We start from the raw sequence: 144,179 nt of genomic DNA, 5'->3' as shown, positions 1-144,179 counted from the left end.
TGATAGGCCACAAACAGGCTAATTTAGTTAACATAAAATTCAAGTTAAGCCAGAATGACTTCCCTATATCTCAATATCTGAAAATTTCTTTTATCAACTTATATGTGTGACACTTGGTCTAGGAGGACCTGGCAACTGGGGACAAGGAATTTTCAGACAGCTTTTATCTACCCTAATGTAGGGCCGATCTATATCTCCTCCTCACCCCCAGCAATATATTCTTTTGCATAAGACAAGAATAGCAGAGTCCATTTTGATGTTAAAAATGGTATCTCATAATTTTTATTTGTTTTTTATCTTATTGTGAGTGAGGTTTAACATTGTTTCATATGTTTAAGAACTATTTGTATTTACTTTTATGTGCATGTCTTCATAACTGCCCTCATAATTTTTGCCCATTTTTCTATGAGTTTTTAGTTAGTCAAGAAATAAGGTTGGTGGTTTCATGGAATAGGCTCCATTGGCTGGTGGGGAAGAGAGAGAAAGAGATGACCGTGGATCAGCTGTGCAGAAAGAATCCACTGTTCTTTGCACTGTCTGTGAAAGTGGCAAGGCCTAAAAAGAAATGGCTGAATGTTTTGATTTATGGATGCAGACCTTTGTGCAGGCAGCCTTGTGAGAAGGTTCAAGTGTCCCAGACATGTTGTAGAAGCTGCGAACAGCCACAGACCTAAAGAGACCATGCAGTAAGGAACAGTGGACAGATGACATCTGGGCACGTGACCGATTCCACCCTCAGTGCTTTGGTCTTTTGTAGGATCCAGTAACTTTGGCTTAGCAGGTAGTGAGGTAGGCAAGATGTAGAAACCCCTCAATATGACTGAAATTAAAATTTCTGCCAGCCCTGTAGAATAGGGACTCAGAATATAGAAAATTAAATCATATTTCTTGCCCACATGAGATGGTGGACTTGTTAGTCCACAATCATTTAAAATCTACAAGTCTTTTCATTTATTCAAGAAGTGTTTTGAATGCATGTTTTTTGCTAGGCATTGTGTTTGTTACTGTGGACACCGTGCTGAATTAGCAGACAGGGTTCCTGTCCTTGTGATGCAAACAGGCTAGCAGAGTTAAACACATCCTCATACAATGAACTATATGATTACAATAATGAAAAATACCATGAAGGAGAAGTGAAAGGTGTGATGAGACATTATAATAGAGGGCTAATCTAGACCAGGGTCTCAGGAAACTGCTTAGAAAAAAATGACTCTGGGGGAGGGGGCAGCTTTTCAGAAAACATGTTCAGAGGGAAGTAAATTTCTTGAATTTGAGATTGTTGGGGGGGTGATGATGTACTTGGACAATGTTTCATAAAAAGTTATTGAGGATGTAAAAGAACACATTTTATTTTTGAAATAGCAAGTTTTTGAAAAGATTAAAAGGTCTTAATTTCTAAAATGTAAGAAATCAAAATGTAAGAAAAAATACAGTTGTCATGCAAAAAATGAATCTGCAAGAATTTTTTAGCAATTTTTCTAATAGCCAAAATACAAAAACTATCTAAATATCCAACAGTAGTGAGTTATTTAAATAAATATGGTACAAACACAAAATGGAATACTATTCAACTTTTAAAATGTTGATGTAGGTGATTTATTGGTTGGTTATATGAAGAAAAATGTTTATTAAACAAAATGAATGATATCCTGTTTTTTGTCAAAATATTTAATAAAGAATATATGTTAACATAGAAAAATAGATTATTTCTGAGCAGTAAGGTTATTTTCTTCATTTGGCATGTCTGAATTTCCTAATTTTTTCTACAAAGCTTTATACCAAGGCAAGAATGATAAAAGTGCATTTTGACCAAAAATGTTGTGAACAAGCTTGTAATATTTTGGGTATTAAAAAGTCTTGGTGGGGGCTTCCCTGGTGGCGCAGTGGTTTGAGAGTCTGCCTGCCGATGCAGGGGACACGGGTTCGTGCCCCGGTCCGGGAAGATCCCACATGCTGCGGAGCGGCTGGGCCCGTGAGCCATGGCCGCTGAGTCTGCGCGTCCAGAACCCGTGCTCCGCAATGGGAGAGGCCACAACAGTGAGAGGCCCGCGTACCGCAAAAAAAAAAAAAAAAAAAGTCTTGGTGGGAGGTGCTTCGGGCTGGGGATGAAGGAAGTAGCCTTGGAGGATGTCACGTCCATGCTCAGATTCAATTCCTTTCATGAGAAGAAGATAAAAGACTTTTTCTGGGCTTGTGAAAAAAATCAGCCTTGTGAAAAAAATGTGTGATGTTAATATCCTTTTCATTCTTATTTACAAAGCTTGTTTAATTAAATTATTTCTATGAGGCCTAGAATTGTCTTTTATTTTTATTCAAATTCCCTCAGCTGCAGGACTTGGTAAATGTTCACTGTCTTCTAAAAGTCTCATCTAATGTTTTTCTTTTAAACAGCTTGAACCCAAAGTTTAGTGACATTTGGCCATAAATGGAGATGACAAAATAAAGGTCTCATTTGTTTCTAAAAAATGTATCCATCACAAGAGGTGTACTTATGAGCACTTCACACATAATAATAATACACACTTAAAGGTGGAGCATCATCTGAGGTCCAGATCCTGTTCCTGAGGTTACTGTGCTGACCACCCTGTATAGACTCTCCTCCTGAGACTGTGCTGAAGCACATTTCATGCATGATGTTCCAATCTTTACTCATCCATTCCACTTTGGACCACTGCAAAGAGCATGAGCCATTTCAGAGGGGCATTCAAAGAAGTGTATGTGTTATTTTGACAGTGGCATCACGAAGATGAAAGTATTTATACTTGCCCCGCGTACAGTGAAAAGCATGAGAGTTAATGCTTTCAGTCACTTTCATTTTCTAGGAAAAATAATGGTGTTGGTTTGTTTGGAAACCCCCTCAAACACAGCAAAATGGGATGCCCTTGTGATTGCCCATATGCTAGACTCTTTTAGAATACAAGGTAAGTGCTGAGCTCCCTCTAGTGACAGTAATATAGACACAGTTTGAGAACTGTGATACTTTTACATATTTTGCAATTCAATTCAATTATTTTTAATTTCATTAATTCACTTTCTATTCCTCAGTAACAAAAGCTATCTTTTTTCCTACCTTATCCTGCTGGCTTAATGGAGTCTAAATTCCTTGGCACGTGCCTAAAATTTCTCAACTATCTTCCTGAGACCCATTTTTATAAATTTAACATGCTACTTCTTTGAATATATATTCTCCACTGTTTCTAAACTGGTTTATTCACTGTCCTCAGACATACTCGTATCTCTTCTACCTCCTTTTCTCCTGCCTTTCTTCCTTCCCTCCCTCCCTCCCTTCCTACCTCTATCCCTCCTTCCTTCCTTCCTCCCTTCATTTCTTCCCTCCATCCTTTCTTCCTTCCCAGACTGGCATGCATACCAACCATCCCTCTTACTATCCTTAAGGATTAGCTCGAACTCAACTTCCTTAGCGGACATTTAGCTCAAGGAAATTATTGTAAAGCATAAAGTATACTATATGAATTCTTCAGTAAATAACTTAAAAATATCATGTTGTGCAAGGTTTGGGGCATCTTAATCAGAACACACTTAAGATCTTGCCACTGAATGGGAGCAGATATATTCTAGCTCTCTCACCCTCCCAATTACTCCTGTGGTGGGAAAAGGATGTTGGCTTACTGCTCACCAGAGTTTGCCTGGTTAGTGTCAAAATATTTCCCAAGTCTCTGATTTCGCCAAAAATAATAGGCCTTCATACTTCTGTGACATAAAGAAACATTTTAAATTTTTCTCATGTTTAATTTAGGGAAATTTAGCATTGAAAATTAAGATTGTAAAAATCACCAATTTTTATTACAGAAGACATTAAAAGGAGAACTTATCCTCAAAATGTAACATAATGATTTATGCCTTTTAACTGTTTTAAAGCCCTTCCACATCTGTCATCTCATTTCATATTTCCTACAAATTCACAAGAATTATTTCTCAAATGGGCTTTAAGTGACCAGGAATGAGAACTGAAGAAGCATACTTAGCTTTCTCCTTTCTATATGTACCAGTGAGCCACTGACTAAAGGTCCTTTCATTGGGTCTCTATATGAATCATTATTCACTTTGAATGGTCTAAGGAAGGGCTTGGTTCAAAATCTGGGTTGGATTAGATATCTCTGCTCCTTCTTGATTCTTTTTGCTATTGTTTAACAAAGATGTGGGGTATGGGCAGAGGAGGAAAGACATAGGAAGGAAGGGAGACAGCTCTAGATTCAGGAAAATACGATATACACCAGAAAGTGTGGAAACTAAGGACATTTTGAAGGAAAGAAAAGGAAGTGCACAAGTGGCTGTCCTCAGTGCTGGGGGGCGGCGGGTAGTTATCTGGGTGTTGTCTAACCTCTAGGAAAGAGATGCAGTTCCTCCAACATTACACACTCCCTCTCCTGCTGCTCTTAATAGAGGGTTGATTTCAGGGAGAAAATAATCATGTATTAGATATTAAATAAAGGGAAAATATTCTTCAGAAGATTCAGGAATATACAAGATCATATAGATATTCATCAAACATCTATTATATGCCAGATTCTGGGGATACAGTTATAATGGACACAACCCTCAAGGAGCTTATGTCAATGAAAGAGTTTATAGGTCAATGAAGGACAAAAATAATAATAATAACCATTTTTTAAATGCTCACGCTATGTAGAACTTGTTTACACTTGACATTACTTAATCCTCACAACTCTATGATGTGGTTAATATTATTTTCACTTTATAGATATGGCAACTAAGGTATGAAAGGTTAAGTAACCTGTCTAGAGTTCCACAGCTGGCAAGTGACAGAACTGGAAATTTGAGTCCAGGGAGTGGAATATCAAAACCTTTGCCTTTGACCTCTTTTTTTTCTCCCCAAACAGTGCTTCATTTATATGAAAAAGGAAAACATTATATTGAATGCTTTTAGTGTACCAACTTTGTAGTGAGTTCTGTGGATACCTGGTGTGTAGGATTCACTATGAAGATGGAGGCCAATAGATAGTTATGAAGCAGTTGTAATAAGTGGAAGTAGACATTGACATAGGAGCTTGGTGAAGGGGTTGGTTAGGAAAAACCTCTGTAAGAGTTGATACCTGACCTGAGCCCTGATAGGTGAGTAGGGACCAGACAAGTAAAGAGCAGAGGAAAGTGCCTTCCAGGCAGAGGAAGCTGGATGTCTGAATGCTTGAAAGAGCACAGTTTGCTGAGCGAATGCAAGTAATCAATATAATATGAGGCAGGGGCTAACGTACGGACTAGGAGACTAGACAGGAGAGATGGCAAAGCTGAATAGGCCGAGGCCAGATAATGAAGAATCTCTTTATTTAATATTTAATGTTTTACTGTTTCTATAAAAGTGAAACATTTATTTTTTGAAAAGGATTTCAATATTGTACTTATTATAATAATATATAGAAGTACAAAGACGTAAGTAAAAATCACCTGAAATCTTCTCAATCTGAGATTACAACTGTTGACATTTTATTGAACACCCAGCATCTTTCTATACTGTATATATATATATACATACATATATATATGTAATTTTACGTAAGTAGAACTATACTATGCACATTGTTCTGTAACTTCCCTCCATTTTTATGTCAATGATGAGACTTGGACTTTATTCTAAAGAGTATACGTGAACGATTTTCAACAAGAAGATAGCATAATAATATTTGTAAATTGAAAAAACATAACAGTATTGTATAGTGTGAATTTGAGGCAATATGGTGGCAGGAATACCATAGAACCCAGGGAAGAAATGATGATGACATGAACCAGGCAATGGCGGTGGGCTAGATAAAGGGATGAATTCAGATGGTACAGGAGTAGGCTCAGCAGTCTCTGTGACTGTGGGGATAGACTTGTGAAGTGGGGGAGGTGCTAAGAGAGAGAGAGAGAGAGAGAGATCTCCAGTGAGTCCCAGGTTGCTGGCTCAGGACAATGTGTGGGTATTAGCACCAGTAACTAGCAGTTTGGAGTGCCTGTGGCATGTTCAATTCAAGAGAACAGATAAGCATTTAAATATACAGGACTGAAGCTCAAGGTACAATTCAAAGCTGAAGATAGAATTCTGGGCCTATCATCAATGGTTAAAACCAAGACAACTGAGGACTGAACACTAGGTGACACCAAAATACACAGGCCTTGCAGGGAACTTTGAGTATATACTTTGTTTCATTCAGTGTTATATTCTCAGAACTGCCCCTAGCACACAGCAGGCTCAAAAATGTTTCTTGAATGAGTAAATGAATAATAATAAACATTTATTTCTCTTTCAATTGGGAAGCTTCTTATTGTGGCAGCATAATGTTCCACTGAGTAAATATATTATACCTTGCATATCCATTTTCTTATTTTTGCAATTATTGCTAGCTGTATAACAACCCATCCCAAATTTAGTGGCACAGGAAACTTCTTTGTTATGCCCAGATTCTGTAGGCCAGGGATTTGAAAAAGGCACAGAAGAAGGCTTGTGTATTCTCCAAAACATAGGGAACCTCAGCTTGGGAGATTTGAAGGCTGGGAGCATCTGAAAACTTGTTCACTCATTTGTTTGGCAGTTCATGCTGGCTGTTAACTGAGACCTCACTGGAGCTGTCCAAGTAGCATCTTGGGTTTCAAGAGTGACTGTCCCAAAAGAACCAGACAGAAACTGTATTGCCTTTTATGACCTAGCCTAGGAAGTCACAAGGTAGCATTTCTGCCATAGTAACAAACTAACTCAGTTTTAAGGGGAGGGAACATAGACCCTACTCCTCAGTGAGAGGAGTGTCAAAAGTCAAAGTGACATTATAAAAAGAGCTTGTGGGATAAGAGCTCTTGTCATGGTCATCTTTGGAAAACACAATCTGCCACAACTCTCCTGTGTTCCTCACTATTTGTCTATTACTATAGCCCTTTCTCTATAGCTCTCCTGTCAGCCATGTCATAATGTCAACAACACTAAGCAGGTAATAAACTAAAACCTCCACATTGTTCCCCAATGAACAGAGAAGCTAGTTATTCCCCTTTCATCTCATAATTTTAAATATAGGCTTTGTATTAATTACCATTAAATTTAATTACCATTCAATAAATATTTATTGAGAATCTGTCATTTTCAAAATATCCTCTAGGCAATTGGGATAGACTGAATGCAGTACAGAAAAATGGTTCCTTCTCTCAAGAAGTTCACAATCTAGAGGAAAAAATAATTAAAGATTTCTATAATAGGTGAACACAAACTTCTATTAGCTTTTTGTTCTATCAATCACTGGTAGGATATTTGTTTTCAGGGTACTGTATCTAGAAAAATTTTATTTACTAGCTTGCTAGACTCCAGATAGACACATTGCTGGCACTCCCAATCTACCAGTCTGATGATGACCTCTGAAAACAGGAAATGAAAGGACTGAAGCATGACTTGTGCTTCATGAGTTCATGCTGGCTTGGAGTGACCACTGTTTCCCTTTTTTCCCCTCTTTTTTTAGATCTTAATCTAATTTGAATAATCTTAAATACCTTCTTAAATGTTTAGTAGTCATCTGTATTTCATTTTTTTGATAGGTTCAGAATTCCCTAGAATCTCCCTGAAGATACTAATATGCTTATTTTAGCATTTTATTCTGTGTTCCTATATTGTGTTTCCTCAGGGGTTAGATCTGTTTATTGAATTCCGTGCTTTTCTTTCTGCCTTCTTGGTTGTTGATGATTCTTGGTTGTTTGGTCATATCTGTAGGCAAGATCCTACCTTGGTGGTTGGGGAATAAGAATTCCTGTTTGCCTGGCTGGAAGCTCAAGTTTGGATTAAATCAGCTTCGACTTAAGTAGTTGTGTGTGACAGAGGGAGGGTGGGCTTTCTTTAAGATGTGAGTATGGTTTGTTCCAAGAATATGAAGCTCTCTTTTGCCTGCAACAAGGTCCTGATTCTCTGGATCTGTGGTACATTTTGAGTCTCTCATGTAAAAACTTTCACAGTTCTCTGCCTAGGGCATAAGAGTTCTGCCTTTGCTAGTTACCTGGCCCCTGCTGAGGGCTCACTTCTTCCTGTCAGTTTCTGCTTATTAAGATTGTAAGGATTTTGCAGAATTCTGCTGGGACAACTTGCATTTTTGAAGTTCTCTTTCATGGGTGTGGACTTGTGGATTGCTTATCTCTGTTGTATTTTAGCATCAATATATCCCAGGACCAGGAAGTCCTTATTGTTCTTGTTGACTATCAGTAATCCCCTTCTGAATTTCCTAAAACTTTTTTTAAAATTTAATTTTACTCTTCTTTTAGATTTCTATGGGTTTTTGGAAGAGAGGTAAATGCATGTATTCAGCCAGCTTTGGTGGGAAGCCACTGATTCCCTTCGATGGTAACCAGTAGAGAGTTCTACTGGGAATCACAGCAACCTCTCCCAGCATGTGGTTTCTAGAAGACAGTTTTTTCTTTGTTCTAAAATTAGCACATGCTTATATCCATGTATCTTGCATCTTTCTCATTCTCTGCAGGTTTTCAAAGATTACTACCAGCAGTCCTTTGCCGACACTGACAGCTCCTTTTAGTGCCCTGGAAAGTATTTCACAGGAACATTGAAAATAGCTAAACGGTCTTATCATTCCTCACCTATTCAAATGGACTTCAGCTCTCTCTTAGATGTGCTTGTTTTGTCTTTTTAAGTGTTGGAACTTTTCATTGAAAATCTTTTTCTTGATTGGAAAGAAGAAAGTTATACAGAAGTTGTATAGTTCTTTTTTCCATGCCTGCTAAATATTACTCCATCATCACTAAGAATAAGGAATCCCTTTTGTCTTTATTATCTCTGACCTTTAACTTTTTCTCAAGGATAAACTCATTTAAAGTTTTGGCATTTCTGGCATTATTAATAGAGGTCTGGTCATGACTCTAAATTTGTTCTTGATTTTGTAACTCTGCTACTATTTTTTGTACCTGTTCTTTTAAAGTCTGAGCATTTGAAATGATTCCCTGCACTATGTCAGCAGCTCAGGGGCAATAAAAGTAGAGGGAGAAACTAAAGGTCGGAGAATAAGAAGTAGGAGTTAATTATTGGTGATGAAATACAAGCAACATGAATAACAAATTCTGAAGAATTTGCTGGTAAAATATCGCATATGTAATAGCTCCCCTGCTGACGTGGTGGATTCCATCTGTCACCTCTGACCTGTGTTCTAATAACTCTTTTCCACTGACAAGACGTGAATGAGTCATCTAGATGAGTCTTTTCATCTGACTTTCATCATGTACACAGTGTTTTACAGATTCCAAAGCTCTGTCATGTATGCTACTGCATTTAAATTTCCTTTCTATTTTTATAACTATTCTTTGAAAGGAAGGAAGGGGCTAGTAGCCAGGGGAGAACTGACTGTATTTTCAGGCCCAGGAGAAAGAGCTGAGAAGGAGAGGTGAAGTCATCAGGTTAGAATGTGCAGCAAGTGCCCTCTTTCCTGGCTCTTCTTCTGTTGTCTATAACCACTCTTTCCCCTCTTTGAAACTCTGTCCTTGGTTTCATTAATACTACACTCTCTTGATTTTCCTCTTACCTTTTGGGCCCATCACAATGTCATTTGCTTGCTCCTTTTCTTTTCATCCATTAAAATTTGAAATCCTTTTGAAAAGGCAAAAGCTTGAAACAGCCAAAATGTTATTTTTTAATGGAACTTAATTAACTCAGAACATTATTTTTGCCATGTGAGAATTACTTGTACATTATTCAAAATGAAAGCTGGAATTGGAAAGAAAACAAGAACAACCAAAAGTCTAGAAGGGTTAAAAATGTTCTGAGATAGTCCTTGACAATTTCAAAATAAAAGTGGTTTCTTAACAAATGGTAGAAATACTTTGGTGCTTTTATTAGTTCATTTAAAATCTGCTGGGAGGAGAAAAGATAGCAGAGTAGAAGGACTTGAGATCACCTCCTCACAGAAAGACCAAAAACACAACTAACTGATGAATAACCATTGACAAAAAGGACTGGAACCTACCAAAAAAGATATTCTATATCCAAAGACAAAGAAGAAGCCACAATGAGATTGTAAGAGGGGTGTTTTCATGATATAATCAAATCCCATACCTGCTGGGTGGGCAACCCACAAACTGGACAATAGTTATATCACAGAGGTTCTTCCATATGAGTGAGAATACTGAGCTCCATGTCAGGCTCCCCAGTGTGGGGGTCTGGCATTGGAAGGAGGAGGCCCCAGAGAATTTGGCTTTGAAGGCCAGCAGGGCTTGAGTACAAGAACAGCACAGGACTAGGGGAAACAGAGATCCCACTCTTGGAGGGTGCACACAAGGTTTCATGTGCACTAGGACTCAGGGCAAATCAGTGACTCCATAGGAGCCTAAGCCAGACCTATCTGCAGGTCTTGGAGGTTCTCCTGGGGAGGCAGCGGTCAGTTATGGCTCACTGTGGGGGCAAGGACACTGTTGGTGGAGGCTCCAGGGAATACTCATCAGTGTGAATTCTCTCAGAGGTTGCCATTTTGGCATCAAGTCCTGGCCCTACCCGACATACTGCAGGCTCCAGTGCTGGGATGGCACAGGCCAAACAACCAACAGGGTGGGAACACAACCCCACCCATCAGCAGACAGGCTGCCAAAAGTCGTCCTGAGTCACAGCTACCTCTAAACACACCTATTGACAGGGCCATGCCTACCAGAGGGACAAGTCCTGGTTCCACCCACCGGTGGGCAGGCATCAGTCCTTCCCACCAGGAAGCCTGCAAAAGCCCCTAGACAAACGTCACTTACCAGGGGGCAGACACCAGAAGCAAGAGGAACTACAAACCTGCAGCCTAAGAAACAGAGATCACAAACACAGAAAGTTAGACAAATGAGACAGGAGAGAAATATGTTCCAGATGAAGGAATAAGATAAAACCCCAGAAGAAAAACTAAGTGAGGGGAAGATAAGCAATCTGCCTGAAAAAGAATTCAGAGTAATGATAGTAAAGATAATCCAAGATCTCAGAAAATAAATGGAGGCACAGACGGAGAAGATGCAATAAATGTTTACCAAAGAGCTAGAAGATTTAAAGGACAAACAGAGAGGAATAATACAATAAATGAAATAGAAAAACACTAGAAGGAATCAATAGCAGAATAAATGAGGCAGAAGAACAAATAAGTGAGTTAGAAGACAGAGTGGTGGAAATCACTGCTGTGGAACAGAATAAAGAAAAAAGAACAAAAAGAAATTAGGACATCCTAAGAGACCTCTGAGACAATGTTAAATTCACCAACATTTGGATTATAAGGGTCCCAGGAGAAGAGAGATAGAAAGGACCTGAGAAAATATGAAGAGATAATAGCTGAAAACTTCCCTAACATAGGAATGGAAGCATTCACCCAAGTCTAGGAAGCACAGAGCATTCCATACAAGATAAACCCAAGGAGGAACATGCCAAGCCACATTTTAATCAAACTGACAAAAATTAAAGACATAGAGAAAATATTAAAAGCAACAAGAGAAAAGCAACAAATAACAAACAAGGGAATCCCCATAAGGTTATCAGTTGATTTTTCAGCAGAAACTCTGCAGGCCAGAAGGGAGTGGCACAATATATTTAAAGTGATTAAAGGGAAAAACCTACAACCAAGAAAACTCTACCCAGCAAGGGTCTGGTTCAGATTCAGTGGAGAAATCAAAAGCTTTACAGACAAGCAAAAGCTGAGAGAATTCAACACCACCAAACTAGCTTTACAAAAAATGCTAAAGGAACTTATCTAGGTAGATAAGTTTCTTTTCTATCTAGAAAAGAAAAGGCCACAACTGGAAACAAGAAATTATGAATGGAAAAGCTCACTGGAAAGGCAAAGATGCAGTAAAGGTAGAAAATTGCCCACACAAATATGATATCCAAACCAGCAATTATTAAAAAAGGAAAGTACTAATGTAGGATATTGGAAATGCATTTTTGTTGTGTACCTAAAGCTAACACAACATTGTAAATCATCTATACCCCAATATAAAATAAAAATTAAATTAAAAAATAAAAAGGCCAAGAGACATAATAAAATTTGTTTTTTAAAACTGCAGTATGCTATTAGCAGTAAAAACATTAATATATTGTCATGTTTCTCGTATATCTGATTTGGGGAAAAATATATGACAGTGTATGTGAAAAATCTAGAATATATAAACCTTAATACAATCTACAAAAATACCATTTCATAATTTTACTGTACCTCATTTTCATTAAAATGATGAAAATGTGAATTAAGAAAATCACTTAGCTAAAAGTAGATCAATTATCAAAACCTAATATCATTTTAACTCAAATTGGTATTTGTTCAGTGAATGTTCTATATCATAATGTGATGTACAAAGCAAAACTCAAATTTGTGGAAGAAGATGAAGCGATTTTTAAAAAATAAGGAAATTTAGCTAATTCCATTATATTTTTGACTCTTCCCAAACTGAAGCAATAGTTTGTTGTCTTGAAACATTTACTATGAATAAAGAATAAACAGATTCCTCCAAAAAAAGTTAAAAATCTGTTTAAACATATTTCTAATTGTATCTTAAAACATTTTTGTTACACTGAATTACTGAATACAATTCAGAATAATAATAGCCATTTGTAAATAAAATTAGGGAGTCTAATTGGAAATGCCAAGAACTACCTGGATATGTGCAGTTGACAATTATCTCCCTACCACGTCTTGTATGTCCATCTTATTATTGACATAAAGGGGTCAGATCTGGAAGGTTTAATGTTTGTATCTTTGTTAACTCTTTTAAAATTTCATTTGAAGTAAATTTTATTGTTTACTTTCCATGGGCCATTTAGCTACTCTGGTTAACTTTTTAGAATGAGTGTAGGGATGGGAGATAGGAGCAGATGTGTGTGTGTATGTGTATAGGGGAAAGGTCTGGGCAGGCAGTGGTTGTAGTTTCAGCCTCTTTCCAAATCTTGACCAGTTCTTTAAAAAAAGGATGTTATTTTTTCATCAGGAAGAGGGAAAATAGTATAAATAACTTATCAATACTTCAAAAAGAATTAGAACACATCTTTCTAATTGTAATTGAGTGTTTTTTTATAATTAAAAGTAACAATTTTTTCTCATGATAAAAGTTATCCATAATCACTTATTTAATTTAGAAAATATAGACAAGGAAATGGAAGAAATAACACCTGTAATCCCATCACCCACAAATATCCTTTGTATATCCTTCCACCTATTCTATACCAAAATGTATCATATTATATATCCTATTTGTAACTTTTTTCTTTCACTTAGTGGTATTGTTAATATTCTTTGATATCAGTAAATATTTATCTAAAACATAAAAATTGGTAATCCTCAAAATTCTAGCTGTCATTACCTTGTGACTAATAAAATAACCTTCAAGGCCATTCACATACCCTCAAATAGGCTATGAATGTGTTCACATGGTCGTAGTAAGTCTTTTGTAAAATTTGCAGAAGTAAGATATTTTAAATTCTTTTTCATAAAGAGAGGCCTCCCCAATTTTATAAGCTTCAGGTCTTACAAAATCTGCATCTGGTGGTGAGTCCTTTTATTCTTCTGTCAGGTCTCACAGAGAGGAGGATATTTATGCTGAGACTTGGAACCCATTTTTTTCAAGAACATTTACATATCCTTTTAATTAGATTAGCTTTGCAAGAAATTGAGAGTTCTTCATAATGAAACACTACTTTTCAAACTACATAACTTTGTAGGCTATCTGTGTATAAATCCTGAAATTCTTTGCCTGCTATGGATAAAAGTCTATGTTTTACTGCTAGTTAATGTGATGAATAAAACAGCATTATGAAACTTTTTCTATAACCAGGATTAACTACATTAAATACATGTGTAAATATATACATGTACATATACACACAAATACTTTAAAATTTTGTTTAAAGGCATTTTTGCTTGGTAACAACCTAATAGTTCCATTAACTTAAAGTTAATAGATTTTAAATGGAATTAGAGAAACAGCTATCCTGATTTCTTGACCCTTTCACAATGATCTATAAGAAATTATATAACACTGATTTAAAAAATACGAAATTTAAGACTTGTCTAGCAAGCACAACCCACAGATAGTAAAACTGATACTTTTCACAACTGCAGAAGTACACATTTGAATGACACAGAAGTTACCAAATTTAAAGGCCATTGGTGTACATCTTGAAAAACAAATGAACCTTTCATCAATATAATGCAATTTCTACTAAGCTTCAATATTAATGGCACTTTTGAATAAGCCTGATTTTTAAGAGGTATATGTGTGTGTGTATATATATATATATATATATATATATATATATATATATATATATAAAACCTGAAATGATGTGCAGCAAAATAACAGTACTTATTTTTGTGCTTATCTGTAGTGAGCTTATTTTGTAGCTATCTGTACCTTTCCCACAATATGAATGTGTTACTTAAATAAAGATATAATTTTTATGTTTTCCATACTTTCATATTTAACCTTCCTTTTTCCTAGGCAACCTCGGATATAATACTCTAGAACTTTATTGAAAATATCAGGGCATTGTCTTTCTCATAGTTTCTTGGTGACAATTTTGAGCAATTGTTCTTCTCCCATCTCTCAACTACCTGTCCTCATGTCACTTCCAGTTCTCTCAGTCAACCCTGGCCTTGGGGAAAAGAGGCAAGCATGAGAACACTGGGATAAGCCGTGACATTTCTCCTTTCATTGATACACTCAACCTCAATCAGCTGTGTCTTCTTTGTTTTCACACCTCACCATGGAGCTTTCTGTGTCTTTCTGATTCAAAAAGGCAACCCAAACTGATACATGAGAGTCCAGAGCAGGCAGGTGTTTTCCTTTTCCTTCTAGATGATAAGTTTGACTTATGAATTATTGTTAAATGTAACATTCCCTAGTCTCTAAGAGTAGAAATTTTAGTCAACTTCAGAGAGTTAAGTAAAGCCTATTAATTAAGGAAGTGTCTAAGGTCACATTACTGGACAAAGTCAGGAATAGAATCCAGACGTCAGTTATAGTGCTCATTCCTCTAAATCATAATGTCATGGGTGTAAAGCCTAATTGAAGAACAATAGCCATGACACTCTTGGTTTACTCAGAGAAGTAAGGAAAAATGACAAAGCATGTGCCATTTAGTTCTATCTAAATGTTCAAAATCCTCATCTTAAAAGATTTCCTGAATGACAGCTAACACTCCAAGTTGGGTGATTCACAAAGATTGGTAAACAGCGGTGTTTTAAAAAAATGCCCTAGGGGTTTTCATAGAAATTTCTACTTTCCTGAAAGCCTTTTATTTCCTCATTTTTCTCTTTCTGCCTGTATATACATGCAAATTCTTCTCTTCCTACTCTCTGCACAGAAACAGGATATCTTGAAAGAGATAACCTAAGTGGAAAGGGTCACAGTTGGTATAAATCAAGACTAGATCAGTGAAGTGGAAACCAGTGGGCAATGTCATTATTGTTAGTATTAAGAAAACATTAGCAAAAGAAACTGATGTTGCTTTACTGTGAGCTAATAAAAGAATAACTACTTGAGGGTAGACCTGTAGTTTCATTTACTTATTTACTTTTATGATTGTAATACAACTTATTAACTTTTTGTTAATGAATTCTTTAAGATCATAAATATATGCCCTTGATATAGGACATCTTCCTGCCCAAATTATAGATACTGAGTGAATTTTCATGTAAAAATAAAGAAAAAAGGTATAGATCCAAAATGTCTAGCCAAATATTAAAAAAATTCCACCAGTAAAATAAACCAATCCCAGCAGAGAAAGGGTAATCACAGTATAAAGAAAGAAACTGATAAACTAGGCAAGTTCAAGCCATTTTAGAAAATGGCACATGATTGTAAATATCCATTGAGTTCTGCTTAGATTTTTCTTCTCTTTTTTCTTGTGCACCATCCAACTCCCTTAGGCAACAGTAGCACAGTAACTGAATGTATTTTTTTGTTGGAGCTACAACATATACAGAAAAACAAAACATGGGAAATCACATTAATGAAACACAATTTGGGGAAATATTTACTCTAAATATTGTTAACTATGACTCCAAGAGGCATTCCAATGGAGATTTTCCCCATGATACTTTAGGATATGGCAGACCTTTTATTAAAAATTCCAAGGAAAAAATTCCATTATTTTCCTTTGGGGAAAAAATTCATTATCATAGTAACCATATTGTACAAAAGTTATTCCATCTCCCATCTTACACAGTAAAATTTCCTCCTTTTTCTTTGGAAGCAGAAAGAATCTGGTTATCACCTTCTGTAAATATTTAAGTTTATCTTTAGATAAAGGCAGAAAAATGAATAGAATCACATTCCTGAGCCATAGTTCAAGACAATCATTTGCCCTAAAAAACATTAAACTATTTCCTTGTTTTAAGTAAGAACATATGATTTATCACTTGAAATGCACAGGAGTAAGTTGTCACATTTTCACTTTGATTATAAGAATCATCCCACAGTTCCCTGTATTGAATTAATATTGACATTCATAAATAAGATTAACAGTAGATATCAAAACAACAAATGATTAACTCTATGAATAGGCATGTAGAACTTATTTATTGTTTTTCCCTGTTGTGGTCATTAGCTAGAGTTTGCTTAGCTGTAAAAATCACAGGTAAAATGTGTATTGTATTTCATGGGATAAAAAGAATGTTTCAAAAACAGTATCTTGGGTTAACTCTCCCAACACCCTGTTAGAAAAGTATGATCATTCCCATTTTTACTGATGAACAAAGTCATTCCCAGGGAAGGTAAGCAAATAGTGGAAAGAGGATTTCAACTCATCATCTGGACTCCAAACTATAGGCTTTTTCTACAATTCTTCTTCCTTCCCTCCTTTCCAAAGTTTTGTTTCTATCCTCTCAACCCTTGTCATTTCCAATTTTGAGGCAAATAAATTATACAAATGCATTCCATGATGGTTATTTCTAGTTTCCTCTTTTGAGTATCCTCAAAGCCAAGGGGGAAAAGATGTTTCTGATCAGCTTTTTCTATGTTACACTACCTTTCCTTCCCCCTAACCTCAAGGAACCCCACAAACAGATTTTAAGAGATGAAAGTCTTTTTTTCCCCTTATCTGTCCTTTCTCCTCCCCTTTCTCTGTTCTGGTGTTGGAGAAGAACTGGAGAGCACGTCCTTACAGACACTCTTCTTTTAGTATGCCCTTTTATTTTAATTTGGTAAAAAACATGTAATATAAAATGTACCCTTAGCCATTTTTAATTGTACAGTAGTGTTAACTATATTCACATTGTTGTGTAAAAGACGTCTAGAGCTGAAACCTATTCCCATTGAACAATTCCCCATTTTACCCTCCCCCTCCAGCTCCTGGCAACTGTTTCATCACTGACTACTCAGCATTATGTCCTTAGGGTTTATCCATGTTATAGCATGTGATAGAATTTCCTTAGTTCTTAAGGCCGAATAATTTTCCATCATATGCATATAACATTTCATTATTCATCTATCAATGGACATTTGGCTGCTTCCACCTCTTGGCTATTGTGAATAATGCTACAATGAACATGGGTGTGCAAATATCTTTTTGAGATCCTGCTTCAAAATTTTTTGGGAGGGACTTCCCAGGCGGTCCAGTGGTTAAGACACCACACTTCCACTGCGGGGGTGTGGGTTAGGTCTCTGGTCAGGGAGTGAAGATCCCACATGCCATGCTGCCCAGCCAAAAATAAAAATTAAAAAAATAAAAATAAATAAATAAATAAATAAATTCTTTTGGATATATACCCAGAAGTGGAATTGCTGGATCATAAGACAATTCTATTTTTAGTTTTTTGAGGAAACTCCATACTGTTTTCCACAGTGGCTGCACAGTTTTACATTCCTACGAGCAGTGCACAAGGGTTCAATTTTTCTACATCCTTGCCAATACTTATTTTCTGTTTTTATGATAGTGGCCGTCCTACTGGCTCATTGTGATTTTGTTTTGCATTTCTCTAATGATTAGTGAGAATGCCCTATATTTTTAAATTTAAAACATTTTTTTAAATTAAGTTATGTATTATGTGTTAGGCACTGTGTTAAGTGCTTTGTATACAATAGCTCATTGTTTTTAAAAGTCATCCTATGGCCTAAGTGGTATCTTTACTTGATAGATGTGAGGAAACTGAGAATTAGAGTTTAAATAATTTTCCGAAAGACAGAGAGCTGCTAAATGATGAAACCAGAATTCAAAACCAGGTCTGACACCAAATGTCATAGTTCTAACCACTGAGCTGTTCTCTCTCCATCTGCCTTTTGCTTTACCCATTAATTCCCTAAGGTAATGTTTGGTAACTAGCACACAGTCCTACACAAAAGAAAGGGAAGGTAACATTCATTAAGTGCCCATTTTGCGCTGGAAACATTGCATTTGTGCTTTCAGATGTGTATGTGTTCATGTGTTTCACAGGGAAGTGAAAGAGGGAAGTCCTTGCATTTGACACATAGAAGCATTTACTCCATTATGTGGTTAGCATTGTAAGTCAGATAGTGCAATGGGAAGAAAATTGAGTTGGATTTCTTACCATAGTCTTTGTAAACTTGAAGGTCATTTTTTTTTTTTGGTAAAATATACTCACTGGTAAATAGACTCCAAGAAGTTCCAGAAAGGGAAATTCCAATCCCGATTAAGTTTTTTGTTGGTTTGTTTGCTTGTTTTATTGGGATATAGTTGCTTTACAATGTTGTGTTAGTTTCTGCTGTACAATCAAGTGTATCATCTATATGTATACCTATGTCCCCTCCCTCTTGGACCTCCCTCCCACTCCCCCATCCCACCCATCTAGGTCACCACAGAGTGCCGAGCTGAGCTCCCTGCACTATACACAAGATTCCCACTAGCTCTCTGTTTTACACATGGTAGTGTATATATGTCAATCCCAATCTCCCAGTTCATCCTGTTCCCCCCCCATGTCCACATGTTCATTCTCTACGTCTGTGTCTCTATTCCTGCCCTGCAAATAGGTTCATCTGTACCATTTTTCTAGATTCCACATATATGCGTTAATATACGTTAATGTTTGTTTTTCTCTTTCTGACTTACTTCACTCTGTATGACAGACTCTAGGTCCATCCACGTCTCTACAAATGACCCAACGTAAGTATAGAGGGGGAATATCACCAGGAAGAGGGTACATAAATAATAAACTGAAGGAAAGATAACTTAGCTAGAGATAAAAGGAGAAAAAAAATATTATGTAAATATAGGAGCTACCAGTTGCCCTGTTTTCTCTGACACTTACTCTTATTCCACTAGCTCTATTTTCCCAGTGTAAAATGCTTACAACTGTTCCCATATAGTCTCCCTGTTGTACTCCACTGCAAGGCTGCATATCATATTAGTGATAAAAACAATGGGTCAAGAATTATAGATTTGGGGGCTTCCCTGGTGGCGCAGTTGTTGAGAGTCCGCCTGCCGATGCAGGGGACACGGGTTTGTGTCCTGGTCCGGGAAGATCCCACATGCTGCGGAGCGGCTAGACCCGTGAGCCATGGCCACTGAGCCTGTGCGTCCGGAGCCTGTGCTCCGCAACGGGAGAGGCCACAACAGTGGGAGTCCCACATACCGCAAAAAAAAAAAGAATTATAGATTTAGTTTTGCTTGTGTAGTGACAAATTCAGAGCTGACTGTGACATTAAAGATGACCTTAAACCCAGAAAAATTGGGCCATATAAAGATTTGACTCTTAACTGTCTATAAGAACCCCTCAATACTGAAATCTTTAGCCCAATCTTCATTTGGTCATGAATAGTATCAAGAGAATGGGAAACTAAAATTATTTTATTTTATTGCATTTAAGGGACACATTACCTCCCACCCTCAGTTATCTGGATTGAAATAGATTAAGATATATTACTGCAATGTTATAAATTTGTAACACCAATTATAAACAAAAACATCTTTAAGACAATCTCCCAATAAACTTATAAAAGAGGAAATAAAAATGACTGTTGGTATTTATAATATTCATTGAGTGCTGCCAATGATGCAGGAACAAATAAACTAGTTACTGCTTGTAGCCAAACATGGTATCATCCACAGCCTTCTATCACTAAAGCAAGGGGCAGTGTAGTAAGCTTGGTAACATATTTTGTATCGCAGCCTTCAGTGTAAATTTGATAGCCAGAAACAGCAAGCCATGTTATCTTAGCATTTCTAAATTTTATACATTTAGAATGACTGAATTTTATACATTTAGAATGACTGAATTGAAATGAAACTACTGAGTATTTTAAATGCTGCTCATAGATATCATATCACATCATCCAGAATCATAGCCATCTGTGAAAATTATACATAGATTTATTATTCCATGTCATCGATCGATTTCATCTGTTCTCTCTACAAATATTTTTTCATTCATTTTCTTTCTTTTCCTCTTCTATATGATTTATTATTTCCTTCTTTCATACTCTACCTCTCTTAATTAAGTTTCTTAATGAAACTTCATTACACTTTTTTTAAAAAAGAAAAATGGCTTATGATAGCAAATAAGAATGCAGTGCAAGAAAACAAAATGAGAGCCGTGGCTTCTCTAAGCACTTGATTTCTATATCTTAGTCTTTTAGTTAATTTTTATGTATCATTTACCAGGAAGAATGTATAGTTACCAAGTCCTGCAAAGCACTTAACAACACAGTAGCAGGTTCTGTTGGTTATTTCAATGATGAGATGTAAAAGTTAAATCTAAAATATAAAGTGTGTTGCAAAGAAGGTGACAGAGAGTTACTGACTTTCACATGAGTCAGAAATTGCAATAGAATTTTTAGAACAAATGAATTTCAGTAAACAAAAAATTGTTCCTATGAGATAGAATTGGCACTACTGGTATTTCTAGTTCACAAATGAGAAAACCTTAGTAAGGTTAAAGGGCACGCCCAAAGTCATATTGTTCATTAGCAACTAAATGTGATTTGAAACAGTATTTTCATATTCCAAAGTCTATTTTTGACCCAACATACTGTGTAATTAATGCTATATTGTATTATGTTATTTTCATTTAAATATTTTGTCATAAATTATTTCTCTTATGTGGCTATCATTTTTATTAGCTATATAATTCTCCATCAAATTGATGAATATTTTCTTTTGCTTGATTTTGCTCTTACAATAAAGATATAGTGATATTGTCACATACATCTTTACCTTTCTGTTAAATTTTATTCTTAGGATAAATTCCTAGATATGTAAGTGTTAAGTAAAGAATGATTTTTTAAAGTTGTCTTTGCTTCTGATAAGTTATTTCTTTTATTTAAATGATTTTCACAAGAAACCATATAAGTAATGCATAAATATATACTAGTTGAAAAATCCTTGAACAACATAGTGAAACACCTCCTAATAGTGTATATTTTACTTATTCTGGTTGGCTGTGGTCTTTCAGGCTGTGTTTTCCTTAAGTAAGTACATTAATCCTATAATGGAGAACCTGACATAGAATCAGTCAGGTTCTGACTGAACCTGAAAGAATAATAGTTAATGAGTTGAAAGATGCCTTCTACCAGAAGATACATCATAGCTACCTTGCCCCACCAAAACAAAGAACATATTATATATTATAATGTTACACAGATGAAATTTTAAATTAATTGGTATAATTTTCTAGGATTTCACAATGAATACATTCGCAATGAATGCAGTCATGTTTACTATGTTAAGATCCTTTCTTAAGGACATTTAATAATGTAGTTCCTCATGGATATCTTCATCAGCTCAGCCTTTAAGTTTTCTACTCTGGAAAACCCTACTGGAAAACCCTTTAAATCTCATTTCTCCTGATCATGAACACCCCTCAGCTTACTCACTCTCATGATGGTTATTCATTCATTTATCCAACAGATAATGCCAAGTCTTCTAGATGCTGAGAATGGAGCAGTGTCTAAGAGACAGATAAGGTCTCTGTTTCCAAAGGGCTTACAGTATTGTTGAAGGAGACAGATAGGACAAAGCAGATAAATAGACATTGTTAGCTTGTAATAAATACTATGAGATAGTAAAACAGGAGGACAGAGATGGTCTTGGGCAGTAGGTTGGGAAAAGAGGGCTGCTATCTTAAGGTAAAAGATCTGTCCAAGCTTTTGAGCTAAGACCTAAAAGCTGAGGAATAAGCAGTCTAGGGAGCAATAGATGGAAATTCCTGGGTAAGCAAAATATTTGTCCTGTAAAATAGAAAGATGGCCAGAGGGACTGGAGTATAGTAAATGTGGCAGGAGAAGGACTTGTAGAAATCGTCAAGGCCTGATCACGTTGGGCATTGTGGGTCGTGCTAAGAAATTTGGATTTTATTTTGTTTGCAAAATCAACCTTACTTTGGAGGTTGTTAAATAAGAGAGTGAAATGATGTGCTTTATTTTTTCAAAAGACCATCTGGCTGCTGTATGTCTAGTCCAAAGTCAATCTTCACCCCATCTCGTGATGACATCCAGTGTCTAGCACATACTAAATGCTGAACAACTAAGTTCAAATTATTCACTCTAAGTCCAATATCTTCTCATATGTAATCTCTCCTTGTTAACTGTCTATTTTCCCCACTCCACTGACCACAGGGAAGATTACTATTCATTAAAACTCATTTAGAGCATTACTGTTCTGGGAAGCCTTCCTAATCTGCAGAGCTGAGTGAAGTGCCCTCCTCTATGCAGCTGTTGGATTTTGTGCTCACTTTGTTATAATACAATCATGCCTTTTTGTAATTGTTCGTTGTTGGATGTCTCTCCTTCTATACAATGCTTAGCAATGCTTGTTTCTTTTTCTCACTTAATCTTCAGGGACTTTTTCTGATGATCTTCACATATTCTGTTCTATCTAAACTGCCTTTAACTGTCAGTGTATTTCATCATTTACCGAACTTTGAAGCTGAATCTAGGGAAGGTGGTCTCTCTAAAGAATCTTCCTAGATCACCCCAAGCCAACTCTGTACCCCTTTTACACTATGATAGCTACACTCTAGACAATTCTTATTTTGCACTGATAGTTGGCTTTTAAATACCTCCAAATTAAAATTGTTTTTATTATTAGACATGAGTTCTTTGAGAGAAGAATTTCATCTTACCTGTCTCTGAAATCCTGGCCTCTACTGCTATGTCTGTCACATAGTAAGTACCAAATAAGTGGTAACTATTATGAATCTGAGATTCTTAAAGCAGTGATCACTGATGTTTTCCATAAAGATAAACTACATCAGCATAAAAGATATTAAAATCCTCCATTCATAGTGTTTCCAAGAAACAAATATTTTTCAATCAGAAAATATATTTTTATCTTTGCAATGATTCATAGAAATAAATCTTCATATGTGAAAAACTGGATAGGATAGAAACTTTAGTTTTATATATTGGAAAAAACAAATAACTTCTTTTTAATAGTTCCTAAGAGCAGTATATCTAACTTTTACCTAATCGGTAATGATTTTTGTAATGATGCTCAAATGTAAATGCAAAGAGATGAGTTTTCCTAACTGTGATAGAGGGTCCATCCCTAAGACTTGGAAGGGCAAGAAGGGACAAAGAGACTGAAATGAAAATTAGAATGCTCACACAAAGATAGGTCTTTGTGTTTTTTATTTTTATTTTTGAACACATGGACAGCCATAATAGGAAAGTAGAAATTCAGCCAAATGAATGTCTGAACTGTCCCCTTTTTTGGTTAGAAGAGAACTAGCTGAATGGTCCCCTGGGTAAGAGATCAGCATCCCTATACCCACTTCCCTTTCCCTCACTCTTGCATTCTTAAAGCAACAACAACAACAGCAAAACAAGTATAACCAGAAAGGATAATGCTACTGTAATCAGTGCGCAGGCAGAGGAGGATGAGATTTTCAATCATAGTTATTTATTGGAGAAAAAACAATGCTGGTTTGACCATACTATAATTAAGGTTACAAACTCAAAACTCTTGAAACCCTAAAAAGAACACAAGAAGATCAGAGGCGACCTTGCTGCTGACCTGACCGTTCCATCGAAGGGGAGTGCAGAGGACTTGAGGAAAGCATGTGTTGGTCCAGAATCCAGATCCTGTTTGTCTCTGGTAAGTCTCTGGTCCAGAGTATTAGGTCCTTCATAGATTAAGGAGCTTTAAGATGCTGCTCTCCTCTGGAACTCAGCAGGACATAGGCCTCTGCACTGCTTATATTAAAACTGGGTGGAGATGTGTGAATATTCTCAAATAAATGAATTCAACGGAATGAATTCTTGCCAGTAACAGTTTCTGTAAGATACACATAAGACTTAATTACGATGAAGAGAAGAACAGAGACCAGTGTGAATCATTTCGTGATCATGTTTAAACTGCAGGGGAGATGCCCTTATTGTAAGACCACATAAAAGAGCCTGAAAAATGGGTGTGAAGGATGACAGGCTCTAGCTGTCATTGGCTAGATGCTCTGCAAACACAAAAACTGGTATTTCTAATGTAAATATGCATGGCAAGAAAGAAAGAGAAATTTTTAGGTGGAACACATAATGAGGTTCTCCTTCTCCTTCTTCTTCTTCTTCTTCTTCTCCTCCTCCTCCTCCTCCCCCCTCCCCCTCCCCTCCCCCTCCCCCTCCCCCTTCTCCTCTCCCTCCCCCTCCCCTCCCTCCTCTCCCTCCCCTCCCCCCTCTCCCTCCCCCTCCCCCCTCTCCCTCCCTCCCTCCTCCTCCTCCTCCTCCTCCTCTTCTTCTCCTTCTCCTTCTCCTTCTCCTTCTCCTTCTCCTTCTCCTTCTCCTTCTTCTTCTTTTTCTGATTACTCCAGAAAAACCAAACACCACACAGGAACAAGATAGTAGGACAGGAAATCCCCTGTACCTGCAATTTTGTTTAGTCACTTATTAATAGGAGAAAGGAGAAGGGTGGCAGACAGGAGCAAGTGCTGCCAGCTGAGATTTAATGCAACCACTAAACAAGAAAACCAAGAGAAAATGAAAACTTGGAGCCCAGTTATCTTTCACTGGACAGAAGTGGATCTCATTCACCACTAGCAAAAGCAAGCATGATGAGGTGGAAAGGCCATGGAGACTGGAGTCAGAAGACATGACTTTGAGTCCTGAGCTCTGTTACTTACTATGATCTTGGATAAATCTGGTAGGTCACTTTGAGCTGTTTTACTCAACTCAAAGAAAATAATGATGTTATCAGAAGCAACAGTTTTACAGCATGTGCTATAGTAAATGAGATAAGATTAGCAAAACTAATTTGTTATTACCTTTTCAATAAAAATAGACCAAACTCAAGTGATCATGGGAACTGCTCCATCCTTACAACTCACCATCTCAAATTAAAAACATTTACCAAAAATCTTCTTCCAAGCACACCCACACTCTAATCTCCTCTCTTTGCAATTAGTTTGCAGAACAGCTTTCTGATTGCCCACCATTATTCTAGTCAGCTGTAGGCCAGCTAAGGTGACCAATCAGGGATCTGAAGTAGACAGACAGATGGGAATTTCAAGTACTTTGGGGAAGCGGGTGTGTATTACTATAGATTTTTTTTTTTTTTTTGCGGTACGCGGGCCTCTCACTGTTGTGGCCTCTGCCGTTGCGGAGCACAGGCTCCGGATGCGCAGGCTCAGCGGCCATGGCTCACGGGCCCAGCCGCTCCGCGGCATGTGAGATCCTCCCGAACCGGGGCACGAACCCGCGTCCCCTGCATCGGCAAGCGGACTCTCAACCACTGCGCCACCAGAGAAGCCCTACTATAGATTTTTTATAGTCTGTTTTGCTGTGCTCATTAGTTGGCTTCTTTCCCTTTGGATTCATTTGTATAGCACTTTTCCACATTTGTACTTTCCTTTGCAGTTATCCTGACCAACAACTATGTGCAGTATGTGACATTACAGAGCTGCTTTCCCACAACCTGGAAAAGATTGACTCTTATTAGAGTCCATTTCAAAAGGGCCACATTCATGCATAACTAGTGAAAGACCAACTTGGCTAAACAGAGTCCCTATTTTAGCATTTGAAATCCCTGAACTAGGTTTATGATAAAAACAAGACCAAGAGGTAATCAAAAAGGCTTGGCTGTTGTTCATTAGTGCCACTGAATATAAGAAGCTATTAACTTCCCTTAGCTTTGAAAACATCAACAGACCACAGTGATTTGATTTCTAACCTGGATGCCATAATGACTGATGAGTTCAGTTCACTGAAACAAGACAAGGACACTATAATAAAGATTAACCCTGAACATGGCCAAGAACCTTATTACCAAATGTCTGGGGTAGGGAAGTGGAGTCAGGGAGAAAAAGAAAAAAAAAAAGACTTTTAGCACTAATCTTGAGGTACAGAGATTTGGAATAAAATGGAATGGACTTGGTGTTACCTAAGAAACTGACAATTTGTACAGATTATATCAAACTTTGCCCTGTGATTAAGATCCCTGTGGTTTGTGTAGAGAATTACCCATGAACTCTTAAGTTAGCTAATAAAAACCTGAAAGAAAAATAATTAATATATTCATCAAACATGTTTACAAACATTTCTCTAGATTCAGTTCTCCTCAAATACCTAATGCTAAATTTGTAAAGGTTGATTAGGGCAACTGTACTGAGGCCTAATATTAGGCCTCAAAATATTTTTCTTCCGTCTTTTTTTCTTGTTTTTACAGGGAGTTAGAGTATCTATAAATGTGTGGCAGTTTGGGAATCAGACCTAGGGATATCTAATCTGGAGTGTTACCAAAGGTGGAAATAAAAGGTTAAAAAAGAATAAAAGAGTAAAATCAGATTATATATTAGGATATTGTGGACACAATCAATCCCAACACAAGTCTTACTAGACAAACTTCTCAGATGAATTTGTTGTAGACACAATCTTAGCTCATGGAGCACATATTGGAGCAGTCAACTCAGGCCCCTTGAAAACCATTCATGTTACAGATATAGTAGCATAAACATAACTGAAAATTTTCTGTCTGGTCCCTAACCTTGGCTATGAGCAGGTTAGACCAGGAAATCCTATACCTATTTTTGTGGCTCCATCTTAATTTGCCATAGGGAATGAGAACCACTACTATTGATGTTGCCTGATCTGCATTGTGTGGTCTTTAACTGATAAGTATGACAGTAATTATATTTCCTTCTGATCTGTAGTTAGTGCAACAACAATAGTGGAGAATGAACTTTGATTATGATGACAAACTTTGTTGTAAACTTTCATGTATTAATTTACTTAATTCTCACAATGCTCCCATATTATTTTCCTCATTTTTTTCTAGCAACGAATCTGGCACAGAGAAGTACAAATTGATCATAGTTATCCTCATGAAAAATATCTCAATTAAGGCAAAGAGCAGTGGACCATTTCAAATTTACCACAGCAACAGCATCACTAGCTAGGAAAGAAGGCATACCTAGAATGACATAATAAGCCACATTTGTGAGCAAATAAATGATGGTCACGATAGGCACAGACACAGAAATGGCCAATGGTAGATTCCTAAAAAAAATGTAAAAGACATTTTACTGTTTGAACATTCAAAAAAAAACCCAGGATTATAAGAATTGCATCCAAATAGAAGATTTTCTTGTTGGTAGAGATGGTGATTCTCCTCAGAGTTTAGGACAGTTTCTCCAAGATATCTTTTCTCTCTCTTTCTCTATAATCCATTAAAAAACTGTCATCCTGAAATAAACTGATGTGGTCCTTCTTTTGAAAAAGTCAAGTATATTCACTTTTCCTATAGCATATTTACAGCTACAGAAAAGTCATTAAGCTTCGCATCATAGAAAATACATTCCATATCCTTGCTAGGTGATGAAAGAAGAAATTCTGAGGCACTTACAGTGCACCAGGCAAGATTTTTGCCCTCATAATCTGAACCCAATGTTATGGCTGTGAACATGTCTCATAGGTGGCACAAAGGAATTAAGGTTGCTACTCAGGTGAGTTTCAGAAAAAGATATTACCTTGGATTATTTGGAGGAGAGTCAGGAGAGAATGAATGTGTGAGAGGGATTCTACTTGTCCTTGCTGGCTTTGAACATGGAAGAAGGGGACCGTGAACTGAGGAGGTAGGCAGACCTTAGAAGCTGGGAACAACCCTTAGCTGACAGCAGCACAAAATGGGGACTTCAGTCCTACAGCTTCTAGGAACTGCATTCTGGTAATAAGCTAAATGGGCAAGTTAGTGAATTCTTCCCTAGAGGATCTAGAAAGGAATACATTGGCTACATTTTAAATTCATGAGATCTGTGTCAGGTTTCTGACCTACAAACATATAATAAACAAGCAAACAAACAAATAAATAAAAATATATATTAGGGCTTCCCTGGTGGCGCAGTGGTTGAGAGTCCGCCTGCCGATGCAGGGGACACGGGTTCGTGCCCCGGTCCGGGAAGATCCCACATGCTGCGGAGCGGCTGGGCCCATGAGCCATGGCCGCTGAGCCTGCGCGTCCGGAGCCTGTGCTCTGCAATGGGAGAGGCCACAACAGTGAGAGGCCCGCGTATGGCAAAAAAGAAAAAAAAAAAATATATATATATATATATATAATAAATAACAAATAAAGTTTGCTTTTCTATTGTATACTATGCCCAAGTAGTGCCATAGAAATTGTTGAGGAGGAAGAAATTTTCCTCTACCCTTGTAGGTTCTTCTGGCTGGTCTAAGAATTAAACTGACCTGAGACAGATTAGCAGGAAGAATCGAACAAAATTTTAATAACATGTTTAAGTGGGAGAGACCCAGGAAAACTGAGTGAATCACCCATATTGCCAAAGCCCTCATCTTAAGTACTCTCTTCAGCTAAAGACAAAAGAGGATTTTGGGGGTAGTGGTTTGGAACTTCAAAGGAGAAGAAGGCAATTGACATGGAGGTGGAAAAGTAAATCCTTGGTAAATAAATATTTGCTGAGCCATGCAGAGAAAATGGGACACAGAATACATGCTGATCTCTAGGCCTTGTCTACTCTCTCCCACCAAATCTAGCTCTATTCTGGGAACAGAACCTCTACCTAGAACTTCAGGCAGCTAATGAGGGAGGTTAAAAAAAAAAAAAAAAAGACTCCCCAAGTCTTCTGTTCCTTTAAAAAAAATCAGCCTAAAATAATCCATTTTGGGGTAGGAAATTTTGCTTTTCTACAAAATCAGCATGGTTATATCTCAAAAAATGTATGTTGAGAGAAAGCCTCAAATTGCAAATGTATATATTATAAAATGATACTTCTATGGATATACTTATATGAAATAAAATTTTTTTTTAAATGCACGGGACAATTAATATTTGCCTCAGGCTAGTTTTTTACTCTGGGAAGAAAAAGGTGGAGGTGATGGGAGGGAGGTAAAGAAATGGGGATATAGTTCTATTTATAGTATTTTATTTCTTTAAAAATGTCTGAAACAAATATGGTGCCTAGTATGTGTGGTACATGGAGACTTTATTACATTCTGTACATTTTAGATATATCATAATTTGAAAAAGAGCAAGTTTGCTGGGAGGTATTAACATATCTAAAGAATAAAGCAATTAGAATGGTGACAGAGGGTCAGAGAAACAACCGTTGCCGTCTCCACTCCGGTATTTCTTGGATGAGACAGTACTCAAGTCTAAAGCCTTGATTATGTTTTCTCTGTTGGATCAGAAACCCTTTATTCTGTGTTCTTTTGCTTATAATTCATGTTTCAGCACAGATCTGACTATTGGAAAAGAATATGTTACTCAAAAATCATAGAAGCCCAGCGACATTTCTATTTCTCATCCTTAATGAATAAATTGGTAATGCATTCTCATTTTATTTAACAGTCTTAGAATCTGTGTGTACCCATCTGATGGATGGATCCACTCTCAGCTTAATGCCAAGATCCATGTATGATTTTATAAAACTGAACGCTAGAACCTGAAATTCAATACGGTAATATAAAAACACCATGTCAGGCCACTTGGGAAATAGCCAACTGGCCTTCTCCTGGCCATACTCTCAGTTCAACTTGTGTCAGTTTTTTTTCTAATTTCCATATCATGTTTAGTGAAGATTTTTCACCCCACCTAAGGCCTGACTGTTTTTTGTAGACCTGTACATTATGGACACTTGTTTATGTTTTGGTTTTTTCCTTTTATCCCTAATCTGATCTCTCCTTAAGGGCAAGAATGCTTCTTTTAATTTTTCTTTTTCTCCTCTAAGAGTTAAATACATGTTTGTTGAAAAAATAATTTTGTGAAGGTTTTGGTTTAATTTGGGGGTATCCGAGTTTTGGGTGGCACTCATTTTCATGACTTAAAAGTACATTAATAATAAATAAAACAGCTACTACAATTGGAATGTTTTTAAAAAGTGGGTATCTCACAAAAGTAGCAAGCTCATAAGAAAAGGTATATTCATTACACAATGGTATTAATATTGACTTTAGACCTATAAATCCCAATTCTGAAATGCTCTTTCATTGAATTTTTGCTATTGGTAGATCCTTAAAAATTCCACCTCAGGATCACTCTCATTTAATGGCTGAGAAAACTGAAACTTGGCATAGTTTCAGTAATTTTCTCAAGTGGCTCTCAACTACTAGAGTCAAATTAGAACCTAGGGCTCCTAACTTGATATTATAGTGCCTTTTCCATAGTCTGTTGCTATGGTGATTTTTTCATACATATCTAAGATTTCGAAGACTTGCATTCAAGATGGTGAGGCAGCTTCTCAAGGACAGGCGCATGTCCTCTTGGTCTTTGTATAGCTAATGCTTAGCGTTGTGCGAAGGCTGGAACCAGCATTTGTCAAATGGAAGGTTTAATGCGTGCCTTTCCTGGGTAACCTTGAGAAAATCACTTCATCTTCCCAGTTCTCATTTCCTGATCTGTAATGTGTTAATAACACTTGCCTTACATATTCTACAGGTTGTTTATTTTTTAGCAGATATTTATGTTTGTTTATTAAGGAAATTATTATAGTGTTTCAAAATGGTAACTTTATTATGATATATATATATCATAATTACCATTTAGGAAAATATATTTATATACATTGAAAACATATATATGCATTGCTTTATTTAATATATTTTTCAGTTACTATTTTAAGGCTTTATATGTATAAATTATTTATGTATTTATATACCTGTATATGTCTAAATATATATGTATAAAAGTATATTGTTAAATCTTTTACTGCAAATCATTACATACAGGTACATAAGGAGTAAAGGAGTATTTTTAGATCTTGGGTTTTTTTTGTTTTGTTTTGCTTTGTTTTATTTTTCTGTAAAATGACTAAGCTATTTTAAGCCCCATATTGTAGAAATTCTTTTCGGCCACAGACAACTGTTGGTGCTTTTTGACATTCTCTCAAATCATGTTTTAACAGATTCCTTTTACTTTTGAAAGAAAATTTGTTTCTAATAATCATTGTTAATTGTGTATTTTGACAACGTTGCCTGTAAATATTTATCTTTAAAATATTTATGACATAACTTGTCTACTTAAGTAAATATTCTTGATTTTGCCTATTCCGAATTCAGACCTTACAGTCAGAATAATAAAAAAAAAACCTTAATGATGTATTTTATGAATAAACTATATTTAGATTTCCTAAAATGTCCATTAGGTAACACAGGCAGATTTTGATGATTAAATGAGAAAATTATGCTGAAAAAGCTACTGAACACTGAACAGTTAGATGAATTTACTATTTTTGTGGTCAGTATATTTCATAGTGACTACATCTGAGACTCCATAATATTTTCTTTGAACTGTGATATTAGTTAACTTAAAGCCTACAGAACATTCTAGCTTAGTCTCTAAGAATTACATAGCTGGTTAATATTCACGTAATATAGTAGTTAATATCCATTTAACTACTCCGTGGGTATTTAGTGGTTGTTTATTTACTTACATATGCCTAGCTTCTGATTTTACCTTTAAAAATGAAATAGCCACCCACAAATATAATTAAGATGAGGCTCAAGACCTTTGCATACATGGAGATATCCTGCATCCTGGGGCCCCACTTCACAGTCATGCAGTAACAAATATTAAGATGTCTGTAGAGAAAATTAATATAGTGACTGAAATACAGCATTATCCTAATTGCCTCACAGGAAGAAGTTCTTGCAAGAATCGGTTCAGGAAGAACTCTCAATAAGATAAAAGTCCATTGCTTAAAAAACAAAAATCCTGTACTTAAGAAAATGAAGCTACTTTCTACTGATAAAGAAATAGATGTTACATAGTAGTTTATACACTATTTTTATTTTTTCTACACTTCCTTACCCTATGATTCGAGAGACTTGTTGAGTTCTGAAAATGATCCTAAAGTATGTATAGAGTTAGGTCCCAATGTCTGATCTGGATCTACCAGTCTTCTCTTCTACTTATGTGGAAAAAATTAAGTCCACCCTGTTGCACAACTCCAGGCACACCATTCACATGGAATACATCTCTCATTTTCCTATCCTTGTACTTTTGCTTATGATGTTTTCTGCACATGAAATGCTGTATTGTATATGCCCTTATATTTCTGTTTGTCAAAATCCAAACTTTCAAAGTATGTCTTGATAGTCACCTTCTCTAAGAAACTTTTTCTGATCCCTAATTCAAATGTGAGCTCTCTCATCTTCGAAATATTATAGCACATGTTTATACTTTTCTGATGGAATATCATTTTTGATTATGCTTTTATATGCATTTCATACTCTCAGTAGAATATAAGCTAATTGAGCAAGATTTTATTTCTATGTCCCCACAGTTTTTAACATACAGAAGATTCATAACTGAACAGAACAGAATCAACTATAATTATATAGTTATAGTTTAACTATAAACTGACAGTAGGTGATGAACCTGAAGTTACCAGTTATTTTTGATAGAATTTATATGTAAAATTGATATGAAATAAATGAATGCAACTTTCAGGGAGATAAAAACCTTAAGTTAAAAAATTTAACATTGGTTATACAGCAGAAACTAACACACATTGTAAAGCAATTACACTCCAATAAAGATGTTAAAAAAATTAATATTATCAGAAAAACAAATGGCCACTTTCCACAAATAGAAAGGCCCTCAGCTAAATTTGAAACATTAGGGACTTCCCTGGTGGGGCAATGGTTAAGAATCTGCCTTCCAATGCAAGTGACATGGGTTTGATCACTGGTCAGGGAATTAAGATCCCATGTGCCGCTGGGCAAATAAGCCCGCATGCCGAAACTAGAGAGAAGCCCCCGTGCCACAATGAAGAGCCAGCGCACCACAACGAAAGATTACCAAAAGAAAGATTACCAAAAGAAAGATTACCAAAGTCAGATGAGACAGTAAATCCGTGAAATGTTTCCAAGATATATGCATAGCTTGCCCTGACTTCTGGATGGATGATCCCAACTATGCATAACATAAAGCCCCAAACAGTAAAAAAAAAAAAAAAAAAAGTCCAACGATGACCCAAATAATCAGAGAAAGCCCAGCGGAGGCATTATGCATAAGGACCCTCTTGTGGGAATACAAATGTGCCTGAACCAACCATATGCTCCACTACGAGACAGATGCCATTCAGTACAGTAAAGTTCTGTTTCATTTGGACTTTTTCTTCTTGGTGAGACAGGTTTACCACAGCATAGAGAAAAATGACCAGCCATTTTGTGCTGGAATCACACCTGTGGGTTGATGAGGGGGAGAAAAATATGCTATTCATAAGATGGTACAAGAAGATGGCAAAAACAGTTCTTGGCAACTGTTCTATCTCCAAAATGTATCTTGACTCTGCCACTTCTCTCCACGTTCACTGCCAAGACCTTTGTCCAAGTCACACAGCTCCCAACTGAACTATTGTACTGTAATAGCCTTCTAACTAGTCTCACTTCCTTCATTCTTAATTCCTTAAAAATCTGTATCTGCATGTAGTAGCCTGTGTGATTTTTAAAAATTCAAATCATTACATGACTACTCTTCTAAAAACTCTCCATAAAGTTCCCTTTGCATTTGAGATTATATGCACACACTCCCTCCCATGGCCTATACTGGGGCCCAGAGTAGGCCACCCCAAAATATGTCTCAATGGCCTGTTGGTTATTTTGAATTAAAGTTATTTAGAAAATGGCTGATGCAGGAGGAGCACTTTGACCCTCTTCTCTGTCTCCCTGAAAGCAGGAAATAAATCTCTCATATGAAAGGTTTTCTCCCTGCATCTGGAGATGGAATCCCTTATCACCAGAGATCAAGGAATTCAGGGCAGAGAAGCCTGTATAAACAAGTCTTTTTACTTCTTTACTAATTTGCTACCCAAGCACAAACTTTGCTTAAATTCCTTACTAATTAAGCACTTAAAGCCTAAGTTTCATTGTCCTCATAAATTCATTGTTTCTTTTTCTAAAACATATAAATGCTGCCTGCTTTGGTCCCTTCTTTTGTCCCATTTCTATGAGACCTCTGTGCACTTGATTAAAATTTGTTTCTTTTCTTATGCTTTCTTGTGTCAATTTTATTATTAGTCCTGCCACAAGAACTCAGGAGGGGCAGAAGGGGAAATTTCCACCTCCTTGACACTTGTAAAGCCCTGTATGACCTTGTTCCCCACTACTCCATCTTGTATACTGTTTCAGTCACACAGACCTCCTTCCCATTGCTCAGAAAAAGCCATGCTTTCCATCTCAGAGATTTTGCATTTCTTGTTCTCTTAGACTAAATGGTCATATCCTAGCAAGGCTAGTTCCTGCTTCTCATTTAGGATTCAATTTTGATGACACCTTTTTATTAATTACTCTTTTTAAGGTAAGTCTCCGCTGCTAACTCACTATTACTACTTCCTCTTGGTCATTAAAGCTCTTATAACAATCTGTAATTATTTAATACATTTATTTTGTTTGTTGTCTTTTTGCCCCACTGTAAAGTAAGCACTCTAAGGACAGATATTACATCTCTCCTTATTACCATTGATACTACAGGACCTAGTAATAAATAACTGAATAAATATCTCTTGATAAATAATACTAATACCCTCACTTCACATCAAATCTTGTGTTATTTGGCTTGATTTTTCAGCACAGTAAATTTAATATGAATTTTCCAACATCTGCACATTTTCACCATGCTGTGTTTTTATAGACAATGCATATTCATCTCTTTTGATAATGGACTAAAGAATTTGTAAAATTGTCCAGAAAACTGATGATACCTGAATACATGAACATTTTAATTTGTACTGAGGTAGGAGATAGATGGGCCCCTGGGTGAGCAGCTGGAGTCTGTTCCTTATGGACTGATACTCCAACATGAAGATAGGAGAGGCTGAGACCTGCCCAGATAAGAGATGAGAGACCACATATTCCTCATTCTCGAAGTCAAGGAGACCTTCCCAACTAAAAAGCTCCTTGGAGGTCAAAAGGGGAGTGATGTCAAGCTACCCATAGGCCTCTTCGCTGGAATCCATCTTGGCTAAGAGATGTGGGCACTCACGGGAGTGTTACCGAGTCCAAGCTCGCTCTGCTCGCCATACGACAAGCCAGTTAATCAGAGATGAAGTGTTGAGGCAAGGAATACGACTTTATTCAGAAAGACCGAGAAGATGGCAGACTAATGTCTCAAAGTAACCATCTTATCAGGGTTTGGATGCCAGTTTCTTTTATAGCACAGAGAAGGGGAGGAAATGAAGAAGTAAACTAAAAAGGTCATAAGTTTTGCAAATATCACCTGGAATGGCCAACCTCGGGGATGGGATGTGTTAATTTCTTCTTTCTTGCAGCCATCTACAGGTGGACAGAGTCCTGATGTTACCCTGAAGAAAGGCACTTTGGTTTAACGTTCAGGTAGAGGCACAGGGTTCCCTGAGGCAGGCCATTATGTATAGACAGTATCCTTTTAGTGAACAAAAGCAGCAGAAAGCAAAGGTTAAAGTAAAAGAAACAGATCCAATATATAGTCAGATTTAGCTCTTTCCTGTAACAGGAGGGTCCTGAGATGTACCAAATACAGACTCCGAACCAGGCAAATCAAAATGATTGGCCAAAGGAAACCCGGAAGAAATGCCCCATATAAGTGATTTAAACTACCACGAGGGTGCGACTCTCTCTCTGAGTCTGCCCATGTGTCTATCCACACATACTGTACTCTTTTTACTCCTAATAAACACTTTACCTGTTTCACTACTTTTATATTTGTGGGAATTCTTTTCTGCAAAGCCAAAGGGCCAGGGCCTTGTCACTGACCACTGGTCTAGTAGCTAGGATTTGGAGCTCTCATTGCCAGGGTCCGACCTCAATCTCTGGCTGGGAACCAAAACCCTGCTTTAAGCCACTGCAGGCCAAGACACCCGAGATCAGTACTATTGTCTGATGAGTAATATTATTTTCGGTTTGAACATACAATATGCTTTTAATTTCATATCCTGTGCAAGTTTACCTTTTTAATAATAATACTATGCTATTTACTCATGGTCAGCTTCAATAGTGTTAGAAATCTTTCTTCTTAAACACCATAGTTTTCTATTACAAAGAAAATATCTGTTCATTATAGAAGCAAACTTAAATACAGATAGTTTAGAAGCTTAAACAAAATAACCATAATCTCAACACATAGAGATTATTGTTATTAATCTTTACAAATGTTCTAAGTACCTATGTAATTTATAAATTTTGAATTGCAGTGTAGAAATTTTAGGAAACACAATTTTCACTAACTGTATTATCACATTGTAATGACATTAAATATTTTTCTATAATTCCATGTTAATGATATATACATATTCTATTATGAAGAAATGCCATAATTTATTTAACAGTATTCAAGAAATAGCAATTTGAGCAGGTTTGCGGCAGGCATTCTGATAGGCTCATTGACAGCCACTGTGAAGAAGACGTAATTCTTGTCCTCAAAAGTTAAAAGTCTAGTGGAGAACACAGACCAAGAGCTAGGTAATTGCTAGACAAGGAGCTAAAACTGTGAAAGAGGTGGGTTTATTTGTTCCCTATTTACGTTATAACAATAAAAATTTATTCTTTTTCAGTTCTGGAGGCCAGAAGTCCAAAATCAGTTTCACTGGGCTAAAGTCCAGTTATCAGCAGAACTGGTCCCTTCTGGAGGTGCTGAGGTGAGAATCAGTTTCCTTTCCTTTTCCAATTCTAGAGCTGTATTCTTTGCATTTCCTGGCATTCTTTGAATTTCCTTCATTCTCCTTCCTCCATTTTAGAGCTAGCAGCATAGCATCTTCAAATCTGTCTCTGCTTCCTTGGTCACATATTCTCTTTCTTCTGTAGTAAAATCTCCCTCTTCTTCCCTATTTAAGGACACTTGTGATTACATTTAAGGCCATCTCCAAAATCCAAGATAATCTCCTCAATGTAATCACGTTTGCAAAGTCCCTTTTGTCATTTGAGGTAACATTCACACGTTCCAGGGATTACGATCTGGATATATTTGGCAGCTATTATTCAACAGTGGGTAAAGAGAGCTAGGGGAGCACATGGGAAAAGACTTACACCTAGGGTCACGGAAAGCTGGGTGCAGTGGTAGATGCCAAAGGTGAGAGTTTTCAAAAAAGTCTAGATTAGCCAGTAAAGGGGAAGAGAAGAATGGTCTTTTTTTTTTTTAAACACCTTTATTGGAGTATAATTGCTTTAAAATGGTGTGTTAGTTTCTGCTGTATATCAAAGTGAATCAGCTATACATATACATATATGCCCATATCTCCTACCTCCTGCATCTCCCTCCCACCCTCCCTATCCCACCCCTCTAGGTGGTCACAAGCACCGAGCCTGATCTCCCTGTGCCATGCGGCTGCTTCCCACTAGCTATTTCACATTTGGTAGTGTATATATGTCTTACTCCTCCACCATCTTGAAGGACCCCCCAGAATGGTCTTATTAAAGTAAAAAAATAAGAAAAAGCTGAGGACCAGAGGACAGCTGGCATTTATGGAACTGTTGATAATTCGGGTGGATCAAGTTGAACAAGAAGAATTTGGAGGGATGAGAGGAAGGAAAGGAAAGCAGAAGCCAGAATTTGAAGAGCTTGTATCCTGGGGTAATGGAAAGCCAACAAAGTGTTTTCAAAGGTGGAGGGACAGACCTAGCTTGTGCTCTAGAAAGATACCTCTGGTTTCAGTTTGGAAAATGTATTGAGGAAGAAGCAATCATTCATGTATTCAATATTCAACAAATAATTTTTCAAACTACTAGGAGATGGTAGGCCCTAAAATACTTATGAGTCAAACATGGTTCCCACCTAAGTGTATGAAATCTATTTAGTGGAGGCAAAGCAAAAGATAATAAATAGTGAAACAAAATGTTTGCAGTTTGAGAAATGGTTCAAAAGGAATACATGCGGTGATTTAAGAGAGCTTAACTGGGAACCGTACTTTATATATGGTGCTTAGGGAAGGCCTTTCTGAGGAGATGAGAGATGAGCTAAGATTGAAAGAGTGAGAAGATGCCAGAAGATTCCTGTCAAGAAAGGCACTATTTGTGAAAGAAAGAGAAAGGATGCCAGTGAACCTCAGTAGAACCAGCAAGAAGGCTGTGTTACATGAGAGCAGAGAGATCAGCACACTCAGACCTTGTAGATTTTTTTTCTAAGCATAATGAAAAATCATTGTGTGTTTTAAGTCAGAGGGTGACTTGGATGGGTTTACTTTTTAAATATCAGATGAGTATATAAAGAGATGCAGTTGATCTGAAGTATGATAATGAAACGGGGATGGAAAAAGTTGTCAGATTGAAAATATATCTTTGGAAATAGAGTTGACAAGACATGATTAGTTGGATATGAATGATGGGGAGTTCAAGAGTAGAGGGAGGAGAAGGCAAGGGAGAGAAGAATAAAGCTTAACTTGATAGATGGTGGTATTATTTGCTGAGATACGAAACATAAGAAGGAAAGCAAGTTTGGGGTATGTGTTGCAGTGAGGAATGAAAAGGTCAGTTTTAGAATGTGGAGTTTTCTGAGGAACATTCAAGTGGGTGGGCCTAGTATGAAGCAAATCTGGAGTTTAGGAGAAAGGGCTGACTTTGGGAGTCATTGAGGTCTAGATGACAATTAAGACCATAGAGGGGGATGAGGTAGAACAGAGAAAGGGTATAGAATGAGAAGATAACAAGGCCCAGACTGAATTGAGTAAGAACTTGACAAGGAGAGGACCAAATGTAGCAGAAAAACTAGGGACGTGTTGTGTCACAAAAGGGAAGAGAACCATTCTTAAAGGAGAGAATGGTCAACCACAGCAAATAGGAGAAGGACTGAAAAACTTCCCCTGGACTTAGAAACTCAGAGGATGTGTTAGTGTTTTTTGGCAAGAGAAATTTCAGGGGAGTGGTTCAGACAGAAACCAGATTAACTGGGCTGAGGAGTGAAAAGAGAATGGCTAGGGAGGTGCAAAAATGAGAATTGCTATAAACAGTTCTTTTAAGAAGTCTGGCCATAATTAACTTAAGCTATTGGTGGGAGTGTTAATTGATACAAACTCTTAGGAGGGAATTTGCCAATATTTACTAACACTTAAAATGTTCCTATTCTTTGATCCAAGTAGTTCAATTTCTGGACATAATATTTACTTATAAAAGTACAAAAGTAAATATACCTTTTCACATTGTTTCCAAGAGCAGAAAGTTGGAAAAATTAAAATGTCCTTCAATAGGGAATAGAATAAATATTGGTACATTGCATAATGGAATATCATACAGTGGTTTAAAATAATGATGTAAATTTATAAGTACTGATATAAAAATGTTTAAGAAGTAAGTTTCAGAACAGGATACGTAAGCAGTTTATGGAAAAACAAAATCTGGAAATCTAATACTAGACTGTGAATTGTGGTTATTTTGGTGGGGGTTAGTGATCATGTGTACTTTCACTTTGTATACTGTATATAACTGTAATTTTTAATTTTTATGTTATTACTTTAGAAAACAGAGGGGGAAAAAAGAAATCTGGCTGTAATAGAAAGAGGAAGGAGAAAGAGAGAGGTAGATGGAAAGAGGTAGATTAAAAAAATATGAGAAAGTCCTGAGCCGTTTAATTACTACTGGAAGGAGCCTGAAGAGATGAGTGGTTGGAGTGGCATGAGAGGAAAAACAGCACTCCAACGAGCTGGAGGAGAAATGGAGAAACAAAAAAATTAGTCTTAGAAGGAGGAAGTGCCTCTGTTAGCATAATAAGAGAGTAAGAAGACAAAAAAAAAAGAGAAAAAAATTGTGGTTTCCATTCAAATAAGAATTGTGTGGTTCTTACCTAGTAGCATAGAGGATCATTTAATGATATCCTCTATTATTTGATATTTTTATGTTTCACACTTTTTGTTGTTTTAGGCCAGCATTTCTCAAAGTATGACAATGAGACTCCCTGTGACCCTTTCAGGGGGTCAGACATATTTTCATTATAATTCTAAGATGTTATTGCATTTCTTACTCTCACAGAGGAGATTTCCAGGAGCTACATGATATGTGATTTTGCAACTGATTGAATACATATATGGGAACCCAACACTCTTCTATTTACCTTCTTTAAACATTAAAACATTTGCAAAAATGTAAAACAATGTCGCTCTTCTCATCAATTATTTTTCATTTTGGAAAATATAATTATTTTTCATTAAGAAGTAATGGGCATATTATTTTTATTTTAAAATGATTTTATTCCTCAGTTTTAATTTCCACTATAGCAAATACTATGGATAGATATAATGCCATATAAGCAAAAGGTCTTTGACTCCTCAATAATTTTTAGACAATGCCTCAGTGAACATCATTGTGGCTTAATCTTCACACACCTATGATTATTACCTTAGAGTGATTCTTGGATGTTGAATTACTGGGTCAAAAAATGCACAAAAGCCTAAGGAGACAGGATTAAGTGTAATGTGTTATTCTGGATGAGATCATGGAGCAGAAAATGGACATTAGGTAAAAACTAAAGGAATCTGAATCAACTGTAGACTTTAGTTAATAATAATATATCAATGTAGGTTCATTAATTGTAACAAATGTATCATACTAATATCAGATGTTAATAATAGGGAAAACTGAGTACAGGATATTTGGGATTCTATGTACTATTTTCTCATATTTTCTAGAAATCATAAACTATAGTAAAAAATAAAGCCTATTTTTTAAAATGGAGTATATTAGGGCCATAGGGCTGGCACTAACACATTGCCAAAAACTTGGTGGTTTAGGAACAAAACAGAAATTTATTCTTTCATAGGTCTGGAGCCCAGAAGTCCAAAATTATGTTGTCCACAAGACCACATTTCCTCCAAAGGCTATTGGGGAGAATCCTTCTTTGCTTCTCCCAGGTTTTGGTGGCTCCTGGCATCCTTGGCTTATGCATACGTCACTCCAGTTTCTGCTTCTGTCTTCATATAGCCTTCTCCTCTTCCATCTGTGTCTTCTCTTACCTTTTATAAGGATACCTTGTCATTGGATTTAGGGCCCATCGAGTCAATCTAGGATGGCCTCATCTCAACTTTCTTAATTTAATGACATCTTCAAAGATCTTTTTTCCAAAAAAGGTCACTTGAACAGATTCCAGGGGTTAGGTCTTCAACATATCTTTTTTTTTAAGTCCACCATTTGGCAAAATTCATGAAGCAATAATAATAATAATAAAGAGCATTCTAGTCAAAAGCTGGGGAATAATGCAAAAATAATAATTTTGGTTTTAAAAGGTACAGTCTGGGTCCTTCTTTCTGAATGTACTTTGCCAGCCGGGCTCTTTGCCTCTGAAGACCACTCTGAAATTGAGATCACACAGCGTGTGATATGCATGTAAAAGATCTAGGAAGGGTGAGTGGGCTGTCAAGGATTAAAAAGACTAAAGAGACTTGTGTGTGTGTCTGTCTTGTTTCCTGATGTACCTATATGCTAAGTCCTTGAACAGTGACTGGCACACAAAGGATTTCAGTAAATTTTGTTTAATGACTCAATGATGTGTCTGCCACCCTTTGGCATATATATCCCTATATTTATCTATCTATCCATCTATCTATCTATCTATCTATCATCATCATTTTTTACTGTCCTGTATGTTTGTATTTTCCTCTACAACTAGAATATAGGTAACTTGAGAACACAGGTCCACACTGTAATTCTTTCTAGGCTGCATAGTCCCAACACATAAATTTCTATACAAGGGGCCCAATAAAGATGAATTAATTCTGATACCACCAATGACTGATTTATCTGTGAGTCTTGCTCATAGTTGCTATTTGCCCTTTTGGTTGGGATGACATTTATTTTAGTGTAAAATAATACAATGTTGGGTTTCTTTATAGCAGCTGCTCAAATGTGTCATCAAGGATTTTGCAAATGAAAGAAGAAGAATCTATTTAGTAACAGAAAGGGTTCAAGAGCTGATTAAGTAGGTCAGGTGGTTCTGCTGTTAGCAGATTTGATTCAGCAGAATTCTTCCTAGAATCTGCAAATTAATATCTGGGTGACCTAGGGAAAATCACTTACACCTCCATAACCTCTCCTAATCTCAGTTTCCTCATCTATATTGTAGGGATAATCGTAGTACTACGTTCCTGGTGTTTTCAGAATTAATGATATTTGCTAAAACATTTGATAATGTAAGCTTTGTACAGAGTAAGCAGTCAAAAAAATTAGCTGCTATGTTATTCTTAACCATTCCAGTTGAAAAGACCATCTCTCTGCTAATTATCTCTCTCACATTTAAATCTCTGGTCTGGTGCTCTTTCATGCTTTCCAGACAACGGCTTACTTGATATCTCCAAGTGGCTGTCCAAAGTCTTCTCAAATTTATTATATCTGAAACAGATCTTCTTATTCCATTCCCCCAAACCAAGCATTAACCAAAACCAAATCAAATCAAAACAAAATTTCTTCCTATTCTCTTTCCTATCTACTAAACTACTTAGGTTCAAAACCTAGTAGTAATCCTTAATTCTTCCCTTCCCTCATATATAATCCATCACTAAATTGTATTGGTTCTAACTCTAAAATGCATATTGAATCTATTCATCTCTCTGTCTAAACTGTCCCACTCTAGTCAAGGCTTTCTGAGGGGAGTCTCATTCTTGCCTCTCCCCTCCTCCACAATCCACTCTTCACCGAGCCATCAGTGGGCATAAATTTTTCCTTAAAACTCTTCAGCCGTTTTCCATCATGTTTAGAATAAAATTAAACTCCTAAATACACTTCACGTTCTGGACTGTATTTATCCTCCGACTATCTCATACCACCCTTCTCCATATTGCCCCCAGCTCTTCTTTTTGCCTGGAAAGCTCTTCCTCCACTCATTAGCATGGCTGGCTCATTCTCCTCCATAGTATTGCATTGTGAAGTGCCACTTGCTAAGAGATGTGTTTCCTACCACCCCGAGCAAATTAATTTTTTCCACCTCACACTCAAATTCTTTCTCACAAGACCTTGTTCATTTAATTTTTCACTCTGTTTGTAATCTGTAATTGTCTTTTGTTTGTTTGTTTGTTTGCTAGATCATTGTTTCACTCAGCCAGGAAAAAGTAATTTTTTTGAGGTAAGGTCTTCCTCAAAATGACATTACTTGTACATCGTGAAATAAGTAGCCCAGTTTCCTTGCTTTCAAAAATGCCTAATTTTGTTTAATTAGTGTCAGGACAAATACAGATATTTTTAAAAGGCTAATTCTCCCTGTTGAAGATAGTTTCCTCCCCTCATTTTTTTTTTTTGACTCAGAACATTTACTTTAGAAAACAGTATTGTAAACATTTTCTCGTCTCTTTCAAATGTACATAAATCCTTTTGGAGACTAAATAGGCCTTTGGTAACTATGTAACCCAGAAATGTTTTTCTGAAGACGGGGGGGGGGGGGGGGGGGGGGGGCATCTCTTAGAAATGTAATCATCAAAGAAGACTGTGCCCCATTTCTTAGTTTCTGTGAAAGGGTCAGGGCCTAACTTGGGGGAGGGGGGACACATGGCTCCAAGTTGCAAAACTATCTTGTATCATAAGATATGAAAAGTTTATTGTTCCTTTGGAAATTAGCTAACACAGCTAACAGAGAATTAGCTAACACAGAAGTTCACCCCAATTTGACCAGGTAAGTCTAGGATGAAATATATATGACAAACAGTGCTGGCAAGTCCTCTTACTTGAGAACTAGTTATTGTTTATCTTGAGGAGGTACATGAATAAGTTGTATCTGCTTGGCTACGTAGAAGGGTAACATTTATTTTTATCTTTTAGAGAGCTGACTGTGATGCCTATCACATTGTAATTTAATGCTTATTCAATAACTAAACTTTTATTTCTCTATTTACTTTGTGGAAGAGAACTTCTGGGCAGGGAAAATATTTTGTTTTTAATTATATTTTCCCAACATCAGTAGTAAATATACTTCAAGTTTAAAGAAAAATTTAACTGTTAAGTGCTTAATAAAGTAATAGCACTATGGCAAATAAAATTTCTAGTTAACTGATTTTTTTAAATTCTAATTGTCTTTAGTGGTCATACAATACACTCAGGGCAATTTTCAGTGTTCCAACCAATTTTCTTTTCTTTTTGCATTCTTTGATGGAAAATGCCTGTGCAGGTCTAGCTCCTTGATTTCATTTGTGAATCATTAAAATAAACAAAAATGATTTATAATATCATTAGCAAAAGTTGCTTTTGAATTAGTGACAAAATAAGCCTTCTAAGGTAGTTCTCTTTAAAGAGCATATTTACTAGTAAATAGATTAATACAGATATAGCTGACATTCTCCACATTTGCTTTCATCACAGAAATATGTTAGACAGTTGGTTTTCTTCATTTAACCCAGTGTAATTCTCTTTACACAATGACTGTGGCAAGAATGATAATATGACTTCTAATGGAGAAAAGGGAAGTAATCTAAAAGAAGTTTCATGTTGATCAATGCTCAGGAAATAGCATACTTCAGATAGACATTACTTTAGGAATAAAGTAACTGTGTTATCTCATAGTACTTTGAAATACCTTGTAGGGGAGGAAGGAAAAACTGTTCCTCCATCTTCTTAGGGTCCCTGGCTGGGTCTGAACATTAAACTGACAAGACAGTTTAACAGGAGAAAAGTATATAAATTCTACTAATTTTTTACATATACATGTGAACCTTCACAAGAGAATGAGGAAGTGAGCAAGACAGGGAGGTTTCATGCCTTTTAGACAAAAAATAAATTTGTGAAGAAGTGACAATTCAAAGGGGTTTGTCTTAGGGGTAGTAAATGATGAAGAGAGATAAGGGTTAGTTTAACAATATGTGTTTGTACAGATTTCTTGGCCCTAAATTCCCTGTCTCTGGTAAGAAGCTCTTCCTTCCTCCTGATACAGAGAGGGTACATTTCACATGGGAGTTTTATGACCTGTTTTAGCAAAGAAGGGTGAGGAGGCCTTCAGAGTGACCTTCTGCTGTTTTCTCAAACTCCTTCAGCTTAAGATATTTTATATGCCAAGATGCTATATTTTAGAGTAATGTGTCCTGTACCCCATCAGCCTAAATACAGAAGGCTTTGAAGTCTGCATCTCCTGCAGGTTCAGAATCACAAACCTGGTTTTTTCCTCCAAGTACAATATTTCTGGAGGGGAAAATACTCCCTGGAATTATGCTGTCAAAGACTGAGAAGAACCTGTGATAGAGGACATTTCTTCCCTGGCAATTCTATTTACTCCTAAAACTGTTACCGATATGAAAGATGAAACATTTCTTTCTTCAAAAAGCCTTTTCCCCAATAAGTTTGTGTATCAGGAGTGAATTTGTCTATTACGCTTAGGAACAAGATACATCTATTTATGTTTCTAAATTAATTAAACTGACTCAGGCCCTTACCTGATAGGGTTGGTGGGAATTCTGAATCTTACTCTTTCTTCAGGATCCTAAAATTTATGCCCAACCTGGCAGGCAGAATAGGGAGAATGCTCATGCTCCAAAGACCATACCTTTAACCCATGGTACTCACTGTCCTTCCTCTTGCTCTTTCTGCTATATGCTGGTGCTATTGGGTACTGGTCCTGCCTGACCTGGGCAAGCCCAACTATCCATTGCTATCCACTCTCCTGCCCCAAACCCCCATCCTGGTTCCTCTGGAGTACTGTGCTTGTAAGGGTCCAGTCTTTTCAACCCAAGAAAACTTCCCAAACCACCATCGACCCTCAGAGCAACAGGAAAGCTGCTGCTCAATTAGAGCTGCTTTAGGACTTTCATAGGCTTCTCCATATATAAAAACTATTTTAAAATGTATATTTTACAACTGCTTGTATTAGTTTTTGTTATAGTCTTTTTTTTCCTCCTAATTTTAAAAGAAATTAAATTTAAAACATTTTCATGGGCCTTAGGCTCTGAGCCTTTTGCGCTTAACAGATAAGCGGGCCAGGCTCCCAGGACTAGTTTCCACCTTCCTCCCTTAGGGTAGATTCAGCTCCATTGTTCATAATAAGCCTAAGATTCTAAACTGTTAATGCACTTCTGGGAATAGAAGAAATTTAGAATTTTGAGTCAATTAACCTTTGTAGGGGGCCTGGGTGAAATATCTCTCCTTTGTGATAAGGCTATCCCCTCAATAATAGAGAAAATTTTTCAACCTTTTATTCCCCTTACCCCTTTAAACTTTGTGCCATTCTACTAAGGGGCAGAGGTGGAAACAAGGGTGGTGGTCATCCTGCCAGTTAGAGCCTTTCTTAGTGAGTGCATCCTTTTTTTCAACACTTTGAGTGTTGTAAACTACTTGGAGAATGCCTCAGAAACAAATATGAGGGAGGGAGGGTAAGGTGAGAGAGCTCAGTGATCTTAGTGAGGGGAAGAGACTTCAAACAGGAAATGAAAAGTACTTGCAGCTATTCTGTTCATAAGTTCCCTCAGGGTTTCTGAATATCTGCAAAAAGGAATCAACCGAAGGTGATGGAAGTTGGAACTTTGGACTGGTTATCTACCATAACAAACTACCTAGGTCAGTAGTTGAATAAGAAGTGGTACAGGGCTTCCCTGGTGGTGCAGTGGTTGAGAGTCCGCCTGCCAATGCAGGGGACATGAGTTCATGCCCCGGTCTGGGAAGATCCCACATGCCACAGAGCAGCTGGGCCCATGAGCCATGGCCACCGAGCCTGCGGGTCCGGAGCCTGTGCTCCACAACGGGAGAGGCCACAGCAGTGAGAGGCCCGTGTACCGCAAAAAAAAAATAAAAAATAAAATAAAATAAAAATAAGTGGTACAGTTTTCATGAATGAACAGTTTCTGGATTATTATTTTGAGGATCCTAGTTTTAAAATTTTCTAGTTGTTCCTATTTCATAGTAAATTCTAGTTTTAAAAATATATCCACTCAAATCTCTCTAAGAGTATTATTTATACTTATTTTAAAATTGTCTTCTGTTTAGCCTTTAATTTTCTTAATTTTTTTTAGATAAATTAAACTTGAGGATTCTTTATACAATTGGTACCCTTAAATTGTGAGATTTTGGTGGCCATAATGTCTTGCACCTAGATTTTATAAGCAGGGCCTGAGCAATACCATATTGTTTCTATGAAAGGAGAGGAGACATGTCTCTTTTAATATTTTAATGTACTCCTTGCCAATAAAAAAAAGAGTGTGCTTACATTGAAATACACATTTATTTAGTTAGTTTTGGCTACTTTGGGTCTTCATTGCTGTGCACGGGCTTTCTCTAGTTGTGGCGAGCGGGGGCTACTCTTCTTTGCAGTGTGCAGGCTTCTCACTGCGGTGGCTTCTCTTGTTGTGGAGCACGGGCTCTAGGCGTGCGGGCTTCAGTAGTTGTGGTGATCTTGGAGAGGCAGCAATAAGTGGTGGCATGAAGTGACATCTTAATTCCCTGCCCAGGAACTGAACCTGGATAGCCTGGATGAAAACCAGAAATCCTAGCCACCACACCCCCTGGCTTTTGCCCCCAGTGAAAAATGCATTACTCACGGAGGCAAAGCTGTAGAAACAGGTACAAAGTTTATTATTAGAGACATAGCACAACACAAGTGGGAGAGCACACAAAGAAACTGTTTGTTTAGTTAAGATAGAAGCAAGGCAGAGATGCACACCCGGAGAGAAAGTGTGTGGGCATCCTCCCTAATGAGGAGGAGTGCAGCAAACAGGCGGTTAAGTCATTTATATAGGGCAGTTCTTCCCGGTCTTTGTTTACCTTTGGCCAATTATCTGGTTTCTTTTTCCACACCTGACCTACCTTAGGACCCTCCCCAACATGTGTGCGCAACATTTTTCCAAGATGGATTACAACCCAGAGGCGTATGGGATGGCCTTAGCATCACATATTATGGGGTGGTGCCCCCTCCTTTTTGGCCCCCAAGGAACTTTCCTGCATATGTGCAATGTTTCCCTTGCCCAAGGATGGGAAATGTATGACCTCTTGATCTTTGAACAGCGTTTACCCCCTCTCTGTCCCTGCCATAAAAGTGTCCAATGTCCGGTTATTTACCCTATTCCTATTGTTGTTTCTTATATCGAAGTGCAGATCTCGAAATATAGACAGGAGTCTGGTCATAAATATGTAGTCTGGAGCCCGTTTGTCTCTTTCTTCAGGAAATGTAAACAGGGAGCTGGTAATGAATGTCCAGCCTGGAGCTCATCTTCTTCTCACCCCAGGAGGTGTGAACAGGAGGCCAGTTGTAAATGCCTAGCCTGGAGCCCATCTGTCTCTTGCCTCAGTGGCACGCAGGCTCAGTAGTTGTGGCACATGGGCTTAGTTGCTCTGTGGCATGTGGGATCTTCCTGGACCAGGGCTTGAACCCGTGTCCCCTCCATTGGCAGGTGGATTCTTAACCACTGCACCACCAGGGAAGTCCCTAAATACACATTTTAGATTGAAAAAGCAAGCCAATATTTTTAAAAAACTAACCTGGACATAGAAATTATTTTGATTAAACTTGTAGATTTCATATTCTTTATGATAAATAATATGTAAACACTAAAAATATTTCAATTATGTTCATTAGTGACTATATGAATGGGTGTACCTAAATAGTGATGATTAATTGAGCTTTGTCAAGTTAATGGGAGGAAGCCTGTGGCATTTTCCAGACTTTGGCCCAGAATCACTCAACATTTTAGTTAGTAAAATGAAAAGTTGATGGATAAAATTACCAAGAGCAACTTTGTGAAATTTGTGGATGAAAAGCTGGGAGATTCCAGATTTAGGAACCAAAACTATATTGAATGACTGGAACTAGGGATGAAGTTAGAAAAATTAATTTAAGAGAGATAAAGGCAAATTGTTATATATGGGCCTAAAAACCCAAGTAGAAATAAGGCAAAATAGCATAGATATAAAAAGACAAAGGATTTTTAGGTAATAGTTAGATATCAATTCAGCAATGAAATGTGACTGCTAAAAATAGGTTTTTAGTATATTAGCTATAAGGGAAGAGATATCCCAACCGTTCTGGTAAGACCTAACTAGATTAGGAGCACTGTGTGCAGTTATGGGTACCATACTTTAAGAGGAATAGAGATCATGCCTCTTCTTAAATAGCCATTGAAGGAAAGAGGGATTATGTTGAAGCAGGAAAAAAAAAAAGTCATCAGGAACAGAAGTTGCTTGGAAACATATAAAGGGCTGTCATATGGAAGAGAGATTAGATTTATTCCATAATCTTAAATAACAAAATTCAACTAAATTTTAAAGATCTAATTGGTTTTATTAAATGATTCATAAGTCAGGCAGCATCTCATCTAGTGACTAGAGAGGGGCTCCAAAGGGCTACAGAAAGGGAAAGGTTTTTAAAGATAGGACAAAGAAGTCATAAACAAACAAACAAAAGGATTGTTTTGGGTGAGGTCATTTTCCTTTTGGGAACAAAAAGGGTCTATGTGGCAGATTACCTCACTGGTGCTGACCAGATAATTCCATATTGACCAGTTAAGATTACATTCCTAGAGAAGGCTGAAACTGCAATTAGTTTAGGTATTAAACCCCAGTTTGTTGATGTGAGCCTGGGTCAAGTGACTCCATTTTGGGCCTGTGGTTTTCTTTTTAACAATACTGTTCCAAGGTTTGGACCAATAGATACATACAACAGGGAAATAGATTTTTAAAATCAGTGTAAGTGTTGGTGTCATCGAAAAAAAATTAATCAACAGTCAATCTAAGAAAGAAATGGATAACTTTATTCTAGTCAAGCTGAAGATTATAACCTGGGAGACAGTCTTTCAGAAAGCTCTGAGGATTGTTCTGTCCATTAGAGGTGAAAGCACAGTTATATAAGCTTTTGAGACAACAAAGTAACATACTGACAGTTTACATAGGCCAACAAGGCAAATAGTGGATCATCATGACCCCTTACAGGATTGAGAAAGGAATGTTATCTTCTAAGGAGTTACCTTGCTGGCCCCAGGAAGATATTGCTTGTTTTTGGCAAGCAGGCATTCCTGTGTCTTCTAAGGAGATCTAGTTAATGTATAATGCAGATGTACAATGCACACTGCAGAGGAGGGAGTAGTGGCTTTAAAAAGGCAGAGAGAGAGTTTTATGTCAAAATTTTCTTGTCCTGCCTTAACAACAATTTTATTTCATATAGGAAAGAACTATCTGATAGAATGGTCTGGAGATGAAATACATTGCCTCGATAGGTAATAAGGTCCCCCATCATCAATGAAAGTTTTTATTCATGATACATGTGTACTTAACATCTTCACTGTAGAGGAATTTGAGGAATATCTGAGGCATAATTTTTCCTTTCAACCTTAGAAAATCGTTAATTCTGACACCAAACTTAAAATGATTAAGGACAAAATTGGTAACAAGAGTAGAGGCACTGTAGAATAATTTTTCAGGAAAAGGATTAGAAGGGAAGAACAGATCAAATAAAGGAATTTTATTTTTAAGGAAAATCCGGGTTTTGGGAAAAAAAAAAAGGTCCAGTGGAGAGTGACAGAAATGGCAGGAGGTAGTGTGGGAAGTAGGCTCTATGAAAGATGGGAAGTGCAATTTTAGAGAAGAAACACATTTCTGAAACTAATGAGTTGCTTGTGAGAATGGATAAACATGGAAGTTTTCTGATTCTCCTGTTCTCCCAATTGGTCCTAATTTTTCTTCATAAATTAGGAAATTAAGTATTTGAGGAGGCTGAGGGTGGGCAGAGGATTAATGACAAAGGAGGGAAATATAAACCACCTCTTACTGCTTGGTACTGCTGATTCAACACCCTAATCTTTCATAATTATGCCAATTTCTTTAGTATAACTTTCAGCATAATTTAGTCTTGCATTTTGTGTTGTCCCACATCAGCTCTGCTTTTCTGCTGTCATAATTCATTTGTCCCTTCTGAAGTTCTTCCTTAAAGGGCTGAGTTGTAGATTCTAATCCACTGATCTGATTATCATGTTTAACGTGAAGTGATCTTTCCAAAATATATATATATATATATAAATATATATATATACGTTTTTGATTATTTTCCATTATAGGTTATTACAAGATATTGAATATAGTTCCCTGTGCTATACAGTAAATCCTTGTTGTTTATTTTATATATGGTATTGTGTGTCTGTTAATCCCATACTCCTAATTTATCTCTCCTCCGCTTCCCCTTTGGTAACCATAAATTTGTTTTCTATGCCTGTGAGTCTGTTTCTGTTTTGTAAATAAGTTCATTTGCACTATTTTTTAGATTCCACTTATAAGTGATATCATATACTATTATTTATCTTCTTCTGTCTGATTTACTTCACTTAGTATGATAATCTCTAGGTCCATCCATGTTGCTGCAAATGGCATTATTTCATTTTTTTTATAAGTAATATTTCACCATATATATGCCACATCTTCTTTATCCACTCATCTGTTGATGGACACTTAAGTTGTTTCCATGTCTTGGCTATTGTAAATAGTGCTGCTATGAACATTGGGGTGCATGTATCTTTTTGATTTAGAGTTCTTGTCTTTTCCAGATATATGCCCAGGAGTGGGATTGCTGGATCATATGTAACTCTATTTTTAGTTTTTTAAGGAACCTCCATACTGTTTTCCATAGTGGCTACACCAATTTACATTCCCACCAACAGTGTAGGAGGGTTCTCTTTTTTTCCACATCCCCTCCAGCATTTATTATTTGTAGACTTTTTGATGATGACCATTCTGACCTGTGTGAGGTGGTACCTCATTGTAGTCTTGATTTGCATTTCTTTAGTAATTAGTGATGTTGTGCTTCTTTTCATGTGCCTGATGGACCTCTGTACATCTTCTTTGGCGAAATGTCTATTTAGGACTTCTGCCCCTGTTTTGATTGGGTTGTTTGTTTTTTTTATTGAGTCGTATGAGCTGTTTGCATATATTGGAAATTAAGCCCTTGTCGGTCACACAATTTGCAAATATTTTCTCCCAACCCATAGGCTTTCTCTTCATTTTGTTTATGGTTTCCTTTGCTGTGCAAAAGCTTGTAAGTTTGATTAGGTCCCATTTGTTTCTTTTTGCTTTTATTTCTTTTGCTTTGGGAGACTGACCTAAGAAAATATTGCTACAATTTATGTCAGAGAACGTTTTGCCTATGTTCTCTTCTAGTAGTTTTACAGTGTCATGTCTTATATTTTAGTCTTTAAGCCATTTTGAGTTTATTTTTGTATATGGTTTGAGGGAGTGCTCTTACTTCATTGATTTGCATGTGGCTGTCCAGCTTTCCTAACACCACTTGCTGCAGAGACTGTCTTTTCTTCATTGTGTATTCTTGCCTCCTTTGTCAAATATTAACTGACTGTAGGCATGTGTGTTTATTCTGGGCTCTCTATTCTGTTCCATTGACCCATATGTCTGTTTTTGTGCCAACACCATGCTGTTTTGATTACTGTAGTTTTGTAGTATTGTTTGATGTGTGGAAAGGTTATGCTTTCAGCTTTGTTCTTTTTCCTCAAAATTACTTTTGCAATTCTGGGTTTTTTGTGGTTCCATATAAGTTCTAGTATAATTTGTTCTAGTTCTGTGAAAAATATCATGGGTAATTTGATAGGGATCACATTAAATCTGTATATTGCTTTGGGTAGTATGGCCATTTAAACTATATTAATTCTTCCAATCCAAGAACATGGTATATCTTTCCATTTGCTTGAATCATCTTTAATTTCCTTTATCAATGTTTTGTAGTTCTCAGTGTATAAGCCTTTCACCTCCTTGGTTAGGTTTATTCTTAGGTATTTTATTTTTTGATGAATTGTTGAGATTTTCCCCTTTCCTATAGATTCTTGCTTTTTTCTATTTAGAGAAGACCATTCAATATTTCCTTTAGGGTAGGTATAGTATTGCTTTATTTTTTGAGTTTTTGCCTCTCTGAGAAATTCTTTATGTCTCCTTCTATCCTAAATGATAATCTTGCTGGATAGAGCTTGCTGGTATTCTAGGTTGCAGATTTTTCCCTTTCAAGACTTTGAATATATTTTGCCACTTCCTTCTGGCCCACCAAGTTTCTGTAGAGAAATCAGCTGATAACCTTATGGGGGCTTCCTTGTAACTGACTCTTTGTTTTTCCCTTGCTGCCTTCAGAATCCTCTTTTTCATCTTTAACTTTTGACATTTTAATTATGATATGTCTTAGAGTAGGTCTGTTTGGGTTCATCTTGTTTGGGACGCTCTGTGCTTTCTGTATCTGAATATCTATTTCCTTTTTTAGGTTTGAGAAGTTTTCAGCCATAATTTCTTCAAATACAGTTTCGATCCCCTTTTCTCTCTGTTCTCCTTCTGGGATTCCTATTATGTATAGATTGACATGCTTTACTTATCCCATAGATCTCATATGTTGCTTTCATTTTTAAAATGTCTTTCTGCCTGCTGTTCTGATTGGGTGATTTCCCTTATCCTATCTTCCAGATCACTTACTCATTCTTCTGCATTATTTAATTTGCTGTTTATTGCCTTCAGCTCAGTTTTCATCTCAGCAATTTAGTTGTTTAATTTTGATTAACTCCTCTTTAAAGTTTCTAATTCCTTGTTACAGTGATCTGCATTTCTATTGATAGTCTTTCTTAATTCCTTCAGCATTTTTATTACCTCCTATTTGAACTTGGGATCTGGTAGACTGGAGAGGTCTGTTTCACTGTTCTTTCAGAGTATTTCTCTTGTTCTTTTAATTGGGTGTAGTTCCTCTGCTTTTTCATTTTACTTATATTGCTCTGACTCTATGAATTTAAGAGAAACAGTTATCTACTGTGGTCTTGAAGGGCTGTTTTTATGTGGGAGCAACCTCTGTAGACTGTATGGGTCCAATATTTTGGTGTGAGGGCTGTTTTTAGTGTGGATGCTTGCCACATCTTTCCTCAGGGTGTGCTGGCCCTTGTCCCCTTGATAGAGGGTGTGACTGGTGTCATGGTGACCAGTGCCTGCAATGGATGTTGCGCAGGGCCTCCTCTTTTCTTTGTGGTTGTCACAAACCTGTTGGGGGCAGTGTCTGCTCCCCAGTTGTTGGAGTAGAAGCCTCCAGATACAGTTCTAGGCTATGGTGTGATGTAGACAGGACTGGAGGGCTCCCTCTGGGAAAGGAGCTGCTGTGTGTTCTCTCCAGGAGCTGTTTGCTAGTAAGTGTGACACTGTGATGCCACCTGCCACCTGGTGTGCATGCCAACAAAGATCACCATTACTGGCACTGTCGTCTATGGCCACCTCCACTGGGGGAGTGTCAGTAATTGGCTTGGAGGTTCTTTAGGCAGGCATGTGCACTCACAGAGCCACTGGCATGAAAACCTGCAGAAGCAGGTCCCTGTGCCCACTGTGGGAGTGCCAGTAATCAGCTCAGATTTCAGCCTGCCTCCATGTGTTCACACCCACAAAGTTGGCAAAACCTGCTGTGACTGGCACCCTGCTTCACTGTGAGCAAGCTAATGAGGCTGCTATGGTGAACCCACGCCCCACCCCTCCCTTCCTGTGTTGACAACGGGGCTCCTATAGCAGACCTACGCTCTGTTCTGTGCACAACCCAGGTTGCAGCTGGGCCACACTCCAGGCCCTTAGGCTGTTTCTGTGCAGTCAAACTGAGTACCCTCCCTGGGTCTGTCTGAAGCCTGAATATCAGCACTGAGTAGCTGTGCACGTCAGCAGGCGTGCCTCTGAGGCAGGGAAGTGTGGCAATGTGTCATGGACTGTCTGTGCTGGTCTCTCTTTATCTTGCGGGGCTGTAAGCCAGCTTCTGCACTCTCCTCCTGAGCTTCTGAAGCTCCCTATCTGTCCTACCAGACTTCCCAGCCAGTGAAGGAAGTTCCCAGGGTGAGGGAATCTTTCTTCTTTCACAGTTCCCTCCCAGGTCTCATCCTGATTCCTCTTCCTCTCCCGTTTTCCTTCATTCTGCCTGGTTATGTGGCAGTCTTACTTGTAGCTTAGGTTGTATGAGATTTTCTGCAAGCTTTCAGTAGTTATTCTGCGAGAATTGTTCCACATGTAGATGTATTTTTAATGTATTTGTGGAAGGAGGCAAGTTCCATATCACTCTACTCTGCCATCTTGATCCCCTCCTCTATGTGTTTCTTAAAACAAACTATAGCATGCATAATGGTCTGGAGAGTTTGTTAAAACAGATTCCTGAACTCACCACCAGAGATTGATTCAAAAGGTCTGGTAGGGGTCATGAGTTTGCATTTCTAACAAGCTCCAGGTGATGCTAATGCAGCTGCTCTGTGGACTACTCATCTGGGTAGCACTGCCTTAACATACAGTGCAAAGAATGCATTAGCATTACCTGTTACTATCTAGTTAAAAAGTAGATTATTATAAAAGTTTAGGCCCCTTCTTAGAGTGATTGAATCTTAGTCATTTTCTTATTAATTCTATTGTTCACATTCATGTATACCACCTATAATTTAGTACTTCATATTGTCTTTTTATTTGAATATTATAAAATGAAAATTTTATATATTATAAGTAGAAAACCAGTGCCACTTGTTATATGTAATTTTCATATGAAATATTATTTTAAAAATTATAAAAATTCCTACTATTTTTCCTGAAGCCTAGTCTTTTTCTTAACAATAAAGGATGATAGCACAACTGTAACATTCTGCTTTACTTAACTAGATGACTCAATAAAGAATTACAAAGAACTTCCTTTGTGACTCAAATGTTAATTTAGTGCTGTTTGTCTGGATACTACCTGAAACAATCCCATCTACTACCAGCTGTATTCACATTACATCCTGGGAAATGTGATTTCAAGGAAACATCTTCCTCCTCCCTTCTCCAGCTTTCATTCCAATGAACAATTCATTAAAGAGATAGTTAGAAACTGTCTACGCCAGGCCCTGTTCTATACTGACAGGTCATACTCAGAATACCTTGTGGCACCTTCCCCTAAACATCACTGTATCGATTACTGGTATAATGAACATTGGTTGCTGAGACTGTAACAATTCTACTAATGGCTGAGAGCTCATCGTAGATTCATCTTGATCCTTGTCATAATCTTCATCATTGTACATTGTTATTTGTGCAGAAAAATTTGCAGAGCTGCAATGACGGATGACTGCATCTGTGCCTCCCTAAGTTATGGAAGAAAGTGGCTGGTATGCACAGAGCCATAAGCATACAGACTGATTGGAAATCTTGAGTTTTTAGATCTACACAGAAAATGAAATAAAAAGGGCAAAGTTCACTTTATCAATCCAGATACCACATCATCAAATGATAAAAGTCTATTTGAAACCATCAAGATTCAAAATTCTTACAAAATTGTATACAGAAACGGGTAAAGCCTCCAAAAGATTTTTCCTCCCATTTCCCAAATTAAATCTTTATCCAAACACTTTAAAAAATAAGATATAATAAAATATAACTCACAAGCTTAGTTTCCAACTTTCCCTAGTAATTTCCATATTTCTCAAAGACACAGTAATGAGGCACCACAGGTCCAGCTCCAAAATGGATATTAAAATACTTATTTTAATAAAATATTTAATTGTCTCAATGCCATCTAGCCATTTTACTCATTTTTTCAGACTGTGGGTCATACTGTATATCCCAACTTGAAAACTTGTACTTTCAAATTTATCTTGTATCACACTTTTTGCTGACACTGCTAATAAACATTTTCAGAAAAGGGCTATTATTACTTGTAAGTTTTCACATTAGTGACATAACACACTAAACAAAAAAAGAACTCACACTGTATATTATTGGTGTGAAAGAGTTAAGAAAATGAAAAAAGCATCCCTGATAATATTATGTGGCAATTACAATGAATGAATTAAGCTTATATGTGATCTGGAAGGCTGCACATTATGTACTATTAAGCGCAAAAATCAGGTTGCAGTATGATGTGTTATAAGGATGATAATATTAAGAAAAGATCCATCCCCAAATGGGCATATATTTATTTTTTTAACCTTAATTTTTTTAAATTGAAGTATAGTTGACTTACAATGTTGTGTTCATTTCTGCTGTACAGCAAAGTGACTCAGTCATATATATATATATATATATATATATTCTCTTTTTTAAATATTCTTTTCCATTATGGTTTATCATAGGATATGTTTTTTTCTTTTTAACATCTTTATTGGAGTATAATTGTTTTACTATGGTGTGTTAGTTTCTGCTGTATAACAAAGTGAATCATCTATATATACAATTATCCGGATTTCTCCTCCCACTTGCGTCTCCTTCCCACTCTCCCTATCCCACCCCTCTAGGTGGACACAAAGCACCGAGCTGATCTCCCTCTGCCATGTGGCTGCTTCTCACTACCTATTTATTTTACATTTGTGAGTATATATAAGTCCATGCCACTTTCTCACTTTGTCCCAGCTTACCCTTCACCCTCCTGTGTTCTCAAGTCCATTCTCTACATCTGTCTCTTTATTCCTGTCTTCCCCTAGGTTTTTTAGAACCCCCCCTTTTTTTTTTTGATTTTATATATATGTGTTAGCATATGGTATTTGTTTTTCAGTTTCTGATTTACTTCACTCTGTATGACAGTCTCTAGGTCCACCCACCACACTGCAAATAACTCAATTTCGTTTCTTTTTATGGCTGAGTAATATTCCATTGTATATATGTGCCACATCTTCTTTATCCATTCAACTGTTGATGGACACTTAGATTGCTTCCATGTCCTGGCTATTGTATATAGTGATGCAATAAACATTGTGGTACGTGACTCTTTTTGAATTATGGTTTTCTCAGTGCTTAGAACCAGTAGTGGGATTGCTGGGTGATATGGTAGTTCTATTTTTAGTTTTTAAAGGAACCTCCATACTATTGTCCATCGTGGCTGTATGAATATACATTTCCACCAACAGTGCAAGAGGGTTCCCATTTCTCCACACCCTCTCCAGCAGTTACGGTTTGTAGATTTTTTGATGATGGCCATTCTGATTGGTGTGAGGTGATACCTCATTATAGTTTTGATTTGCATGTCTCTAATGATTAGTGATGTTGAGCATCCTTTCATGTGTTTGTTGGCAATCTGTATATCTTCTTTGGAGAAATGTCTATTTAGGTCTTCTGCCCATTTTTGGATTGGGTTGTTTGTTTTTTTGATATTGAGCTGCATGAGCTGCGTGTATATTTTGGAGATTAACCCTTTGTCAGTTGCTTCATTTGCAAATATTTTTTCCCATTCTAAGGGTTGCCTTTTTGTCTTGTTTATGGTTTTATTTGCTGTGCTAAACCTTTCAAGTTTCATTAGGTTCCGTTTATTTTTGTTTTTATTTCCATTACTCTAGGACGTGGGTCAAAAAGGATCTTGCTGTGATTTATGTCATAGAGTGTTCTGCCTATGTTTTCCTCTAAGAGTTTTTTAGTGTCTGGCCTTACATTTACATCTTTATTCCATTTTGAGTTTATATTTATGTATGGTGTTAGGAAGTGTTCTAATTTCATTCTTTTACATGTAGTTGTTCAGTTTTCCCAGCACCACTTACTGAAGAAGCTGTCTTTTCTCCATTATATATTCTTGCCTCCTTAATCAAAGATAAGGTGACCATATGTGTGTGGGTTTATCTCTGGGCTTTCTATCCTGTTCCATTGATCTATCTTTCTGTTTTTGTGCCAGTACCATATTGTCTTGATTACTGTAGCTTTGTAATATAGTCTGAAGTCAGGGAGTCTGATTCCTCCAGCTCCATTTTTCTTTCTCAAGATTGCTTTGGCTGTTCGGGGTCTTTAGTGTTTCCATACAAATTGTGAATTCTTTTGTTCTGTTTCTGTGAAAAATGCCATTGATAGTTTGATAGGGATTGCACTGAATTGGTAGATTGCTTTGGGTAGTAGAGTCATTTTCACCATGTTGGTTCCTCCAATCCAAGAACATGGTATATCTCTGCATCTGTCTGTATCTTTAATTTCTTTCATCAGTGTATTATAGTTTTCTGCATGCAGGTCTTTTGTCTCCCTAGGTAGGTTTATTCCTAGGTATTTTGTTGTTGTTGTTGTTGCAATGGTAAAAGGGAGTGTTTCATTAATTCCTCTTTGAGATCTTTCATCATTAGTGAATAGGAATGCAAGAGATTTCTGTGCATTAATTTTGTATCCTGCTACTTTATCAAATTCAGTGATAAGCTCTAGTAGTTTTCTGGTAACATCTTTAGGATTCTCTATGTATAGTATCATGTCATCTGCAAACAGTGACAGCTTTACTTCTTCTTTTCCGATTTGGATTCCTTTTATCTCTTTTTCTTCTCTGATTGCTGTGGCAAAAACTTCCAAAACTATGTGGAATAATAGTGTTGAGAGTGGGCCACTCGTTTTGCTCCTGATCTTATAGGAAACGGTTTCAGTTTTTCACCAGTGAGAACGATGCTGGCTGTGGGTTTGTCATATATGGCCTTTATTACATTAAGGTGGATTCCCTCTATGCATACATTCTGGAGGGTTTTTATCATAAATGGGTGTCAACTTTTGTTGAAAGCTTTTTCTGCATCGATTGATATCATCATATTGTTTTTATCCTTCAGTTTGTTAACTGTAATGCTGTATGACACAGATTGATTTGCATATATTGAAGATTCCTTGCTTTTCTGGGATAAACCCCACTTGATCATGGTTTATGATTCCTGTAATGTGCTGTTGGATTCCGTTTGCTAGTATTAGGTTGAGGATTTTTGCATCTATGTTCATCAGTTATATTGGCCTGTAGTTTTCTTCTGATGTGACATGTTTGTCTGGTTTTGGTATCAGGCTGATGCTGGCCTTGTAGAATGAGTTTGGGACTGTTCCTCCCTCTGCTATATTTTGGAAGAGATACGTGAAAAGGATACGTGCTAGCTCTTCTGTAAATCTTTGATAGAATTTGCCTGTGAATCCATCTGGTCCTGGGCTTTTGTATGTTGGAAGATTTTTAATCACAGTCTCAATTTTAGTGCTTGTGATTGCTCTGTTTATATTTTCTATTTCTTCCTGGCTTAGTCTCAGAAGGTTGTGCTTTTCTAAGAATTTGTCCATTTCTTCCAGGTTGCCCATTTTATTGGCAGGTAGTTGCCTGTAGTAATCTCTCACGATTATTTGTATTTCTGCAGTGTCTGTTGTCACTTCTCCTTTTTCATTTCTAATTCTATTGATTTGAGTCTTCTCCCTTTTTTTCTTGATGAGTCTGGCTAATGATTTATCAATTTTGTTTTTCTTCTCAAAGAACCAGCTTTTAGTTTTCATGGTCTCTGCTATCGCTTCCTTCATTTCCTATTCATTTATTTATTTATTGGGTTCTTCTTTCTCTACTTGCTTTAGGTGTAAGGTTAGGTTGTTTATTTTAGATTTTTCATGTTTCTTGAGGTAGGATTGTATTGCTATAAACTCCCTTCTTAGAACTGCTTTGGCTGCATCCCATAGATTTTGGGTCACCATGTGTTCATTATCATTTGTTTCTAGGTATTTTTTGATTTCCTCTTGGATTTCTTCAGTGACCTCTTGGTTATTTAGTAGTGTATTGTTTTGCCTCCATGTGTTTGTATTTTTTTTTTTTTTTTTTTTGGTGGTACGTGGGCCTCTCACTGCTGTGGCCTCTCCCGCTGCAGAGCACAGGCTCCGGACGTACAGGCCCAGCGGCCATGGATCACTGGCACAGCCGCTCCGTGGCACGTGGGATCCTCCCAGACTGGGGCACGAACCCGCATCCCCTGAATCGGCAAGCAGACTCCCAACCACTGCACCACCAGGGAAGCCCATTTGTATTTTTTACAGATTTTCTCCTGTAGTTGATATCTAGTCTCATAGCATTGTGGTCGGAAAAGATACTTGATATGAGTTCAATTTTCTTATATTTACCAAGGCTTGATTTGTGACCTAAGATATGATCTATCCTGGAGAATGTTGCATGAGCACTTGAGAAGAAAGTGTATTCTGTTGTTTATGGATAGAATGTCCTATAAAAGTCAATTAAGTCCATCTTGCTTAATGTATCATTTAAAGCTTGTGTTTCCTTATTTGTTTTCATTTTGGATGATCTATTGGTGAAAGTGGGGTGTTAAAGTCCCCTACTCTGATTGTGTTACTTTCGATTTCCCCTTTTATGGTTAGCATTTGCCTTATGTATTGAGGTGCTCCTATGTTGGATGCATATTCACAATTGTTATATCTTCTTCTTGGGTTGATCCCTTTTTCATCATGTAGGGTCCTTCTTTGTCTCTTGTGATACTCTATTTTGAAGTCTATTTTGTCTGATGTGAGAATTGCTACTCCAGCTTTCTTTTATTTCCATTTGCATGGAATACCTTTTTCCACCTCCTCACGTTCACTCTGTATATGTCCCTAGGTCTGAAGTGAGTCTCTTGTAGATAGCCTATATACGGGTCTTCTTTTTGTATACATTCAGCCAGTCTATGTCTTTTGGTGGGACCATTTAATTCATTTATATTTAAGGTAGTTATTGATATGTATGTTCCTATAACCATTTTCTTATTGTCTTGGGTTTGTTATTGTAGCTCTTTTCCTTCTCTTGTGTTTACTGCCTAGAAAAGTTCCTTTAGCATTTGTTGTAAAGTTGGTTCGGTGGTGCTGAATTCTCTTAGCTTTTGCTTCTCTGTAAAGGTGTTAATATCTGTTTTATCTGAATGAGATCCTTGCTGGGTAGAGTAATCTTGGTTGTAGGTTTTTCCCTTTCATCACTTTAATTATGTCCTGCCACTCCCTTCTAGCTTGCAGAGATTCTGCTGAAAGATAAGCTGTTAACCTTATGGGGATTCTCTTGCATCTTATTTGTTGGTTTTCCCTTGCTGCTTTTAATATTTGTCCTTTGTATTTAATTTTTGATAGTTTGATTTTTATGTGTCTTGGAGTGTTTCTCCTTGGATTTATCCTGTATGGGACTCACTGTGCATTCTGGACTTAAGATTGACTATTTCCTTTCCCACATTAGGGAAGTTTTCAACTATAATCTCTTCAAATAATTTCTAAATCCCTTTTTTTAATCTCTTTTTCTTCTTCTGGGATCCCTATAATTCAAATGTTAGTGCATCTAATGTTGTCCCAGAGGGCTCTGAGACTGTCCTCAATTCTTTTTATTCTTTTTTCTTTATTCTGCTCTGCAGTAGTTATTTCCACTATTTTGTCTTCCAGGTCACTTATCTGTTCTTCTGCCTCAGTTATTCTGCTATTGATTCCTTCTAGAGAATTGTTAATTTTATTTATTTTTGTTCATCAGTGTTTGTCTGCTCTTTAGTTCTTCTAGGTCCTTGTTAAATGTTTCTTGTATTTTCTCCATTCTATTTCCAAGATTTTGGATCACCTTTACTATCATCACTCTGAATTCTTTTTACAGTAGGCTGCCTGTTTCCTCTTCAGTTGTTTGGTGTGGTGCGTTTTTACCTTGCTCCTTCTTCTGTTTATTTCTCTGTCTTCTTATTTTGCTTAACTTACTGTGTTTGGGGTCTCCTTTTCACAGACTGCAGGTTCATAGTTCTCGTTGCTTCTGTTTCTTCTCCCAGAAGCTAAGGTTGGTTCAGTGGTTTGTGTAGGCTTCCTGCTGGAGGGGACTAGTGCCTGTGTTCTGGTGGATGAGACTGGATCTTTGGTGGGCAGAACTGCATCCAGAGGTGTGTTTTGGGGTGTCTGTGAACTATGATTTTAGGCAGCCTCTCTACTTATGGGTGGACTTGTGTTCTTGTCTTGCTAGTTGTTTGGAATAGGGTGTGCACCACTGTAGCTTGCTGGTTGTTGAGTGGAGCTGGGTCTTAGCATTGCGATGGAGATCTCTGTGAGAGCTTTTGCCATTTGATATGACGTGGGGCTGGGAGGCCTCTGGTGGGCCAATGTCCTGAACTCAGCTCTCCCATCTCAGAGGCTCAGGCCTGACACCTGGGCAGAGACCAAGACCCTGTCAGCCACTTGACTCAGAAGAAAAGGGAGAATAAAAAATAAATAAAATAATTAGAAAAAATTTTAAAAAAATTTTTTTAATAAAAAAAAGGAAGAACCAAGCCAAAAAACAAATCCACCAATGATAAAAGCTCTAAAAACTATTCAAAAAAAACTAAAACAAAAAAAAAAAACCCCAAAAATGGACAGACAGAACCCTAGGACAAATGGTAAAAGTAAAGGTATACAGACAAAAATCACACAAAGAAGCATACACATACACACTCACAAAAAGAGAAAAACGAAAAATATATATATATATCAAAAGGAAGAGAGCAACCAAATCAATAAACAAATCTACCAATGATAATAAGCTCTAACTACTAACCTAAAATAAACATAAAACCAGAAACAAATTAGATGCAGAAAGCAAACACCACCTCTACAGTTGCTCCCAAAGTCCTCCGTCTCAATTTTGGGATGATTTGTTGTCTGTTGAGGTATTCCACAGATGCAGGGTACATCAAGTTGATTATGGAGATTTAATTCACTGCTCCTGAGGCTGCTGGGACAGATTTCCCTTTCTCTTCTTTGCACAGCTCCTGAGGTTCAGCTTTGGATTTGGCCCCACCTCTGCGTGTAGGTCACCTGAGGGCGTCTGTTCCCCGCCCAGACAGGGAGGGGTTAAAGGAGCAGCTGATTAGGGGGCTGTGGCTCACTCAGGCCAGGAGGGAGGGATGGGTACGGAAAGCAGGGCGAGCCTGACTGGCAGAGGCTGGTGTGATATTGCAACAGCCTGAGGTGCACCGTGTGTTCTCCCGGGGAATTTGTCCCTGGATCATGGGACCCTGTCAGTGGCAGGTTGCATAGGCTCCAGGAGGGGAGGTGTGGATAGTGACCTGTGCTGGCACACAGGCTTTTTGGTGGCTGCAGCAGCAACCTTAGTGTCTCATGCCCGCCTTTGGTGTCCGCACTGGTAGCCGTGGCTCGCGCCTGTCTCTGGAGCTCGTTTAGACAATGCTCTGAATCCTCTCTCCTTGCGCACCCTGAAACAATGGTCTCTTGCCTCTTAGGCAGGTCCAGACTTTTTCCCGGACTCCCTCCCAGATAGTTGTGGATCACTAGCCCCCTTCAGGCTGTGCTCACACAAGCAACCCCAGTCCTCTCCCTGGGATCTAACCTCCGAAGCCTGAGCCTCAGCTCCCAGCCCCCACCCGCCCTGGCAGGTGAGCAGACAAGCCTCTCTGGCTGGTGAGTGCTGGTAGGCACTGATCCTCTGTGTGGGAATATCTCCACTTTGCCCTCTACACTCCCGCTGCTGTGCTCTCTTCCATGGCCCTGAAGCTTCCCCACTGCCCACCCCCCATCTCCACCAGTGAAGGAGCTTCCTAGTGTGTGGAAACGTTTCCTCCTTGTCAGCTCCCTCCCGGAGGGGCAGGTCCTGTCCCTATTCTTTTGTCTCTGTTTTTCCTTTTTCCCTACCCAGGTACGTGGGGAGTTTCTTGCCTTTTGGGAAGTCTGAGGTCTTCCACCAGTGTTCAGTAGGTGTTCCGCAGGAGTTGTTCCACACGTAGATGTATTTTTTTTTTCTTTTTTTTTGCGGTACACGGGGCTCTCACTGTTGTGGCCTCTCCCGTTGCAGAGCACAGGCTCTGGACGCGCAGGCTCAGCGGCCATGGCTCACGGGCCCAGCCACTCCGCGGCATGTGAGATCTTCCCGGACCGGGGCACGAACCCGTGTCCCCTGCATCAGCAGGCAGACTCTCAACCACTGCGCCACCAGGGAAGTCCTGTAGATGTATTTTTGATGTATTTGTGGGGAGGAAGGTGATCTCCATGTCTTACTCCTCCGCCATCTTGAAAGTCCCCCCCAGGCATATACTTTAAGTATGAGCAGGAAGAAAGGGATAGAACGATACACATCATGCTGTTAACGTTGGTTGTTACCTTGATTGTTACTTGAGGCTAGGAATAGAAGTAGAAACACATGTTGAAGGATTAATTTTTTCTTTATACACTTTGTATTGCTTATCTTTGAAACAATTTTCTAAAGAACTCAATAAATAACATTTAAAAGTTTCTTTGATTTAAGTCTTCAGAAAGTCAAGCATCTTAAACAATAAATAATCCACAAAGAAAGTATATGTGAAAATGGGACACTGTTTTGTACAATAAAAATATAATTATTACATTGAAAAAACAGTTTCAATTAACCAAAGAGACAAAAAGAATTGAACTATGCAGCAAAAATCAAACTTTCTACTGTATTAATTTAAAAAATAATGTCATGGAAGGAGACTAATATTTATCTGAAGAAGAAACTTCATTAAACTTTCTAATATTCATATGAATCTCATAAAAACATTATCAAGGCAAAAGAAATATAAAATACCCTTTTATGCATTGACTTTTCTTCTTGAAAAAGAGTTACTTATAGGTTTTTATTGTGGAATAAATTTAAAGATGAAGATTCAGAAACCACAAGTATTTCTGGGTAAGGTTGAAGACCCATTTGCTTGTTATCTTTCAATTTTTGTACTATAACTTTGGCAAATTCTTCTCCTTGGATGTCACTAGTATCCAATAATTGTCTGACTTTTGAGGTCCTTGTAGGTTTGGTACTAATGAGTTCATAGTCCTCCTTCATGATCAAATCCCTGGACAGGAGGGCATCTAGAGATTGGTTAAGGCAGGCTTCAGTCATTTGGTTCACAATATCTTCCCTTTTACTCTGGATCCACTGTTGGGTTATACCAGGCTGAAATTGCTCTGTAGAAAAGCAAGGGATGACAAGTAAGAAGGTGGGGACAGATATATAGCTATGAGTAAAATTAGATGAAAAACAAAATAATAAGGCATAAAACCTAACTTTGCTGTGATTGTTCTCATATGGAACACCAGTATTTTGAGGGATACTATTTATTTTCAGGAAACATTCAGATATTTGGGTTATCTCTTCCCTTTCCCTCCAAGAAAAAGCACTGCATTTTTTTTTTTTTTTTTGCGGTACGCAGGCCTCTCACTGTTGTGGCCTCTCCCATTGCAGAGCACAGGCTCCGGACACGCAGGCTCAGTGGCCATGGCTCATGGGCCCAGCCGCTCTGCGGCATGTGGGATCTTCCCGGACCGGGGCACAAACCTGTGTCCCCTGCATTGGCAGGTGGACTCTCAACCACTGCGCCACCAGGGAAGCCCAAAGCACTGCATTTTTATACACTATAATTCATGGGGGCAAATGTCATTTTTTCTCAGATTTTTTTAAAAAACATAAAGAATACCTGCATATTTGATAAATAAACAAAAATATATTTACCTTTAGTAACATATTGTCACACCTCCTCTTAGCAATCCCTCCCTAGATAGATGTTCATGGAATACTATTTTGGCCTATTATTACATATCAACACTCATGTCTTTGGGGATTGGAAGTGCTTTCCTACTTATGGTATGTATATAGCATACTGAAGAAATAGAGACAAATAAAACATCATATAGCAAATCTACTGAACATATGGTTGTGAGATAAATGGCATCATTTACAAAGTGTCTCATAGTACATATTTACCTGAATTTCCCTCCGCTGAGAGTGGATTTATTATTGCTAAGGAGCATGGAGCAGCCCTGTGATCACAGAATATTGCTCTTTGAGCCACAGAAATGTTACTGTCACAACTGTGATTTACTGGACATTGACGCATCACAGAAAAGTCTTGAGTTTTTCCTATAAAACACAACATCTGCATTAGGGGTAGAATATTCCTTAGCTATTTCTATTAGCTAAAATATGAACATCCGGGTCATAGAGAGGGTAGTATTCAGTGGCTCTTAATTTTTCACTGCATAAGCTGGTTCATAAACCTAATTCCACAAGTAAATATTTTTTAGATAAAAAAGGTTAATGCTTAATGTTTTTACCATATTTCCGTCTGTCCTATGTAAATTATAAATCATAGAATTTTACTTCTTCATGTGGTACCATATTTTTTCCTTCTGTGTCATCTTCCTCCTTCTGCACTTCAAATGTGTCCTCTAAATTACATATGATGTGTCTTTCTACACTCTCCTTTGGTAAACTTATTCAACCTCAGGGCCTCAATTGTCACCTCCCTTCCCAAATCCATGTAATTAAATTTTCTGTCTTCAGTGAACCCTACATTTTCAACAGCTCAAATTAAAAAAAAAAAAAAAAATTAAAAACTTAATTATTCATCTTAACTTTAAAACCTGTTTCACTTCCTATTTCTGTTAATAGCACCAATGTTCTTCCAGCTAAACTTGTTCAGCTTTATCTTTTTTTCTCTCTTCCTTCCTACAAGTGAAAAATGTGTCCTCTGTAACATCTCTCACACTATTCTCTCCTTCACACTCTGGAGCAGGTATCATAATCTCTCACCTGTAGTACAATAATAGACCAATAGTCTCCTAACTGGTCTCCCCACCTTGAATCTCCTTTTCCCTTCCAAAATATCCTACATATTCCAGCCAGGATAAATATTCCTAAAGCAAAAAATTTTATCATGTCACACCCTTGCTCAAAAATCTGCAGTAATTGTTCCCTACCCAAGCAAAAGAGCCTGAATGGCTTAGCCTAGTATTAGAATTCATCATGATATGAGCCTGAATGGCTTAGCCTAGTATTAGAATTCATCATGATATGACTCCACCCTCCTGATCTTTCATTCACCCTCTTCACCAGCTAAACCCAACTACTCACTGTTCTCTGTTTTCTTGCTTCTTTGCCTCTATGCTGTTCCTTTTGCCTGGAATGCCCATCCTTTATAACTATAGGTCCAACTTTCAGCCAGAAATAATTTCTTCATGATGATAACATGGTGTAGTAGTGACATGAAAATACTTATCAAAAAGACCTGGTTTCGAATCTTGGATTTGCCAGCTACTAACTATGTGATCCAGAAGTCTTGATCTTAAGAATCTGTAAAATGAGGAATATCTCCCTCACAAGGTTGTTGTGACAGTGCTTTGTAAAAAATGTTACTCTTCCACTATACTACCATAGTTCTACATCCCTATATCTTTTATAATACATTGCTCTTTGTCTAATATTATGGTGACTTAGAAACATTTCTCCTCTTTCTTACAAGAGATTTTTAAAAATATCTTTCTGTAGTGTCTAACATAATGCTTTTAATACTTAAATATATTTGTTTAACATCCCACTACTATTTTCACATCTTTAGACTGTCACTTTTAAAAAACGAGTTATAAATGCAAATGAAAGACATGTTCCATACAAACCATGACTGCTTGCAAGAATATGATCTTGAAAGAAAATTGAAAACTTGCAAGTAATACTGACTGAAAAATTTACGTACTAGATAAAAAATCATTGTCTTGAGGAGCTGAAAGGGTCCTTGAGGTTCCAGGAGAAACACTAGTTTTATGGAGCTGAGCGGATCCACACGATTCCTAAAATAAATAGAAGATAAATGATTTAGGTTAAAGAAAAATCATTTTAAAAGTTATACAGCTTTAATTTCTAAACAGTTCCTGCTTTTGGCTTATTATAAATAAAGAATCAAAACTAATACAAATTACACTTTACAAAATTAAACACATATGTGAAGTAACAAAACTGTGAACTTGATTTCTTTATCAGGTCAATTGGATGGGTGGGGCAATAGTTAAATATATTAGAAATCATTATTTTTTCAATATTTTGTACATAATCTCAGAGACTCTGTCCAGCTCATGAGAAATTTGAGATCTGCAGCTCTGATTACCTACTGATTTAGAGCACATGCCTATTCTCAATGCCTCAGGTTCCTTCAACATGGAGAAGTGGGAATCCATGGAAAAAGTAATATAGAAGTTGGATCTAATCCTAGCTCTGTCATGGAATTACTACCTAAGCTTCGACAAGGCATTTAAATAATTTGGCTCTCAGGTTCTTTTTCTGTGTATTTATCTAAAAATGAGCCTGTATGGGCTCAAAGATCCAATGATGAGATAGTGAATATAAAGGTGATTCAAAGACTACATACTGTGTTTTAAGATTCATTTTGAAGGTATTATTACTTTTCTGAATCTGTAAAGAGAACATATCTTATATATTCTTAAAAGAAATCATTAATATGAAATAATTCTGAATGAATGCTACTAAAGAAATCCTTCTTTTTGGATAGCCACACAAATGGCATTTTCTTTTTATTAATCATTGTAAGAGGTTAAGAACAAGGCAGGTATTATAGCTCTTTTACATTTGAATAAGAAGGTATAATAAGAAATACAGTGGCAGAACTGTACCAATGATTTGTCTATGTACTACCCTGAAACACCATCCATTACATAAAACAAGGACAGGGACAGAAGTCAATGCCCAAGAAAGAAAGGACTGTGATTTGATGAGATGAACAATGAACTAAGAATCAGAAGAGCTGGATTTCAAATTGGAGATTCCCATTCTAAAATCCTAAAACCTCCTTGGACTTTAGCTTCCCATCTATAAAAGAGTGAGAGAGACTAAATGATTGCTCATATTCTTCTCACATTTTGAGTTTAATCAACGTAATTATTTTTACCTCCTGTGGACCATAATTTACAGGTATGTTCAGAGATAACTCCATTTTCTTCTTGTCACATAAGTGAGCGGTACTTGAAGCATTCTGTAATAAGAATGAACATATGTACTTGAATTAGAGATAATTAGAAAATTATATGAGTAAAATACAATCTACTTAACATATTTTATATGTTTATCTTTATATGTTTATACAAAATCAATAGAAAATCTCAATCAGTTGAGAATATAATATCTAACTTAAAGTAGAGATAGTGTAGAATAGGGGAAATAACTTTAGAGACACAGGCTTTGAATCCTGCCTCATATTAACTGGTTACCTTGAGCAAATTCATCCTTTAAAATGGAATAATATCTACATGCAGGATCATTCTAGAGATTGAGATAATGAATATAAAGTATCTGGTTCAAACTAAGTACTTAATATATTTCAATTTGTATGTGTAGCTATCTATCCATAATTATTAAGCATTTACTATAATTTAGGCACCATGATTCTAAGTACTATTATTATTTTCATTTTATAGATAAGAAATGGAGGGCTGGACTAGGTAAAGGAGGCAGAGTGCCCTAATGGAACGATGGGGGCCAATGAGATCTGGTTTAGATCCCAGGATACCTGTTTGACTTTGGGCATGAGACTTAAACTTAGTTTACTTATCTGTAAACTGGAGATGAGAATACCTATTTTGCAGGATTACTGTAAGAAGGATTAGAAGTAATATATGCAGAGTCCCTAAGATTACTTTGTAAGCATTCAATAAATGGTAGCTATTAAACAGATGATTTATTTAAACACTATGCCTTTGTACTAAAATTGTTTAGTGATTCACTCCTGTCTCTTTTTCTTTTTCTTTTTTTTTTTTTTTTTTTGCAGTACGCAGGCCTCTCACTATTGTGGCCTCTCCCGTTGCGGAGCACAGACTCCGGACGCGCAGGCTCAGCAGCCATGGCTCACAGGCCTAGCCGGACCAGGGCACAAACCCGTGTCTCCTGCACCGGCAGGCGGACTCTCAACCACTGTGCCACCAGGGAAGCCCTCACTCCTGTCTCTTTAAGCCAGACTTGGATTAGCTGCCATCACTATTGAGTGATTTAAAAACAAAACCATTGGTCTGCTTTTCTTCCCCAAACCAACATAACGTCAAATGCTCTACAGAACTTTAGAAATTGGTGGGATCCACACCCAGCCCTTCATTATTCATACTTAACAACTGTCTGCTCCATAGCATGTCTAAGAAGTTTTAGGAGAAAAAAAACTGCTATTCATCTATGTATATAATCTATGGGGCATAGTACTTTACACACAGCAGTCCAGTGAACATTTGTTAAATACATTTTTATATGAACCTTTAAAATTCATCTTTGGATCCATTTCTGTTATGTAAATTTCTTCTGTTCTTTTAAATTTATTAAAATATTTATTGTTATACAGTATCATTAATTACTAACATCACTTTTCATAACCGATCAGTTAATGATAATTCAAATTATTTATGAATTGGGGCTTCCCTGGTGGCGCAGTGGTTGAGAGTCCACCTGCCGATGCAGGGGACACGGGTTCGTGCCCCAATCCGGGAGGATCCCACGTGCTGCGGAGCGGCTGGGCCCGTGAGCCATGGCCGCTGAGCCTGCGTATCCGGAGCCTGTGCTCCGAAACGGGAGAGGCCACAACAGTGAGAGGCCCGCGTACCGCAAAAAAAAAAAAAAAAAAAATATTTATGCACTAGTGAGTCAGTCCCTACAAAGAAGTAAAATGACATATCAAAGAAAAACTTTTTTTGATTCAGTTTTTACTGCTCAAGACATAAGAGATACTATCTGTGAAAACATGAATTATAGGAGCCAGTTCAAAGAACTGAAAAAAATGTAGGAAACTCAAACAAAACAAGTCACCCTAAATTGTGATCTTTGTTTTCAGAAATTTCTTTATGAAAAATCTTATTATCTTAATAAATTTGTATTCTACCCTTGGCCCTGACATTAGTTAGCTGTGTAGAGTGTTATGTGACTTACTTCCCTATACCTCAGTTATCTCATCTATAAAATGGAGATGATATTCTTTCTCTAACAATTTTACAGAATTAATACAAGGATTTAAAAAAAAAAGAAAAAAATAACAACACTGAGTGAAAACAATACAGCAACTTAAAAACAGTGACCAAAGAAAGTAATGCTATTTAAATGATACTCAAGTATTTAAAAATATACACTAAATTACTTTATTTAAGAAGCAAAAATTTCTCCCCCAAATTAACAGTTTTACATATAGATCCTAGTATTTAAGTTGGTTGGGGACAAAAAAGGAACTGAATTGGTTCTCTTCCAGTTCAGTTTCTTAGAACCAAGAAAACAGACCCTTCTATCCACCTTTGCTTGGCAGAAGAGGAGAAAGTTGTGAAGAGAGAAAAGGGAACTGAAAAGACAAGGCAAAAATAAATGTTAACAGAAGTTTGTATCTACTAAGAAGTGGAGAGATTGGAATGTTCTGGAAAAGACTACCTACTCAGAAGCAGAGAAGTCAATGAAAACTTATCAAAAGATTAAAGCACAGTTCCTCCTTAGTTCCTTAAAAAACTCAGGTACTAATACTGCCACCATCAATTTTAAGTTTGGTTAAGGGCAGTTGTTTCCTTTATGCACTTCCCTTTTAAACCAAAGATTATGTTAACAGATCCAGCAAACTGCAAGAGGCAAGCAATGTCATTTAGTGATAAATCAATTGTAGATTATGCCTGTTCACAACCTAAGACATTGGCTAATAAATGATGGTTTTTATTATCATATCTCAAATGCAACTTAATGAAACCCAGAAAGTGTTAAACTAGGCTAACTTTGTCCCTAAAGGACTGTAGTTGCTTTCTAAACAATTTTTGATAGCAGCAAGAAACCTTGCAGTAATGGGTCCCTTCAATTGTTTTTCTGATCTACAAGAGCAGAATGAGTAAATAAGACAACTGTTCTAGGTAATTCATAACAACTGCTACTTTGGTCTATGCAACATGGAGTGTTTGAGTGGGAAAACAAAAAGATACAAACAAGCCATAGAAAATACACATTTGGGCCTCAATTATTAATAAAAATTCTACAGCTTAACTTGGCAGTAAAGTGCAATAACCCAGACATCTTTTACTCTTTATATATCAAAACTTTAGAGAAATAAATATAGAATTAAAACAACAACAACAACTGTAGTAATTTAGGGCATTAACTGTATACAACTGGCACACATCACACATTTTAAATTTACATTTGCTATATGAGAGGTCTGAAAATCCCTTTGAAATCTGGAGGAGGCTGTTTAAATGAAATGGAAAAGTTCTTTGGTGACAGATTCAAGGCAGCATTCATACTCTTTGCTAACTACTGCCCCAGTACTGTAGCTTGTATCTGTGGAAGGTATGTAGAAAAAAACTAAATTAAACTAAACTAAAACTCTCCATGATTTAACATCCTAATTTCCAGTATTACATTTAACAATTTACCTTTGTTTTCTTTAGTTGAATAACAGCTTCAAGAAAAGTTATCTCTTCAAATGTTCGCAGAACTGGTTCAAGTTCTATTAAACATTCTAAATAAGAAAAATAAAATGAGTTCAGGTTGCTTATAACCATTAAAATGAAAAACATAAATGCTAATATTTAACTGATAAGGCCCTAAGTAAATTTTTCCCCAAACTGATGACATTCAACTGTCTTAAGAGCGTTTAGTACAGGCATAAAGATAGGCATATCTAAAGATAGATCAATGGAACATAATTGAGAGTCTAAAGCCCTTACAAGTATGGGCAATTGTTTTTTGACAAAGTTGCTAAGGCAATTCAATGAGGAAAGGATAGTCTTTTTGACAAATGGTACTAGGACAGTTGGATATCCTCACAAAAACAGAAAAATTTAGATTCTTACCTCACAACATACATAGAATTAACTTGAAATGGACTATGCACCTAAACGTAAATATAGGTGAAAATCTTCATGACCCTGAGTTAGGCAAATAATTCCTAGATATGGCATCAGAAACAGGATCCATAAAAAATTTTTGATAATAGGACTTCAAAAAAATTGAAACCTTTGGCATTTAAAAAGATGCTATTAAGAAAAACAAAAAGACAAGCCCCAGACTAGGAGAACACTTTTACCTATCACGTATCTTTTAAAGAGCTTATATCTAGAATATAAAAAGAACTCTAACAACTTAAGACAAACAACCCAATTTAAAAATGGGTGAAAGATTGAATTTCACCAAAGGAGACACACAAATAGCTAAAAAGCACATGAAAATATGCTTAAACACCATTAGTCATTAGGAAACGCAAATTAACACTAAAATGAGGCATCACTCCATACCCACTAAAATAGGTAAAATTAAAAAGACAGAAAATACCAAGTATTGACAATGATGTAGAGAAACAGAAAACCTCACACACTGCTGGTGGGAATGTATCATGATGCAGCCACTCTGGAAAACAGCTTCGCATTTTCTTAAAAATGAAAGATAAATTTACCATACAACCAAGCAATTCCACTCAGGTAGTTACCTGAGAGAAATGAAAACATATATGTTCACACACAGACTTGCACATGAACAGTCATAGCAGCATGATTCATAATAGCCAATGAGTAGAAACAATCATAAGTACCACTATTACTACAATAATATATGGACCTGTTGCTTAAGGGAGAAGCCAGGGCTCTAGATATAAAACTGAGCATCACTAACATATAGATGGTATAAAAGCCATGATCTGGTCTGGATCATCTAGGGGGAAAGTACAGATGGTAAACAGTAAAGGACCCATATTAGAGCTCTGAGGCATTCCAACAGTTAGAAATTGAGCAGAGGAAGAAAAAAAGTGATAGAGGAAGAGAGGATAAGAGGGAGTATGGTCTCTTGTGTCTTGGAAGCTATCAGAGGGAAAGTTTCAAGGAGGGAAGAGTCAGCCATATCTAATCTGCTGAGAGGCCAAGTAAGATAAGCAGTATTTTCCAAAATTGCTATCCTTGGTAACTTGAACAAATGCAGCTTTAGTGGAGATATGAAAACAGAAGACTGATGTAAGTTTGTTAAAAATTGAATTAGAGGTGAAGAAGTAGAGACAATAAGTATGGACAATTCCTACAAGGTGTTTAGATCTAAATGGGAGTAGAAAAATGAGGTGGTAGCTGAAGGATGATATGGGGTCAAGAATTTTTTTCCTATATAAAGATAGGATATAATAATAGCATAGATCTGTATGACAGAAGAACGATCCAGTAGACAGGCAGAGATTGGCAATGCAAGAGCAGAGAGAGAATATAAAGAACAGAATGCTGAAGAGAGTAAGGGAATGGCATCCAGAGCACAAGTAATACTGTTTACAATTGTGTAAGAACACTTTTTTCCCACTGTAAAAGAGATAAAGCAGGAAAGACACGTCAAGTACAACTAAGTTTATAGATCTGGTAGTGGAACTACGAGGGAGTTCTCTCTCATGGTTTCTACTTTCTCAATGCTCAAAAGAAATACAGAACATAGGGTGTAGGAGGTTTAAGAAGGGAAGATAAGGTACAATATGCATTACCCCTGTCTTGTCTTCCTAAGTTCAGAATCTATTAAGAAAAGCCACATAATAATGAGAGATGATGATCAAAACATCACCTTTATTACTGATAAAGCTAATTGGAATCTGTCCCTTTTTAGATCTGTAGCATATGGGCTTAGTAACACTTTGTCCCTTCAGTTGACAGTTTTACTCACTCAGCTACAGGCCTCACCTGCTTCCATATGGGGAAGCACAAAATGTGTGCATCCTTTAGACAAGCTTACTTCTAAAAGGAGGAGAAAACTGAGAAGGGACTAGATAAGTATGCTTGCTTTTTCTCTAAAACTAACAAATGAGGAGGAGGAGTGCTGAGGGGCAGATAGGACTAGAAATGTTCCTCCCATGCTTTCCTTCTTAGGGATTGAAATGGAATTTCATCTTCACTTTGGAAACATGAAGTATGGGACTTACGCATCTCCTACAGTAGTACAAGATGATCATCTAAGTCTGTAATTCGCAAACTTTTGGGTCTCAGAACTCTTCAAAATTATTAAGAGCTTTTGTATATGTTGGTCATATCTATTGATATTTACTACATTAGATTAAAACAGAAAACTTTAACACATCAGAGTATATGAAAACACATTCCATTATCCGTTGGAGCAATGATATCATCATATTTAATTTAGTCTATGGAAAGATTTTTCCAGAGGATGAGAGTAAAAAGGGAAAATAATACCTTAATATTTATTATTTTGAAAAGTTTTGATTTTGTGAACCACTTAGAAAAGTCTCAGGAACCAACCCCACCTCCAGAGGTCCCTGCACCACAACTTAAGAACAGGTGATATATGAGAATGGAATAATAGATGTATTTGAGAAACATAACAGAATTGCTAAGTAGAGTTTAGTGCCTAGTTTTAGCCATTAATTTAAAGAGAAACCAATGAATTCCATTTCTGGCCAAGATGAAGAAACAAGGACCAATTCACCCTCCTGCCTTAAACAAGCATTAGCCAGACAAAATGCATGAAACAGTGGTTTTCAAGACAGTAGATATCAGGCAACAAAGGACAGTGATCTCTAAGTGATAGGAAACAACTGAGGTCAGCCTTATGACAGCCTGACTACCCAAGCTTACTGCCTTGGGAGAGTTTCCAGCTATACTACAGGGTAGGGAAGTAAGGCGGGGCCCAGAGGAAGCTCAGAGTTGAAGAGACAGGGCTGGGAGTTAGGGTAGACGCAGGCAGATAGAGTTTATAGGACAGAGCACCAAAGAGGAGAAGTACACAGACAGAGAACTCCAGAGATCCACAGAGCGCTCCTCTCAAATATTCAGCAGCACTGATCAATGCAGGATGTAGAAGTAAGTAAGCCAAAAGCCATTGTTCTGCAATGAACAATAGGGAAAAACCAGGAAGTTTGTAGAGAAGTACTGCCTAATGGCATGATCTTCAGAAGAGCTAGAGTCTTTAGGGAATGGAGAAGAAATTATAGTTTGGAAGTGGCACTGGGGACAAAGGAGATATGTATTGGGATGGCCAAAAAGTTCGTACAGGTTTTGGTAAGATCTTATAGAAGAAGCCAAACAAACTTTTTGGCCAAGCCAATATATACATACATATATGTACATATATATACACATACATACACACACACACACACACACACACACACCCTATTACATGGTTCTGGGAAATAAGAGATAAGATGTTAATCCATTATTATAGCAACTTTTGATTTTTTTTAAATACAATGCTGATGAGCACTAGACATAAGTTTTGAATGGAAAATATATTTGGTTTTTTTTTTAGTTGGAAAGAAGATTCCCAGTCTACAGCTTGTCTTTTCATTTTCTATAGCATCTTCTGAAGTGTAAAATTTTTCAATTTTTTTGAAGTTCAATTATCAAAGAATTTTTTTAATAGGTCTTGTTTCTGATGTCATATATAAGAGCTCTTTGCTTAACCCAAGATCATGAAGTTTTTCTTCTATGTTTACATTTAGGTGATGATTCATTCTACTTCTGAAATAAATCTTAATTCTATCTGATTTTTCGATCTCCAGGATTGGTCTGGAAATTCTACTCTTGCCCTTCTCCAATCAATTTTATACATAGCAGTGAGTGATATCTCCTAAACTTAAATTTAATCATGTTATTTCCCTGAAAAACTCACTTTAATGGCTTTCCATTGTACTTGGAATAAATTTCTAACCTTTTTATGATGATAGTCAACAGCCTCTCCTTACCACTTCAATCTCATCTCATAAAATAAAAACAACTTTGAATTAGAAAAAAAAACTTTTGAGCTTGTCAGCTAACTTTCGTAGTTGTTCAAGGAATATTTTATTTACAGCGTATTTGTTATTTTTGTAATTCAAAAGGCCCAGATTAAAACTGTACACTAACTTAAGAAAGACGGTCTTTCATCTGGATTTTGTGCCCATCCACTTTCTATTAGAGAGATCATAAGTGCTCGATGAGGTATATCAAATGGCAAACTTTCTTCATTAGTGTCAGGTCGATGTCCTTGTGACACACTATACATAATCTGCAAAGGATTGGTGACTTCTGTCAAAACAAATATTTCATTCATTAGAAATATATTATGATTTAATATATTAAATACATTCTAAAGCCAACCACATGAACATGAGGGAATCTTAAAATCTTAGGAATAATTCATTACTTCCCTTTCTGTCAAAGGAATATTTAGATCCCAGCTATTGCCAGACTTGCTGCCTCTCGTGGGAGGAGTTTATATCTTCACCTCTTTAATTCTGGGCTTGGCCATGTGATTTGATTTGGCCAATGGAGTATGAAGAGAGCAGAGTAAAACAGAGCTCAGCAGAGCTGAGCAGAACCTAGCAGAGCCAAGAAGGGCCACAGCAACTAATAACCCAATGTGAATGAAAAATAAATGTTTAGTTTGTAAACTACTGAGATTCTGAGGTTGTTACACAGCAAACTGACCTAAATGAACCTCAAAATAAAGAAAGAGACAATATTATCAGAAAATTTTTAAAGTATTCTTCAGTATTTGCTGGTCTTTAGAAGAAGCACTAGTTAAATTTTCATACAAATGATTTTATAGCTGGAATGAATCTTAGAAATAAGAATTCAAAATTCTTATTTTGCAGATAAAAAAATGAGGACTTAAGAGATTTAGTGGCGCAGGAGCAGGAAGATGGCGGAAGAGTAAGATGCGGAGATCACCTTCCTCCCCACAGATACACCAGAAATACATCTACACGTGGAACAACTCCTACAGAACACCTACTGAAGGCTGGCAGAAGACCTCAGACCTCCCAAAAGGCAAGAAACTCCCCACGTACCTGGGTAGGGCAAAAGAAAAAAAGAATAAACAGAGACAAAAGGATAGGGATGGCACCTGCACCAGTGGGAGGGAGCTGTGAAGGAGTAAAAGTTTCCACACACTAGGAAGCCCCTTCGCGGGTGGAGACTGCGGGAGGCGGAGGGGGGAGCTTCGAAGCCGCGGAGGAGTGCACAGCAACTGGTGCGGAGGGCAAAGCGGAGAGATTCCCGCACAGAGGATCGGTGCCGACCGGCACTCACCAGCCTGAGAGGCTTGTCTGCTCACCCGCCGCGGCGGGCGGGGCTGCGAGCTGAGGCTCTGAGGCTCGGGTTTCGGTTTCGGACGGAGCGCAGAGAGAGGACTGGGGTTGGCGGCTTGAACATAGCCTGAAGGGGTTAGTGCACCACAGCTAGCCGGGAGGGAGTCCGGGGAAAAGTCTGCACCTGCCGAAGAGGCAAGAGACTTTTTCTTCCCTCTTTGTTTCCTGGTGCGTGAGGAGAGGGGTTTAAGAACGCTGCTTAAAGGAACTCCAGGGACGGGCGCGAGCCGCGGCTGAAAGCGCGGACCCCAGAGACGGGCGCGAGCCGCGGCTGAAAGCGCGGACCCCAGAGACGGGCGCGAGCCGCGGCTGAGGGTGCGGACTCCAGAGACGGGCGCAAGCCGCGGCTGGAGGCGCGGACCCCAGAGGCGGGCGGGAGACGTTGGGGCTGCTGCTGCCGCCACCAAGGGGCCTGTGTGCGAGCGCAGGTCGCTCTCCACGCCCCTCTTCCGCGGAGCCTGTGCAGCCCGCCACTGCCGGGTTCCCGGGATCCGGGGACGACTTCCCCGGGAGAGCGCACGGCGGGCCTCGGGCTGGTGCAGGGTCACGCCGGACTTTGCCGCCGCAGGCCCGCCCCGCATTCCATGCCCCTCCCTCCCCGCCGGCCTCAGTACGCCAGAACCCCCGAATCAGCGACTCCTTTAACCCCGTCCTGTCTGAGCAAAAAACAGACGCCCTCCAGCGACCTACACGCAGAGGCAGGGCCAAATCCAAAGCTGAGCCCCTGTGAGCTGTGAGAACAAAGAAGAGAAAGGGAAATCTCTCCCAGCAGCCTCAGAAGCAGCGGATTAAAGCTCCACAATCAACTTGATGTACCCTGCATCTGTGGAATACATGAATAGACAGCCAATCATCCCAAATTAAGGAGGTGGACTTTGGGAGCAAGATCTATGATTTTTTTCCCTATTCCTCTTTTTGTGAATGTGTATGTGTATGCTTCTGTGTGAGATCTTGTCTGTATAGTCTTGCTTCCACCATTTGTCCTAGGGTTCTATCCCTTCATGGTTTTTTCTTAAAATTTTTTTCTTAATAATCAATTTTAATTTTAAGAACGTTATTATACTTTACCTTCGTCCTTTCTTTTTCTTTCTTTCTTTCCTTCCTTCCTTCCCTCCTTTAGACAACGAATCATCCCAAATTGAGGAGGTGGTCTCTGACAGCAAGATTTATGATTTTTCCCCCTTTACCTCTTTTAGTGAGGGTGTATGTGTACACTTCTGTGTAAGATTTTGTCTGTATAGCTTTGCTTCCAACATTTGTCCTAAGGTTCTATCCGTCCCTTTTTTTTGTTTGTTTTTCCTAAATAAGAATTTTTTAATTCAATAACTTTATTATACTTTATTTTATTTTTACTGTATCTTCTTTCTTTCTGTTTTTCCTTCTTTCCCTCCTTCCTTCCTTCCTCCCTCCCTCCCTCCCTCCTTTCATTCCTTCTTGCCTTCTTTCCTTCTTTGCTTCTTTCTTTCTTTCTTCCTTCTTCCTTCCTTCCTTCCCTCCTTTCCTTCTTTTTTTCCTCATACTTCTACTAGTTCCCTCTACTTTTTCTCCCTTTTATTCTGAGCCGTGTGGATGAAATGCTCTTGGTGCTCCAGCCAGGAGTCAGGGCTCTGCCTCTGAGGTAGGAGAGCCAACTTCAGGACACTGGTCCACAAGAGACCTCCCAGCTCCACATAATATCAAACGGCAAAAATCTCCCAGAGACCTCCATCTTAACACCAGCACCCAGCTTCACTCAACGACCAGCAAGCCACCGTGCTGGACAACCTGTGCCAAACAACTAGCAAAACAGGAACACAACCCCACGCATTAGCAGAGAGGCTGTCTAAAATCATAATAAGGCCACAGACACCCCAAAACACACCACCAGACGTGAACCTGCCCACTAGAGAGACAAGATCCAGCCTCATCCACCACAACACAGGCACTAGTCCCCTCCACCAGGAAGCCTACACAACCCACTGAACCAACCTTAGCCACTGGAGACAGACATCAAAAACAGGAGGAACTACGAACCTGCAGCCTGCAAAAAGGAGACCCCAAACACAGTAAGATAAGCAAAATGAGAAAACAGAAAAACACACAGCAGATAAAGGAGCAAGATAAAAATGCACCAGACCTAACAAATGAAGAGGAAATAGGCAGTCTACCTGAAAAAGAATTCAGAATAATGATAGTAAGGTTGATCCGAAATCTTGGAGATAGAATGGACAATAGAATGGACAAAATGCAAGAATCAGTTAACAAGGACCTAGAAGAACTAAAGATGAAACAAGCAATGATGAACAACACAATAAATGAAATTAAAAATACTCTAGATGGGATCAATAGCAGAATAACTGAGGCAGAAGAACGGATAAGTGACCTGGAAGACAAAATAGTGGAAATAACTACTGCAGAGCAGAATAAAGAAAAAAGAATGAAAAGAACTGAGGACAGTCTCAGAGACCTCTGGGACAACATTAAACGCACCAACATTCAAATTATAGGGGTTCCAGAAGAAGAAGAGAAAAAGAAAGGGACTGAGAAAATATTTGAAGAGATTATAGTTGAAAACTTCCCTAATATGGGAAAGGAAATAGTTACTCAACTCCAGGAAGCACAGAGAGTCCCATACAGGATAAATACAAGGAGAAATACACCAAGACACATATTAATCAAACTGTCAAAAATTAAATACAAAGAAAGCATATTAAAAGCAGCAAGGGAAAAACAACAAATAACACACAAGGGAATCCCCATAAGGTTAAAAGCTGATCTCTCAGCAGAAACCCTACAAGCCAGAAGGGAGTGGCAGGACATACTGAAAGTGATGAAGGAGAAAAACCTGCAGCCAAGACTACTCTACCCAGCAAGGATCTCATTCAGATTTGATGGAGAAATTAAAACCTTTAGAGACAAGCAAAAGCTGAGAGAGTTCAGCACCACCAAACCAGCTTTACAACAAATGCTAAAGGATCTTCTCTAGGCAAGAAACACAAGAGAAGGAAAAGACCTATAATAACGAACCCAAAACAATTTAGAAAATGGGAATAGGAACATACATATCGATAATTACCTTAAATGTAAATGGACTAAATGCTCCCACCAAAAGACACAGATTAGCTGAATGGATACAAAAACAAGACCCTTATATATGCTGTCTACAAGAGACCCACTTCAGACCTAGAGACACATACAGACTGAAAGTAAGGGGATGGAAAAAGATATTCCATGCAAATGGAAACCAAAAGAAAGCTGGAGTAGGAATTCTCATATCAGACAAAAGAGACTTTAAAATAAGGACTATTAAAAGAGACAAAGAAGGACACTACAAAATGATCAAGGGATCGATCCAAGAAGAAGATATAACAATTGTAAATATTCATGCACCCAACATAGGAGCACCTCAATACATAAGGCAAATACTAACAGCCATAAAAGGGGAAATCGACAGTAACACATTCATAGTAGGGGACTTAAACACCCCACTTTCACCCATGGACAGATCATCCAAAATGAAAATAAATAAGGAAACACAAGCTTTAAATGATACATTAAACAAGATGGACTTAATTGATATTTATAGGACACTCCATCCAAAAACAACAGAATACACATTTTTCTCAAGTGCTCATGGAACAGTCTCCAGGATAGATCATATCTTGGGTCACAAATCAAGCCTTGGTAAATTTAAGAAAATTGAAATTGTATCAAGTATCTTTTCTGACCACAACGCCACGAGACTAGATATCAATTACAGGAAAAGATCTGTAAAAAATACAAACACATGGAGGCTAAACAATACACTACTTAATAATGAAGTGATCACTGAAGAAATCAAAGAGGAAATCAAAAAATACCTAGAAACAAATGACAATGGAGACACAACGACCCAAAACCTGTGGGATGCAGCAAAAGCAGTTCTAAGGGGGAAGTTTATAGCAATACAAGCCCACCTTAAGAAGCAGGAAACATCTCGAATAAACAACCTAACCTTGCACCTCAAGCAATTAGAGAAAGAAGAACAAAAAAACCCCAAAGCTAGCAGAAGGAAAGAAATCATAAAAATCAGATCAGAAATAAATGAAAAAGAAATGAAGGAAACAATAGCAAAGATCAATAAAACTAAAAGCTGGTTCTTTGAGAAGATAAACAAAATTGATAAACCACTAGCCAGACTCATCAAGAAAAAAAGGGAGAAGACTCAAATCAATAGAATTAGAAATGAAAAAGGAGAAGTAACAACTGACACTGCAGAAATAAAAGAGATCATGAGAGATTACTACAAGCAACTCTATGCCAATAAAATGGACAATCTGGAAGAAATGGACAAATTCTTAGAAATGCACAACCTGCCAAGACTGAATCAGGAAGAAATAGAAAATATGAACAGACCAATCACAAGCACTGAAATTGAAACTGTGATTAAAAATCTTCCAACAAAGAAAAGCCCAGGACCAGATGGCTTCACAGGCGAATTCTATCAAACATTTAGAGAAGAGCTAACACCTATCCTTCTCAAACTCTTCCAAAATATAGCAGAGGGAGGAACACTCCCAAACTCCTTCTACGAGGCCACCATCACCTTGATACCAAAACCAGGCAAGGATGTCACAAAGAAAGAAAACTACAGACCAGTATCACTGATGAACATAGATGCAAAAATCCTCAACAAAATACTAGCAAACAGAATCCAACATCACATTAAAAGGATCATACACCATGATCAAGTGGGGTTTATTCCAGGAATGCAAGGATTCTTCAATATACGCAAATCTATAAATGTGATAAACCATATTAACAAATTGAAGGAGAAAAACCATATGATCATCTCAATAGATGCAGAGAAAGCTTTTGACAAAATTCAACACCCATTTATGATAAAAACCCTGCAGAAAGTAGGCATAGAGGGAACTTTCCTCAACATAATAAAGGCCATATACGACAAGCCCACAGCAAACATCATCCTCAATGGGGAAAAACTGAAAGCATTTCCACTAAGATCAGGAACAAGACAAGGTTGCCCACTCTCACCACTCTTATTCAACATAGTTTTGGAAGTTTTAGCCACAGCGATCAGAGAAGAGAAGGAAATAAAAGGAATCCAAATCGGAAAAGAAGAAGTAAAGCTGTCACTGTTTGCAGATGACATGATCCTATATATAGAGAATTCTAAAGATGCTACCAGAAAACTACTAGAGCTAATCAATGACTTTGGTAAAGTGGCAGGATACAAAATTAATGCACAGAAATCTCTGGCATTCCTATATACTAATGATGAAAAATCTGAAAGTGAAATCAAGAAAACACTCCCATTGACCATTGCAACAAAAAGAATAAAATATCTAGGAATAAACCTACCTAAGGAGACAAAAGACCTGTATGCAGAAAATTATAAGACACTGATGAAAGAAATTAAAGATGATACAAATAGATGGAGACATATACCATGTTCTTGGATTGGAAGAATCAACATTGTGAAAATGACTCTACTACCCAAAGCAATCTATAGATTCAATGCAATCCCTATCAAACTACCACTGGCATTTTTCACAGAACTAGAACAAAAAATTTCGCAATTTGTATGGAAACACAAAAGACCCTGAATAGCCAAAGCAATCTTGAGAACAAAAAAAGGAACTGGAGGAATCAGGCTCCCTGACTTCAGACTATACTACAAAGCTACAGTTATCAAGACAGTATGGTACTGGCACAAAAACAGAAAGATAGATCAATGGAACAGGATAGAAAGCCCAGAGATAAACCCATGCACATATGGACACCTTATCTTTGATAAAGGTGGCAGGAATGTACAGTGGAGAAAGGACAGCCTCTTCAATAAGTGGTGCTGGGAAAACTGGACAGGTACATGTAAAAGTATGAGATTAGATCATTCCCTAACAGCATACATAAAAATAAGCTCAAAATGGATTAAAGACCTAAATATAAGGCCAGAAACTATCAAACTCTTAGAGGAAAACATAGGCAGAACACTCTATGACATAAATCACAGCAAGATTCTTTCTGACCCACCTCCTAGAGTAATGGAAATAAAAACAGAAATAAACAAATGGGACCTAATGAAACTTCAAAGCTTTTGCACAGCAAAGGAAACCATAAACAAGACCAAAAGACAACCCTCAGAATGGGAGAAAATATTTGCAAATGAAGCAACCGACAAAGGATTAATCTCCAAAATTTACAAGCAGCTCATGCAGCTCAATAACAAAAAAACAAACAACCCAATCCAAAAATGGGCAGAAGACCTAAATAGACATTTCTCCAAAGAAGATATACAGTCTGCCAACAAACACATGAAAGAATGCTCAACATCATTAATCATTAGAGAAATGCAAATCAAAACTACAATGAGATATCATCTCACACCAGTCAGAATGGCCATCATCAAAAAATCTAGAAACAATAAATGCTGGAGAGGGTGTGGAGAAAAGGGAACACTCTTGCACTGCTGGTGGGAATGTGAATTGGTTCAGCCACTATGGAGAACAGTATGGAGGTTCCTTAAAAAACTACAAATAGAACTACCATATGACCCAGCAATCCCACTACTGGGCATATACCCTGAGAAAACCAAAATTCAAAAAGAGTCATGTACCAAAATGTTCATTGCAGCTCTATTTACAATAGCCCGGAGATGGAAACAACCTAAGTGCCCATCATCGGATGAATGGATAAAGAAGATGTGGCACATATATACAATGGAATATTACTCAGCCATAAAAAGAAACGAAATTGAGCTGTTTGTAATGAGGTGGATAGACCTAGAGTCTGTCATACACAGTGAAGTAAGTCAGAAAGAAAAAGACAAATACCGTATGCTAACACATATATATGGAATTTAAGAAAAAAAAAATGTCATGAAGAACCTAGGGGTAGGCAGGAATAAAGATGCAGACCTCCTAGAGAACGGACTTGAGGTTATGGGGAGGGGGAAGGGTGAGCTGTGACGGGGCGAGAGAAAGTCATGGACATATACACACTAACAAACGTAGTAAGGTAGATAGCTAGTGGGAAGCAGCCGCATGGCAGAGGGATATTGGCTCGGTGCTTTGTGACAGCCTGGAGGGGTGGGATAGGGAGGGTGGGAGGGAGGGAGACGCAAGAGGGAAGAGATATGGGAACATATGTATATGTATAACTGATTCACTTTGTTATAAAGCAGAAACTAACACACCATTGTAAAGCAATTATACCCCAATAAAGATGTTAAAAAAAAAAAGAGAGATTTAGTGGCTTATAATAGAGTTCATTACTATCAGAACAAGAAGAATCTACACATTTTTCTGATCCTTAATCCAGTACTTTCCAACATACAGTGGATTCACAATGATAAACTGTTGTTTTTCTAGTGTGTTTTCCACAAAATGACTGTTAGGCAGATTAAAATAAGTGATCTTTATTCAGATAGTTCTGAGTATGACTTACCAATACGATGTCACCTAGAATAAGGAAGTCAAAGTACACTTACCTGCAAAAGGCTGTTTTCTAGATAAGACTTCCCATGTGATAACTGCATAGCTGTTTAAGATAAAAATATACATATAGTACTTTATAAACTATTCATAATAAACTAAAATGGTACTGATTTTAAAAGCTGACTGTGAGATACCATTTTTTAAAGTAATAATGTAGTGAAATGCTGCTTAAAGAATCACTAGATAGAACCAAGATGATGAATATTCATATACAGTTTTGTTTTGAATGGGAATTAATTCAATTTGAAAAATTAGGAAATTACTGTAATAAGAACTTGAAGTTATAGGCAAGGATAACTTGTGGATGATTCTTTAACACCTAGATAAGCTATGCCCTTTAATTACATGATTCTATTATTCACACAAAATAAAGAGCAATAAAAAAGGCTGTCTCATGTAGCCCTATTCTATTGACTCTTTTTCTGGTGTAAGTACTGTCTCTTTTGGTAGTGTTAAATGTTAATTGCACTGTTTCCCTCCCCCTATCAAGGTCACATATGATAAAAACCCTTGAATATTATAAATTGATAGGACAACAAGATATGCTTTAATAATTTTTAAGGATGTAAAAGTAGCTTAAGGCGAGGCATCAGGACTTCCCTGGTGGCGCAGTGGTTAAGACTCCATGCTCCCAATGCAGGGGGTCCGAGTTTGATCCCTGGTCAGAGAACCAGATCCCACATGCATTCTGCAACTAAGGAGCCTGCATGCTGCAACCCAGGAGCCCATGTGCCGCAACTAAGGAGCCCACCGCCGCAACCAAATAAATAAGTAAATAAATATTAAAAAAAAAAAAGCAAGGCATCTTTATTTTCATATTTTTAATTTTTAATTTTTTTTTTTTGGCTGCACCACACAGCTTGTGGGATCTCAGTTCCCTGACCAGGGACTGAACCTGGGCCACGGCAGTGAAAACCAGGATCCTAACCACTAGGCCACCAGGGAACTCTCAAAGCAAGGCATCTTTAATATGAAAAACATTAACCACTGTCTCTAATTTATTTTCACCACACTTATGAGAGAAGCATAAAAATCATACTTTTAAAATGTAGTTTCAAAATTCGGATTGATTAATCTTGTTTTTTAGACAAGGTTAACTCTGAGCAAAAGTAACATGCTGTACCTGTATATATCATGCTTGATAGTAGCCCTTGATTTTTGTCCAGGTTCATAGTTTTCAGGTGGCATATAGATAATTGTCCCTCCTTCTGGTGCAGATTTACTATTTCGTGATTGTGACAGGGACATCATGCGCCATTTTGATAAGCCAAAATCTGCAATCTGGAAGGGAAAAGAGTAATTGAATTTTTAAATTTTCTCTTTAAAAAAGTTCAAGAATTGTTTTTGTTTATATTTATTATATTTAGACATGAGACCAGAGTAAATGCTATATATATTAATATTTTATTTCTATAATAGTCTATTAGTTTCTTAACAAATTGGATTCCATAGTGCTGAACCCAACAACTCTAAAAGCAATATAAACTGACTTGAAGTTCAGCATAATATTACAAATTTTAAAAGAGACTAAGTTTTGAAAACTTAAACAGGAGTATTTTTGCCTTTTATTCTGAATGAGTATATACACTGCACTTTTTGTGACAAGTAGCTTTATATCATGTGCTTTCAAAATTTACCTATACCTCACAAAACTGCTAAACTAGTCATATCTAATACGATTGTCACTGGGTATTGTTTACAACTCAGGTTTCTATGTTCTTATTTATAATGTGCTAAAAATAGTATCCTTAAATTTTGAAATAAGTAAAATTCCAATATAGTATAACTCATTATTATATGATTTATGCCTACCACTAAAAGAATATCTGTTAACAATAGTATAGTTAGCATATAAAACATATTTATGTCCATGACAAGGAGTGCCTAAAGCATTATCAGTGACAAACATTCTGTACTTTTGATATGTCCTTTACAGTTTTACTTCACTTGTAAATTTTGTGCAGATACTATCAATACACAATATCTTATAACTAAGTATCTAAAACGTTCCAATGTTTTTTTTTTAAAAGGGAGACAAAAATGTAAGAACAGAAACAATATTTAGTGAACAAAAGAGTATAGGAAAACTCTGAAGACATTTAATTTAAATCACTTAGACCTTCACATGGCACAATTTAGGAGTCAACAGAGTGGAATGAGCTCTATCCAGCACACCATTTGTGGTTCAATCATTTAACTCTTAAAATGTTCACTAGCTTTAAGAGAAGAAATAAGTTATTTAGTGTTTAGATGAATTTGAGATTAAAAAAAATTATGGCCCCACTCCAAAAAGGGAGGGGGTAGCCTATGTGAATCTTCCATACAGTATCATAATAAAAGGGTAAGTCTAAGAAAAATAATTAGAAAAGACCAAGAGGAAACATGGTGCCACTACATGAAGATAAGCTGGATTGATTTCTAAAGGCAATATAGTATGTGTTCTGGAACATGGGTTCTAGAGCCTTGATTACTTAGATTTACATTCCACTTCTACCCCTTAATTAGCTGTACAACCTTAGACAAGTTTTCTAATTTCTCTGTGCCTCAGATTACCCATCTTTAAACTGGGGAAAATAACATAACACAGGGTTGTACAGAGGATATTAAACTAGTTATTCTAAGTGAAGCACTCAGAACAGTATCTGACACGCAGTAAATGACCCCTGTGTGTTAGTATTATTAATGTCTTGTACATGGGAATAAGCCTCTAAAGATTGCTCTTATTCATACAATACTAATAAGCACAGTACATAGTTTCAGGGCCTTTAATACACTTTGAGGTGGTATTAAGACTCTGGGGAACCGTATATCCTACTTACTTCTACTTGCCACTACAAACTCTTATTCCTCCCACTCATTCTCTAAAAGCAAAAAAAGTACTCCAGCTGCACATCTGCTAGGATAATAAGCATCACTATGAGAAGCAAAGTTTATTTCTGTGCCACAGTGAGAAATGTTAAAAAAAAAAAAAAACTGGGATGTGGTCCATCTTATATCTGACCCACAAATTGCAAACTACTGGGCTAAATACTGGTTTGAATACAGTGCTGGAGAAAATGTATTCTGAGCTTGCTTCCTTATGTGCTCCTTTCACTTCACCTAAGGTCTTCATCTATGTTCTTAAATCTCACCTAGAAAACTTAATCAGAATTCCCTTTATCAGCTAATTTAGTTTGGCTTTCACATGGAACCATATTTGTCCCCCTTCTCTATTACAAACACCATATACCAAAGACACGATTCATTAAATCTGGATCTTCCAGAGAAGAAAAAAAAGTGAAGAATATGATGAGAGGAATACAAGTTCCATGATTTCTTGAGGGTCCTGGTATCATTCAGCAATGAAGACAGAGGATAGGAATTTTTCTATTCTATACAAGATCTTAACATGCATTTCAAAGGTAAAGGTTCTTTTTAGCTAAAAAAGATGATAAAAGCAACAAGAATTTACTGTATTAGCACAGGAAACTATATTTAGTATCTCAAAATAACCTATAAAGGAAAATAATCTGAAAAATATATAAAACTGGATCACTTTGCTGTACACCTGAAACTAACATAATATTGTAAATCAACTATACTTCAATTTAAAAAAAGATTAAAAAACTAGAGGAAATTAAAACACACTATTCATAAAAATCATCCATAATCTTATTACCCTACCAGAATAGCTATTTTCATTTATATAATACTCTCCATGTCTGTAAATTTATAAAGTTATCAGTAAGAAGCTATGAGGAATAACTTTAAGTATTCTTAGAAGTTCCACACATGATGGACAGAATAGCTGAGAAATCAAACATGGTACATATAAACATTTATTTCAAATAAGCCTACCACAGGTTCATTTGTATTTAAGGTGCACTAATTGATACTGACCAGCAGATAAACAAATTGAATGTATTCTTTTTAAAGTAGAAAAGTCCTGGTTGATCTTAATTGGTAGTATATGTTTTTCTTTTAGATACTATGTTTCTGGTTAGCATTCCAGTATTTTACTTCAAAAAATTTACTTCAAAAAATTTACTTCAAAAAACTGTAGCAAGGTGTGTTTCCATTTAATTTCATTAAGTGTTTTAAAAGATTTTTTGCACTTCATTTAAAGGCCCTTCCAAGAAGATAGGTAGATCAGGTAACTGTTACTTTTTCATGAGTCACTGATAAACTTTGACTTTTAAGGGACATTTATAAAATAAAAAGTAGAGACACACAGGATGCATATAAAAGAGTATCATAATTTATAAGAATAGTATTAGAAAGGTCACAGTTTTGTATGTGCTAAAGCTAATAAAAGTTAAAAAAAACACACAAAGCCAAACTATTTTAAATTCTATTTATTTCAAAGAAAGACCATGGGTACCCTACTGATCAATGAAAAAGAGAAAGTAGGGATCATCATCACCTATTACTTTGCTTCTGTTTTCTGTATCAAGAATAGTTTCTGGACTGAGATGAAGAAAATAAAGTCCAAGGAGGTTGAAAAGTTTATAAAGGACAAATCTCAGGTCATTTTACATATATTTCAGGTTTAGTTAGAATACTCGCAAATACCTCCATGGTGATGGAGAGGTATTACAGGATACGAGAAAAGCAAATGTCATTCTCATTTTTAAAAAGGGAAAATAATATTGATTTTGCAAATCTATATATTGGCAGAGACTATCCTTAATCCCAGGTTTAAAAATTTAATGAAAGGGTTACTTTATGAGTAATTGATAAAAGAGCCAGAAAGAACTAATGAAAAATTATATTAGCCCAGTGATCAATTTCAGACCTCATGTGACATATCCCAAGTACTTGGGATGTCTAGCACAACACCGTTGCTCCTCAAATACTTAATAAAGGAAAGACAGACCTCATTTCCTTTTTTGTCAGTAGGACTACTGTCAAAGAGTAAACGTTAAAACAGTTTGTATATTATAAAACATTCTGAGGTACTTTAATAATATCCTTGACTATTAAATTATCCGGCCTATTGGGTATATATAGAAGATCTGGAATTCATTCATTTGTTCATTCAACAACTACTTATTGAATGCTTCTATACCGCATATGCTTAGCAGGCGGCAGTGAATAAAACAGACATTTTAGTCTTTGTGAAGCTTATTATATTATAATTGGGAAGATGGTCAATAAACATATTAATAAAAAATGTTTTGTAAGATGGTGAAAAATACTATGGAGAAGCATTAATCAAGGTATGAGGATACAGAGGAACTAGGTGGGTTGTCAGGGAAAGCCACTGTGATAATGAGGAAGAAAAGGAAAGGGAGTAAGTCATGAGTATGTAACAAGGAAGAATAAATCTGACTCCATATTGGATCTGGTTCTTTTACTTTAACCTTCGTATTCTATTGCTTTCGCTGCAACTTAAGAATGTTGCCTATAGCCTGAAATATACAAGACAGCCCATTCTCAAGGCTCTGACCTTTAAGGGTATAACACTTTTCTATTCATACAGAGATAAAAAGTTACAGAACAGACAATTACATTTGTCTTGTTGGAGGTTTACAGGAACATCAAGATCTGACCTACATGGATTGCTGCAAGAACAAAGGATTCCAAGAAATTTGCAACAACCAACCACACCCTCTCCCCTTTTAGTCTGAATTCTAGCTTGGGTAAGGTGGTTCTTTGGGACACTAGTCCACCATCTTCTTGGTCTACCGGCTTTCTGAATAAAGTTGCTATTCCTTGCCCCAACACCTCGTCTGTTGATTTACTGGCCCTGTCCTGCAGTGAGCAGTATGAACTTGGACTTGGTAACAAGGACACCTGGGAAAGCAGTCAAGCAAGGACTTTTGTAATATTCTAATGGAAAAAAATGGAGAAATATGGGCTGTATAACAGCTCTTTTAGGAGTATTCCAAACAAAATGAATGCTTATTCTCCAAAAGTCCTAATTAATAAAAGGATTGATATTGACCTAAAAGGAGGTTTTCAGACCATGTTGTGTAGCTCTGATTTGAGCTCTGTACTGCTTAATAGTTAATCATGACTTGAAGATACAAAAAGTAACTAATTAAATTTGAAGATGACACAAAACTGGAGGACAAAGTTAAAAATCCTTGGACTACAGAAAAACATTCAAAAAGGTCTTAAGAGCTGAAGTTATCACCCAAATCTAACAAGATAAACTTTGATGATGTCCAGAAAATATCCTGTGAAGTACATGACAAGGAGACATGACTTAAGTAACAATACATTAAAAAAAAAGAAAGAAAGAAAACCTCTCAGTGTTTTTTGTTGACACTGAGCCCAACTTGAATGTTGTTATAGGACTGCCCCCCAAAAGACGAATTAGTAAGGAACTATGAATATGAAGTAAAGTATTTAAGGACGATTCTACATTTATCACACCACATCAAGGGTGTAACTGACCAGGACCCTATGAGGCCTTCCTGGGACAGACCTCCCCCCACATATCTACTGCTTTAGCTCCTCTCTAAAGTACCTAGATAATAGTATCTGATGCATATTTCCTGAGTTTTTCAGATGCTAAAACCACAAGCAAATGGAAGAAATTAACTACTTGATGATCATGGGCATGTAATCCCCAGACCTTCTAGCACCTAAGGATTGACCACCATCAACCAATCAGAGAATTTGTGCAAGAGCTGACCACATACCCAAGGTGTGCCCCTTCCTCACCTTGCCTTTAAAAATGCTTTGCTGAAACCCTTTGGGTAGTTAGGGTTTTTTCAGCATGAGCTACCTCTTCTCCTTGCTTGGCCCTGCAATAAACCTTTCTCTGCTCCAAACTCTGACATTTTGGTTTGTTTGACCTCACTAGTGTGTTGGCCACACAAGTTGTGTGTTGGCCACACAAACTTGTGTTAGGTAATATGGGTATTTTGATTAGTTTTGAGGATCAAAATTTAAGAGAGATTTAAACACAGATGCATCTAGATAGCACCTGGGATTAAAACCTATGTAATAAGGAAATTGGCTGAAGAAACTAAAGATGTGTATAAGGGAAAAGTGTATGTGAGAAGTAAGGGGATTATAGCTAACTTCAAATCTCAGAAGGACTGTCAGGTGGAAATAAAATTGGACTTTGAACTCACTTTATCACTAGGACCGATGAGTGGAAGCAACAGAGAAGGAGTTGATCGTATAAGAAAATGTCACAGTCATTCAGTTACGGAGCTTAAACACTCTCTTGTCACAGGGTAACTGCCTTGGGAGATGAGGGATTGTTGTAGTGAGGATTCAGAGGACCAGCTGATTAGGGGACTAGAATAAGTCACTTCTACCTGTATGGTTCTATAACTGATGGAATAGATTTGTCTCTTTTTTTTAAGTAGTATTGAGGCAGCAGCTTGCTTCTCTCTTCCTTTTCCTTCCATTTTATTCTAGGCAGAGGGAGTGCCTTCAATAAAGGTTTATTTTTTCACTTAACTTTTCTCACACTTTTTATATTTATTTTTCTATTGTTCCAACTTCCTTATTACTTATTTGAACATTTTTGGATACTTATAATAATCTTCAATTATGTATATTATTTGAAGTGCAGCAAAATACTATGTAAAAATAAAGTGAGTTACATTTAGTATTAATTTCTCAGCAACTGCTTTTTATTTGCTGTCATCAGTTACATATAGGGTAACTGAAATCACTACTCCTCTGGTGCCTTTAGGTATCTAAATCTTAAGCTTTATGCAAAAAATTAATTCAAAACAGATCACAGATCACAGATTTAAATGTAAAACATAAATCTATGGAACTTTTAGAAGATAACATAGAAGTAAATCTGCAATACCTGTGGCTTCGTGAAGAGTGCTTAGACATGACAGCAAAAGCATGATCATAAAAGAAATAAATTACAACTTTTGCTCTGTGAAAGACCCTGTTAAAAGGATGAAAAGAACAAACTTTGGATTGGCAGAAAATTTTTGCAAACTACATATCTGATTAAGGACTTATATCTAAAAATTATATAGAACTCTTAAAACCCAATAGTATAAAAGCAAAGAATCCAAGTAGAAAATGGTCTTAAGATATGAAGAGATGTTTCACTGAAAAGGATATAGAGATGGCAAATAAATAAATAACAATATTCAACATTATAGGAAAATGAAAATTAAGACCATGGTGCTATATCACTATACATCTATTAGAATGCTAGAATAAAAAACTATGATAATACCAAATGCTGGTGAGGGTGCAGAAAAGCTGGGTCTTATATACATTGCCGGTGGAACATACGACGGTACAGCCACTATGGAAAGGAGCTAGGTAGTTTCTTAAAAAGCTAAACATATGCTTACCATATGACCAAGCAGTTACACTCTTGGGCATTCACCTAGGAGGAATGAAAACTTACGTTTGTTCAAAAAGTTGCACAGGACTGTTCATAGGAGCTTTATTGTAATTGCCAAAGACTAAAAATAACCAAAATATCTCTCAACAGCTGAATGGTTAAACAACTTTTGTACACCCATACCATGGAATACTATTCACCAATGAAAAAGGAACCAACTGTTCACACAAGCAACAACTTAAATGGATCTCAAAGGTATTATGCTAAGTGAACAAAGCAGTCTCACACTATCACACACTGTATGATTCCATTCATATAGTATTCTCGAAATGACAAAATTATAGAGATGGAAGACAGGTTAGTGGTTGACAGTAGTTAGGTATGATGGAGGGGAGAAGGTATGACTATAAAGGGGTAGCATAAGTGATATCTTTCTTGTGACAGAGTAGTGCTATATCTTGATTGCTGTGGTGGTTACACAAATTTACACATGATAAAGTGATACAGAACTATATACATGCATTGTACCACTGACAAATTCCTGGTCTTGAAATAGTACTATAATTATATGTGATGTAACCACTGGCAGAAATTGGGTGAAGGGTACATGTGACTCCTTTGTATTATCTTTGCAACCATCTATGAATCTATAATAATTTCAAAATAAAAAGTTAACAAAGGTATAATCGACAATTTAAATTAAGAACAGAATAACTGTATTTTGAACCATAATTTTACCAATGTCTGTAGTCTAGGAATAACTAACTCACTGCAGCAGGAAGAAGTGGCAGTGAATTAGGGGCTATGGAAAAGGCAGAGATATTAAATTGGTAAGATAGAAGAAATAACTAAAAAGTCTTTAAAACTATTAAACACAAGGATGCAGATAAGCTTTTTTTTTAAAAAAAAAAGTAACTACCTTAACGTGAAATTCATTATCCAATAAGATATTCTGAGTCTTCAGGTCATGATGAAGTAGAGGAGGATTCATATTGTGCAGGTAATTTACACCTAGTGCAATTTCATGCAGAATACGAAATCTTAATGGCCAAGGAACATCAGGATATTCATTTTTCTTCATATATATGGAAAGAAACAAAACTAAAATTAGTGGCCAAATTTATTTCCACTTAGAAAATGAAATATTCCATGAGGAAATATAGTATTAAACTAAATATCTGGTATAACTAAATTCAGGGCAAAAAGTACTCATTTTGTTATATTACCAATTTGACGTTATTTAACATCCTTGTATCTTACTTTCCTCAATTATTAGAGAAAATAATGACTTTACAGTACTGATATTTCCTTTTAGTTTATACTGGTAATGCAACTACATGGTATGGGGTCTTTCTTCAGTTGAGACAGTTTTAAATTATTTTTTATCTATATAATACCCAAACATATATTTATACTCATAGCCATCTTCCCATTCTATGGCTTCTTATCAAATAACTTGTGCCCATGAATGTGTACACACACACACACAATTTGTTTCTATTCAAAATTTATATTTTAAATTTCCTATTAATATAAAACCATACTTGATTATGATGATAACCACTGCATCAATTAAAATTATGACCATAATATATTTACTTACTAAGCATTAATACTTCATATTTTTAAATCATATATTTACTTGCATTTCAGCTTGAAAAATTAGCATTTGGGAGTTTTGCTTTTGTGAAGGAGACAAAAATCATCTTCATTTCTAAGTATATATAACATAGAAACATTAAAAATGTAATGTTTTCTATTTCCTGGTACTTACAAGTGACAGTCATCTGAACTTTCTTAAATGTTTTCTGAACATAAAAGTTAATACAGCTTCCCAGGAGAATGAACATACTCAGAAAAATTAGATAATTTGGGAAAATCCAACAATGAATCTTCAGGGACCATGCCACTGGGTACATTTTACTAAATAATATGAAAAAGTATGCTTCCACTGAGCTCAAAACTGTTCTTAAGAATTTTTTTTCTGCAAATGGGTCAGCTTATAGTTCATTGATTAACTAACTTGGCAGGGGAGTGGCTCAAAATACTTGTCTTTACATAGTATTTTGATTTTTTTCATCAATCTTTTGTGAGGTTGGGGGAACGTGCTTCAAGATAAATCCTGACCTAATAATACAGGACACCAAAAGAAACACAAAACACAAATGTTCAACATTACTTCCTCTTGTATACACAGATTCCCATCCCCTTGAGTAACTGAATCTTTTAATCTTTAAAAAGGTAACTTTTTCTGAAAATTATATAGTTTAAAGAAGTAACAAGGCCTCTCTGCAGTATAGTGCTATATGGAAGCTTTTGATCATGGAGAGGAAGGTAGATGAGTGCTCACTATGTATTTTATGATTCCTTCCAGGAGTCAGCAATCCCCCTGTAGGAGGCTCTAGAATTTCTAATGGGCTCCAAATTTGGGTACCAGAGCATCTACTGTGGTGCTGGGGTATGGGAAGACAACAGTAGAATTTATGCTTATACTCATTTAACAAAAGGAAACTGTGTTTAATTAGTATTTGTATCTTACTTGCTGTGTTGGTTACACAAATCTTATGCACTGACACTAGTTACTTTACTCTGTCCTTGTTTCAGATGGTCCTGTCACAAACAGAATGTGTTGTATCCTGAAATAAAGAGGAAGTCACTCCATGAGTGGTGACAGTGGCACCCATTCTCTCTTGTTTGCTTATAGAACACTGTGATGTATCAGAATTTAGGAGTGTTCAGTGACTAGATTTTACAGATTATGTTACTACTCAGTTTTAACTAAAGCACCCCTCACAAAAGAGACCGAGTTCTTTAAAAATATTTCTTGACAGAAACTGCAGGCTAGAGATAATCTTAGTAATATGAGAGCAAGCAAACAACAATAGATGGATACACATATTTTGAGAATGAGGACACCCCCCACAACCGGGCCATATTTGTTTACTGATGGGATTCACAATTAAAGCCAGATAACTGATACCTTGGGAAAAAGGTACATGGCTCATGCCATTGTCTATTATTGGAAAAGCTCATGTATTTGATACTCAGATTTATTTGGTCTATTAATTCAGAACTTTATGAACTGGTATTATTAACATTTAATTTGAACCCTACATTGTCTTTAACATAAAATGAAATCTGGCTTAAACTAACAATAAATTGTATGGTGTGCAGAGTTTATCTTTTCTCTCTCCTGTTCCTCTCTTACATATATATACATGTGGATATTAGAATTCAGTGTAAACCTCAGGAACAGTAACCTAAGCAAAATAATCTAGGTCACTTAGAATGCAGGGTCTGACTCCACAGTATTTTTTTTTTTTTTTTTTTGCGGTACCCGGGCCTCTCACTGTTGTGGCCTCTCCCGCTGCGGAGCACAGGCTCCGGACGCGCAGGCTCAGCGGCCATGGCTCACGGGCCCAGCCGCTCCGCGGCATGTGGGATCCTCCCGGACCGGGGCACGAACCCATGTCCCCTGCATCTGCAGGCGGACTCTCAACCACTGAGCCACCTGGGAAGCCCCACAGTATTTTTAACAACACAAAAGAAGCCATAAATGGTGAAGTTTTTCATTATTCTTATTTTGATTCATCTATATATCCCCAAATAATCTGATCATTTGTAAAACGAAAGTACTATATAGGTTGAATAACAGAATTATAACGACTGAAAATGTATAATACTTACCCTATGTAGGAGTTCATTTAATGACCCATTTGGCATGTATTCAGTAACTATTCCCAAAAATTCAGGCTCATTGCAAATTCCCAAAATTGGAAGAATGTAACTAAATCTAGCTTTGTGCAAAATTTCAGCTTCTCTTAAGACATCATTTCTTTCACTAAAGAAAGAAAATGTATAATTATTTCAAAGTAAGGAAAAATACACAATTATCAAGCCCATAAATATTAGTTAATCCTGGATTTTTTCATTCATTAGCTTTTGACCTCATGTAAATTATGCAGCTTCTCTTAGTTTCTTCGTGTTTAAAGTTGGGATAATATCTACCCTATATATTCCATAGGTCTGTTTAGAGACCAAAATACCTGTATAAGCCACTGACAGAAAAAAGTGCTACATACAGATTATTATTGTACTCTTCTCAGGAAAGGGAAAGAATACCATGTTTAAGTTTATAAAGTCTATATTAGAATGATAGGTGCTTGAACTAATTACATTAAGTTTATGTTGTATTAAAATGATCACATTTGATTAGACTATTGTATTAAATTTTATGGTTGCATACCATGTAAAAATTTTCTAAATATCCTGAATATTAAAACACTTAAGTGTTGTAGATTTTAATGACTAGATGATAATAGTTGCATAAGGGTCAATAGTGCTTAGAAATTATATACCGGAACACAGGAAAAGGACACTGAGAACAGGTAAATGCTTATAATGGATCCCTGGGCTAACTCTGGATCCCAGGTTCATTTGATTTTTCATTCATAAAACAAATAAATATTGAACATTTATTATGAATAAAGAACTGTGCTCAGCATTATGGAGACTAGTAAGTTTAAAAAAACCAAAAAACAAAACACATAGTCTGTGACCTCAAACTGTCCAGAAATCTTTTTAAGAAAAATAAGTACTCACTGTGGTCTTGATTTACACTTCTCCAATGATTAGTGATGTTGAGCACCTTTTCATATACCTATTGGTCATTTGTATGTCTTTGGATGTGTTAATTATATTGATATTGGTAATTATTCCATGATGATGTATATGTATAGCAAATAATCATGTTTTGCACTTTAAATATATACGATTATATTTGTCAATTATTCCTCAATAAAGTTAAAAAATAAGAAAAGCAAATAAAAAAAGAAAACCAAATACTTAAAATATAAGGCAGAATATGATAAGCGCCATCAAAAACAAGTAAATAAGCAAGCAAATAAATAAATAAATATAGGGAGCTCAGAGAACTAGTAAATCTGGGCTAGGGAGTTGCTACAGCCTTTAGAGAGAGATGTCAACAGTACCTTAAGGATGGATAGAATTTCAACCACTGGAAAAAGGGCATCCAAGATATGTGGTCCCTCTCCAAGATGGGAGAGATTTTGCCTTTCTTTTTCATCTGTGTCTCCCCAGGATCTGGAACAGTACCTGGCACACAGAATTTGTCTAATAGATGTGTATCAAATGAACTCAAGGAAGTTAAAGTACAGGCTATATCTGGAAAATGACAAATTGTTTAATATCAATCAGGATGTGTAACAGCGTGTGTAAAGGGAGTGAAGGTGAATAGGGTAGGGTAGGGCCTCATCGCAGAGCCTTAAAGCCAGGTGAGAGCATTTACACTTGATTTGGTAGTCACTGAGTTGAGACTACAGGTTATTGAGCACAGGAGTGACAGGAGTGGAACAAACTTTTAGGATGATTAATTTGGCAGCAAGGTGTAGGATCAGCAGAAGGAGGTAGAGTTTGAAAGCCAGGTATTAGAAGATTATAATACTAGTTAAGATGTAAAGCAATGAGAGTCTGAAACTATAAAGGTTGCAGTGTAAATAGAAAGAAAAACACTAGCTGAATAGAATACCCAGGCTCTGGTGGCTGACTGATTGACCTGATTGACTAAGGGAGGTATATACATATATATATGTGTATATGTGTGTGTATATGTATGTGTGTGTACGTGTGTGTGTACATATATATGAAGGGAACTGGATTTGTCACCAATTTTTTCCATGGATGATTTGGTATTGGTAGCAGCAGTAATAGAAAGAGAACTGTCTCTAGGAGAAGCTTATTAGGTAAACAATGATGATTAGTTGGTGTTTAAACCACCCAAGCTCTTGATGAATGGCTGCTGAAATAAGAAAAGCAACAGACATTCCAGACCAGACTATGAAGCCTCCTTTAAAAACAAACAATAAGCAAAATAAAGCAAAAAAATCTTAGTCATCTATGTTTTGAAGAGGTAATATACTTACATGTTTCAAAATTCAAGAATTACAAGAATGCATAAAGAGTTTCTCTTCTTCTCCCTGCTCTTCAGCCACTTAATATCCCAACTGTGAGGCAACCAATTATACCAGTTTGTGAGACCTGCTTTAATTAAATTTATATTTCCTAAGCTGAAACAGGTCTGTATTTGCCTCATGAAATGTAGGTCAACAAGACAGTTATTGAGTAGCACCTTTGCCGGGAAGGTTCCTGGATACTCTGAGAAAGAATTATAGAGAGGGCATGCTAGGGGATATCTTAGTGATACTTAATATACTAATTCCTCCTCCCATTAAGAGTATGATGCATTCTTCCTTCTCTTGTGATCCTATGATGTGTTGGCCACTTTACTACAGTTGGTTTCATTATCCCTACTTTATATATGAGAGCACGAAGGCTCACATAAATTAATAATTTCTACAGGTCATGCCAACAATAAGTGGCAGATTTAGAGTCAGATTTGAATTGCAATTGTGGGACTCTAAAGCCTTTGTTTTTTCCACTCACTGCTTAATCAGAGAAGGAAAATTCTTGAAGTCAGATTTCAGGAAGAATGAGTGGGAAAACAGAAAAAGCCAAAACAGTTTAAAAATAGGTTTTTATATGAAAAAAATAAAATGTAAAACAGCTTTTATAGACATATTACCAAAATTACCCATAACAAATTTCAGTTACAAAACAGTTACACTGTTTACACAAGGTATTTGAACAAGCTGTCAGACTCATCTACGCATAAGGAGTTGGGAGATTGTTGGGGAAGGTCCACTCGTTGGGCAGAAGTCAAGTTACAGAGAATAATTTACCAATCACTAAAATAAGAACATGTTACAGCACATAAACTTATTTTTCTTTTGTGATCTCAAAGAACAATGCAAACATTATCCACACCAGAGCCCAAGAAGTACATGTATCTGTTATTCCCACTTTATAAGTGAAGACATAAAACACCCTGTGAGTCAACTGCATAGCCCAGTCCTATGCTCAGACTACATAAATACTGCTAATGTTAACATTCTAGGTAACAAGTGGAAGAAAAATGTGATGCAGTAATGCCAGAGTGTTGCACTGTTCCTTATGGCTTCTTGACGGCAGAATTAATTTCCTACCCCATTTAGTGAAGAATTTTAGAAGATGAAATTGTTAATGAGCACGAAAGGGAACTCCCTTCATTTCTTGGCCCCAAATGGCACAAAACTTAGATAAATTAACATCTTGAGAAGCAGCATCCAAAATGGGAGGATCAATCTCCTTTAAAATACCTAAGGAGTCCATCAGTGCTAGATTTCCACATATTTTAATAGTTGATTCTAAAATACATCTACCCTCTCTAATCAACCACCACCTTTCAAAGTTGACTACATACACATAATTTCCCAGTAATTGCTCCACAGAATTCAAGACCCTGGGTAAATATACCCCGTATATCACAAATCAGGATTTGTGTTCCTCACAAAAAGCAGGAACAATTTCTAGAGGTGTCTCAAACTTACTGTGAGATCTAGCCCATCCAAGCCTGATAGCAAGAGAGCAAGTAAAAGCCACAGGCAGATGAAAGTCAATACCATTAGCAGGGCTGAAGCTGAGGAATTTATCTGCTGTTGGATACTGACAGCCTCTAGCTAATCAGGCATCTAGCATGATGTATTTTCACTTTAGATATAGGGGGAGGAGAGGAGAATGTTGCAATCATGGATGTTAACTCACTAAGAATTGAATGCAGGGCCTAGTTAAATTCCTATTGGAAGGAAAATACACAAGACTAGTGACTAGACTCACTGATTAATATATATGGTTGAAAGGTTTTTCTGGAAGCAGGAACTAATCTAGCCTTCCCCTGAAATCTGGACATTGCACTAAACTTGTTCCAGGATGGGAGAGACATTCAAAAGTTTTGGTCATTTAACAGCTTTCTGATTTCAGTTTATTGTTAGCAAAAATAATACAAGTTTCCTCTAGAGACAGGCTTCCTTCCCTGTGACGGTAAGAGGAGAAACTAAATTGAGTTTGATATCTAAACTTTCATGCCTACATGTGTAAACCAAAAACAACAAAAAGCCCAAACCAAAACGTCCCAGACTCTACAGCAGTGCTGTTCAATAAAAATATAATGTGAACCACATATACAATTTGAAATTTTCTAATAGCCACTTAAAAAAAAAGTAATATCCACCTGTGGCTAAGAGCTACCTATTGGGCAGTGCAGCCCTAGAATTCGACTTCAAAAAAAAAAAGGGAAAAACAAAGCAAACAGAACCCAACTTCAATAAAGAGGACGTTTAGAGTTGGGCTGTGATTGCTGATTTTTGGTGTCTGGAGAAAGGAGGCCCAGGAGTAAGAAAAAAAGGAGAGGGCAGTGAAAAGAAGCGTGATTGCTGCATCTACAGAGAAGCCTGCTCTCCCCACCATGTTAGCCCAAGCGTTGAACGGCTGCCTAGAGGTGACGAGGTGTGCGGCCGATCCCAAGTGGTCACCGTCGCTTGGGCTTCAGAGCCCGCTTGCCGGGGGTTAGAGCCAGTGGGGTGGGGAACGCAGATTTCGGGGCTCCGCGGTGGAGCCGCCAGGGCGCCCTACCTGTCGAGCAGCGGGCTGTGAATGTGCAGGTGTTTCACGGCCACCTGAACGCGCCAGTCTGCGTGGCGGGCAGAAGACACGGTGCCGGACGCGCCGCGGCTCAAGTAGCGCAAGTCGGCGAGCTTGTGGTACGGGATGGTGGGCAGGGCGCTGCAGATGGCCTCCTCGTTCATGGTAGCGGGTGGCGCGGGCACTCAGGCAGCCGGTCGATTCCGGAAGTGCCCGCCGCTCCCGCGGCTCCACCCGCTGCGCGAGCCGGCTCGGCAGGCACTACAGCCTGCCGGACATTAGGTCACGAGGCCGTCCATTCTCCGCGCAGCCCACGCCAAGCCGCTGCTTATCCGGAGCCGGAGCTCTCTCTTCTCTTCTAGAGACTGGTCAACTCTGCGGCGGCGGCGGGGCGCACAGGGGAGGAGCTTCCTCTCTCCAACCTGGCCCTCCCAGGCGCTGCCAGCCACCCGAGCCCGCCTTTCGGAGCTCCTCCCTCCCCAGACTTCTCAGGCGACGTCAGCGGCGGATGCCGAGGCGGGGATGAGGGCCACTGGCCCGGGATCCTCCCAGCAAGGCTCCGGCCTCGGCCTCAGGCCCGAGATCTCCGCCTTGTGGCGACCAGACGACGTGTGCCACACCGGCGGGGCTCGGGCGGGGGCTTCGAAGTAGGGAAGTGAGCCAGGGGCGCTCAATTTGTCTTCTCTCCCCCCAACCCACAAGGTTGGAAAGGTTTTCTTTTGGGGAAATTTCCTCTCCGCAGCTTCACACCCAGTCAGCGGACCCTCCCACCCAGGAGGAATGTCCTCTGGTCCCATCGGCGCGTCTTCCGGGAGTCGCCAAACACCAGACAGAGCTAGCAGGGCGGGTGTGGCAACTGCCATTTCCTGACTCCGCGCCTGCGCGGAAAGCCCTTTGAGGACGTGCGGTGGTGAGTTACTAGGGCTCCGCACTTCTCAGCCCGGTGAGTCAGGTAGGGGTGTAGATTCACTTGCGTACCTGGACTCCAATCTAACCTCACTTCCAACTACTTCAGTCGTGTGGGGGTGGTTGATAAGCCCTGTCAGAGCTTAATCCTGTCTAAACGTTCAGATGTTTAGTTCCTGTTGAGTGCATCTCTACTAGGGACGTATTCTTCTCTCTCTTTTTTTTTTTTCTCTCCTGACGTCCATAATTACAGACAGAGATTGAAAAGTAACCTTGAGAGAGTCCCTCCCTTGATTCCAGGTAAGACTGCAAACATTTCTTTCTTATAGATCTGGGAAGAATGCTGTGTTTAATGCCAACCAAAAAAGACTGCAAAGATCTTTTTACCTTAAACAAACACTTTTCTACACCTGAAATGACTATTTTGCAAAGTGTGGTGCAAATATTATACACAATACCAAGTCCATGCTAGGCATTTAATGAATTCTAAAGCAAAAGTAATAGGGAATGCCTGACTTCAATCAGGGATTTCTGCCTACAGAAAATCAGTGCATCCTGTATTTTTGTATTGCCTGAAATGAGAGTAGCAGTGTTACATTTTACAATAAATGGAAGCTGTAATGAAAGAGTGTGTTTTAAAATTTGATAATTTAAAATAAAATACTTAGCTTTAAAGATATGGTCTGATAATCTGTGGTTCATTCCTTAATAAGCTTTTTGCTACAAAAAGTGCTCAGAAAACTTTTCCCATTCATTCATTCATCCAGTCAGTTTACAAATAGAATTCTAGAGAAAGAGAACAAAAATTAAGAAGGGAGGAAATGATCAAAATAATAATTCAAGAATTTTTTCCAGGACCAAAATACAAAGATGTTCATATTTAAAGGACCCACCAGCTACCCACAGTGACTGAAAAAGGACCTATGTTAAAGCACACCATTAAAAAGATCAGAACACTAAGAATAAAGAGAAGATTCTAAAAATTTTCAGAGGGAAGCCGCAGGAATAAATGGATGGGAATTAGAATGGCATTGGGTTTCTCAACAATAACACTTTTATGCTAAAACACTACAGTGAAATTTCAAGTTTTGTAAGACAATAACTTCCAACCTAGAATCCTATAGTCAAACATTTTCACATATACAAGGATGAAAACATTTATTTTCCATCCATCCATCCACCTTTTTTTTTTTTTTTTTAGGGCAAGTTACTAGAGGATGTGCTCCAACAAAACATGAGAGCAAGACAAGAAAGAGAAAGACATGGGATCCAGAAAAAAGGACCAGGAGAATGTGAAGGGAAATGCCAGGGTGAAAGATATGTGGCAGAATTAGAGAGCAATCGTTTTCACCGGAGAAGGAAGATGGCAGACTCCAAGAAGAAAGACTGGTTAGTGTAATTGAATTTATTTAGATTACTAATTTTGAGTATTTGGGTAGTTATATTGATAGATGTTTGATAGATCTAATGAAATACATGATAAAATTCGAGAGAGAACTTAAAAAATATAAGCAAGTAAAAAAAGGAAGCAATTATTAATTCCATGAAAAGTAAAAATTAGACAAGAATGGAAACAGTGTTTCTCCAACTGTTCTGTGGTGGTGAAAATTTTAAGACTTTTTAGAGCTTCTGAAATACTAGTATATTATAAATCTCGAAGGAGAGAACATGCAGCATAGAGCACTATAAAATTTATTTATATTTTTAATTGCATTACTTTAAAATTTTTAAAAATTAGTATTCACTTGGTTCAAAGTTTAAAAGTGTAACAGACAGATAATTCAATAGAAAATTAGGCAAAAGACCTAGGTAGTTCACACAAGGGTATATCTAAATAGCAAATAGCAAATGAATGTGAAAAGGTGCTCGACATCATCAGTCATTAGAGAACTACAAGTTAAAACCACAGTGCAATATCACTACACAAATACAAGAATAACTAAAATTAAAAAGACAGAATATAGCAAGTGTGGGTGAGGTTTTGTAACAATTGGAACTCTTGTACATTGCTGGTGGGAGTGTCAATTGGTACAATCAATTTTGCAAACTGTATGGCAGTACTATTAAAATTGCAGATATGCGGATCCTCAGCAATTCCTTGCCTAGGTATATGGACATGCATATGCATATACTAGAAAGTTCATAGTAGTGCTATTTATAATAGCTTCAAACTGGAAATTACCCAAATATCCATAAATACTAGAATGGATAAGTGATTCGTGGCCCATTTAAACAGTGGAATACTAAACAGCAATGATATTGAGCAGTGTACAATATTGATGAATTGCACAAATACAATACTGGATGAAAAAGCTAGACACAGAAGAGTATACATTTTATGAGTCAATTCCTATTAAGTACAAAAATAAGCAAAACTAGCCTATGCTTTTAGAAATCAGGATAATGTCTACTCTTGTAGAGTGGTCATAGTGACTAGAAGGGACATGATGAGGCCTCTGGGGTGATAGAAATGTTCTGTTTCTTGATCTAGGACCTAGACTCTTGGTGCCAGTTGCATGGGTATGTTCAGTTATGAAAATTCTTTGAGGTTACACAATGTGCACTTTTCTGTATATATATATATGTTATACTTCAATAAAAGGTTAATAGGTTTAAATACAAAATAAATAATATATGTGGGTGTATATTATGTCTCTTACTTTTATTTAATTAGTATTACAGTATATACCTGTTCACCTTGCTTGTCTTTCACTTAGTAATCCATTTCAGATCTCTTTCCATACAAATGCATAAAAAGCTTTCTCATTTTTTTTTTTTAATGATAGATATGCCATAATTTACCCCTCATTGGTGGACACTTAGCTGTTTTCCACATATTTACTATTACAAATTATGCTGCAATAAGTAATCATTACATATGTCATTTCATACATGTGCAAGTGTATCCATATATATGCCCTAGAAGCTGAACTGCTGGACAAAAGAGTTATGTTCATTTGTAATTTTGTTTTGTATTGTTGAATTGACCTTCACTGAGGTTGTTCCAGTTTTCTTTTTCTGCAGACAAATGAGAGTGCTGTTTCTCCACACACCTTCTTTCATTTCTTTTCGAGATAGATAGTATAATGTTGATCTGCTGATTCCTGTATTTCAGTGCTTCTAAACTCATTTAAATGCTAAGATTCTTTTTATTGCAGACCTTCTAAATATCTGGCTTCAATTTGTTTATCACAACCTCAAACCTTTAGCTTTCATTATAGTTTCACTATTATACAGCTTAAAAATATGTATTCTTAGTGATATGTACATTGTTTAATTAATGCCCATAATGAATGGCTAATGACAGGAAACCTAAAGAATACTAATGATAAACCACATCAACTAAATGAGAAGCAAAGAACATGAGAATAATTATGCAAATTAGGCTAAAAAACAAGCTTCACACCTATATGTTGAATTCATCTATTCAAAATTCTGTAGAGTCATATTTTCCATTTACTGAGAATAAAGGTTATTTATATCTGCATGTGCTATTTTAGGGACATGGTAGCTTGAAATGGCATGCTTGAAATCTCTCATAGTCTGTTTTTTTGTTTTGCTTGTTTTTTTAACTTCAATGCCTTTTATTCCTGTAAGTTCTTATTTATTTATTTTTCTAATTTTATTTTTTAAATTAATTTTTATTGGAGTATAGTTGCTTTACAATGTGTTAATTTCTACTGTACAGCAAAGTGAATCAGCTTTATGTATACATATAATGTCCATGGACAGAGGAATGGATAAAGAAGATGTGGTATATATATACAATGGAATATTATTCAGCCATAAAAAGGAATGAAATTGGGTCATTTGTAGAGACGTGGATGGAGCCAGAGACTGTCATAAAGAGTGAAGTAAGTCGGAAAGAGAAAAACAAATATCATATATTAACGTTTATATGTGGAATCTAGAAAAATGGTATAGATGATCTTATTTGCAAAGCAGAAATAGAGACACAGATGTAGAGAACAAACGTATGGACACCAAGGGAGGAAGTGGGGGGGGTGGGATGAATTGGGAGATTGGGATTGACATATATACACTATTGCTACTATGTATAAAATAGATAACTAATGAGAACCTACTGTATATAGCTAAAGGAACTCTACTCAATGCTCTGTGGTGACCTAAATGGGAAGGAAATCCAAAAAAAGAGGGGATATATCTCATAGTCTTTAAAATTAGAAACAAGACAGAAAAGTTGAAAAATAAACCACTTAAAAAAGTACAAATGCAAGAATTAAAAACATCTCATATTCTAATTTTTTCTATTTTTTGGTCTGAAAGCATCTGGTAACCATTGGGGGAAAATGGGTGAAGGATATGTGGGACCTCTCTGTATTATTTTTACAACTTCCTGTGAGTCTATTATTATCTCCAAATAAAAAGTTTTAAAAAGTTGTACCTGGGTGTATTAGTTTCCAGGGACTGCCATAACAAAGAACCACAAGAATTATAAAAAGGTATGTAAATGAGAAGTAAGGCTTCCTGATTCTTCAGATCTCCAGTTCACCTTCCCTAAGACAACAAATAAATTTAAAAAATATTATATGCCATAATGCTAGGTGCTGGAAATACAGGGATAACAAAAGACACATGGTCTCTGTCCTTAAAATGCTTTTAGTGTTCTAAGGGAGATAGAACCTAACCATACAATTACAGTAGAGTGTGATAAATGTTCTGGTAGAGAAGTCCAGGGCACACTCAGAAATTAGGGGAAAGAAGCCTGCATGGTAATTTAATGAAGAGAGGTAAGGCAAACTGCCCAAAGTCATAGAGTTTTTAAACTACAGAGACATGATTCCTGCACAAATCTGTTTGAATTAAAGCTCATATTCCTTCTGGGAACTGCTTGCTGTATCACTAGGGTATTACATTTTCAGTTTCACTTTATATGATGTCTCAGGAGAGGAATTTAGTAGCAAGAGGGAATTTCCCAGCTACAAAAAGACAGTGATGGACAAAAATTTATTATTAAGGGACATTTCATGGGAAATTCCATTTTCTTTTGACATTTTACTTGGCAGGTTTCCAAGAGTGTGGAAAGATGTGTTACCAGTAGCTCAGTCTGCATTTAAAAATTTTAGCTCCTGAATTAAGCAGGATATTTTGCTTTTTCAAATGTCTTCAGAACTCAAAATCATTTTCTCCAGCTGTCACTCCTAGCTTGTTAGCAAAATATACTAAGATATATTTTTTAGGCAATACACACACACACACTCAGAGACAAAGACACACTTTTTTTTTTTTCTGCTTTAGGCAGTGGCTATATGAAAGAGATTATAAGTTCAATACCCTTTTTAGTATCCTTTTTTGGGCAAGCATAGACAAAGTTGTGGAAGAAGGCAGAGCTTTTCTTATTGTAGTAGCCAATATAGTCTAGTTCAGGAGTCCCCAACCCCCGGGCCGCAGACTGGTACCGGTGCACAGGCCTGTTAGGAACTGGGCCGCGCAGCAGGAGGTGAGCGGCTGGCAAGCGAGCAGAGCTTCATCTGCTGCTCCACATCGCTCCCCATTGCTCGCCATCCCCCCCACCCAGTCCGGGGAAAAATTGTCTTTCACAAAACCGGTCCCTGGTGCCAAAAAGGTTGGGGACCACTGGTCTAGGTCATAACAGCGCCGGCTGGTGCAATTTGGAATCGGAAACATGATTGAAGCAGGGATCCAATGTCAGCAGCTGAACAGGTTGCCAGAGAGAACTCGAAGGTTTATTGGGAACTAAGGAACACTCAGGAAGCTTCGACTTAATTTTTATAATTGTAAAAAGGAATAGAAATGTCTGCCCTGCCAGGGAAACCTTGTTGCACAACTCCTGCCAAGGACACTGTTCACACTGGGGAGGTGCCATTCACGTGGAATACATTATGAATGGGCCCCCTAGAGTTGTGTGATGTGGAGGCCCTATAGCCTACCTGTCTCCCAGGATTGTTCTGAGAGACTCAAGTTATACAATGAATATAAAAGACTTTATAAGTTATAAACCTGTCAATCTATGTAAATAATAATAATAATAGTTATTCTCCTGGCCAGCTCTGCCCTTCAAGCAAAACATTCTTACCTAGTTTAAGAAAGAGAAAAGCAGCCCTTATTAGCTGGGAGCTGGCCTGGCACTCCCAGTGAATCTGTGGCATTCTCCTGTTCAATATAAACACTTCCATAGAACATCAACCTCAGACAGGATTATTTTGTCACTGTAGTGGAGCAAGAAAAAATAAGACCACTTCATTATCATGTTTGAACAGACAGAGGTAAAAACATTGTTCAAACCACAAAAATGATCAAACATTGCCCTTTACTGGCTAATAATAAGTGCCTGCTTCTTCTTTACCAATTATAGCTTTATCTCAATTTCATTATTCTCACTGTCTAGATATAAATTATTAAGATACCTGATCAGAGAATCACTCCTGCTTCCAGACAGCATCCAATGCAGGGAAGATACACGTTTTCCTTGAATGCTCCTCAGAATCACCTACAAGAAGTCCAAATCCTGTAATAAATTATTTCTGACATCCTTACTGAGATGTCCTGATTCCTCATGGTACACATAACTCCTGCTTGCAATGAGTCAGTAAACCCAGATTTATAGAACTGCAGATGTGTCCCTGGTGGTCTTTGGATAGAGGACATTGGCAGATTCATAGAGCAGTTATTACCCAGCCTGGAGCCCTCACTGTCTGCATTTCAGTTAAACAACTGGCTCCTCTAACTTCTCTAGGGACTTAGCTATGGTGTAGGTTCTTTTTCATAGCCCAGAACTCCTGAGGAAGAGATTCTGCTTGGCCATAATATCACCCTTCAAGTCCTTTGTGGATTATGGGGATATGGACATGAGGTACCGAATTTCTAAAACAGCAACAACAACAACAATATCGACAACAGCAATAATAACTAAGACTTATAGGTTAAGAATCCGCCTGTGAATGCAGGGGGCACGGGTTCAAGCCCTGGTGCGGGAAGATCCCATATGCTGCGGAGCAACTAAGCTCGTGCACTACAACTACTGAGCCAGCTCTCTAGAGCCTGCAAGCCACAACTACTGAGCCCGCGTGCCACAACTACTGCAGCCCACGTGCCTAGAGCCTGTGCTCCACAGCAAAGAGAAGCCACCGCAATGAGAAGCCCACACACCGCAACAAAGAGTAGCTGCCTCTCGCCGCAACTAGAGAAAGACCGCGCACAGCAACGAAGGCACAATGCAGCCAATAAATAAATTAATTAATTAATTAAAAAACAACAACCTAACACATATAATGCTTGCTACGTGTCAGGGACTCTTCTAAGCAATTTCCATAGAGTAAATCACTTAGTACACCAACACTATGCAATAGATGCTATTATCACTCTAACTTTGCAGATGTAGAAACTGAGGCACAGAGATGTTAATTACTTGTGTAAGGTCCCACAGCTCTTAAGAGGCATAGCCAGCAATTGAACAAAGGAAATTATATTGCTATATTCTGAATCAGTTCAACTGTTCTCATGAAGTAATAGAGTACTGAGAGATGGAGTGTGAATGATTTGGCACCACTCAGCACACTTTTATATGAAGAGTTATTTTATACGTGAGCAAGGATATCTTTTAAAGAAGTTCAGTCGAGCGATCTTAAAGTGTTGATGTGTCTCTTTAATAATAGTGTCTGTTAGGAATAATTTAAACTTTATGGAACTAACTCCATTGGCTATAATTTGCTTTTTCTTTTACATATGAACATTTTAATTCGGCATTTATTGACTGTCTATGATGTGAATCGCTCTTTGGTATGTAGTATGGGACACAAGCTCTACATTGCTACCTACAGAATAAATAAGCTCTACACTGCTGTCTACAAAAGTGATGACTAAAGTCTTTATATACATCATGATGATTTAAGTCTTTATATACATCATTTTTGTCGTTTAGAAATCTTCCTTATTATAATAACAACTTGGAATTGGAATATAATTGGCAATAACTGATCTGATTCTAGAAGAAAAATATGGGGCTTTGGCACCCAATGGAGTTAAAAGTCTCCTTCTTCATTAATCTATGTGCATGACCTCTTTGGTATTTTGTAATCTCAGTGAGTCTCATTTCCTTCATCTATTAAATAGTGAAAATAATACTTTTCTTAAGGCTGTTAGGAGAATTAAATAGGATAATGTGCATAAGATTATACCCAATAAGTATTAGTTTTCTTTCTCAAAGTAAAATATTTGGGCCTTGCCAATTTTAGTCTAAGTGAGAATTATCAACTTTATGATTGTCAAAGCTGGGTTATGAATTAGTGAAAAATGACTTAAAAACTGTGTAGCCATGCTGTTGTTTCAAATGTGATCTCTATGCAGACATGGGCCATATCTGTTTTGTTCAACAGTGCCTAGGACAATGAAAGTGATAATAATACACCTACTATCACCTTAGACTGTGGAAGGATGTTATGGCCAGTAGAAGACTGCAATTCTTGGGTGAAAAGTGTGCAGAATTCTCTAATGTGCTCATTTCAAGTTTTTGTTTTATCAAAGTTACAAGTTCATGTTTAAAAATCATTATAGTTCACAAAGGTAAAATTATGACAAAAGTACAGGATTTTAAAAAATATTTGCAGCCAATATTCTGATAACTCTCTGAATCTAAACTGAATCTCTAAACTCTTAGACTGTAGTCTAAATAGCAGTAGTATTTTCTTTCACCTATTTAGAAAATTAAAATATTATTAAAGAAGCCATATACAACTGAATATGTTGGATGGAAGATATTTTATTTCAAGCATAATTAGGTATTAACTTAAGTTTATTCCTTTTAGTAGATTTAGTGAAAACTTAGTCATCTGATTGAATGAATATATCAATCTTCTTTAAAAACATTATGAAATAAATAGATGAAAGAAGTATTAAAGTTGAAATAGTAACTTCTCACACATAAAAATGTTTTACATTCTACCAAATACAATATCATTAAGACAAGCTTGTGTTGTAATTATTATCTCTATTGAGATATGATGGGGCTAATAAATGATATTATAAAGGCAGGAAGATTCCAAAGAGAAAGGGAAGAAAAAAAGATGAGCTACTATGTTACCAAACCTACAAGTCAGGTAAGATACTTCTCTTCCCCTAGGAAGGAGTACTGGCCTGATGAGGGAAGGGGAATGGATGGTACAGCGAGAGCCTGGGTTTATTATTCCAGTGAAAGAACTCCTCCTGGAAGAAAATACCTGGAATGAGGGGATGGTGGTAAGTGTTCTTCCCAACAATTACCATTTTAAAGATGGGAAAACTAAGTCTAAGAGTAGATTGACTAGCTTCAAGTATTACAAGTAAAAGGTGATAGAACTGGGAGTAAACCAGATGGTTTATTTCAGGTTTATCAGAGGGCCCTTATTAATGAGGTACACGATATAGTATCCTAGAATCACAGTAAAACCAGGACCTATACATGTAAAAGTCAGAGCCGAATATCATAAATTTGCAGCTTTCTTTATATTTGCTTTGTGATGAGGTAATGAACTTATTAGAATAAAAGTATTGTATATATTTTTATTTAGTGAGTACTCAAATGGTGCATACATCTGAATTAAATGACTGAAATATCTCAGTTATTAAGAAGCTATCATTGGAGACGTAGCAGAGTGTACATATGTTTATGCACACAGATATTTAACAGAAACACAGTAAAGAGGTTCAATTATATTCATGCTGCAGTATGGAGGTTACCAGAGAGTTAGTGAATGAGGAATTTAATCACTATTATTTTGTAGAGTGTAAATGATTGAGAAAAACTTACAGAAAGAGGTGATCTGAAGGTCAGTTCAAAGGAGAGAATGATTTTTAGCTGTTTCCAGAGAGTTTTTGGTACATTTTAGAGAGGGCTACAAAATCCAAGAATGAGAACCATGTCCCACCAGGACAACTGGTGGGTCTGCACATTTCAAAGAAGCAATAGCATGGTGAATGAAGTCTGTACCTCACTACACTCTGGGCAATAAAATGTTTTAAGAGTCAGGTTCCATAATATGAGTTTGTAACATCTTATCTATAATTTGTGGGTAGATGGGCAAACGCTTGGCCTTAATCACACATATAAAAACACGTTAACAGGATCATGTTTGGTTTTAACCCCAGTCTCTATTTTAGTACCTGCATTGCTTATCCTTACTGAAACTTGCTTTCCTCATCCGTAAGGGAAGTACTTTATGAACTGTGACATACTAATTAATTTTAGTTTTGAATCATGGCTCTTCTTTAAGGTTTCCTTTGTTCTAGTTTAGTGTCATTTGAGGGTGAACACTGGACAAGGCACATATAGAAAAACACAGGGTATTTCCTGCCTCCCAGGAGTTTTAAGAAAAGAGAGAACAGTTTTTAGAGGCTTAGCACTTATTCCACCCTTGGATGTTTCCCTACTAACATGGTTTCTAAAATTACTCATCTGTGTGGAGCTCAATAAATATTTCTCCACTGACTAACATAAGACAGGCAGATCAAATAATTAGATGTAACACTTTCATTCGTACAATATAGCATGTTATCTTACACATGAAAATTGCAAAATAATGTTCAAAGAGTAACCAAACTGGCTTTTAGGATCTAGCTGTGTCAGTCAGTTTTGGTTTATTATCTCTCTCCTCTGCCTGCTGTATCTTGTATTTATTTATGTAATCTTCATGTATAACTTCTAAACTATAAGAGCTAGCCACTATGGCTTTGAATGTAATGAAGTCACAGAATGATTAAGGAATTGTTTTCTAATGCAACTCTCCCTAAACCTCAAAACATTAGAATAATTCTATAGTCCTCCATTTGTCTCAGTTACTGCTTAGAGCACTAATGCAGCAGGTTGTGTGCCTAGGCATTATGGGGTACTTGCTTTCACTGTTGAGCTTTCTAACACTACAAATAAAACATAGATTATTCAGAAAGTACAAAGGTTCAACATCTTCCCACAAAATCGTTGATGAAGTTATTTCATTAATTAGCTCTTAAAAACAAAACAACTGATAGCAACAGGATACCTATTGATTTATGAGATAAAAAATTTCCTTTGAAAAGATAAATATTGATGCCAATACACTGGTGATGAAGTGGAGCCTAGGGTGTGGGGATGAGGCCAGCTAGCAGGCATTGTCTGAGTCAGGACCTTGAGCTGGGTCAGGAGGAATAGACCTTATTGATCATTGATCCTGGGGGTGAATGACAACATCCTGTGAGATGTCTGAGTCAGTTCTGAAGTAGGTTCTCGTTCAAGTTGGGCAAACATGTAAGAGCAATATATAATTGCTTGGGCACCAGCCCAACCTGGAGTTGATGCTTAGGATGAGGTAGGTAGACAGAGACTAAAGGATCAATTTTTTAAACCAATGAGAAAATCGCTGAAGTTGCTCTACTCGGGGCAGGCGTTGCGGGGTGCAGAGTACAACTGAGGAGTGGTTTATCCTTAATTCTTAAGTGTGCTAAAAGTAGACGTGTAGTTTTATTATATGGTATTTTGGGTCAGTAATGATAGTCTTACATACATGTCTGCTTCTATATGTTACTTATACATTATATATATTACATATGTGTATCTATATATTACATTAGTTCATACATGTACATTGTATAAAATTTAGAAGAATCGAAAGGGGTATAGTGAAAAGTTAGTCTCTACTCCTCTCTATGCCTCCCAGCCACCAATTTCCCTCCTGGAAGGTGAATTACAATTGCCAGTCTCTCACTTCCTCCTTTCATGCTCTTTGTTCTAGCCGATTAATCTCCCCAAGCCCAAGGGCTCCTGCTCAGAAATTTTCCAGCTTCTGCATTTTCCTGTCTGGTTAAATTTAACTTTATTTACCTATCTTTCAAAGCCTCAATGTTTTATTTATTCTTCTTTAATTTCTTTTTTCCAGTTCTCCTAACAAGCTCCCTATGTCTCATTCCTACAGGTACTTGTTCTCACTTCTCATTCATGATCTTCTCTCTTCTCTAGTCTATCTGAAATTTCTGCTTCTTTGAGACTGAAGTCAGACCCTATTTCTTCTGACTGCTCCACCCACCCCCATTGATTTCCTTCTTCTCTGAACTCCTAGGCATCTACAAAGTGGGTTATGCTTCAGTATCCCAAAATGATACCAAAATATGTTAAATAAAATATTAAGTTGCATTATTTGGCTGGAACTATATAAATCCAAAGAGGCAAAGAGGTTAGCTCAAAGCTATCAGCTGTTACAATTATCTTTGGTTAATGAAAAAAATTAACATACAGAATTTTTCAAAATATGGTTCTTGCGGGGAAAGAGAAAAAGGAGTACTTGCTGGGGAGAAGTTGCAAACCACTAACTGTACACACATCTAGTACCTAACTATGTAGTCAAGTGGTTGAGAGCATGACCTTTGAAGTCAGGCACACCTAGGCTTGACACTCTGATCTTTTGGAGCCTTGGTTTCTCAACAAGGAAATGAGTTAGCAAGTAAAGCACTCAGCACAACGCCTACTGTATGGTAAATGTTCAATAAATGTTATGTGTTATTGTTGTTGTTGTTAAATCTTATTTGCTATTTTGTAAGGTTTGTCTCCTGTGTTGGGCAGAATAGTTGACCCTCTTGCCCCTCCAAATGTCCACATCCTAATCACCAGAGCCTCTGAATATTACCTTACATGGCAAAAGGAACTTTGCCGATGTGATTAAATCAAAGATATTAAAATAGGGAACTTATTCTGGATTATCAGGTAGACTCAGTATAATCACAAGGATCCTTTATAGACGGAAGACGAAGGCAGAAGATTCAGGGAAGAAGAATCCGTGTCAGAGTTAGAGTGATTTGATGTGAGAAGGAGTCAATGTGCTGTTCAGGCTATGAAGATGGAAGAAGAGCCAAGGAATACTGGCATCTAAAAAGAAGCTGGAAAACATAAAGGGATTGTCTCCCAGAGCCAGCAGAAAGGCTTTTAGCCCAGTAAGATCTGGTTCAGATTTGTGAGCCCTAGAATTGTAAGATAATAAGTTTGTGTTGTTTTAAGGCACTAAGGTAGTGGTAATTAATAAAGCATCAATAGGAAATGAGTGTACCTCCCCAGCTGAAGACCAATTTCGTAAAGCTCATAGTGTCCAGAGTAGTGTGGGATGGGAACATAAATGAAAAAATTGGGTTTACTGAGGGTTCCAGCAGAGAGGCACAGCAACTTGTAAATTGCCCTTTATAGTGAAGAAGAGGAAATCAGAGTTAGCTACAAGCCAGGTCTCTTTCTAAATGTGGATTTCCATTACAATATAAATTGAAAATACTGGGGAAATTCCCTATCTCACTGCCCGGGAAAGATGCCAACAGGCCATAAATTCACCTATACTCCAGTCAGGTTTTCCCCCTAAGTGTCCTTGCCTCCCTTACTTACTGCTAATTTACAAGATCAGTAATAATCACTATCATGCACTGGGTGCACAGTCTGTGTCAGGCATTGTGCTAAAGGTTTTGTACACATTATCATATTTAATCCTCACAAAATTCCCATGGTGGTAAAAAGAAATGTGGTACCTTGTTTTTCAAAGTTCAGGTCATGAGTCTCAGTGGAAATTGAAATCAGTTTGGTGAGGATTGACAAGGAATTTTTTTTTTTTTTTTTTTTTTTGCGTACATGGGCCTCTCCCGTTGTGGAGCACAGGCTCAGCAGCCATGGCTCACGGGCCCAGCCACTCCGCGGCATGTGGGATCCTCCCGGACCAAGGCCTGAACCCGTGTCCCCTGCATCGACAGGCAGACTCCCAACCACTGCGCCACCAGGGAAGCCCCGACAAGGAATTTTAAACAATAAAATACAGTAGAAAAATACCAGTGTACTGCATAAAATGAATAAGTATATTTTCATAAAATTTGGTTTCAGTTATACATATAACAAAGACTCTCAAGTTACAGGTGAGTCTTAATTGATAAAATATATATGTATTGGGTTGTGTTGTAGAACATATTTCTTTTTTTTTTTTTTTTCTTGCGGTACGCGGGCCTCTCACAGTTGTGGCCTCTCCCCTTGCGGAGCACAGGCTCCGGACACGCAGGCTCAGCGGCCATGGCTCACGGGCCTAGCCGCTCCGCGGCATGTCGGATCTTCCCAGACCAGGGCACGAACCCGTGTCCCCTGCATCGGCAGGCAGACTCTCAACCACTGCGCCACCAAGGAAGCCCTGTAGAACATATTTCTTATAGTGGGTTACATTAAAAAACTTTTAAACCCACCAGTAAAGTGGTTAAGAGTATAGACTCTGGCAAAAAGGTTACCTTGGTTTAATCCTAGTTCTTTGTCTTACTAGCTCTGTGATCTTGAGTGGGTTACTTGTTCTCTCACACAGTTACTTTGTCTCCTTGGGGCTCACCTCAAAGGGTCTTTTTGAGGATTAAATGGATGAATCTAAGTAAAGCAGTTTGAACGGTGCTTTAGTAGCAAACACTCAGTTACTGTTACTTTCCCAATGTTACCTGGTTAGCAAGTGGCAGAACTGGGCAGATTCCTGTTCTGTCTGATAAAGTTTAGTCTTGAGTTTGAAATCAAAGGTAATTTCAAGCTGACTTAGGTGTCCCGTCAAAACAAACAAAGAACAAAATAAGTCTGCCTTTACAATAATTTACCAGCAAATTAAAAAGATGGGAACCCTCATCTTCTCAGGAAGTTGGCCTATGTTGGCAGAGTCTTGTCTCTGAGAGAGTACAGGTTTCCTGTCTTGTTCTGCTCTGAGTTACAGGAGAAGAATATGTGGAAGGCACTAGGTTGTTTGACATATAGAACAAACTGGTGACTCACATAAAACTTTACCGTAGGATCACCATATAAATGTTTACATCTAAAAGGAATCAGGTAAAGGAGGAAATCATGGAAGAATCTGGAGGGAGGCCTTCAGCTAAAAGTTTGTGAGATGACTGCTTTTGTTATTGGTTGTATTTGTCTTTTGTTTTTTTCTGCTCTGTTTCCTCCCTCTGCTCCAGCAGGCAGCTGAGGCATTTTATCAATTTCTTAAAAAATTTTCTGATGCTACCTGGTGTTACGTGATTTGAGTGTTGGTTGAAATATATAGCCAGGCTATACTGCTTTCACAGGCTCTGAAAATTTCAGAATTTAAGAAGCTAATGAGTTTCTTAAGTTATGCGTAAACCTTAGTTGCTGAAAATTATTCTGGGCCTTTAAACTGCTGATTTTTATATTCAGCCAACAGCCAATTTAAAAATGAATTCCATACTACCTCCAATTTGCTTGATTGTAGAGTAATTTTATATCTAGTTAAGGTTTTGTTGGAATATGTATTTCTAGATTTTACGGTTTGGAAAGTGTGTGAATCCAGCCTCTCTACCAGGATGTGGCAGGGAGTTAGCAGTGTTTTGAACCATCAGGGAAAGGAAGTAGATATATTCAGCACCCTGCCCCATCTCAACACATTCATTTTCTCATCTTAGTAGTGGTAATCTTTCATTTGTTATTTTGGTTTGAACATTGTTTGTAGCATATGGCCCTAATGCCTTAGAGCCCTAAGTAGAAGGGAAAGTAGTGCTAATAATTCTCTGACGGAGACGTACCCCTTCTTCCCCCACTTCTTTGTTCTTGAAAGATATGATTTCTCTTTTATTATTTATTTATACTTTTTAAAAGAGCAGTTTGAGGTTCACAGCAAAATTGTGGGGAAGGTACAGGAATTTCCCTTATACTCACTGCCCCTGCACATGCATAGCCTCCTCTATTATCAGCATCCCCCGACCAGAGTGGTTCATTTATTACACCTGTTTAACGTACACTAACACATCATAATCATTCAGAGTCCATAGTTTACATCTGTTTACATGACATAGTTTACATTGCAGTTCATTCTTGGTATTACACATCTCACACCAGTCAGAATGGCCATCATCAAAAAATCTAGAAACAAAAAATGCTGGAGAGGGTGTGGAGAAAAGGGAACACTCTTGCACTGCTGGTGGGAATGTGAATTGGTACAGCCACTGTGGAGAACAGTATGGAGGTTCCTTAAAAAACTACGAATAGAACTACCATATGACCCATCAATCCCACTCCTGGGCATACACCCTGAGAAAACCATAATTCAAAAAGAGTCATGTACCAAAATGTTCATTGCACCTCTATTTACAATAGCCAGGAGATGGAAACAACCTAAGTGTCCATCATCGGATGAATGGATAAAGAATATATGGCACATATATACAGTGGAATATTACTCAGCCATAAAAAGAAATGAAATTCAGCTATTGAAATTCATTATGAAATTCAGTAATGAGGTGGATGGACCTAGAGTCTGTCATACAGAGTGAAGTAAGTCGGAAAGAGAAAGACAAATACCGTATGCTAACTCATATATATGGAATTTAAGAAAAATCATGTCATGAAGAACCTAGGGGTAAGACAGGAATAAAGACACAGACCTACTAGAGAATGAACTTGAGGATATGGGGAGGGGGAATGGTAAGCCATGACAAAGTGAATGGCATGGACATATATACACTACCAAACGTAAAATAGATAGCTAGTGGGAAGCAGCCGCATGGCACAGGGAGATCAGCTCGGTGCTTTGTGACCACCTAGAGGTGTGGGATAGGGAAGGTGGGAGGGAGGGAGACGCAAGAGGGAAGAGATATGGGAACATATGTATATGTATAACTGATTCACTTTGGTATAAAGTGGAAACTAACACACCATTGTAAAGCAATTATACTCCAATAAAGATGTAAAAAAAACAAAAAAGAACACTTGAACAATTGTATTTTTTGTTTTTGATATTTTAGTTTAAAATTTATTTCCGGCCCCCAATCATCCATTAAGCCCCCAGGAGAAGGAAAAGTGGATGTGACTAGAAATAGAGAGAAACTTTCTTCACGACAATAGCCATGGCAAGCTTAGGCACTTTTGGTGAAATCTCTCTGTGAAGTACTGGCAGAGGAATAAAAGTCAAACTGACACAGAAGTATTGCTTTTTTTTTTTTTCTTTTACATCTATATTGCAGTATAATTGCTTTACAATGGCGTGTTAGTTTCTGCTTTATAACAAAGTGAATCAGTTATACATATACATATGTTCCCATATCTCTTCCCTCTTGCGTCTCCCTCCCTCCCACCCTCCCTATCCCACCTCTCTAGGTGGTCACAAAGCACCGAGCTGATCTCCCTGTGCTATGCGGCTGCTTCCCACTAGCTATCTATTTTACGTTTGGTAGTGTATATATGTCCATGCCTCTCTCGCTTTGTCACAGCTTACCCTTCCCTCCCCATATCCTCAAGTTCATTCTCTAGTAGGTCTGTGTCTTTATTCCTGTCTTACCCCCAGGTTTTTCATGACATTTTTTTTTCTTAAACTCCATATATATGTGTTAGCGTACGGTATTTGTCTTTCTCTTTCTGACTTACTTCACGCTGTATGACAGACTCTACGTCTATGCACCTCATTACAAATAGCTGAATTTCATTTCTTTTTATGGCTGAGTAATATTCCACTGTATATATGTGCCACATATTCTTTATCCATTCATCCGATGATGGACACTTAGGTTGTTTCCATCTCCTGGCTATTGTAAATAGAGCTGCAATGAACATTTTGGTACATGACTCTTTTTGAATTATGGTTTTCTCAGGGTGTATGCCCAGGAGTGGGATTGATGGGTCATATGGTAGTTCTATTTGTAGTTTTTTAAGGAACCTCCATACTGTTCTCCACAGTGGCTGTACCAATTCACATTCCCACCAGCAGTGCAAGAGTGTTCCCTTTTCTCCACACCCTCTCCAGCATTTATTGTTTCAAGATTTTTTGATGATGGCCTTTCTGACTGATGTGAGATGATATCTCATTGTAGTTTTGATTTGCATTTCCCCAATGATTAATGATGTTGAGCATTCTTTCATGTGTTTGTTGGCAGTCTGTATAACTTCTTTGGAGAATTGTCTATTTAGGTCTTCTGCCCATTTTTGGATTTCGTTGTGTTTTTTTTGTTGTTATTGAGCTGCATGAGCTTCTTATAAATTTTGGACATTAATCCCTTGTCACTTGCTTCATTTGCAATTATTTTCCCCCATTCTGAGGGTTGTCTTTTGGTCTTGTTTATGGTTTCCTTTGCTGTGCAAAAGCTTTGAAGTTTCATTAGGTCCCATTTGTTTATTTTTGGTTTTATTTCCATTTCTCTAGGAGGTGGGTCAAAAAGGATCTTGCTGTGATTTATGTCATAGAGTGTCCTGCCTATGTTTTCCTCTAAGAGTTTGATAGTGTCTGGCCTTACATTTAGGTCTTTAATCCATTTTGAGCTTATTTTTATGTATGCTGTTAGGGAGTGATCTAATCTCATACTTTGACATGTACCTGTCCAGTTTTCCCAGCACAACTTATTGAAGAGGCTGTCCTTTCTCCACTGTACATTCCTGCCTCCTTTATCAAAGATAAGGTGACCATATGTGCGTGGGTTTATCTCTGGGCTTTCTATCCTGTTCCATTGATCTATCTTTCTGTTTTTGTGCCAGTACCATGCTGTCTTGATTACTGTAGCTTTGTAGTAGAGTATGAACTCAGGTAGCCTGATTCCTCCAGCTCCGTTTTTCGTTCTCAAGGTAGCTTTGGCTATTTGGGGTCTTTTGTGTTTCCATACAAACTGTGAAATTTTTACTTCTAGTTCTGTGAAAAATGCCAGTGATAGTTTGATAGGGATTGCATTGAATCTGTAGATTGCTTTGGGTAGTAGAGTCATTTTCACAATGTTGATTCTTCCAATCCAAGAACATGGTATATCTCTCCATCTATTTGTATCATCTGTAATTTCTTACATCAGTGTCTTATAATTTTCTTCATATAGGTCTTTTGTCTCCTTAGCTAGGTTTATTCCTAGATATTTTATTCTTTTTGTTGCAATGGTAAATGGGAGTGTTTTCTTGATTTCACTTTCAGATTTTTCATCATTAGTGTATAGGAATGCAAGAGATTTCTGTGCATTAATTTTGTATCCTGCAACTTTACCAAATTCATTGATTAGTTCTAGTAGTTTTCTGGTAGCATCTTTAGGATTCTCTATGTATAGTATCATGTCATCTGCAAACAGTGACAGCTTTACTTCTTCTTTTCTGATTTGGATTCCTTTTATTTCCTTTTCTTCTCTGATTGCTGTGGCTAAAACTTCCAAAATTATGTTGAATAAGAGTGGTGGGAGTGGGCAACCTTGTCTTTTTCCTGATCTTAGTGGAAATTCTTTCAGTTTTTCACCATTGAGTATGGTGTTGGCTGTGGGTTTGTCATATATGGCCTTTATTATGTTGAGGAAAATTCCCTCTATGCCTATTTTCTGCAGGGTTTTTATCATAAATGGGTGTTGAATTTTGTCGAAAGCTTTCTCTGCATCTATTGAGATGACCATATGGTTTTTCTCCTTCAATCTGTTAATATGGTGTATCACATTGATTGATTTGCATATATTGAAGAATCCTTGCATTCCTGGAATAAACCCCACTTGATCATAGTGTATGATCCTTTGAATGTGCTGTTGGATTGTGTTTGCTAGTATTTTGTTCAGGATTTTTGCATCTATGTTCATCAGTTATATTGGCCTGTAGTTTCCTTTCCTTGTGACATCCTTGTCTGGTTTTGGTATCAGGGTGATGGTGGCCTCGTAGAATGAGTTTGGGAGTGTTCCTCCCTCTGCTGTATTTTGGAAGAGTTTGAGAAGGATAGGTGTTAGCTCTTCTCTAAATGTTTGATAGAATTCGCCTGTGAAGCCATCTGGTCCTGGGTTTTTGATTGTTGGAAGATTTTTAATCACAGTTTCAATTTCAGTGCTTGTGATTGGTCTGTTCATATTTTCTGTTTTTTCCTGATTCAGTCTTGGCAGCTTGTGCATTTCTAAGAATTTGTCCACTTCTTCCATGTTGTCCATTTTATTGGCATAGAGTTGCTTGTAGTAATCTCTCATGATCTTTTGTATTTCTGCAGTGTCAGTTATTACTTCTCCTTTTTCATTTCTGATTCTATTGATTTGACTCTTCTCCCTTTTTTTCTTGATGAGTCTGGCTAATGGTTTATCAATTTTGTTTATCTTCTCAAAGAACCAGCTTTCAGTTTTATTGATCTTTGCTATCGTTTCCTTCATTTCTTTTTCATTTATTTCTGATCTGATCTTTATGATTTCTGTCCTTCTGCTAACTTTGGGTTTTTTTTCTTCTTCTTTCTCTAATTGCTTTAGAGGCAAGTTTAGGTTGTTTATTCGAGATGTTTCCTGTTTCTTAAGGTAGGATTGTATTGCTATAAACTTCCCTCTTAGAAGTGCTTTTGCTGCATCCCATAAGTTTTGGGTCGTCGTGTCTCCATTGTCATTTGTTTCTAGGTATTTTTTGATTTCCTCTTTGATTTCTTCAGTGATCACTTCGTTATTAAGTAGTGCACTGTTTAGCCTCCATGTGATTGTATTTTTTACAGATCTTTTCCTGTAATTGAAGTCTAGTCTCATAGCGTTTTGGTCGGAAAAGATACTTGATACAATTTCAATTTCCTTAAATTTACTAAGGCTTGATTTGTGACCCAAGATATGATCTATCCTGGAGAATGTTCCACGAGCACTTGAGAAAAATGTGTATTCTGTTGTTTTTGGATGGAATGTCCTATAAATATCAATTAAGTCCATCTTGTTTAATGTATCATTTAAAGCTTGTGTTTCCTTATTTATTTTCATTTTGGATGATCTGTCCATTGGTGAAGGTGGGGTGTTAAAGTCCCCTACTCTGAATGTGTTACTGTCGATTTCTCCTTTTATGGCTGTTAGTATTTGCCTTATGTATTGAGGTGCTCCTATGTTGGGTGCATGAATATTTACAATTGTTATATCTTCTTCTTGGATCGATCCCTTGATCATTTTGTAGTGTCCTTCTTTGTCTCTTCTAATAGTCTTTATTTTAAAGTCTATTTTGTCTGATATGAGAATTGCTACTCCAGCTTTCTTTTGGTTTCCATTTGCATGGAATATCTTTTTCCATCCCCTTACTTTTAGTCTGTATGTGTCTCTAGGTCTGAAGTGGGTCTCTTGTAGACAGCATATATATGGGTCTTGTTTTTGTATCCATTCAGCCAATCTGTGTCTTTTGGTGGGAGCATTTAGTCTATTTACATTTAAGGTAATTTTCTATATGTATGTTCCTATTCCCATTTTCTTAATTGTTTTGGGTTCGTTTTTGTAGGTCTTTTCCTTCTGTTGGGTTTCTTGCCTAGAGAAATTCCTTTAGCCTTTGTTGTAAAGCTGGTTTGGTGGTGCTGAACTCTCTCAGCTTTTGCTTGTCTCTAAAGCTTTTAATTGCTCCATCAAATCTGAATGAGATCCTTGCTGGGTAGAGTAATCTTGGTTGTAGGTTCTTCTCCTTCATCGCTTTAAATATGTCCTGCCAGTTCCTTCTGGCTTGCAGAGTTTCTGCTGAAAGATCAGCTTTTAACCTTATGGGGATTCCCTTGTGTGTTATTTGTTGTTTTTCCCTTGCTGCTTTTAATATGCTTTCTTTGAATTTAATTTTTGACAGTTTCATTAATATGTGTCTTGGCATATTTCTCCTTCGATTTATCCTGTATGAGACTCTGTGCTTCCTGGAGTTGAGTAACTATTTCCTTTCCCATATTAGGGAAGTTTTCAACTATAATCTCTTCAAATATTTTCTCAGTCCCTTTCTTTTTCTCTTCTTCTTCTGGAACCCCTATAATTTGAATGTTGGTGCGTTTAATGTTGTCCCAGATGTCTCTGAGACTGTCCTCAGTTCTTTTCATTCTTTTTTCTTTATTCTGCTCTGCAGTAGTTATTTCCACTATTTTATCTTCCAGGTCACTTATCCATTCTTCTGCCTGTTATTCTGCTATTAATCCCATCTAGAGTATTTTTAATTTCATTTCTTGTATTGTTCATCGTTGTTTGTTTCATCTTTAGTTCTTTTAAGTCCTTGTTAAATGTTTCTTGCATTTTGTCTATTCTATTTCCAAGATATTGGATCATCTTTACTATCATTATTCTGAATTCTTTTTCAGGTAGACTGCCTATTTCCTCTTCATTTGTTAGGTCTGGTGTGTTTTTATCTTGCTCCTATATCTGATGTGTGTTTTTCTGTCTTCTCATTTTGCTTATCTTACTGTGTTTTGGGTCTCCTTTTTGCAGGCTGCACGTTCGTAGTTCCCTTTGTTTTTGGTGTCTGTCCCCAGTGGCTAAAGTTGTTTCAGTGGGTTGTGTAGGCTTCCAGGTGGAGGGCAGTAGTGACTGTGTTCTGGTGGATGAGGCTGGATCTTGTCTTTCTGGTAGGCAGGTCCACGTCTGTTGGTGTGTTTTGGGGTGTCTGTGGACTTACTATGATTTTCGGCAGCCTCTCTGCTAATGGGTGGGGTTGTGTTCCTGTCTTGCTAGTTGTTTGCCATAGGGTGTCCAGCACTGTAGCTTGCTGGTCGTTGAGTGATTCTGCGTGCTGTTGTTGAGATGGAGATCTCTGGGAGATTTTCGCCATTTGATATTATGTGGAGCTGGGAGGTCTCTTGTGGACCAGTGTCCTGAAGTTGGCTCTCCCACCTCAGAGGCACAGCACTGACTCCTGGCTGCAGCACCAAGAGCCTTTCATACACACATCCAGGTATGTGGGGGCTTTCTTCCCTTTTGGGAGGTCTGAGGTCTTCTGCCAGTGTTCAGTAGGTGTTATGTAGGAGTTGTTCCACGTGTAGATGTATCTCTGGGCGGCGGGCGCAGGTGCCCGTTTGCGGGCTGCTCTGGGCTCCCGGCTCCCGGCGGCGCGGAGCGGCGAAGGAACCAGGAGGGCTGGCGGCCGGTCTGGGAATGTGGCGGCCGCGCAAGAACGGCCCATGGCCCTCACTTACCACTCCAGTGCAGCCGTGACACGGGCCCATGCCCAGCACCCTCGGGTTCCGCCACAGCCGCTGGACACGCCGCCGACCCACACGGCTAAGCAGAGCTGGGCTCAGGCGGCAGCCCTCCCACTCCAACTAACTCCCCAGAAGTATTGCTTGGTGTGCATTTCCAGGCTCTGCCTTCTTTCTCATCTCTTGGTGGCAGGTTGAGGAAAAGGAGAAAAGGTTAAACTTTTGAATAAACCGGCAGAATAAGCTTATAACATCCCCTCACTATCTCTGCATAGGTTGTAGTCTCTGCAGCACTACATAAGCTTTGCCCAAAGTAATGAACAGTTGAAAGTCAAATGTAATACTTCACCAAACAACTTAAAAATGCTTGCGCACTGGAAAGGATTAAGTTGCAGAGAACACAAATGGACCCAGAGCAGCTTTTGCCAAAAGAGAATATTGTGCTAAATGTACAGCCATAGCTCTTTTCCATATGAAGAAACAGTCAGAAGGATAAAAGAACTTGGTCAAAATCACACAAGTAAGTAGGACAGAATCTGGTCTGTGTGTCGGAAGGGTTGTGTTCTTTAACCAGCAGGCTAGCTTTTCTCAAATCTGATTCATGCATAGAATAACTAAACACCTCTGTTTGCCTTGAATATTCCCTGTTTATACGTAGGGCTGCTGCAGTTTCTCATATTGCCCACTTTGACTCCCAAAAGCAACTGAGAATACACAATAATTTGGTCATTCTATCCATGGACCACTGTGGTAGGACTGCCCAGGAAGCTTATTAAAAGTGCAGCTTCCTGAGCCCTACTCCACATCTAGGTAAGTTTTCTTAGGGTTGGCTCAAGAATCCAGGTACAAGTCTTTTTAAGTGCTTTTGTGGAACCCCCCAGGTGAGTCTCTCGCTCTCGTAGTTAATAAACCATTTATTCTGCCTCCCCCAGATGCCCAGCCACGTCCTATTAAGGTAGAAGTTCCCCCACCACATCAGAGGGATGCTCCCAGCCAAGTAATCTCTGGAGCCTTGGAGAATCTGAATGGTCTAATGCTGGCCCATCTGCCATGACAAAGCTCCTCCAGAGCATTCCCCTTCTCATTTTACATTCTACCACTCCCAAAGGCAGTCTGCTCCAATGGGGCCTGACTTCGTGTGTCCTAACGTGCACCCGCTGATTCAAGCAGTTTAGGAATAGAAGGTGCTGTGGTTTTCAACCAGGGTGGCCCAACGTCTAAAATGGTAGTCAAAGCAGTCTCTACCTCCTGGGCACATCGCCTCTGCAACAGCCCCAGTAAACGAATGTCCCATCTATGCTTTTTCAAAGTCGGCAACAAGGAGTCCCCTCCTAAAGAAGGTTGTCTCTCATTGCCACACTATCAAAGGCTGCCCCAACTGTTCCTTACTGTGGGCATGATCAGGCTGACGGCAGAGTTGTCTCTTTCCTTCTCTGAGCCGGCCCAAATCGTCTTAGAAACACCTCTTCACACTGTTGACCATGTTTTTCAATGGGAGCTGCTGCTGAGTCTTTATCTCATCCTTTCATGGTGGAGAGAGAGGATTCTAATGATTTTTACTTCTAGGGGAGAGGGGAGTGTAATGATTATGTTGTCATTTTCTATTATGTCCTTTTGTCATGAATTTGTTTTCAATTTCATGTTAAAATGGGCCCACCATTTCCACTTTGTGAGGTCATTCAGCACCCTCATTTTGCACCTTTAACATCACTCTCAGTATCACTTGGAAATATTTGAAATGGCATGAGCTTGTCCTCACATTCCTATTAGCTGTAAATCTGGAGCCCCGACATGAACCTAACCATTGAGCAGAACACCTCTCCACTACCTGTGTAACACTGGGTAGGCCCCTTAACCTCTTGGTTTTTTTAAGTCCTCAGTTGTAAAAATGTGAGGGTGCTATGAATTTATATTTGGGGCACGACAAGGTCGAGAAGAGTGTGTCTTTTCCTTTATTCTTCCAAACTGGAATGTCTTCCCTCTCTTCCGCATGGGTCCAAATCTCACTTGTCCTTCAGGCCGACTGCCAAGGAGCCTTCCCTGATTCCCCAGGCCACACAAATCTCTGCCTCTTAGGGTCAGTGCCATACAACCTAGCTGTCTCTTACGTTAATCTTGTCTCTCAAGCCAAACTCAGAATATGGGTCTCTCTTGCCCTCCTGTGGCCCCTGCGGCTGTGCCAGCCCACCGGCACACCCCACGTGGGGTGTCTACTACACTAGGGCATGGGTGGGGAGGCCCAGGGTGAGGGGCGAGGCAGAGTACCTTTGCCTCTACCCTGTTCTCCTCCACAAAACTGCCCCTCCTCCTCAAGCCTGCCCCTCAAGTCAAAGGTTCCATATATGACCTCACTGGGTAGTGATGCCGTCACAGGCGTTCTCAGAGTTTCCATGGCAGCATAACTGTGCAAACGGGCTGCACTCAGAGAAACTTCTCTACCAGTTCTCCACCAGATACCAATCTTTTTGGCTGTCTGTGTGAGAATGTGTGACCGGATAGTGTATGTGTACTCTAACCTGTGCTCTGTTCCCTGGGTGGGCAGTGCAGCAGGTACACCCAGACAGGGCAACTCTACATGAGATATGATACACACACAACCTCACCTGGCTGGCACATGTTCCTGTGGGGGTTGCCAACTACGTACAGCTGAGCACTTTCCCAGATGTAAGTAATACCGGTGACCTGGGACGCCTTCAGGGACGCACAGTTCTCACTGCTGAGGACAAGTGAAAGGTCATCCCTGGACAAGTGTGCAGGACGGTTCTGAGCTTTATAAATGTAGCCTTACCCTTTGGGCTACAGGATGCTTCCATTCAGACCCTTTCCTGATTGGCCTCTTAACAAAAGACAAGTGCATTTTTGTTGGCAAATTGTAAATGGAGCGGTTTGAGGAACAGGGCCACTCTTGAACCGCACCTTCAAACCCAGGCACCACTGTGCTATCATGGAGACATCTATATCGGTCCCCTCAGACACATCCCTTACTGAGTTGCTGAGTACTAGGGGAGAGGGTGTTGCCATATTGATGGGAAGACCATAAGAATGAAGGGGGGGATGATGAAGTGCTAATGAGACTGGAGGGCTGAGGAGATGGTGTCCCAGGAGGCTGGGTTGATGTGAGCCTAGACTTGTACCCAGAACCTGGTTCTGAGTCTCCTGATCACTCTGCCTCAGTATTTGTCCTTGTTCTAATCGACATAAAAGTATTAGACAGCTAGAGTTCAGTGTGGTTGAAATAGGCAGTATAAATGGGGCCCAAGAGGGGTTGCCAAGGTGGGCAGGGTTCTTAACCAATTTATATTAGATTATTTTTTTCCAAAACTTGAAAGACATTTCCATGAAAGCCTCAGAAGTGACAGACTGCAAGAAATGTTTTCTCTGTTGCGGAAGGGAGAGATGGAGAGGATCATGATTGCAATTACTTTCGGGTTCTACTGTTTTCCCTGGGAACGGTGAAGAGACTTCCTCATCTGCTGCAGCCCTAGGCTCTAGGGATTGCTTTTGCAGCCAGTGTCCCTTCTCTAGGGACTCATAGAGATGATGGGCCAAGGCTGTGTTTTGGACGTCAAGTAGATTAAAAGGTCTTCAGCCAGAAACTGGGAGAGACATGAGAGGGAAATTCTGGCAGGAGACTGTGCACAGCAGAAGTGACTGATCAGTTCTGATTTTCTTTGCAGCAGCAGTGCCTCCCGTTTCTCGTCCTACACCTGGTCACTACCATGTCCTGTACCGCGGGTGTGGAGAAACGCAGTTGGGCTGGCACGGGGAGACATACTGCCTGGTTGGTGGCTACCGGCTCTACGGGGATGTTCCTTTGGCCACGCCAGCTAAGGTAGAAGCAGAGAAGCCAGTCCCCAGACGTGCTCCGAAGAGAAAGCACTCTCTGGAATGGTCGGACGAAGACCTGGGTTGCCCCAGACCCAAAATCCGGCGATTGGAGCTTTCAAGCAGCACAGGAATACAAGGTGCTTTGATTGTCAAGCAGGGTGGCCCAACCTCTGGGCACATCGCCTCTGCAAGAGCCACAGTAAACGAATGTCCCATATTTGCTCTTTCAAGGTCAGCAGCAGGGAGTCCCCTCCTAAAGAAGGTTCTCTCTCGTTGCCACACTATCCAAGGTTGCCACAAATGTTCCTTCCTGTGGGCCTCATCAGGCTAAGGGCAGAGTTGTCTCTTTGCTTCTCTGAGTCGCACCATATGGTCTTAGTAACACCTCTTCACCCTGTTGACCATGTTTTTCACAGGGGCTGCTGCTGAGTCTTTATCTCATCCTTTCATGGTAGAGAGAGAGAGGATTCTAATGAATTTTACTTCCACGGGAGAGGGGAGTGTTATGATTATGTTGTCATTTTCTATTATGTCCTTTTGTCACGAATTTCTTTTCAATTTCATGTTAAAATGGGCCCGCCATTCCCACTTTGTGAGGTCATTCAGCACCCTCATTTTGCACCTTAACATCTCTCTCAGTATCACTTGGAAATGTTTGAAATGGCATGAGCTTGTCCTCACATTCCTATCAGCTGTAAATCCGGAGCCCCATCATGAACCTAACCATTGAACAGAACACCTCTCCACTACCTGTGTAACACTGGGTAGGCCCCTTAAGCTCCTGGTCTTTTTAAGCCCATAGTTGTAAAAATGTGAGGGTGCTATGAATTTATATTTGGGGCAGCACAAGGTAGAGAAGAGTGTGTCTTTGCTTGTATTCTTCCAAACTGGAATGTCTTCCCTCTCTTCCCCATGGAAGATGCTCCTTTGGCCACGCCAGCCAAGGTGGAAGCAGAGAAGCCAGTCCCCAGACGTGCTCCGAAGAGAAAGCACTCTCTGGAAATGCCGGACGAAGACCTGGGTTGCCCCAGACCCAAAATCCGGCAATTGTAGCATGGTGCCAGGAGGCGGACCCCACAGAATCTTGCAGGTGAGCCATCCTGAAGAGAAGGCAATGGTTTAAATGCCTAAGGCAGGGAATGCCTCTTCCTGCACTGACACCACCACACCCCCCCCCCCGCGCCCACTGCCCACTGCCACAGATTAGAACCTGCATCTTTTTGTCTGAGCCTTCCCCAGCCAGGAGCCTCCTTCTATACTAAATGGCCATAAGCCAGGAGCCTCAGAAACTGAGGTTTGTAATGAGAGTCTGCCCTGAACATCCCAGGGCTGAAGCTGGCCTGGAAGAAAACCTGACGTTCCTCTGCTTAATCCTCAGGGGCCCCTTTGTGAGCTGAAGAAAGAAAAGTCTAGAAAAAACGGATACCTGGGAGGGGAAGATGGCGGAAGAGTAAGACACGGAGATCACCTTCCTCCCCACTGATACACCAGAAATACATCTACACGTGGAACAACTCCTACAGAACACCTACTGAATGCTGGTAGAAGACCTCAGACCTCCCAAAAGGCAAGAAACTCCCCACATACCTGGGTAGGGCAAAAGAAAAAAAGAGAAAACAGAGACAAAAGAATAGGGACGGGACCTGCACCAGTGGGAGGGAGCTGTGAAGGAGGAAATGTTTCCACACACTAGGAATACCGTTCCCTGGCGGGGACTGCGGGGTAGCTCTGGAACCTCAGAGGAGAGAGCAGCAACAGAGGTGCAGAGGCAGAGCGGAGAGATTCCCACACAGAGGATCGGTGCAGACCAGCACTCACCAGCCTGAGATGCTTGTCTGCTCACTCGCCGGGGCGGGTGGCGGCTGAGTGCTGAGGCTTGGTCTTCAGAGGTCAGAACCCAGGGAGAGGACTGGGGTTGACTGCATGAGGACAGCCGGGGGGCAGCTAGTGCGCCAGAGCTAGTTGGCAGAGAGTCTGGGAAAAAGCTGGGCCTGCCAGAGAGGCAAGAGACCTTTGTTGCGGGGTGCTTGAGGAGCGGCCCGCCATAGGAGCTTCCTGCTTCACACACTCACAGACAGCAGGGCAACACCTACGTGAGCACAAGCACAAGCCGTGGCTGTTATATCTGACCCCAGAGGCTGCCGTCCACCGCTGCTACCAAGAGTCCTGTGTGCAAGGCAGGTCACTGCCCACACCTTCCCAGCAGCCTGTGGAGCCCACCACTGCCGAGGGTGCTGCGATTGGGGCCAACTTCCCCAGGAGAACGCACAGCACGGCTCAGGCTCTTGCAGCTTCATGCTGGCCTCTGCCACAGCAGGCACTCCCTGCACATCCTGATTGTGATTGCCATATCCCTCCCTCTCCCCAGCCTGAGTGAGCAAGTGAGCCCTAATCAGATGCTGCTTTCGCACCCTTTTTCCTGTGCAGCGAACAGATGTCTGAGGGCGGCCCACTCCCAGAGGTGGGGCCAAAACCAAAGCTAAACCCCAGGGGCTGTGCCACCAAAGAAGAGAAAGGGAAATCTCCCCGTGCAGCTGCAGAAGCAGTGGATTAAATCCCTGCAATCGGCTTGGCAAACCCTGCGTCTGTAGAATACCTGAATAGACAACAAGTTTTCCCACAATTGAGGCTGTGGGCTTTGGGGACAAGTACATGTGGGAGTAAGGTCAGATCAGTCTGAGCTTGCCCCACAGTGCCCACAGTAGGTCCAGAGACCTACCTAGAAGTACTGGAGGACTTCCTGTGGAGGCAGGGATTGGCTGTGGCTCACTATGTGGGCAAGGACACTGACAGCTAAGGCCACAGGAAAATATCACTACTTTTTTTGTTGTTCAGTTGTTGTTTTTTTATTATTCTTTTTTTTACTTTTTTATGCTTTTATTTTTAATATATTTCTATTCTATTTTTTTCCTATTTCTATGGTAATTTTTCATTACACTGTTTTTTCCTTGTTTTTTCCTTTCTTTTGCTTTGTTTTCATTTTATTTTTAACTACATTTTTCTATTTTTACTTTACTGCTTTGTTGTTTTATATGTTTTCCTTTTGTTTTCATCTTTCATCTTTGCATTTTTTTGATTTTTGTGGGTTAGTTTTATGCTTTCATCGCCTCTTTTTAGTTTGCTTTCTGCATTTGATGTGTTTCTGGTTTTACGTGTTTTGTAGTTTTTAGTGTTTGTTTTCATTTTTGGGTTTGTTTATTGATTTGGTTGCTCTCTTCTTTGTTTTTGCTTTTTTTTCTTTTCTTTTCTTTTTGTGAATACGTGTGTGTATGTTTATGTAATTTGTCTGTTTAGTTTTGCTTTTACCACTTGTCTTGGGGTTTTGTGTGTTCGTTTGTTTGGGTTTTTTGTTTGTTTGTTTTCTTCTTCCTTTTCTTCCACACCGTGTGGCTTGTAGGGTCTTGGTGCTCCAGCTGGGGGTTGGGCCTGAGCCTCCAAGGAGGGAGAGCTGAGTTCAGGATTTTGGACCACCAGAGAACTCCCAGCCGCATGGAATATTAATCGGTGAGAGCTCGCCCAGCAGTCTCCATCTTAACACAAAGACCTGGCTCCACCCAATGGCCAGCAAGCTCCAGTGCTGGATGCCTCATGACAAACAACTAGCAAGACAGGAACACAACCCCACCCATTACCAGACAGCCTGCCTAAAGTAATACTAAGCTCACAGACACCATAAAGCACACCACCAGAAGTGGCCCTGCCCATCAGAAGAACAAGATCTACCTCCACTCACAGAACGCAGGCACCAGTGCCCCCAACCAGGAAGCCTACACAAGCCAGTGGGGACAGACAACAGAAGTAAAAGGCACTATGACCCTGCAGCCTGCAGAAAGGAGACCCCAAACACAGTAAATTAAACAAAATGAGAAGACAGAGAAATATGCAGCAGATGAAAGAGCAAGGTAAAAACCCACCAGACCAAACAAATGGAGAGGAGATAGGCAGTCTACCTGAAAAAGAATCCAGAGTAATGCTAATAAAGATGATCCAAAATCTCGGAAAGAGAATGGAGAAAATACAAGAGACATTTAACAAGGACCTAGAAAATCTAAGGAACAAACAAACACTGTTGAACAACACAATAAATGAAATTAAAAATTCTCTAGAAGGAATCAATGGGAGACTAACTGAGGCAGAAGAACGGATAAGTGAGCTGAAAGATAGAATGGTGGAAATAACTGCTGTGAAGCTGAATAAAGAAAAAAGAATGAAAAGAATTGAGGACATCTATCATTGGACATTTAGGTTGTTTCCATGTCCTGGCTATTGTAAATAGTGCTGCAATGAACACTGGGGTACGTGTGTCCTTTTGAATTATGGTTTTCTCAGGGTATATGCCCAGTAATGGGATTTCTGGGTACAGATGAACCTATTTGAAGGGCAGGAATAGAGATGTAGAGGAAGAGAACTGACATGTAGACACAGTAGGGGAAGGAGAGGATGGGACGAACTGGGAGATTAGGTTTGACATAAATACACGACCATGTGTAAAATAGATAGCTAGTGGAAACCTGCTGTAGAGCACACGGAGCTCAGATCAGTGCTCTGTGATGACCTAGATGGGTGCGGGGAGAAGAGAAGGGTGGTCCAAGAGGGAGTGGATATAGGTATACGTATAGCGGATTCACTTCATTGTACAGCAGAAACTAACACAAAATTGTAAAGCAATTTTACTCCAATTAAAAAAAAGAATTGAGGACAGTCTCAGAGACCTCTGAGATAACATTAAATGCACCCACATTCGAATTATAGGGGTCCCAGAAGAAGAGAAAAAGCAAGGGTCTGAGAAAATATTTGAAGAGCTTATAGTCGAAAACTTCCCTAACATGAAAAGGAAATAGCCACCCAAGTCCAGGAAGCACACATTCCTGTACACGGTAAACAAGGAGAAGCACACCAAGACACATATTAAGCAAACTATCAAAAATTAAATGCAAAGAAAAAACATTAGCACATATTCCCATACACGGTAAACACAAGGAGAAGCACACCAAGACACATACTAATCAAACTGTCCAAAATTAAATGCAAAGAGAAAACATTAAAAGCAGCAAGGGAAAAGCAATTAATAACATACAAAGGAATCCCCATAAGGTTATCAGCTGATTTTGCAGCAGAAACTCTGCAGGCCAGATGGGAGTGACAGGATATATTTTAAATGACAAAAGAGAAAAACCTACAACCAAGATTACTCTAACCAGCAAGGATCTCATTCAGATTCAATGGAGAAATTAAAACCTTTACAGAGAAACAGAAGCTAAGAGAATTCAGCCCCATCGAACCGGTTCTACAACAAACGCTAAAGGAACTTCTCTAAGCGGGAAACATGAGAGAAGAAAAGGACCTACAAAAACAAACCCAAAACAATTAAGAAAATGGTAATAGGAACATACATATAGATAATTGCCTTAAATGTGAATGGATTAAATGCGCCAACCAAAAGACACAGACTAGCTGAATGGATATAAAAACAAGACCTGTATATATTCTGTCTGCAAGAGACCCACTTCCGACCTAGGGACACATACAGACTGAAAATGAGGGGATGGAAAAAGATATTCCATGCAAATGGACCTCAAAAGAAAGCTGGAGTAGCAATACACAAATCAGACAAAATAGACTTTAAAATAAAGACTATTACAAGAGATAATGAAGGATACTACATATTGATCAAGTGATCAATCCAAGAAGAAGAAATAACAATTGTAAATATTTATGCACCGAATATAGAAGCACCTGAATACATAAGGCAAATGCTAACAGCCATAAAAGGGGAAGTCTACAGTAACATGATAATAGTATGGAACCTTAACACCCCACTCACACCAATGGACATATCATCCAAACAGAAAATAAATAAGGAAACGCAAGCTTTAAGTGACACATTAGACCAGACGGACTTAACTGATACTTATAGGACATTTCATCCAAAAACAACAGAATACACTTTCTTCTCAAGTGCACATGGAACATTCACCAGGATAGTTCACATCTTGGGTCACAAGTTAAGCCTAGGTAAATTTTAAAAAATTGAAATCATATCAAGCATCTTTTCTGACCACAACGCTATGAGACTAGATATAAATTACAGGAAAAAATCTGTAAAAAACACAAACACATGGAGGCTAAACAACACACTACTCAATAACCAAGAGATCACTTAAGGAATCAAAGATGAAATCAAAAAATACCTAGAAAAAAATGACAATGGAAACAGGATGACCCAAAATCTGTGGGATGCAGCAAAAGCAGTTCTAAGAGGGAAGTTTACAGCAATACAATCCTACCTCAAGAAGCAAGAAAAATCTCAAATAAACAACCTAACCTTACACCTAAAGCAATCAGAGAAAGAAGGAAAAAAAAATACCCCAAAGTTAGCAGAAGGAAAGAAATCATAAAGATCAGATCAGAAATAAATGTAAAAGAAATGAAGGAAACAATGGCAATGATCAATAAAACTACAGACTAATTTGAAAAGATAAACAAAATTGATAAACTATTAGCCAGACTCATCAGGAAAAAAAAGGGAAAGACACAAATCAACAGAACTAGAAACAAAAAAGGAGAAGTAACAACTAACACGGAAGAAATACAAAGGATCATGAGAGACTACTACAAGCAACTATATGCTAATAAAATGGACAACTGGAAGAAATGGACAAATTCTAAGAAAAGTACAACCTTCCAAGACTGAGCCAGGAAGAAATAGAAAATATGAACAGACCAGTCACAAGCAGTGAAATTGAAACTGTGATTAAAAATCTTCCAACAAACGAAAGCCCAGGGCCAGAAGCCTTCACAGGCTAATTCTATCAAACATTTAGAGAAGAGCTAACACCTATCCTTCTCAAACTCTTCCAAAATATAACAGAAGGAGGAACACTCCCAGACTCATTCTGGAGGCCACCATCACCCTGACACCAAAACCAGACAAAGATGTCAAAAAAAAGAAAATGACAGGCCAGTATAACTGATGAACATAGATGAAAAAGTCCTCAACAAAATACTAGCAAACAGAATCTGACAACACATTAAAATGATCATTCACCATGATCAAGTGGGGTGTATCCCAGGAAGACAAGTATTCTTCAATACAGGCAAATCAATCAATGTGATACACGAAGTTAACAAACTGAAGGATAAAAACCATATGATCACCTCAATGGATGCAGAAAAAGCTTTCGATAAAATTCAACACCCATTTATGATAAAAACTCTCCAGAAAGTGGGCACAGAGGGAACCTACCTCAACATAATAAAGGCCTATATGACAAACACACATCCAACATCACTTTCAGTGGTGAGAAACTAAAAGCATTTCCTGTAAGATCAGGAACAAGAAAAGGTTGCCCACTCTCACCACTATTATTCAACGTAGTTTTGGAAATTTTAGCCACGGCAATCAGAAAAGAAAAAGAAATAAAAGGAATCCAAACTGGAAAAGAAGAAGTAAAAGTGTCACTCTTTGCAGATGACATGATACTATACATAGAGAATCCTAAAGATGCCACCAGAAAACTACTAGAGCTCATCAATGAATTTGGTAAAGTAGCAGGATACAAAATTAATGCACAGAAATCTCTGAAATTCCTATGTACTAACAATGAAAAATCAGGAAGAGAAATTAAGGAAACACTTCCATTTACCACTGCAACAAAAAGAATAAAATACCTAGGAATAAACCTACCTAAGGAGCAGAAGACTGTATGCAGAACACTATAAGACATTAATGACAGAAATCAAAGATGATACAAACAGATGGAGAGATATACCATGTTCTTGGATTGGAAGAATCAACACTGTGAAAATGACTATACTACCCAAAGCAATCGACAGATTCAATGCAATCCCAATCAAATTACCACTGGCATTTTTCACAGAACTAGAGCAAAATATTTTACAATTTGTATGGAAACACAAAAGACCCCGAATAGCCAAAGCAATCTTGAGAAAGAAAAATGGAGCTGGAGGAATCAGGCTCCTTGACTTCAGACTATACTACAAAGCTACAGTAATCAAGACAGTATGGTGCTGGCACAAAAACAGAAATATAGATCAATGGAACAGGATAGAAAACCCAGAGATAAACCCATGCACTCATGGTCACCTTATCTTTGACAAAGGAGGCGAGAATATACAATGGAGAAAAGACAGCCTCTTCAATAATTGATGCTGGGAAAACCAGACAGCCACATGTTAAAGAATGAAATTAGAATACTCCCTAACACCATACACAAAAGTAAACTCAAAATGGATTAAAGATCTAAATGTAAGGCCAGACACTATAAAACTTAGAGGAAAACATAGGCAGAACACTCTATGACATGAATCACAACAAGATCCTTTTGACCCACCTCCTAGAAAAATGGAAATAAAACCAAAAATAAACAAATCAGACCTAGTGAAACTTAAAAGCTTTTGCACAGCAAAGGAAAACATAAACAAGACAAAAAGGCAACCCTAGAATGGGAAAAAATATTTGCAAATGAAGCAACTGACAAAGGATTAATCTCCAAAATACACAAGCAGCTCATGCAGCTCAATATCAGAAAGACAAACAACCCAATCCAAAAATGGGCAGAAGACCTATATAGACATTTCTCCAAAGACGACATACAGATGGCCAATAAACACATGAAAAGATGATCAACATCACTAACCATTAGAGAAATGCAAATCAAAACTATAATGAGGGATCATCTCACACTGGTCAGAATAGCCATCATCAGAAAATCTACAAACAACCTACAAACAATGCTGGAGAGGGTGTGGAGAAATGGGAACCCTCCTGCACTGTTGGTGGGAATATAAATTGATATAGCCACTATGGAGAACAGTATGGAGGTTCCTTAAAAAAACTATAAATAGAACTCCCATATGACCCAGCAATCCCACTACTGGGAATATATCCTGAGAAAACCGTAATTCAAAAAGATACATGTAGCACAGTGTTCATCGCAGCACTATTTACAATAGCCAGGACATAGAAACAACCTAAATGTCCATCGACAGATGAATGGATAAAGAAAATGTGGCACATATATACAATGAAATATTACTCAGCCATAAAAAAAGCAAAATTGAGTTATTTGTAGTGAGGTGGATAGACGTAGCGTCTGACATACTGAGTGAAGTAAGTCAGAAAGAGGAAAACAAATACTGTATGCTAACACATATATATGGAATCTAGAAAAATGGTACTGATGAACCTAGTGGTAGGGCAGGAATAAAGATGCAGACGTTGAGAATGGACTTGAGGACGCAGTGGGGGAAAAGGAGGCTGGGACATAGTGAGAAAGTAACATTGACATATATACACTACCAAATGTAAAATAGCTAGCTAGTGGAAAGCTGCTGCATAGCACAGGGAGATCAGCTCAGTGCCTTGTGAAAACCTAGAGGGGTGAGATAGGGAGGGTAGAGGGAAGGCTCAAGATGGAGGGGATATGTGAATATATGTATGCATATAGCTTATTCACTTTGTTGTACAGCAGAAACTAACACAACATTGTAAAGCATTTATATTTCAATAAAAATGTATAAAAAATATTCTCTTGCTAACCAATCTTCATGTCACTCTCATTCATCATAACAACCTCAATCCAGTTACTCCTTTTCCTCCTTCCATGGACAAAACCTCCCATATCTATTTGAGTTTGATGAATCACCTATCAACCCCTTGTAATGAGTTATAAGAAACCCACTTGACAAATGTCGATTGTTCATGGTTTACTGATAGCTCTTACTTGAAAAATGAAAACAGCAAATATTGTGCTGAATATGCAATATCAACTCCTTTTGAGGTCCTTGTGCCTGCACCCCTACCTTTGTCCACTTCAGCCCAACAAGCTGAATGATACGCTTTTATTCAAGCATGTATTCTAGCAGAAGGTAAAATTGCAAACGTCTATACTGGTATTTGTCATGCCTTTGGAGTAGCCCATGATTTTGGAATGTTATAGAAACATGATTTCTTTACTTCCAGTGGAGACAAATTTTAAAACGGTCCTTATGTCCCAAAGTTGAGATGCCATACTCTGGCATGCAGCTTTGGCTATTATTAAAGTCCCGGGGCATTCTCTCTGGAATCCAAAGTAAAGCAGCTCACTGATATCTCTGCAAAAATGCTGCTCTTATAGGATCCACAGACCAAACCTCTCTCATGGTCCAGAAAACTACTTCCCCTAGTGACAACCTAAGAGAATTCACCAGGGAAATACAACTGGCCCCTGAAGAAGAAAAAGAAAATTGGAGATCTAAGGTCTGCTGGTATCATGAAGAAAAGAAACTCTGGTTCAGACCCAGTAACAAACTGGTCCTTCTAGAAAATTTAACATTTCTATTACTATCATACCTAAATTAAATCATTGGCCTACAGATAAAATGATAATGTTCATGAATCAATATTGGTGGGGAAACATTGATAAGGCTACAGAAAGCGCTTATCTCGCTTGTTCCATGTGTTCTAAATTTAACCCAGGGAAACCTATCCAAACTATTCCTGGATATTTTCATTTACCCAATGAACCATCTAAGATTTGGGAAACGGATTTCATGCAATCACCCCCACTCATGAATGTGCTGCTAATGGTTTGTATATTTTCACATTGGACTGAAGTTTTTCATGAAGATATGTGACTGCTTCTTCTGTAGCTAAATCCCATTAGAAAAGGTTACTTCTAGCTGGGGAACCCTTCTTGAACTTCATAGTGATTGGAGAATGCACTTTACTTATCAAATATTTTGACAAGTCTGTATTGTCTGGCCAGTTCTGTAGCACCTTCATTGTGCTTATCATGCTTAGTCTTCAGGACTGGCCAAGTATACAGATCTAATTATTAAGATTCAGTTAGCTGAATTAGTTGAAATCCTCCAAATACCCTGGCCAAGAGTATTACTGTTGGTTCTTCTAAATCTTAGATTTACTTCCTTCAGGATGCAAAAACTTATGTCTTTTAAAATAATTACAAGACAGCTGATGCACTTAGCCTCCCACTTCTTTTGACCCACAGCTAATAAAGAAGGATATCCTTCAATTTTGTCAAGGCCTAATCAAGCCCATAGAAAATAACCATGCTCTGATAGAGCAGTCTTTCCACAGTGCACTTCCAGGAGACAAAGATGTCAAACATCACACCTTACAGCCCAGAGGTTTCATCTGTCAGAAAAGACATTTCCAAAAAGACTCTTCTTTAACCTTGCTGGAAGGGACCCTGCCTTAGGTGATATTAACTAATCCTGGTGCAGCCAAACTTCAAGGATTCATGTGTCACAACTAAAGAAGCCCCCAAATCTGAAGAGACATGTATACTAACTTGTGACCTAAAGCTGAAAATTTCTAGGGACTGAAGTAGATGGCATGTGAAGTAGACAGCTTACCTAAGATATATGGACCGGGCCTGCATAACTTACATTTCTTTTTTTTCTTCTCACTCTATATCTGGTTAAATCATGTCATTCAGGCCTTCAATTGTTCTTTCCCTTGTTTTCCTACTGCCCTTTACTTTAGCTTTAGCACATCCTTGTATCCACACCTTACAAAAATTCTCTGATTCTACTAAACTTACTGATTGTTAGATTTGTGCCAGAGCAAACAATACTCATGATGAACATGGACTGGTGGCCTAGCTTCTGTCTTTAGAAGGACAGTAAAACATGTGGTAAAGATGTAGGATTTTCCTTTGGTAGCTTTGAAACCGCACATGTCCTACATTCCAGAAGATTGGCACCAGATATTACGGCTTTCCATTGGGTACCCCCAACTCGTAAAGGAATGCCCCTTACTCAGGTCTGGACTCTTATCCCAAACTTTTCTTTATGTTTCAGAAACAATGATGAGCATGGCAAAACTCTAGGGTATCTCCCACTGAAAAATTGTAACTGTAATATTTTATATATCTTTGGGAACATGAATTCACTCCCCATTGGAACATACAAGCTTATATCATCTCCTCCCTTAATGTAACTCCATAATGGAAATGAAAACAATAATAATACTGGGAAAAGAGAAGCTGATGTTCTCCCACTCAATGGTATGTTACTGGGAATTGACCAAAAATCTGGTGAATGGTGGAAACTTAATTAAACTTGCTTCTCCCCTAAAGATCTTCCAGACCTCCACCAAAATCTTACTTATACTAGATCAGTTCACTTGTTACTTCAGATCTATAGAAATTTAAGGTGCTCAAATAAACATTCTCATGTGCTCTGTATAATAAGTATATTTATGATCATGAGATGCCTTCTTTCATTCCAGGAAAAGGAATCTAAGCAAAGGGACCCAATTATGCCTTATCCTTACAAGACATTGGGCATTTTTTTTTCATGTGGAAAAAAATGTATATTCTATCCTTCCTCTTAATTGGAAGGTACACTGTGTGATTGTTGCCCTCACCCATGATTCCAAAATCAGAAAAACTCTTCCTTCTACTTCTTATATACCTAATCTGGGATTTTTCTCTTATTAACTTAAAAAGATACATCAGAGCTGGGAAGGTTATAATTTGGCTGAATGACTACAAATAACAATACAGTAAATAGAAAGGGCTTGGGCATGCATTCACCAAAAACTTTTTCCTTAGGTTGGAACAGCAGAATTTGAAAAACGAATTCACAATCCTTTTATAGTTATGTCTACCACTTTCAATGCTTCTGTCCAAGCTTTTAAATATCAACAAACCCAAAAAAATAGCCTTTCAAAAGCAGTATTAAAAAACCTCAGAGACTGAATATCTCCTCATTTCTCAGCAAGGGGGAACTTGTGCCCTACTTCACCAAGACTGTTATTTGTCAATAGGTCAGGAAAATAACACAAGAACTAAAAATAACAAAGGACAATACCAAGCAGAAATTGGCCAAGCTCCTGAACCTTGGGACATTTTTGACCTATTAAGCATAAACAGTTAGGGAAACTGGTTGAGAAGCATATTTCAATCAATAGCTATCACTGGGCTTCTGGTCATCAGTTTATTTCCACTATTTTGTAATAGTAAACAAATACCTTCCTCACAAATGTATTTACAAATTTAAATTCTTTTCCTTTCAAGGCTTTTCCTGAAACTCGACTGACCATGGAAACTAAACCATCCACCACAGAAAGACATAACTGAGATTCTTCTTTTTTCAATCCTTTCAAATGAAGCCAAAGAAACTCCCCATCATTTTCCTCCTCTGTGGGACAAGACACCTGAGCATGATGCTCCTCAGCTTCATGAGAAAAATACCTGAGGACAGCTCTCCTCAGATCCATGGGATATATAATGCAATCCACCTATAAAAAACTATACCTTTGACAAAAATTAACAGCTGAATGATACTTGATCAGAGATGCTTTTCGCAAAAGCTCTTGAACAAAAGGGGAAAATGTGAAGGAATGGAACCAGAGAATATAAAATGGAAAGTCTCACACATGTACCCTCAGGAAAACAAACCTTAAGGACAGAGAGATTGACTTCCTGTAAATGCTTGATTTACAGAAAACTGATAATATTGGAACTTTCTTAAATGACAGGGAGTTGGTCAGGGATTACCTGATTACCTAACTTTGTTAAATGACAGGGACTTGGTCAGTTGGTCAGGGATTACCTCATATCAACCTTGAGAGACTTTGCTTATGCTTACCAGAGGCATGAGATGACCCAATCAG

General features: G+C 38.0%; 2 protein-coding genes and 1 long non-coding RNA gene across 7 annotated transcripts; 2 read left to right on the top strand and 1 right to left on the bottom strand.

Moving 5' to 3' along the window:
* Positions 1 to 55,735: 55,735 nt before the first annotated feature.
* RIPK2 (receptor interacting serine/threonine kinase 2) lies at positions 55,736 to 103,331 on the bottom strand. Of its 5 annotated transcripts, none has more exons than XR_009536370.1 (13): positions 102,981 to 103,331; positions 98,142 to 98,295; positions 95,374 to 95,529; positions 87,315 to 87,472; positions 86,185 to 86,234; positions 77,491 to 77,652; positions 73,045 to 73,130; positions 69,561 to 69,644; positions 68,355 to 68,448; positions 66,587 to 66,742; positions 65,414 to 65,790; positions 63,462 to 64,986; positions 55,736 to 56,351 (listed from the first exon to the last, which is right to left on the bottom strand). XR_009536370.1 is itself a non-coding variant. In XM_060127757.1 (12 exons), the coding sequence occupies exons 1-11, from the start codon at positions 103,151 to 103,153 to the stop codon at positions 65,453 to 65,455; spliced, it is 1,611 nt and encodes a 536-aa protein (XP_059983740.1). In that variant the 5' UTR covers positions 103,154 to 103,331; the 3' UTR covers positions 63,387 to 64,986; positions 65,414 to 65,452. The 5 variants fall into 5 exon arrangements, 1 of the variants encoding a protein (XP_059983740.1); XR_009536371.1 differs by lacking the exon at positions 102,981 to 103,331 and adding an exon at positions 99,446 to 99,501; XR_009536372.1 differs by lacking the exon at positions 102,981 to 103,331 and adding an exon at positions 96,994 to 97,090 and having other exon boundaries at positions 98,142 to 98,286.
* A 795-nt stretch (positions 103,332 to 104,126) lies between these two features.
* On the top strand, positions 104,127 to 108,296 carry LOC132507998 (uncharacterized). The gene is made up of 3 exons (XR_009536374.1): positions 104,127 to 104,195; positions 105,097 to 105,284; positions 107,584 to 108,296. It is a non-coding gene; the product is annotated as an uncharacterized LOC132507998 (long non-coding RNA).
* Positions 108,297 to 129,189: 20,893 nt separating this feature from the next.
* Positions 129,190 to 131,587, top strand: LOC132507997 (DPEP2 neighbor protein-like). The gene is made up of 3 exons (XM_060127758.1): positions 129,190 to 129,256; positions 130,384 to 130,538; positions 131,480 to 131,587. The coding sequence occupies exons 1-3, from the start codon at positions 129,190 to 129,192 to the stop codon at positions 131,585 to 131,587; spliced, it is 330 nt and encodes a 109-aa protein (XP_059983741.1).
* Positions 131,588 to 144,179: the final 12,592 nt, after the last annotated feature.

Source organism: Lagenorhynchus albirostris, chromosome 17 (assembly GCF_949774975.1).
Source record: "Lagenorhynchus albirostris chromosome 17, mLagAlb1.1, whole genome shotgun sequence".
NCBI classification, from domain to species: Eukaryota; Metazoa; Chordata; class Mammalia; order Artiodactyla; family Delphinidae; genus Lagenorhynchus; species Lagenorhynchus albirostris.
Note: the sequence above shows the minus strand (reverse complement) of the source record. Positions and strands in the feature narration are given on the sequence as shown.

Excerpts from the sequence above, each read along its gene's own strand:
- RIPK2 (XM_060127757.1), bottom strand. The coding sequence starts at position 103,153 with ATGAACGAGGAGGCCATCTGCAGCGCCCTGCCCACCATCCCGTACCAC. Across the intron at positions 73,131-77,490 it reads TGAAAGACCGTCTTTCTTAA|AATGTTTAATAGAACTTGAA; the intron begins GTTAGTGTACAG and ends TTTCTTATTTAG. Across the intron at positions 65,791-66,586 it reads CTCAGCGGAGGGAAATTCAG|AGCAATTTCAGCCTGGTATA; the intron begins GTAAATATGTAC and ends GCTTTTCTACAG.
- LOC132507997 (XM_060127758.1), top strand. The coding sequence starts at position 129,190 with ATGTGTGACCGGATAGTGTATGTGTACTCTAACCTGTGCTCTGTTCCC. Across the intron at positions 129,257-130,383 it reads CTGGGTGGGCAGTGCAGCAG|CAGCAGTGCCTCCCGTTTCT; the intron begins GTACACCCAGAC and ends TTTTCTTTGCAG. Across the intron at positions 130,539-131,479 it reads CTTTGGCCACGCCAGCTAAG|GTGGAAGCAGAGAAGCCAGT; the intron begins GTAGAAGCAGAG and ends ACGCCAGCCAAG.